This window comes from Molothrus ater, chromosome 2 (genome assembly GCF_012460135.2).
Source record: "Molothrus ater isolate BHLD 08-10-18 breed brown headed cowbird chromosome 2, BPBGC_Mater_1.1, whole genome shotgun sequence".
Lineage (NCBI taxonomy): Eukaryota > Metazoa > Chordata > Aves > Passeriformes > Icteridae > Molothrus > Molothrus ater.
Window position 1 is genome coordinate 87,981,519 of NC_050479.2, and position 132,864 is coordinate 88,114,382.

Sequence of the window (132,864 nt, forward strand, 5' to 3'; positions counted from 1 at the left end):
TGCCTCCCTCTCACAGGTGGTATTTGCTGTGCTCACAGGGCTGCAGAGAGAAGAAGAGCTGTCACACAGCTGGGACGTGGGGTGGCCAGGCAGGGACTGAACCAGCCCTGTCTGGGGGAGACAGGGAGAGTGCATGAGCAAAGTCAAGGGCCCTCTATGTGGCCTTTATCCCTCATTGCTCCATCTCCCAAGGACTTCAGAGGCAGGAGGGGAGCAGCCATCATTCCTCTGCCTTGCACACACTCAGACTCCCCTGCAAGCTCAGCACAGTTCGGTCCTTCCAAACCCATCCTTCCCTCCACACCCACACATGTCCAGCCTGCCCCTTCCACCTGCTGCATCCCTGCAGGGTTCCTGGTTTCCTGCAGAAAAAGAGTTTGTGCTGACACACAGTTTGTGCCCAGGGTTCCCAGCCAACCAATGCCTTCTCTCATTCCTTGGCCAGCCCCACCCCGAGATGTCTCACCCTCACTCACTGCTCCCTCTGCACAAACCTTTGGGCAGACACAAGGGGCAGGCTGCTGAGAGGGCAGGGGCTGTCCCCCCATGGTTCCCTGCTGTTTCTTTGTGGCCATGCTGGCCCCTCTGGGTAAGTGAACTCAACCCAGCCCTGAGCACCTCCACTGATCCCGCTGCTGCTCTCCCAGCTGTGTAGCCAGCTCCTGGCAGTGCTTCATCCTGCAGAGCTTTCTGCATGGAGGATCAGCAGTCAATGTGGGGGCAATGGGAATGCCTGAATCTTCTGCAATGCCCATCTATTTGTCATTCTTTGTGCAGCCCCTAGATGGTTCCTGGTTTTGGACTCAAACAGCCCAGGAATGCACCTTGCCTATTGAGGAGAGATTGGAAATTCACCTGCTGATCTGAAGAGCTGTCCCATGCCTTGAACTGCTCCCTTGGCTGCCCAATGCCTTCTCACCCTTTCCCTACAAACTCAACAGTGCCTAGTTGAGTTTTTTCACATTATTTCCTCTTCCTCACTGCTCCTACTTTTCCTTTCCAGTGTTAGCCCTGGAACAGTCTCCAGACATGGTGATCAAAGAAGGCCAGTCTGTGAATCTGGAATGCTCTGAGAAGAAATCCTCCAGCAGTGTTATGTACTGGTTCCTGCAGCCTTCAGAGAAGAATTCCAGTCTGACCCAGTTGGTTTATGCTTTTGAAGGTGCCAATGCAGAGATAGAGAAGGGTTTTGAGAGGCATTTCAAGAGCAGCAAGATAGAAGGAGACAGTATCACCCTCTCAATAGAACATGCCTTTCTCAATGACTCTGGCACATACTACTGTGCTGAGAGTGATCACAGTGGTGAGACTGCTGAGGGAGCTGAGCACAAACTTGTCCCTGCACAAACAGGACCTGCTTTCCACCTTGTGGGTGCTGCACGAGGCAGGGGGATCACTTCTCACTCCTTAGCTGCTCTGCTTCCTAGCCTTGCCTCCCTCCTCTTCTCAGATGCTGACAGTTTATTTGTCCATCATTGTCTCTTTGCCACTCCAGGCCTGCCTGTGCATTTAACTCCTATTTGCACCACACTTACTTCTGTCAGAACTTCTTCTCCTCTCTGTCTCCCTTACCTTCGTAGTGTCTTCTTTGTGTCTTCACTCTGCACTCCATTGTCTTCCTCTTACTTAACTCCAGTTAGCCCCACTCGTACCTCTCACTGTCAAACAGAAAAATGCTTGTGTGGGAAGTTCTTGGTGCACCTGTGCATAAAGGCAAGTCCTGGCAGGTGTGGAAGTTGCCAGCACCGTGGGGCAGCTGCCCACATGCTCCTCTGCTCCAACGCCTTGTCTGTGGTTGTTCTGTGGCCAAGGAATAGGAACAGCAGAGCACAAGCCTGTGCTTACTCTGGTAAGGTGTTCAGTGGATCCCTAAGTCCTCCATGCAGAGTGGTGGCTGGGGCAGGATCCCCCTGCCTTCCATCCCTTGATCCACATACAGTTTATCTTCAGCAAACATACGATAAAAATTACAGGTCGCATTAGCAAGCTGAGCAGATAACAGAAATTTCCCACAGGTTACAGTGTTCTGCACATCAGTGACTCACATGAAGGGTAGAGAGAGTCCTTATCAAATTGCCTGATTACACCAAGTTAGGAGGAGTTTCTGATACCTGAGAAGGCTGTGCAGCCCTTCAGATGGGCCTTGACAGGTTGGAGGGATGGGCAGAGAGGAACATGCTCAAATTCAGCAAAGGCAAATGCAGGGTTCTGCACCTGGGGTGGAATTTCTCCATGCAGCAGCACAGGGAAGCACTGACCACCTGGGAAGCAGCTCTTCAGAGAAGGACCTGGGGTTCCTGGTGGACAAGAAGCTCCCCATGAGGCAGCAATTTGTCCTGGTGTCCAACAAGCCAGTGGTGTCCTGGCATGCATTAGGAAGAGCATTGCCAGCAGGGGGAGGGAATTGAGGCTCCACTCAGCCCTGGTGAGGCACATCTGCAGTGATGTCTCCTGTTCTGGGCTCTTTTATTGGAATATGATCCCAATATTGCTCGGTGGAACGTGCCTGGGCTCCTCTGGCCCTTGCTGCTTGACCAGAGGCGGCAGCTGTGGTGTTTCACCTCAGAGACACCTTTGGCTGGCTGTACGTGTCAGCTGGGCACTTGGAACAAGTCCAGGCAAGCAGGAATTCTGTTTTTACCTCTAATGGAAAGGCTTCACGCGAGGTGAAGAGGAAGAGGAGACGGATTGAGCCGGAGGGTTCATCCAGAGTTTTATTCCATGGTCACAGATCTCCGAATCTTGGTAACAGCTCCAACAGAATCCCGACCGCAAGGTCCCGTGTCTTTGTAAGCCCGGGGAAAGGGGGAGGGGAAGGGGTAGGTGAGCCACCAACCAGGTGAAAGTGGGGGAGTCTCAGGGGACAATGACACCTAGACTGGCCAATGACCCCAGGGCTGAGAAGCATCTTTGGAACTTCACCAACCAGACGACGCGCTTGCTGGAATGTCAAGATTGACGGACAGCACTTAGCCAGGGGGCAAGGGCGAGGGGAAGGGAGAGATTGGCACAGATGAGGGACTGGGAAAGGTGAAACAGGATATTGCTTCACACCGCAACACTCTTTGGTGCAAAAGAGACATGGAGCTCCTGGAGAATGTGCAGGACAGGAGATGAAAGGTGATTACTAGAGTGGAGCACCTCTGTCGAGAACAAAGTCTGAGGAAGCTGGGCATGTTCTGCTTTAAGAAGAAACAACTAAGTGGCCATCTCATCAATGTCTACAAGGATCTAAAGGCAGGGTTCCTAGAGGTGGATCCAGGTTCTTCACTGGGATGCCCAGCATAAGGACACAGGCAGAAAATGATGCACAGCAAGTTCCACCTGAATCTGTGGTAAGAGCTTTGCAGTGTTGAAGACCATGCAAAGGAGGAGACTGTAGAAATAAATTGAGGAGCCCCTCTCTCTGGAGATATTCCAGAACCATGTGGAGACAGTTTTGTGCCATGTGCTCTGGGATGACTCTGCTGGAGCAGGGAGGATGGAGCAGTGACCCCCTGAGGTCCCTTCTTGGCTGGCCCATCCCATGATTCTGTCCTGCATAACACACACCCGTGCACAGCACAGGCCTGCTCAGGGCACTCCAGGTGGTTCCCACCCTGCAGATTCCCATGCTAATGTCCAAGCTTCCCAGCACCTAAACACAGGGCCCCACACAGCAGCCATGCCTCTTCAACATCACTGACTCCTCAAATCCTGTGTCTTCTGCAAGGCTCCCCATGCACTGCCCTGCCCTCTGCTCAGCCCAAGCAACTGGAGACCCTTTGCATGGACACATCAGGCACAGCCTCCTCTCTGCTGCAGTGCTGCTCATGGTGCTGGCAGGATGTGGGCTTCATACAAAGCAGCCCCATCTCTTTGCTTTTTTCTACAACTACTGTGCAGGAATCTGGGGTCTTTCCTGAATCATCTCTGGGCAGCTTCAGGGAATGAATTTAATGGGACACACTCAGACCTGCAGCAGAGGCCTTGGGAGGGGCTGCAGGCATTGCTGCTCTCCTCTGCTGGCAGCACACAGGGGAACATCTTCAGTGCAAAGCCCTTCAGAGCCCTGGGCAGTCGGATCACTTGATGGCCTGTGTGGGCCAGCCTCACCCTGCAGTGCACACAGCCCAGCACAGATGTGCAGAGTCTGTGCCAGAGCTCTGTGCCCAAACTCAGGGCACACAAACTGCGAGTGTCTCTTCCTGCCTGCAGGGATTTCCCACTGCCTTGGGCAGGTGAGCAAGGCCGGGTGCAGGGAAGAGGACAGGACATGGTTTTCTCCAGCTTTGTCCATTTGTGTCCTGGTGCTCATTTGCACAGTGCTGCAATCAAGAGGCAAGGATTATATCTGTTCTTCTCTGGCACGGAGAAGGTCAGGGTGTATCCACACATCCTGTGGGGCACACCCTTCTCCTCAGAAATCTTTCCAAAGTGTAGTGTCTCCCAAAGGACAATCCCAGTGCAGGAGCACAGGCAGCCTGTTCTCCCCTGGAGATCCCTCTCTGGAGTTAGAGAAGAGCAGCTACAGAACTATTCTGTGCCAGGCTCCAAGAGACACCAGCTCTGCAGGTCAGCAGCTTCTCCCATCCGTGGACAACACGTCAGGCCTGACTGGGAGAAGCAGAGATTCCACATGGCAGCTTGCAGGGCTGGGACTCTGTGAGTGTGAGGGAGGCTAGGGAGGAGACAAACAGCGGGACACAGACACAACCATGCATTCCTGAGATCTCCTTGTCTTCCCATCAATTTCTGCCACTTTGTGCATCCCTGTGCACACACTCAGGCTGCCACACAGCCCCATCCTGCTCCGTGGTAGCTCTGAACTAAGGCACCTACTGAAGTGCCACCTACTCTTGCACAGCCATGCTCCCACACAGCAGGAAGCCAGAGGAGCAGAGTACAAGCAGCTCGTGACTGCCTGCAGGTGTCATTCCCCACCGTTCCTGGGCAGCCAAGAGCCTTGGTGACATTTCAGCCTCCTGCTCCCTGCCCTGCCCACCCTCAGAGAGATGTATCTCTTCCTCTCCACCCTCCTCTTTCCACACCTCTGTGTCTGTGCTGGCCCCAGGGGCAGGTGGCTGGAAGGAGGGGGCCTTTCTCCATGCATTTCCACCGCTTCCTTGTGGCCATGCTGCTCCCTGTGGGTAAGTGGGCATTCCTCCCTCCTGAGCAGCTGCACTGGAGGTGCTGCTGCATCCTCAGCTCTGCTCCCAGTTGCTGGCACTGCCCCTTCCCAAGGCATCCAGGGGGATGGTTGGCAATGAAACAGGAGAATTTACCCACGACCTATTGAGTCATAAAACTCTGCAATGCTGCAAATTTGTTTTTTCCTGCCCCATTTTAATACCTCTCGTGAGTGTACCAATGTCATTATTTCTCAATACAGATTTAATGTTGCATTTGAAGTTGGTTTGTTTGGGGATTTTTGATCCCATGTGCCTTTTTCAGAGAAGCTCGGCACTGTCCCATTGCTTTCTAATATCCTGGGGCCATTCCATCTCATGACATACTTCAAAGATGTGTATTATTGTCCTCTTCAATGCATTTCTCTTCTCACCGTTCATCTCCTGTCTCTCCAGGCTGGGCCCTTCAGCAATCACAAGATTCAGTTGTCCGGGTGGGAGACACCGTCACTCTGGAATGTTCTGCATCACGGAAAGCTATGACATACCTGTACTGGTACAAGTTACCCATGGAGAAGGATGCCAGAATGCAGCTGGTTGTAAATTCAGTGGAAGGCAGCAAAGCAGATTTTGAGAAGGAATTCCAAAATCGCTTCCAGAGTAATGGGACTAGGAACAACCATTTATCTGTGAAGATACAGCATGCCCTGCTCAATGACACAGGCACATATTTCTGTGCTGAACAAGATCCACAGTGACTCAAAGGCTGGTGCAGTACAGCACAAACCTTTCCAGGCAAACAGGGATCTGCCACCAGCACACACTGAGAGAACCCAGTTTTCTTACTTCCCCTCCAGCTCTTCAGGTAAAACACGATATGACAGTCTGTCTGTCCATCTATGTGCTCATCAATCTGTCTTTAGCTTGGTCTCTAGCTGCTTTTCTATTCTTTCCCATCTCTGAATAACCTTCTCACTCTCAATTCTTCTTATCCTCACTGCCTCACCTCCTTTATCTCCCATTCAGATTGTTTCTGACTTTGCTCTTTTCATGGCTTTCTGTCTGTCCCCCTGACTTTTCCTCTCTGTCCTCTCATACCTAGTCCCTTCCTATTTCCTGTTCCCTTCTTCCTCCATCTCTGCTTCCTTAGTAGAATCTGTAGCATCAATTCATGGCCTGGGAAGCAGGTCATGGAACAGTTCACACAGAATTTTGCTTCTCCACCAGCTGGAAAGACAAAGCCCACTGGTCCTTGGCCCCACTGGTCTCCAGGGAATCAACACACAGCCCAAGTTACAGCCCTACCCTTTGGCCTGAACTCTCAGATGTTTGAGAATTCTCCCTGCCCACAGCAGGAGACTGCCCAGGTGAGCCAGGGAATGTCCCTGGTGACCAGGACAAGGACCAGGAGGAAGAAGTCCAAGTGGAGTTTTCAGCAGGGGTTGTGGGTGTTTTTGAGCATCTTGTCTGGCCCATCCACTACATCTCCTGCTCCTTGCTGAAAGTCACAAGGGTGCCCTGACTTGCTTATTCCTCTTTTCCTCCAGTTAAAAAAGTGCACAAGTGGCCAGGGAAATCCTCACCTAAATGTTCATAATCCATCAAGAACAGAGGCTGGAAATTCCTTGCTGGAGTGTGAAGCACAAGCTTGGTCAGGGGAGCTGCAGCTCATGCCATAGCAGTGGGTACATGGAGATGCTGTCTGGTGCTCAGGTTCTTGTGGGTAAAGCCCAGTCAGCTGCTGGGTGTTACAGGCACTCCCTCTCTACCCTCTTGCCCTGGTGGGATGGGGAAAAGGGTAGAACTGACAGGTTGAGATTCCCATCCTACACTCCACACCAACCCACACCCAGCCTGCCCCTTCCACCTGCTGCATCCCTGCAGGGTTCCTGGTTTCCTGCAGAAACAGAGTTTGTGCTGACACACAGTTTGTGTCATTGCCCAGGGCTCCCAGCCAGCCAATGCCTTCTCTCATTCCTTGGCCAGCCCCACCCCGAGATGTCTCACCCTCACTCACTGCTCCCTCTGCACAAACCTTTGGGCAGACACAAGGGGCAGGCTGCTGAGAGGGCAGGGGCTGTCCCCCCATGGTTCCCTGCTGTTTCTTTGTGGCCATGCTGGCCCCTCTGGGTAAGTGAACTCAACCCAGCCCTGAGCACCTCCACTGATCCCGCTGCTGCTCTCCCAGCTGTGTAGCCAGCTCCTGGCAGTGCTTCGTCCTGCAGAGCTTTCTGCATGGAGGATCAGCAGTCAGTGTGGGGGCAATGGGAATGCCTGAATCTTCTGCAATGCCCATCTATTTGTCATTCTTTGTGCAGCCCCTAGATGGTTCCTGGTTTTGGACTGAAACAGCCCAGGAATGCACCTTGCCTATTGAGGAGAGATTGGAAATTCACCTGCTGAGCTGAAGAGCTGTCCCATACCTTGAACTGCTCCCTTGGCTGCCCAATGCCTTCTCACCCTTTCTCTACCAATCCACAGTGCCAAGGTCAAGTTTTCACATTTTTTCCTCTTCCTCACTGCTCCTACTTTTCCTTTCCAGTGTTGGCCCTGGAACAGTCTCCAGACATGGTGATCAAAGAAGGCCAGTCTGTGAATCTGGAATGCTCTGAGAAGAAATCCTCCAGCAGTGTTATGTACTGGTTCCTGCAGCCTTCAGAGAAGAATTCCAGTCTGACCCAGTTGGTTTATGCAGTACAGGGTGGTACTGCAGCAGTGGAGAAGGGTTTTGAGAGGCATTTCAAGAGCAGCAAGATAGAAGGAGACAGTATCACCCTCTCAATAGAACATGCCTTTCTCAATGACTCTGGCACATACTACTGTGCTGAGAGTGATCACAGTGGTGAGACTGCTGAGGGAGCTGAGCACAAACTTGTCCCTGCACAAACAGGACCTGCTTTCCACATTGTGGGTGCTGCACGAGGCAGGGGGATCACTTCTCACTCCATAGCTGCTCTGCTTCCTAGCCTTGCCTTCCTCCTCTTCTCAGATGCTGACAGTTTATTTGTCCATCATTGTCTCCTTGTCACTCCAGGCCTCCCTCTGCATTTAACTCTTATTTGCACTACACTTGCTTTTCTCAGCACTTCTCGTTTTTCTGTCTACCTTCCCTTCTCCAACTTTTTCTTTTTGTCTTCAATCTGCACTCCATTGTCTTCCTCTTACTTAACTCCAGTCAGCCCTGCTCATACTTCTCACTGTCAAACTGGAAAAATGCTTGTGTGGGAAGTTCTTGGTGCACCTGTGCATAAAGGCAAGGCCTGGCAGGTGTGGAAGTTGCCAGCACCGTGGGGCAGCTGCCCACATGCTCCTCTGTTCCAACGCCTTGTCTGTGGTTGTTCTGTGGCCAAGGAATAGGAACAGCAGAGCACAAGCCTGTGCTTACTCTGGTAAGGTGTTCAGTGGATCCCTAAGTCCTCCATGCAGAGTGGTGGCTGGGGCAGGATCCACCTGCCTTCCAGCCCTTGATCCACATACAGTTTATCTTCAGCAAACATATGATAAAAATTACAGGTCGCATTAGCAAGATGAGCAGATAACAGAAATTTCCCACAGGTTACAGTGTTCTGCACATCAGTGACTCAGATGAAGGGTAGAGAGTGTCCTTATCAAATTGCCTGATTACACCAAGTTAGGAGGAGTTTCTGATACCTGAGAAGGCTGTGCAGCCCTTCAGATGGCCCTTGACAGGTTGGAGGGATGGGCAGAGAAGAACATGCTCAAATTCAGCAAAGGCAAATTCAGGGTTCTGCACCTGGGGAGGAATTGCTCCATGCAGCAGCACAGGGAAGCACTGACCACCTGGGAAGCAGCTCTTCAGAGAAGGACCTGGGGGTCCTGGTGGACAAGAAGCTCCCCATGAGGCAGCAATTTGTCCTGGTGTCCAACAAGCCAGTGGTGTCCTGGCATGCATTAGGAAGAGCATTGCCAGCAAGGGGAGGGAATTGAGGCTCCACTCAGCCCTGGTGAGGCACATCTGCAGTGCTGTCTCCTGTTCTGGGCTCTTTTATTGGAATATGATCCCAATATTGCCCGGTGGAATGTGCCTGGGCTCCTCTGGCCCTTGCTGCTTGTCCAGAAGTGGCAGCTGTGGTATTTCACCTCAGAGACACCTTTGGCTGGCTGTATGTGTCAGCTGGGCACTTGGAACAAGTCCAGGCAAGCAGGAATTCTGTTTTTACCTCTAACGGAAAGGCTTTAGGCGAGGTGAAGAGGAAGAGGAGATGGATTCAGCCGGTGTCCTGTTCTGGCCTTCTTGGTGCAAAAGAGACATGGAGCTCCTGGAGAATGTCCAGGACAGGAGATGAAAGGTGATTACCACAGAGGAGCAACTCTTCAGAGAACAAAGTCTGAGGGAGCTGGGCCTTTTCTGCCTTGAAGAAGAAACAACTAAGTGGCCACCACATCAATGTCTACAAGGATCTAAAGGCAGGGTTCCTAGAGGTGGATCCAGGTTTTTCACTGTGATGACAAGCACTAGGACAAGAGGCAGAAATGATGCACTGGAAGTTCCACCTGAATCTGTGCTAAGAGCAGAGTTGAAGAATGTGCAAAGTAGGAGACTGCCAAAGAAGTTTTGATGCCTCTCTCCCTGTAGATATTCCAGAACCATGTAGAGACGGTCATGTGCCATGTGCGCTGGGATGACTCTGCTGGAGCAGGGAGGATGGAGCAGTGACCCCCTGAGGTCCATTCTTGGCTGGCCCATCCCATGATTCTGTCCTGCATAACACACACCCGTGCACAGCACAGGCCTGCTCAGGGCACTCCACGTGGTTCCCACCCGGCAGATTCCCATGCTAATGTCCAAGCTTCCCAGCACCTAAACACAGGGCCCCACACAGCAGCCATGCCTGTTCAACATCACTGACTCCTCAAATCCTGTGTCTTCTGCAAGGCTCCCTTTGGAGACTCTGGGGGAGCATTCCCTAGTGTAGGGAGACACAAGAAGCTTCCCTCAAAAAGCTGTGAGAACCCATTGGCTCCTTCCCTGTTCCTATGTCTGTTCCTGTGTCCCTGATCCCCTCGTCCCTATTCTCTGATTGACTGTCATCTTTGTACTGCCCCGAGTCCAGGGGCAGCCCCCAGGCTCCTGTACAGAGACAGTGAGACTCTCTGTGCTGGGGGTGCTGGGCCCTGAGCATCTCACCACGTGGCTGAATTGAACATCTCTGGATATTATGCAAAGCTCCTTTTTGCTTCCTTACCCTGGACTATGCTAGCAACAATTCAGACTGCTACAGCTCCCCATGCACTGCCCTGCCCTCTGCTCACCCCAGGCAACTGGAGACCCTTTGCATGGACACATCAGGCACAGCCTCCTCTCTGCTGCAGTGCTGCTGTTGCATGTGCTGGCAGGATTTGTGGTTCCTACAAAACAGCCCCATCTCTTTGCTTTTTTCTCCCAGTTCTTGTGAGGAATCTGGGGTCTTCCCTGAATCATCTCTGGGCAGCTTGGGGGAATGAATGCAATGGGACACACTCAGACCTGCAGCAGAAGACTTGGGAGGAGCTGCAGGCATTGCTGCTCTCCTCTGCTGGCAGCACACAGGGGAACATCTTCAGTGCAAAGCCCTTCAGAGCCCTGGGCAGTCGGATCACTTGATGGCCTGTGTGGGCCAGCCTCACCCTGCAGTGCACACAGCCCAGCACGGATGTGCAGAGTCTGTGCCAGAGCTCTGTGCCCAAACTCAGGGCACACAAACTGCGAGTGTCTCTTCCTGCCTGCAGGGATTTCCCACTGCCTTGGGCAGGTGAGCAAGGCCGGGTGCAGGGAAGAGGACAGGACATGTTTTTCTCCAGCTTTGTCCATTTGTGTCCTGGTGCTCATTTGCACAGTGCTGTAATCAAGAGGCAAGGATTATATCTGTTCTTCTCTGGCACGGAGAAGGTCAGGGTGTATCCACACATCCTGTGGGGCACACCCTTCTCCTCAGAAATCTCTCCAAAGTGTAGTGTCTCCCAAAGGACAATCCCAGTGCAGGAGCACAGGCAGCCTGTTCTCCCCTGGAGATCCCTCTCTGGAGTTAGAGAAGAGCAGCTACAGAACTATTCTGTGCCAGGCTCCAAGAGACACCAGCTCTGCAGGTCAGCAGCTTCTCCCATCCGTGGACAACACGTCAGGCCTGACTGGGAGAAGCAGAGATTCCACATGGCAGCTTGCAGGGCTGGGACTCTGTGAGTGTGAGGGAGGCTAGGGAGGAGACAAACAGCGGGACACAGACACAAACATGCATTCTTGAGATCTCCTTGTCTTCCCATCAATTTCTGCCACTTTGTGCATCCCTGTGCACACACTCAGGCTGCCACACAGTCCCATCCTGCTCCGTGGTAGCTCTGAACTAAGGCACCTACTGAAGTGCCACCTACTCTTGCACAGCCACGCTCCCACACAGCAGGAAGCCAGAGGAGCAGAGTACAAGCAGCTCGTGACTGCCTGCAGGTGTCATTCCCCACCGTTCCTGGGCAGCCAAGAGCCTTGGTGACATTTCAGCCTCCCGCTCCCTGCCCTGCCCACCCTCAGAGAGACGTATCTCTTCCTCTCCACCCTCCTCTTTCCACACCTCTGTGTCTGTGCTAGCCCCAGGGGCAGGTGCCTGGAAGGAGGGGGCCTTTCTCCATGCATTTCCACCGCTTCCTTGTGGCCATGCTGCTCCCTGTGGGTAAGTGGGCATTCCTTCCTCCTGAGCAGCTGCACGGGAGCTGCTGCTGCATCCTCAGCTCTGCTCCCAGTTCTGGCACTGCCCCTTCCCAAGGCATCCAGGGGGAGGGTTGGCAATGAAACAGGAGAATTTACCCACGACCTATTGAGTCATAAAACTCTGCAATGCTGCAAATTTGTTTTTTCCTGCCCCATTTTAATACTTCACTTGAATGTACCAAAGTCATTATTTCTCAATACAGATTTACTCTTGCATTTGAAGTTGGTTTGTTTGGGGATTTTTGATCCCATGTGCCTTTTTCAGAGAAGCTCGGCACTGTCCCATAGCTTTCTAATATCCTGGGGCCATTCCATCTCATGACATACTTCAAAGATGTGTATTATTGTCCTCTTCAATGCATTTCTCTTCTCACCGTTCATCTCCTGTCTCTCCAGGCTGGGCCCTTCAGCAATCACCAGATTCAGTGGTCCGGGTGGGAGACACCGTCACTCTGGAATGTTCTGCATCAGGGCAAACATTTGTAAACATGTTCTGGTACAAGTTACCCATGGAGATGGATGCCAGAATGCAGCTGGTTGTATATTCAGTGGAAGGTGGCAAAGCAGATTTTGAGAAGGAATTCCAAAATCGCTTCCAGAGTAATGGGACTAGGAACAACCATTTATCTGTGAAGATCCAGCATGCCCTGCTCAATGACACAGGCACATATTTCTGTGCTGAACAAGATCCACAGTGACTCAAAGGCTGGTGCAGTACAGCACAAACCTTTCCAGGCAAACAAGGATCTGCCACCAGCACACTCTGAGAGAACCCAGTTTTCTTACTTCCCCTCCAGCTCTTCAGGTAAAACACGATATGACAGTCTGTCTGTCCATCTATGTGCTCATCAATCTATCTTTAGCTTGGTCTCTAGCTGCTTTTCTATTCTTTCCCATCTCTGAATCACCTTCTCACTCTCAATTCTTCTTATCCTCACTGCCTCACCTCCTTTATCTCCCATTCAGATTGTTTCTGACTTTGCGCTTTTCATGTCATTCTGTCTGTCCTCCTGACTTTTCCTCTCTGTCCTCTCATACCTAGTCCCTTCCTATTTCCTGTTCCCTTCTTCCTCCATCTCTGCTTCCTTAGTAGAATCTGTAGCATCAATTCATGGCCTGGGAAGCAGGACATGGAACAGTTCACACAGAATTTTGCTTCTCCACCAGCTGGAAAGACAAAGCCCACTGGTCCTTGGCCCCACTGGTCTCCAGGGAATCAACACACAGCCCAAGTTACAGCCCTACCCTTTGGCCTGAACTCTCTGATGTTTGAGAATTCTCCCTGCCCACAGCAGGAGACTGCCCAGGTGAGCCAGGGAATGTCCCTGGTGACCAGGACAAGGACCAGGAGGAAGAAGTCCAAGTGGAGTTTTCAGCAGGGGTTGTGGGTGTTTTTGAGCATCTTGTCTGGCCCATCCACTACATCTCCTGCTCCTTGCTGAAAGTCACAAGGGTGCCCTGACTTGCTTATTCCTCTTTACCTCCAGTTAAAAAAGTGCACAAGTGGCCAGGGAAATCCTCACCTAAATGTTCATAATCCATCAAGAACAGAGGCTGGAAATTTCTTGCTGGAGTGTGAAGCACAAGCTTGGTCAGGGGAGCTGCAGCTCATGCCATAGCAGTGGGTACATGGAGATGCTGTCTGGTGCTCAGGTTCTTGTGGGTAAAGCCCAGTCAGCTGCTGGGTGTTACAGGCACTCCCTCTCTACCCTCTTGCCCTGGTGGGATGGGGAAAAGGGTAGAACTGACAGGTTGAGATTCCCATCCTACACTCCACACCCACCCACACCCAGCCTGCCCCTTCCACCTGCTGCATCCCTGCAGGGTTCCTGGTTTCCTGCAGAAACAGAGTTTGTGCTGACACACAGTTTGTGTCATTGCCCAGGGCTCCCAGCCAGCCAATGCCTTCTCTCATTCCTTGGCCAGCCCCACCCCGAGATGTCTCACCCTCACTCACTGCTCCCTCTGCACAAACCTTTGGGCAGACACAAGGGGCAGGCTGCTGAGAGGGCAGGGGCTGTCCCCCCATGGTTCCCTGCTGTTTCTTTGTGGCCATGCTGGCCCCTCTGGGTAAGTGAACTCAACCCAGCCCTGAGCACCTCCACTGATCCCGCTGCTGCTCTCCCAGCTGTGTAGCCAGCTCCTGGCAGTGCTTCATCCTGCAGAGCTTTCTGCATGGAGGATCAGCAGTCAGTGTGGGGGCAATGGGAATCCCTGAATCTTCTGCAATGCCCATCTATTTGTCATTCTTTGTGCAGCCCCTAGATGGTTCCTGGTTTTGGACACAAACAGCCCAGGAATGCACCTTGCCTATTGAGGAGAGATTGGAAATTCACCTGCTGATCTGAAGAGCTGTCCCATGCCTTGAACTGCTCCCTTGGCTGCCCAATGCATTCTCACCCTTTCCCTACCAATCCACAGTGCCTAATTGAGATTTTTCCAATTTTTTCCTCTTCCTAACTTCTTCTACTTTTCCTTTCCAGTGTTAGCCCTGGAACAGTCTCCAGACATGGTGATCAAAGAAGGCCAGTCTGTGAATCTGGAATGCTCTGAGAAGAAATCCTCCAACAGAGTTATGTACTGGTTCCTGCAGCCTTCAGAGAAGAATTCCAGTCTGACCCAGTTGGCTTATGCTTTTGAAGGTCTTAATGCAGAGGTGGAGAAGGGTTTTGAGAGGCATTTCAAGAGCAGCAAGATAGAAGGAGACAGTATCACCCTCTCAATAGAACATGCCTTTCTCAATGACTCTGGCACATACTACTGTGCTGAGAGTGAACACAGTGGTGAGACTGCTGAGGGAGCTGAGCACAAACTTCTCCCTGCACAAACAGGACCTGCTTTCCACCTTGTGGGTGCTGCACGAGGCAGGGTGATCACTTCTTACTCCTTAGCTGCTCTGCTTCCTAGCCTAGTCTTCCTCCTCTTCTCAGATGCTGACAGTTTATTTGTCCATCATTGTCTCTTTGCCAATCCAGGCCTCCCTGTGCATTTAACTCCTATTTGCACTACAGTTGTTTCTCTCATCCCTTCTTCTCCTCTCTGTCTCCCTTTCCTTCCATAGCTTCTTCTTTGTGTCTTCAATCTGCACTCCATTGTCTTCCTCTTACTTAACTCCAGTCAGCCCTGCTCATACTTCTCACTGTCAAACAGGAAAAATGCTTGTGTGGGAAGTTCTTGGTGCACCTGTGCATAAAGGCAAGGCCTGGCAGGTGTGGAAGTTGCCAGCACCGTGGGGCAGCTGCCCACATGCTCCTCTGCTCCAACGCCTTGTCTGTGGTTGTTCTGTGGCCAAGGAATAGGAACAGCAGAGCACAAGCCTGTGCTTACTCTGGTAAGGTGTTCAGTGGATCCCTAAGTCCTCCATGCAGAGTGGTGGCTGGGGCAGGATCCACCTGCCTTCCAGCCCTTGATGCACATAATAGAGTTCAGCTTTACCAAAAACATTCTAAAATTATAAGGTATGTTCACAAGCTGTACAGCTAATTGAAATTTCCAAGAGGTTACAGTGTTCTGTTCATCAGTGATACTGGTGATGGCGTAGAGAGTTTCCTCATGAACTTCACTGGTCACACCAAATTAGGAGGAATTGCTGATAGCCCACAGGGCTGTGCAGCTCTTCAGATGGGCCTTGACAAGTTGGAGGGATGGGCAGAGAGGAGCATCCTGAAATTCACCAAAGGCAAATGCAGGATTTTATGTGAGTGGACAAATAACCCCATGTACCAGCACAGGCTGCAGGCAAAACAGCTGGAGAGCAGCTCTTCAGAGAAGGACCTGGGGCTCCTGGTGGACAAGAAGCTGTCCATGAGCCAGCAGTGTGTCGTGCTGTACAAGAAGCCAGAGGTGTCCTGGGATGCATTAGGAAGAGCATTGCCAGCAGGGCAAGTGAGGCTCCACTCCACTCAGCCCTGTTGAGGCAAATCTACTGTGTTTTGTCCATTTCTGGGCTCCTTGGTACAAAAGAGACACGTAGCTCTTGGACAATGTTCAGAAGACAAGAAGAATGATGATTAGTAGATTCGAGCACCACTTTTGCACATAAAGCCTGAGGGAGCTGGGCCTCTTCTGCTTTGAGAAGAAACAACCAAGTTTCATCAATGCCTACAGCTATCTGAATGGGAGGGTTCCAAGAGGTGAATCCAGGTTCTTCACTGGGATGCCAAGCACGAGGGCAAGATGCAAAAGGCAGAAAATGATGCACAGGAAGTTCCACGCGAATGTAAGGACAGAGCTTTGCAATGTGAAAGACTGTGCACTGTAACAGATTGCCCAAAGAAATTGTGGAGTCTATTGGGAGATATCCCAGAACCATATGGATACAACTGTGCGCCATGTGGTCTGGGATAACTCTGCTTGAGCAGCTAGCTCATCCCATGATTCTGTCCTGCATAACACACACCCGTGCACAGCACAGGCCTGCTCAGGGCACTCCAGGTGGTTCCCACCCTGCAGATTCCCATGCTAATGTCCAAGCTTCCCAGCACCTAAACACAGGGCCCCACACAGCAGCCATGCCTCTTCAACATCACTGACTCCTCAAATCCTGTGTCTTCTGCAAGGCTCCCCGTGCACTGCCCTGCCCTCTGCTCACCCCAGGCAACTGGAGACCCTTTGCATGGACACATCAGGCACAGCCTCCTCTCTGCTGCAGTGCTGCTCATGGTGCTGGCAGGATTTGGGCTTCCTACAAAGCAGCCCCATCTCTTTGCTTTTTACCAGAACTACTGTAGAGGAATCTGGGGTCTTCCCAGAATATTCTCTAGGCAGCTTGGGGGAATGAATGCAATGGGACACACTCAGACCTGCAGCAGAGGATTTGGGAGGAGCTGCAGGCATTGCTGCTCTCCTCTGCTGACAGCACACAGGGGAACATCTTCAGTGCAAAGCCCTTCAGAGCCCTGGGCAGTCGGATCTCTTGATGGCCTGTGTGGGCCAGCCTCACCCTGCAGTGCACACAGCCCAGCACGGATGTGCAGAGTCTGTGCCAGAGCTCTGTGCCCAAACTCAGGGCACACAAACTGCGAGTGTCTCTCCCTGCCTGCAGGGATTTCCCACTGCCTTGGGCAGGTGAGCAAGGCCGGGTGCAGGGAAGAGGACAGGACATGGTTTTCTCCAGCTGTGTCCATTTGTGTCCTGGTGCTCATTTGCACAGTGCTGCAATAAAGAGGCAAGGATTATATCTGTTCTTCTCTGGCATGGAGAAGGTCAGGGTGTATCCACACATCCTGTGGGGCACACCCTTCTCCTCAGAAATCTTTCCAAAGTATAGAGTCTCCCAATGGAAAATCCCAGTGAAGAAGCACAGGACGCATTTTTTCTCCTTGAGATCCCCCTTTTTGAGTTGGAGCCTGGCAGCAACAGAACTATTCTGTGCCAGGCTCCAAGAGACACCAGCTCTGCAGGTCAGCAGCTTCTCCCATCCGTGGACAACACGTCAGGCCTGACTGGGAGAAGCAGAGATTCCACATGGCAGCTTGCAGGGCTGGGACTCTGTGAGTGTGAGGGAGGCTAGGGAGGAGACAAACAGCGGGACACAGACACAAACATGCATTCTTGAGATCTCCTTGTCTTCCCATCAATTTCTGCCACTTTGTGCATCCCTGTGCACACACTCAGGCTGCCACACAGCCCCATCCTGCTCCGTGGTAGCTCTGAACTAAGGCACCTACTGAAGTGCCACCTACTCTTGCACAGCCACGCTCCCACACAGCAGGAAGCCAGAGGAGCAGAGTACAAGCAGCTCATGACTGCCTGCAGGTGTCATTCCCCACCGTTCCTGGGCAGCCAAGAGCCTTGGTGACATTTCAGCCTCCCGCTCCCTGCCCTGCCCACCCTCAGAGAGACGTATCTCTTCCTCTCCACCCTCCTCTTTCCACACCTCTGTGTCTGTGCTGGCCCCAGGGGCAGGTGCCGGGAAGGAGGGTCCTTTCTCCATGCATTTCCAATGCTTCCTTGTGGCCATGCTGCTCCCTGTGGGTAAGTGGGCATTCCTCCCTCCTGAGCAGCTGCACTGGAGCTGCTGCTGCATCCTCAGCTCTGCTCCCAGTTCTGGCACTGCCCCTTCCGAAGGCATCCAGGGGGAGGGTTGGCAATGAACCCGGTGAATATTTTAACCACTTATTGAATCAGGAAACCCTGCAAAGCTACAATTTTTTTAATTCCTTCCCCATTTTAATACTTCACTTGAATGTACCAAAGTCATTATTTCTCAATACATATTTACTCTTGCATTTAAAGCTGATTTGTCTTGGGTCTTTTCACACCATTTATCTTTTTTTAGAGAAGCAGGTCACTTTGTTCCATAGCTTTCTGATATCCTGTTGTCATTACATTCATACTTGAATCGCTGGTATTTTTGACTTCTTCAAAGCATTTCACTTCCCACCTTCCATCTCCTGTCTCTCCAGGCTGGGCCCTTCAGCAATCACCAGATTCAGTGGTCCGGGTGGGAGACACCGTCACTCTGGAATGTTCTGGACTGGGGAATGCAGTCAAGACCATGTTCTGGTACAAGTTACCCACGGAGAAGGATGCCAGAATGCAGCTGGTTGTATATTCAGTGGAAGGTGGCAAAGCAGATTTTGAGAAGGAATTCCAAAATCGCTTCCAGAGTAATGGGACTAGGAACAACCATTTATCTGTGAAGATACAGCATGCCCTGCTCAATGACACAGGCACATATTTCTGTGCTGAAAGAGATCCACAGGGACTCAAAGGCTGGTGCAGCACTGCACAAACCCTTGCAGGCAAACAGGGATCTGCCACCAGCACACACTGAGCCCTGTGTTTGAGTAAACTCCTTTTTTTACTTGGCCCCAAGCTCTACAGTGAAACACAGTATAACTGTCTGTCTGTCCTTCTGTCTATCTATCTGCTCATCAATCTGTCTTTAGCTTGGTCTCTAGCTTCTTTGCTATGATTTTCCATCTCTGAATTACCTTCTCACTCTGGTTTCTTCTTGTCCTATCTCCTATCATTTCTCTGCCATTCAAAAACTGCTTCTCACTTTCATCTTTTCATGTCATTCTGTCTTTCCCCATGACTTTTCCTCTCTGTCCTCATATACCTAGTTCCTTCCTCTCTCCTCTTCCCATCCTCCTCCATCTCTCCTTCCTTACAATCAGTTAAATCAATTCAAGGCCTGGGAAGCAGGATGTGGAATAGTTCACACAGCACTTTCCGTCTCTACTAGCTGCAAAGACAAGGCTCACTGCGCCTCAGCTCCCCACAGGTATTTACCTTCCTCTCCTGCCGCTCTCACTGCAGCACCCATGAGAGCCCTCACAGCTCTGAGGGCTTGGGCTGCTGTGGTGTCCTTCAGGGTCCTGCCTCCCTCTCACAGGTGGTGTTTGCTGTGCTCACAGGGCTGCAGAGAGAAGAAGAGCTGTCACAGAGCTGGCTGGGATGTGGGGTGGCCAGGCAGGGACTGAACCAGCCCTGTCTGGGGAAGACAGGGAGAGTGCATGAGAAAAGTCAAGGGCCCTCTATGTGGCCTTTATCCCTCATTGCTCCATCTCCCAAGGACTTCAGAGGCAGGAGGGGAGCAGCCATCATTCCTCTGCCTTGCACACACTCAGACTCCCCTGCAAGCTCAGCACAGTTCTGTCCTTCCAACCCCATCCTTCCCTCCACACCCAGCACACCCAGCCTGCCTTTTCCCCCTGCTCCATTGTGGGAACTCAGCACATCACTCTGGATGTGCAGAGTTACCGAGAGAACCCTTGGGGGGCTGGGAAATCCTTGAATGTTGCCAGGAGCGTCTGGTAGCTTGACTTTGATCCCTCTAGGTATGTGCCACCTCTTTGAGGACATGAGAGTCACTTAGGAATGGATGGTGCAGGAATGATGTATTTACAGGGTGAAATAAAGATTTTAGAGTTTTGGTACAGGTGGAGACAAGATGGCGGGATCAGTGGGTGTCTTGTCCTTCTTCTTTCTTCTTCTTGTCATCTATTTTCTGTGGTGATGTTGGCACATGGGGATTGGTCCATGGTGAAGGTGCACTTGCTAATATGGTTGAAAGGTAGTGGGAAAGAAAGGTAAATATGATGTACGTAGTTTTTAGTATAAAAAGACACGACTGCCCCGTGGGGGTCAGAGTGCCCTTGGCTGCCTTGCAGGGCACACCTCTGCTGGGCAAAAAGAAAATTCTGTAGATAAGAAATAACAAACAATCTGAAGACCAAAAAACTGAAGAGTCCAGAATAGGCATTTGAAGCGCGGGTGGCCCTAGAACCACCCTACGTGTGTCTGGGCAGAGACAGACAGCCGACCGGACACTGCATCCCTGCAGAGTTCCTGGTTTCCTGCAGAAACAGAGTTTGTGCTGACACACAGTTTGTGTCATTGCCCAGGGCTCCCAGCCAGCCAATGCCTTCTCTCATTCCTCGGCCAGCCCCACCCCGAGATGTCTCACCCTCACTCACTGCTACCTCTGCACAAACCTTTGGGCAGACACAAGAGGCAGGCTGCTGAGAGGGCAGGGGCTTTCCCCCCATGGTTCCCTGCTGTTTCTTTGTGGCCATGCTGGCCCCTCTGGGTAAGTGAACTCAACCCAGCCCTGAGCACCTCCACTGATCCCGCTGCTGCTCTCCCAGCTGTGTAGCCAGCTCCTGGCAGTGCTTCATCCTGCAGAGCTTTCTGCATGGAGGATCAGCAGTCAATGTGGGGGCAATGGGAATGCCTGAATCTTCTGCAATGCCCATCTATTTGTCTTGGTAACAGCTCCAACAGAATCCCGACCGCATGGTCCCGTGTCTTTGCAAGCCTGGGGAAAGGGGGAGGGGAAGGGGTAGGTGAGCCACCCACCAGGTGGAAAGGGGAGGGAGTCTCAGGGGACAATGACACCTAGACTGGCCAATGACCCCAGGGCTGCGAAGCATCTTTGGAACTTCACCAACCAGACGACGCGCTTGCTGGAATGTCAAGATTGACGGACAGCACTTAGCAAGGGGCAAGGGTGAGGGGAGGGGAGAAGTTGGCACAGCTGAGGGACTGGGAAAGGTGAACCAGGATATTGCTTCACACCGCAACACTCTTTGGTGCAAAAGAGACATGGAGCTCCTGGAGAATGTGCAGGACAGGAGATGAAAGGTGATTACTAGAGTGGAGCACCTCTGTCGAGAACAAAGGCTGAGGAAGCTGGGCATGTTCTGCTTTAAGAAGAAACAACTAAGTGGCCACCTCATCAATGTCTACAAGGAACAGAAGGCAGGGTTCCTAGAGGTGGATCCAGGTTCTTCACTGTGATGACAAGCACTAGGACAAGAGGCAGAAAATGATGCACAGCAAGTTCCACCTGAATCTGTGCTAAGAGCTTTGCAGCGTTGAAGACCATGCAAAGGAGAAGACTCTCCAAAGAAATTGTGGAGCCTCTGTCTCTGGAGATATTCCAGAACCATGTGGAGACAGTGTTGTGCCATGTGCGCTGGGATGACTCTGCTGGAGCAGGGAGGTTGGAGCAGTGACCCCCTGAGGTCCCTTCTTGGCTGGCCCATCCCATGATTCTATGGTACTGCATAACACACACCCGTGCACAGCACAGGCCTGCTCAGGGCACTCCAGGTGGTTCCCACCCTGCAGATTCCCACGCTAATGTCCAAGCTTCCCAGCACCTAAACACAGGGCCCCACACAGCAGCCATGTCTCTTCAACATCACTGACTCCTCAAATCCTGTGTCTTCTGCAAGGCTCCCCATGCACTGCCCTGCCCTCTGCTCAGCCCAAGCAACTGGAGACCCTTTGCATGGACACATCAGGCACAGCCTCCTCTCTGCTGCAGGATTTGGGCTTCCTACAAAGCAGCCCCGTCTCTTTGCTTTTTTCTACAACTACTGTAGAGGGATCTGGGGTCTTCCCAGAATCTTCTCTGGGCAGCTTGGGGGAATGAATGCAATGGGACACAATCAGATCTGCAGCAGAGGATTTGGGAGGAGCTGCAGGCATTGCTGCTCTCCTCTGCTGGCAGCACACAGGGGAACATCTTCAGTGCAAAGCCCTTCAGAGCCCTGGGCAGTCGGATCACTTGATGGCCTGTGTGGGCCAGCCTCACCCTGCAGTGCACACAGCCCAGCACGCATGTGCAGAGTCTGTGCCAGAGCTCTGTGCCCAAACTCAGGGCACACAAACTGCGAGTGTCTCTTCCTGCCTGCAGGGACTTGATTACCCACTGACTTGGGCAGGTGAGCAAGGCCGGGTGCAGGGAAGAGGACAGGACATGGTTTTCTCCAGCTGTGTCCATTTGTGTCCTTGTGCTCTTGTGCAGAGTGCTGCAATAAAGAGGCAAGGATTATATCTGTTCTTCTCTGGCATGGAGAAGGTCAGGGTGTATCCACACATCCTGTGGGGCACACCCTTCTCCTCAGAAATCTTTCCAAAGTATAGTCTCCCAATGGAAAATCCCAGTGCAGAAGCACAGGCAGCATTTTTTGTCCTTGAGATCCCCCTTTTTGAGTTGGAGCCTGGCAGCAAAAGAACTATTCTGTGCCAGGCTCCAAGAGACACCAGCTCTGCAGGTCAGCAGCTTCTCCCATCCGTGGACAACACGTCAGGCCTGACTGGGAGAAGCAGAGATTCCACATGGCAGCTTGCAGGGCTGGGACTCTGTGAGTGTGAGGGAGGCTAGGGAGGAGACATACAGCGGGACACAGACACAAACATGCATTCTTGAGATCTCCTTGTCTTCCCATCAATTTCTGCCACTTTGTGCATCCCTGTGCACACACTCAGGCTGCCACACAGCCCCATCCTGCTCCGTGGTAGCTCTGAACTAAGGCACCTACTGAAGTGCCACCTACTCTTGCACAGCCACGCTCCCACACAGCAGGAAGCCAGAGGAGCAGAGTACAAGCAGCTCGTGACTGCCTGCAGGTGTCATTCCCCACCGTTCCTGGGCAGCCAAGAGCCTTGGTGACATTTCAGCCTCCCGCTCCCTGCCCTGCCCACCCTCAGAGAGACGTATCTCTTCCTCTCCACCCCTCCTCTTTCCACACCTCTGTGTCTGTGCTAGCCCCAGGGGCAGGTGCCGGGAAGGAGGGGGCCTTTCTCCATGCATTTCCACCGCTTCCTTGTGGCCATGCTGCTCCCTGTGGGTAAGTGGGCATTCCTCCCTCCTGAGCAGCTGCACTGGAGCTGCTGCTGCATCCTCAGCTCTGCTCCCAGTTCTGGCACTGCCCCTTCCCAAGGCATCCAGGGGGAGGGTTGGCAATGAACCCGGTGAATATTTTAACCACCTATTGAATCAGGAAACCCTGCAAAGCTACAATTTTTTTAATTCCTTCCCCATTTAAATACTTCATTTGAGTGTACCAAAGTCATTATTTCTCAATACATATTTACTCTTGCATTTAAAGCTGATTTGTCTTGGGTCTTTTCACACCATCTACCTTTTTTTAGAGAAGCAGGTCACTTTGTTCCATAGCTTTCTAATATCCTGTTGTCATTACATTCATACTTGAATCGCTGGTATTTTTGACTTCTTCAATGCATTTCACTTCCCACCTTCCATCTCCTGTCTCTCCAGGCTGGGCCCTTCAGCAATCACCAGATTCAGTGGTCCGGGTGGGAGACACCGTCACTCTGGAATGTTCTGGACTGGGGAATGCAGTCAAGACCATGTTCTGGTACAAGTTACCCACGGAGAAGGATGCCAGAATGCAGCTGGTTGTCTACTCAGTGGAAGGTGGCAAAGCAGATCTTGAGAAGGAATTCCAAAATCGCTTCCAGAGTAATGGGACTAGGAACAACCATTTATCTGTGAAGATCCAGCATGCCCTGCTCAATGACACAGGCACATATTTCTGTGCTGAACAAGATCCACAGTGACTCAAAGGCTGGTGCAGCACAGCACAAACCTTTCCAGGCAAACAGGGATCTGCCACCAGCACACCCTGAGCCCTGTGTTTGAGTTAACTCCTGTTTTTACTTGGCCCCAAGCTCTACAGTGAAACACGGTATAACTGTCTGTCTGTCCTTCTGTCTATCTATCTGCTCATCAGTCTGTCTTTAGCTTGGTCTCTAGCTTCTTTGCTATGATTTTCCATCTCTGAATTACCTTCTCACTCTGGTTTCTTCTTTTCCTATCTCCTATCATTTCTCTGCCATTCAAAAACTGCTTCTCACTTTCATCTTTTCATGTCATTCTGTCTTTCCCCATGACTTTTCCTCTCTGTCCTCATATACCTAGTTCCTTCCACTCTCCTCTTCCCATCCTCCTCCATCTCTCCTTCCTTACAATCAGTTACATCAATTCAAGGCCTGGGAAGCAGGATGTGGAATAGTTCACACAGCACTTCCCTCTCCACCAGCTGCAAAGTCAAGGCTCACTGCGCCTCAGCTCCCCACAGGTATTTACCTTCCTCTCCTGCCGCTCTCACTGCAGCACCCATGAGAGCCCTCACAGCTCTGAGGGCTTGGGCTGCTGTGGTGTCCTTCAGGGTCCTGCCTCCATCTCACAGGTGGTATTTGCTGTGCTCACAGGGCTGCAGAGAGAAGAAGAGCTGTCACACAGCTGACTGGGACGTGGGGTGGCCAGGCAGGGACTGAACCAGCCCTGTCTGGGGGAGACAGGGAGAGTGCATGAGAAAAGTCAAGGGACCTCTATGTGGCCTTTATCCCTCATTGCTCCATCTCCCAAGGACTTCAGAGGCAGGAGGGGAGCAGCCATCATTCCTCTGCCTTGCACACACTCAGACTCCCCTGCAAGCTCAGCACAGTTCTGTCCTTCCAACCCCATCCTTCCCTCCACACCCAGGACACCCAGGCTGCGCCTTCTACCAGCTGCATCCCTGCAGGGTTCTGGTGCACTGTAGAGGATGCTGCTTGCTTCTAGAACACCATGGCTGCCCTGAATCGCCTACACTTCATTAGCCCCAGTGCAAAGGACAGTGGAGGGTCTCAGAGGAATCTGATGCTCACCTAAATGTTCATAACCCGTCAAGAACAGAGGCTGGAAATTCCTTGCTGGAGTGTGAAGCACAGGCTTGGTCAGGGGAGCTGCAGCTCATGCCATAGCAGTGGGGACATGGAGATGCTGTCTGGTGCTCAGGTTCTTGTGGGTAAAGCCCAGTCAGCTACTGGGTGTTACAGGCACTCCCTCACTACCCCTTGCCCTGGTGGGATGGGGAAACGGGTAGAACTGACAGGTTGAGATTCCCATCCTACACTCCACACCCACCCACACCCAGCCTGCCCCTTCCACCTGCTGCATCCCTGCAGGGTTCCTGGTTTCCTGCAGAAAAAGAGTTTGTGCTGACACACAGTTTGTGTCATTGCCCAAGGCTCCCAGCCAGCCAATGCTTTCTCTCATTCCTTGGCCAGCCCCACCCCGAGATGTCTCACCCTCACTCACTGCTCCCTCTGCACAAACCTTTGGGCAGACACAAGGGGCAGGCTGCTGAGAGGGCAGGGGCTGTCCCCCCATGGTTCCCTGCTGTTTCTTTGTGGCCATGCTGGCCCCTCTGGGTAAGTGAACTCAACCCAGCCTTGAGCACCTCCACTGATCCCGCTGCTGCTCTCCCAGCTGTGTAGCCAGCTCCTGGCAGTGCTTCATCCTGTAGAGCTTTCTGCATGGAGGATCAGCAGTCAATGTGGGGGCAATGGGAATGCCTGAATCTTCTGCAATGCCCATCTATTTGTCATTCTTTGTGCAGCCCCTAGATGGTTCCTGGTTTTGGACTCAAAGAGCCCAGGAATGCACCTTGCCTATTGAGGAGAGATTGGAAATTCACCTGCTGATCTGAAGAGCTGTCCCATGCCTTGAACTGCTCCCTTGGCTGCCCAATGCCTTCTCACCCTTTCCCAACCAACTCACAGTGCTTAGTTGAGTTTTTTCCAATTGTTTCCTCTTCCTCACTGCTCCTACTTTTCCTTTCCAGTGTTAGCCCTGGAACAGTCTCCAGACATGGTGATCAAAGAAGGCCAGTCTGTGAATCTGGAATGCTCTGAGAAAAAATCCTCCAACACAGCTATGTACTGGTTCCTGCAGCCTTCAGAGAAGAATTCCAGTCTGACCCAGTTGGTTTATGCAGTTCAAGGTGCCAATGTAGTGGTGGAGAAGGGTTTTGAGAGGCATTTCAAGAGCAGCAAGATAGAAGGAGACAGTATCAGCCTCTCAATAGAACATGCCTTTCTCAATGACTCTGGCACATACTACTGTGCTGAGGGTGATCACAGTGGTGAGACTGCTGAGGGAGCTGAGCACAAACTTATCCCTGCACAAACAGGACCTGCTTTCCACCTTGTGGGTGCTGCACGAGGCAGGGTGATCACTTCTTACTCCTTAGCTGCTCTGCTTCCTAGCCTTGCCTCCCTCCTCTTCTCAGATGCTGACAGTTTATTTGTCCATCATTGTCTCCTTGCCACTCCAGGCCTCTCTCTGCATTTAACTCTTATTTGCATTACACTTGCTTTTGTCAGCCCTTCTTCTCCTCTCTGTCTCCCTTTCCTTCCGTAGCTTCTTCTTTGTGTCTTCAATCTGCACTCCATTGTCTTCCTCTTACTTAACTCCAGTCAACCATGCTCATACTTCTCACTGTCAAACAGGAAAAATGCTTGTGTGGGAAGTTCTTGGTGCACCTGTGCATAAAGGCAAAGCCTGGCAGGTGTGGAAGTTTCCAGCACCGTGGGGCAGCTGCCCACATGCTCCTCTGCTCCAACGCCTTGTCTGTGGTTGTTCTGTGGCCAAGGAATAGAAACAGCAGAGCACAAGCCTGTGCTTACTCTGGTAAGGTGTTCAGTGGATCCCTAAGTCCTCCATGCAGAGTGGTGGCTGGGGCAGGATCCACCTGCCTTCCAGCCCTTGATCCACATACAGTTTATCTTCAGCAAACATATGATAAAAAATACAGGTCGCATTAGCAAGCTGAGCAGATAACAGAAATTTCCCACAGGTTACAGTGTTCTGCACATCAGTGACTCAGATGAAGGGTAGAGAGTGTCCTTATCAAATTCCCTGATTACACCAAGTTAGGAGGAGTTTCTGATACCTGAGAAGGCTGTGCAGCCCTTCAGATGGGCCTGGACAGGTTGGAGGGATGGGCAGAGAGGAACATGCTCAAATTCAGCAAAGGCAAATGCAGGGTTCTGCACCTGGGGAGGAATTGCTCCATGCAGCAGCACAGGAAAGCACTGACCATCTGGTATTGAATATTAGTCCCGATGTTTCCGGGAGTGTCCTGCCTGGCTTCTTCTGGCCTTTGCTGCTGGACCAAAGGCGGCAGCTGTGGCGTTTTTCACCCCAGAGATATACCTTTGGCCAGCTGGGTGCTGCAGCTGGGCACTCGGAACAAATCCAGGCAAAGTAGGAACTCAGTTTACCTTTGGTGGAAAAGGTTCAAGCGACAGTGAAGAAAAAAGAAGTGGCTTCTATCGTAGAGTCTAAATCCAGAGTTTTATTTCAGCATGGTAGACCTCTGAATGTGGTAACAGCTCACTGATGGACCCCAGCCGCATGGTCTGGTGTCCTTTGAAGTCCCGGGGACAGGGGGAGGGGAGAGACAGGTGAGGGCCAACCAGGTGTGAGGAGGGGAAGGCTCAAGGGATAAAGACACTTGGACAGGCCAATGAGCCCGGACCTGAGGGGCATCTACACACCACACGACGCCTTGCTGGAATGTTAAGATTGATGGACAGCTCTTAGGCAGGAGGGCAAAAGGGGGAGGGGGAAAGGTTGGCACACCGGAGGGGGTTGGGATAGGTGAAACAGGAAATCTCACTGCAACAATCTGGGAAGCAGCTCTTCAGAGAAGGACCTGGGGGTCCTGGTGGACAAGAAGCTCCCCATGAGGCAGCAATTTGTCCTGGTGTCCAACAAGCCAGTGGTGTCCTGGCATGCATTAGGAAGAGCATTGCCAGCAGGGGGAGGGAATTGAGGCTCCACTCAGCCCTGGTGAGGAACATCTGCAGTGATGTCTCCTGTTCTGGGCTCTTTTATTGGAATATGATCCCAATATTGCCCGGTGGAATGTGCCTGGGCTTCTCTGGCCCTTGCTGCTTGTCCAGAAGTGGCAGCTGTGGTATTTCACCTCAGAGACACCTTTGGCTGGCTGTATGTTGCAGCTAGGCACTTGGAAGAAGTCCAGGCAAGCAGGAATTCTGTTTTTACCTCTAACGGAAAGGCTTTAGGCGAGGTGAAGAGGAAGAGGAAATGGATTCAGCCAGAGGGTTCATCCAGAGTTTTATTCCATGGTCACAGATCTCCAAATCTTAGTAACAGCTCCAACAGAATCCCGACCGCATGGTCCCGTGTCTTTGTAAGCACGGGGACAGGGGGAGGGGAAGGGGTAGGTGAGCCACCAACCAGGTGGGAGGGGGGGAGTCTCAGGGGACAATGACACCTAGACTGGCCAATGACCCCAGGGCTGAGAAGCATCTTTGGAACTTCACCAACCAGACGACGTGCTTGCTGGGATGTTAAGATTGACGGACAGCACTTAGCAAGGGGCAAGGGCGAGGGGAGGGGAGAAGTTGGCGCAGCTGAGGGACTGGGAAAGGTGAACCAGGATATTGCTTCACACCGCAACACTCTTTGGTGCAAAAGAGACATGGAGCTCCTGGAGAATGTGCAGGACAGGAGATGAAAGGTGATTACTAGAGTTGAGCACCTCTGTAGAGAACAAAGTCTGAGGGAGCTGAGTCTTTTCTGCCTTGAGAAGAAACAACTAAGTGGCCAACTCATCAATGTCTAGAAAGATCTAAAGGCAGGGCTCCTAGAGGTGGATCCAGATTCTTCACTGTGATGACAAGCACTCGGACAAGAGGCAGAAAATGATGCACAGCAAGTTCCACCTGAATCTGTGCTAAGAGCTTTGCAGTGTTGAAGACCATGCAAAGGATGAGACATCTTCACTGTGATGACAAGCACTAGGACAAGAGGCAGAAAATGATGCACAGCAAGTTCCACCTGAATCTGTGGTAAGAGCTTTGCAGTTTTGAAGACCATGCAAAGGATGAGACTGTCCAAAGAAATTGTGGAGCCCCTCTCTCTGGATATATTCCAGAACCATGTGGAGACAGTTTTGTGCCATGTGCTCTGGGATGACTCTGCTGGAGCAGAGAGGATGGAGCAGTGACCCCCTGAGGTCCCTTCTTGGCTGGCCCATCCCATGATTCTGTTCTGCATAACACACACCCGTGCACAGCACAGGCCTGCTCAGGGCACTCCAAGTGGTTCCCACCCGGCAGATTCCCATGCTAATGTCCAAGCTTCCCAGCACCTAAACACAGGGCCCCACACAGCAGCCATGCCTCTTCAACATCACTGACTCCTCAAATCCTGTGTCTTCTGCAAGGCTCCCTTTGGAGACCCTGGGGGAGCATTCCCTAGTGTAGGGAGACACAAGAAGCTTCCCTCAAAAAGCTGTGAGACCCCATTGGCTCCTTCCCTGTTCCTATGTCTGTTCCTGTGTCCCTGATCCCCTCGTCCCTATTCTCCGATTGACTGTCATCTTTGTACTGCCCCGAGTCCAGAGGCAGCCCCCAGGCTCCTGTACAGAGACAGTGAGACTCTCTGTGCTGGGGGTGCTGGGCCCTGAGCATCTCACCAGGTGGCTGAATTGAACATCTCTGGATATTATGCAAAGCTCCTTTTTGCTTCCTTACCCTGGACTATGCTAGCAACAATTCAGACTGCTACAGCTCCCCATGCACTGCCCTGCCCTCTGCTCAGCCCAGGGAGATGAGGGCAGGGAGACCCTTTTCATGGAGACCCTTTGCATGGACACATCAGGCACAGCCTCCTCTCTGCTGCAGTGCTGCTCATGGTGCTGGCAGGATTGGGGTTCCTACAAAGCAGCCCCATCTCTTTGCTTTTTTCTACAACTACTGTAGAGGGATCTGGGGTCTTCCCTGAATCTTCTCTAGGCAGCTTGGGGGAATGAATGCAATGGGACACACTCAGACCTGCAGCAGAAGACTTGGGAGGGGCTGCAGGCATTGCTGCTCTCCTCTGCTGGCAGCACACAGGGGAACATCTTCAGTGCAAAGCCCTTCAGAGCCCTGGGCAGTCGGATCACTTGATGGCCTGTGTGGGCCAGCCTCACCCTGCAGTGCACACAGCCCAGCACGGATGTGCAGAGTCTGTGCCAGAGCTCTGTGCCCAAACTCAGGGCACACAAACTGCGAGTGTCTCTTCCTGCCTGCAGGGATTTCCCACTGCCTTGGGCAGGTGAGCAAGGCTGGGTGCAGGGAAGAGGACAGGACATGGTTTTCTCCAGCTTTGTCCATTTGTGTCCTGGTGCTCTTTTGCACAGTGCTGCAATCAAGAGGCAAGGATTATATCTGTTCTTCTCTGGTACAGAGAAGGTCAGGGTGTATCCACACATCCTGTGGGGCACACCCTTCTCTGCAGAAATCTCTCCAAAGTGAAGTGTCTCCCAAAGGACAATCCCAGTGCAGGACCACAGGCAGCCTGTTCTCTCCTGGAGATTCCTTTCTGGAGTTAGAGAAGAGCAGCTACAGAACTATTCTGTGCCAGGCTCCAAGAGACACCAGCTCTGCAGGTCAGCAGCTTCTCCCATCCCTGGACAACACGTCAGGCCTGACTGGGAGAAGCAGAGATTCCACATGGCAGCTTGCAGGGCTGGGACTCTGTGAGTGTGAGGGAGGCTAGGGAGGAGACATACAGCGGGACACAGACACAAACATTCATTCCTGAGATCTCCTTGTCTTCCCATCAATTTCTGCCACTTTGTGCATCCCTGTGCACACACTCAGGCTGCCACACAGCCCCATCCTGCTCCGTGGTAGCTCTGAACTAAGGCACCTACTGAAGTGCCACCTACTCTTGCACAGCCACGCTCCCACACAGCAGGAAGCCAGAGGAGCAGAGTACAAGCAGCTCATGACTGCCTGCAGGTGTCATTCCCCACCGTTCCTGGGCAGCCAAGAGCCTTGGTGACATTTCAGCCTCCCGCTCCCTGCCCTGCCCACCCTCAGAGAGACGTATCTCTTCCTCTCCACCCCTCCTCTTTCCACACCTCTGTGTCTGTGCTGGCACCAGGGGCAGGTGCCTGGAAGGAGGGGGCCTTTCTCCATGCATTTCCACCGCTTCCTTGTGGCCATGCTGCTCCCTGTGGGTAAGTGGGCATTCCTCCCTCCTGAGCAGCTGCACTGGAGCTGCTGCTGCATCCTCAGCTCTGCTCCCAGTTCTGGCACTGCCCCTTCCCAAGGCATCCAGGGGGAGGGTTGGCAATGAAACAGGAGAATTTACCCACGACCTATTGAGTCATAAAACTCTGCAATGCTGCAAATTTGTTTTTTCCTGCCCCATTTTAATACTTCATTTGAGTGTACCAAAGTCATTTTTTCTCCAAACAGATTTAATGTTGTATTTGAAGTTGGTTTGTTTGGGGATTTTTGATCCCATGTGCCTTTTTCAGAGAAGCTCTGCACTGTCCCATAGCTTTCTGATATCCTGGGGCCATTCCATCTCATGACATACTTCAAAGATGTGTATTTTTTGTCCTCTTCAATGCATTTCTCTTCTCACCGTTCATCTCCTGTCTCTCCAGGCTGGGCCCTTCAGCAATCACCAGATTCAGTGGTCCGGGTGGGAGACACCGTCACTCTGGAATGTTCTGCATCAGGGCAAACATTTGTAAACATGTTCTGGTACAAGTTACCCATGGAGAAGGATGCCAGAATGCAGCTGGTTGTAAATTCAGTGGAAGGCAGCAAAGCAGATTTTGAGAAGGAATTCCAAAATCGCTTCCAGAGTAATGGGACTAGGAACAACCATTTATCTGTGAAGATCCAGCATGCCCTGCTCAATGACACAGGCACATATTTCTGTGCTGAAAGAGATCCACAGTGACTCAAAGGCTAGTGCAGCACAGCACAAACCTTTCCAGGCAAACAGGGATCTGCCACCAGCACACACTGAGCCCTCTTTGAGAGACCCTAGTTTTCTTACTTCCCCTCCAGCTCTTCAGGTAAAACACGATATGACAGTCTGTCTGTCCATCTATGTGCTCATCAATCTGTCTTTACCTTGGTCTCTAGCTGCTTTTCTATTCTTTCCCATCTCTGAATCACCTTCTGACTCTCAATTCTTCTTATCCTCACTGTCTCACCTCCTTTATCTCCCATTCAGATTGTTTCTGACTCTGCGCTTTTCATGGCTTTCTGTCTGTCCCCCTGACTTTTCCTCTCCGTCCTCTCATACCTAGTCCCTTCCTATTTCCTGTTCCCTTCTTCCTCCATCTCTGCTTCCTTAGTAGAATCTGTAGCATCAATTCATGGCCTGGGAAGCAGGACATGGAACAGTTCACACAGAATTTTGCTTCTCCACCAGCTGGAAAGACAAAGCCCACTGGTCCTTGGCCCCACTGGTCTCCAGGGAATCAACACACAGCCCAAGTTACAGCCCTAACCTTTGGCCTGAACTCTCAGATGTTTGAGAATTCTCCCTGCCCACAGCAGGAGACTGCCCAGGTGAGCCAGGGAATGTCCCTGGTGACCAGGACAAGGACCAGGAGGAAGAAGTCCAAGTGGAGTTTTCAGCAGGGGTTGTGGGTGTTTTTGAGCATCTTGTCTGGCCCATCCACTACATCACCAGCTCCTTGCTGAAAGTCACAAGGGTGCCCTGACTTGCTTATTCCTCTTTACCTCCAGTTAAAAAAGTGCACAAGTGGCCAGGGAAATCCTCACCTAAATGTTCATAATCCATCAAGAACAGAGGCTGGAAATTCCTTGCTGGAGTGTGAAGCACAGGCTTGGTCAGGGGAGCTGCAGCTCATGCCATAGCAGTGGGGACATGGAGATGCTGTCTGGTGCTCAGGTTCTTGTGGGTAAAGCCCAGTCAGCTACTGGGTGTTACAGGCACTCCCTCACTACCCCTTGCCCGGGTGGGATGGGGAAAAGGGTAGAACTGACAGGTTGAGATTCCCATGCTTCCCTCCACACCCACCCACACCCAGCCTGCCCCTTCCACCTGCTGCATCCCTGCAGGGTTCCTGGTTTCCTGCAGAAACAGAGTTTGTGCTGACACACAGTTTGTGTCATTGCCCAGGGCTCCCAGCCAGCCAATGCCTTCTCTCATTCCTTGGCCAGCCCCACCCCGAGATGTCTCACCCTCACTCACTGCTCCCTCTGCACAAAGCTTTGGGCAGACACAAGGGGCAGGCTGCTGAGAGGGCAGGGGCTTTCCCCCCATGGTTCCCTGCTGTTTCTTTGTGGCCATGCTGGCCCCTCTGGGTAAGTGAACTCAACCCAGCCCTGAGCACCTCCACTGATCCCGCTGCTGCTCTCCCAGCTGTGTAGCCAGTTCCTGGCAGTGCTTCATCCTGCAGAGCTTTCTGCATGGAGGATCAGCAGTCAATGTGGGGGCAATGGGAATGCCTGAATCTTCTGCAATGCCCATCTGTTTGTCATTCTTTGTGCAGCCCCTAGATGGTTCCTGGTTTTGGACTCAAAGAGCCCAGGAATGCACCTTGCCTATTGAGGAGAGATTGGAAATTCACCTGCTGATCTGAAGAGCTGTCCCATGCCTTGAACTGCTCCCTTGGCTGCCCAATGCCTTCTCACCCTTTCCCAACCAACTCACAGTGCTTAGTTGAGTTTTTTCCCATTTTTTCCTCTTCCTCACTGCTCCTACTTTTCCTTTCCAGTGTTAGCCCTGGAACAGTCTCCAGACATGGTGATCAAAGAAGGCCAGTCTGTGAATCTGGAATGTTCCAAGAAGAAATCCTCCAACAGAGCTATGTACTGGTTCCTGCAGCCTTCAGAGAAGAATTCCAGTCTGACCCAGTTGGCTTATGCTTTTGAAGGTCTTAATGCAGAGGTGGAGAAGGGTTTTGAGAGGCATTTCAAGAGCAGCAAGATAGAAGGAGACAGTATCAGCCTCTCAATAGAACATGCCTTTCTCAATGACTCTGGCACATACTACTGTGCTGAGAGTGAACACAGTGGTGAGACTGCTGAGGGAGCTGAGCACAAACTTGTCCCTGCACAAACAGGACCTGCTTTCCACCTTGTGGGTGCAGCACGAGGCAGGGGGATCACTTCTCACTCCTTAGCTGCTCTGCTTCCTAGCCTAGTCTTCCTCCTCTTCTCAGATGTTGACAGTTTATTTGTCCATTATTCTCTCTTTGCCACTCCAGGCCTCCCTGTGCATTTAACTCCTATTTGCACTACAGTTGTTTCTCTCAGCCCTTCTTCTCCTCTCTGTCTCCCTTTCCTTCCATAGCTTCTTCTTTGTGTCTTCAATCTGCACTCCATTGTCTTCCTCTTACTTAACTCCAGTCAGCCCTGCTCATACTTCTCACTGTCAAACAGGAAAAATGCTTGTGTGGGAAGTTCTTGGTGCACCTGTGCATAAAGGCAAGGCCTGGCAGGTGTGGAAGTTTCCAGCACCGTGGGGCAGCTGCCCACATGCTCCTCTGCTCCAACGCCTTGTCTGTGGTTGTTCTGTGGCCAAGGAATAGGAACAGCAGAGCACAAGCCTGTGCTTACTCTGGTAAGGTGTTCAGTGGATCCCTAAGTCCTCCATGCAGAGTGGTGGCTGGGGCAGGATCCACCTGCCTTCCAGCCCTTGATGCACATAATAGAGTTCAGCTTTACCAAAAACATTCTAAAATTATAAGGTATGTTCACAAGCTGTACAGCTAATTGAAATTTCCAAGAGGTTACAGTGTTCTGTTCATCAGTGATACTGGTGATGGCGTAGAGAGTTTCCTCATGAACTTCACTGGTCACACCAAATTAGGAGGAATTGCTGATAGCCCACAGGGCTGTGCAGCTCTTCAGATGGGCCTTGACAAGTTGGAGGGATGGGCAGAGAGGAGCATCCTGAAATTCACCAAAGGCAAATGCAGGATTTTATGTGAGTGGACAAATAACCCCATGTACCAGCACAGGCTGCAGGCAAAACAGCTGGAGAGCAGCTCTTCAGAGAAGGACCTGGGGCTCCTGGTGGACAAGAAGCTGTCCATGAGCCAGCAGTGTGTCGTGCTGTACAAGAAGCCAGAGGTGTCCTGGGATGCATTAGGAAGAGCATTGCCAGCAGGGCAAGTGAGGCTCCACTCCACTCAGCCCTGTTGAGGCAAATCTACTGTGTTTTGTCCATTTCTGGGCTCCTTGGTACAAAAGAGACACGTAGCTCTTGGACAATGTTCAGAAGACAAGAAGAATGATGATTAGTAGATTCGAGCACCACTTTTGCACATAAAGCCTGAGGGAGCTGGGCCTCTTCTGCTTTGAGAAGAAACAACCAAGTTTCATCAATGCCTACAGCTATCTGAATGGGAGGGTTCCAAGAGGTGGATCCAGGTTCTTCACTGGGATGCCAAGCATGAGGGCAAGATGCAAAAGGCAGAAAATGATGCACAGGAAGTTCCACGCGAATGTAAGGACAGAGCTTTGCAATGTGAAAGACTGTGCACTGTAACAGATTGCCCAAAGAAATTGTGGAGTCTATTGGGAGATATCCCAGAACCATATGGATACAACTGTGCGCCATGTGGTCTGGGATAACTCTGCTTGAGCAGCTAGCCCATCCCATGATTCTGTCCTGCATAACACACACCCGTGCACAGCACAGGCCTGCTCAGGGCACTCCAGGTGGTTCCCACCCTGCAGATTCCCATGCTAATGTCCAAGCTTCCCAGCACCTAAACACAGGGCCCCACACAGCAGCCATGCCTCTTCAACATCACTGACTCCTCAAATCCTGTGTCTTCTGCAAGGCTCCCCGTGCACTGCCCTGCCCTCTGCTCACCGCAGGCAACTGGAGACCCTTTGCATGGACACATCAGGCACAGCCTCCTCTCCGCTGCAGTGCTGCTCATGGTGCTGGCAGGATTTGGGCTTCCTACAAAGCAGCCCCATCTCTTTGCTTTTTACCAGAACTACTGTAGAGGAATCTGGGGTCTTCCCAGAATCTTCTCTAGGCAGCTTGGGGGAATGAATGCAATGGGACACACTCAGACCTGCAGCAGAAGATTTGGGAGGGGCTGCAGGCATTGCTGCTCTCCTCTGCTGGCAGCACACAGGGGAACATCTTCAGTGCAAAGCCCTTCAGAGCCCTGGGCAGTCGGATCACTTGATGGCCTGTGTGGGCCAGCCTCACCCTGCAGTGCACACAGCCCAGCACGCATGTGCAGAGTCTGTGCCAGAGCTCTGTGCCCAAACTCAGGGCACACAAACTGCGAGTGTCTCTTCCTGCCTGCAGGGATTTCCCACTGCCTTGGGCAGGTGAGCAAGGCCGGGTGCAGGGAAGAGGACAGGACATGGTTTTCTCCAGCTTTGTCCATTTGTGTCCTGGTGCTCATTTGCACAGTGCTGCAATAAAGAGGCAAGGATTATATCTGTTCTTCTCTGGCATGGAGAAGGTCAGGGTGTATCCACACATCCTGTGGGGCACACCCTTCTCCTCAGAAATCTTTCCAAAGTATAGAGTCTCCCAATAGAAAATCCCAGTGCAGAAGCACAGGACGCATTTTTTCTCCTTGAGATCCCCCTTTTTGAGTTGGAGCCTGGCAGCAAAAGAACTATTCTGTGCCAGGCTCCAAGAGACACCAGCTCTGCAGGTCAGCAGCTTCTCCCATCCCTGGACAACACGTCAGGCCTGACTGGGAGAAGCAGAGATTCCACATGGCAGCTTGCAGGGCTGGGACTCTGTGAGTGTGAGGGAGGCTAGGGAGGAGACAAACAGCGGGACACAGACACAAACATGCGTTCCTGAGATCTCCTTGTCTTCCCATCAATTTCTGCCACTTTGTGCATCCCTGTGCACACACTCAGGCTGCCACACAGCCCCATCCTGCTCCGTGGTAGCTCTGAACTAAGGCACCTACTGAAGTGCCACCTACTCTTGCACAGCCACGCTCCCACACAGCAGGAAGCCAGAGGAGCAGAGTACAAGCAGCTCGTGACTGCCTGCAGGTGTCATTCCCCACCGTTCCTGGGCAGCCAAGAGCCTTGGTGACATTTCAGCCTCCCGCTCCCTGCCCTGCCCACCCTCAGAGAGACGTATCTCTTCCTCTCCACCCTCCTCTTTCCACACCTCTGTGTCTGTGCTGGCACCAGGGGCAGGTGCCTGGAAGGAGGGGGCCTTTCTCCATGCATTTCCACCGCTTCCTTGTGGCCATGCTGCTCCCTGTGGGTAAGTGGGCATTCCTCCCTCCTGAGCAGCTGCACTGGAGCTGCTGCTGCATCCTCAGCTCTGCTCCCAGTTGCTGGCACTGCCCCTTCCCAAGGCATCCAGAGCAGGGGTGGGCAATGAATCAGGAGAATTTACCCACGACCTATTGAATCAGGAAACCCTACAAAGCTGTAAATTTGTTTTTTCCTTCCCCATTTTAATACTTCACTTGATTGTACCAAAGTCATTTTTTCTCAATACAGATTTACTGTTGTATTTGAAGTTGGTTTGTTTGGGGATTTTTGATCCCATGTGCCTTTTTCAGACAAGTTGGGCACTGTCCCATTGCTTTCTGATATCTTGGGGACATTCCATCCCATGACATACTTCAAAGATATGTGTTTTTGTCTTCTTCAATGCATTTCTCTTCTCACCGTTCATCTCCTGTCTCTCCAGGCTGGGCCCTTCAGCAATCACCAGATTCAGTTGTCCGGGTGGGAGACACCGTCACACTGGAATGTTCTGCATCACGGAAAGATATGACATACCTGTACTGGTACAAGTTACCCATGGAGAAGGATGCCAGAATGCAGCTGGTTGTAAATTCAGTGGAAGGCGGCAAAGCAGATTTTGAGAAGGAATTCCAAAATCTCTTCCAGAGTAATGGGACTAGGAACAACCATTTATCTGTGAAGATACAGCATGCCCTGCTCAATGACACAGGCACATATTTCTGTGCTGAAAGAGATCCACAGTGACTCAAAGGCTGGTGCAGCACAGCACAAACCTTTCCAGGCAAACAGGGATCTGCCACCAGCACACTCTGAGGTCTCTTTTTGAGTAAAACCTTTTTTTACTTGGCCCCCAGCTCTTCAGAGAAACACATTACAACTGTCGGTCTGTCCTTTTGTCCATCTATCTGCTCATCAATCTGTCTTTAGCTTCGTCTCTAGCTTCTTTTCTATGATTTTCCATCTCTGAATTACCTTCTCACTCTGGTTTCTTCTTGTACTATCTCCACTCATTTCTCTGCCATTCAAAAACTGATACTCCATTTCTTCTTTCATGTCATTCTGTCTGTCCCCATGACTTTTCCTCTCTGTCGTCTCATACCTAGTTTCTTCGTCTTTCCTCTTCCCTTGCTCCCCCATCTCTCCTTCCTTACAATCAGTTACATCAATTCAAGGCCTGGGAAGAAGGATGTGGAATAGTTCACACAGCACTTCCCTCTCCACCAGCTGCAAAGTCAAGGCTCACTGCGGCTCAGCTCCCCACAGGTATTTACCTTCCTCTCCTGCCGCTCTCACTGCAGCACCCATGAGAGCCCTCACAGCTCTGAGTGCTTGGGCTGCTGTGGTGTCCTTCAGGGTCCTGCCTCCCTCTCACAGGTGGTGTTTGCTGTGCTCACAGGGCTGCAGAGAGAAGAACAGCTGTCACACAGCCGGCTGGGACGTGGGGTGGCCAGGCAGGAACTGAACCAGCCCTGTCTGGGGGAGACAGGGAGAGTGCATGAGAAAAGTCAAGGGCCCTCTATGTGGCCTTTATCCCTCATTGCTCCATCTCCCAAGGACTTCAGAGGCAGGAGGGGAGCAGCCATCATTCCTCTGCCTTGCACACACTCAGACTCCCCTGCAAGCTCAGCACAGTTCTGTCCTTCCAACCCCATCCTTCCCTCCACACCCAGCACACCCAGCTTGCCCCTTCCACCTGCTCCATTGTGGGAACTCAGCACATCACTCTGGATGTGCAGAGTTACCGAGAGAACCCTTGGGGGGCTGGGAAATCCTTGAATGTTGCCAGGAGCGTCTGGTGGCTTGACTTTGATCCCTCTAGGGATGTGCCACCTGTTTGAGGACATGAGAGTCACTTAGGAATGGATGGTGCAGGAATGATGTACTTACAGGGTAAAATAAAGATTTTAGGGTTTTTGGTACAGGTGGGTTATGGAGACAAGATGGAGGGATCAGGGAGTGTCTTGTCCTTCTTCTTTCTTCTTCTTGTCATCCATTTTCTGTGGTGATGTTGGCAATTGGGGATTGGTGCATGGTGAAGGTGCAGTTGCTAATATGGGTGAAAGGTATTGGGAAAGAAAGGTAAATATGATGTACGTAGTTTTTAGTATAAAAAGACACAACTGCCCCATGGGTGGTCAGAGTGCCCTTGGCTGCCTTGCAGGTCACACCTCTGCTGGGCAGAAAGAAAATTCTGTAGATAAGAAATAACAAAAAATCTGAAGATAGAAAAACTGAAGAGTCCAGAATAGGCATTTGAAGCGCGGGCGGCCCCAGAACCACCCTACATGTGTCTGGGCAGAGACAGACAGCCGACCGGACACTGCATCCCTGCAGGGCTCCTGGTTTCCTGCAGAAACAGAGTTTGTGCTGACACACAGTTTGTGTCATTGCCCAGGGCTCCCAGCCAGCCAATGCCTTCTCTCATTCCTTGGCCAGCCCCACCCCGAGATGTCTCACCCTCACTCACTGCTCCCTCTGCACAAACCTTTGGGCAGACACAAGAGGCAGGCTGCTGAGAGGGCAGGGGCTGTCCCCCCATGGTTCCCTGCTGTTTCTTTGTGGCCATGCTGGCCCCTCTGGGTAAGTGAACTCAACCCAGCCCTGAGCACCTCCACTGATCCCACTGCTGCTCTCCCAGCTGTGTAGCCAGCTCCTGGCAGTGCTTCATCCTGCAGAGCTTTCTGCATGGAGGATCAGCAGTCAATGTGGGGGCAATGGGAATGCCTGAATCTTCTGCAATGCCCATCTATTTGTCATTCTTTGTGCAGCCCCTAGATGGTTCCTGGTTTTGGACTCAAAGAGCCCAGGAATGCGCCTTGCCTATTGAGGAGAGATTGGAAATTCACCTGCTGATCTGAAGAGCTGTCCCATGCCTTGAACTGCTACCTTGGCTGCCCAATGCCTTCTCACCCTTTCCCGACCAACTCACAGTGCTTAGTCGAGTTTTTTCCCATTTTTTCCTCTTCCTCACTGCTCCTACTTTTCCTTTCCAGTGTTAGGCCTGGAACAGTCTCCAGACATGGTGATCAAAGAAGGCCAGTCTGTGAATCTGGAATGCTCTGAGAAAAAATCCTCCAACACAGCTATGTACTGGTTCCTGCAGCCTTCAGAGAAGAATTCCAGTCTGACCCAGTTGGTTTTTGCAGTACAGGGTGGTACCGCAGCAGTGGAGAAGGGTTTTGAGAGCCATTTCAAGAGCAGCAAGATAGAAGGAGACAGTATCACCCTCTCAATAGAACATGCCTTTCTCAATGACTCTGGCACATACTACTGTGCTGAGGGTGATCACAGTGGTGAGACTGCTGAGGGAGCTGAGCACAAACTTGTCCCTGCACAAACAGGACCTGCTTTCCACCTTGTGGGTGCTGCACGGGGCAGGGTGATCACTTCTCACTCCTTAGCTGTTCTGCTTCCTAGCCTTGCCTCCCTCCTCTTCTCAGATGCTGACAGTTTATTTGTCCATCATTGTCTCTTTGCCACTCCAGGCCTGCCTTGTCATTTAACTCCTATTTGCACTACACTTGCTTTTCTCAGCACTTCTCCTTTTTCTGTCTACCTTCCCTTCTCCAACTTTTTCTTTTTGTCTTCAATCTGCACTCCATTGTCTTCCTCTTACTTAACTCCAGTCAGCCCTGCTCATACTTCTCACTGTCAAACAGGAAAAATGCTTGTGTGGGAAGTTCTTGGTGCACCTGTGCATAAAGGCAAGGCCTGGCAGGTGTGGAAGTTGCCAGCACCGTGGGGCAGCTGCCCACATGCTCCTCTGCTCCAACGCCTTGTCTGTGGTTGTTCTGTGGCCAAGGAATAGGAACAGCAGAGCACAAGCCTGTGCTTACTCTGGTAAGGTGTTCAGTGGATCCCTAAGTCCTCCATGCAGAGTGGTATCAGGGGCAGGATCCACCTGCCTTCCATCCCTTGATCCACATACAGTTTATCTTCAGCAAACATATGATAAAAATTACAGGTCACATTAGCAAGCTGAGCAGATAACAGAAATTTCCCACAGGTTACAGTGTTCTGCACATCAGTGACTCAGATGAAGGGTAGAGAGTGTCCTTATCAAATTGCCTGATTACACCAAGATAGGAGGAGTTTCTGATACCTGAGAAGGCTGTACAGCCCTTCAGATGGGCCTTGACAGGCTGGAGGGATGGGCAGAGAGGAGCATCCTGAAATTCAGCAAAGGCAAATGCAGGGTTCTGCACCTGGGGAGGAATTGCTCCATGCAGCAGCACAGGGAAGCACTGACCACCTGGGAAGCAGCTCTTCAGAGAAGGACCTGGGGGTCCTGGTGGACATGAAGCTCCCCATGAGGCAGCAATTTGTCCTGGTGTCCAACAAGCCAGTGGTGTCCTGGCATGCATTAGGAAGAGCATTGGCAGTAGAGGGAGGGAATTGAGGCTCCACTCAACCCTGGTGAGGCACATCTGCAGTGCTGTGTCCTGTTCTGGCCTTCTTGGTGCAAAAGAGACATGGAGCTCCTGGAGAATGTCCAGGACAGGAGATGAAAGGTGATTACCACAGTGGAGCAACTCTTCAGAGAACAAAGTCTGAGGGAGCTGGGCCTTTTCTGCCTTGAAGAAGAAACAACTAAGTGGCCACCACATCAATGTCTACAAGGATCTAAAGGCAGGGCTCCTAGAGGTAGATCCAGATTCTTCACTGTGATGCCAAACATGAGGACAAGAGGCAGAAAATGATGCACTGGAAGTTCTACCTGAATCTGTGCTAAGAGCAGAGTTGAAGAATGTGCAAAGGAGAAGACTGCCAAAGAAGTTTTGATGCCTCTCTCCCTGTAGATATTCCAGAACCATGTAGAGACGGTCATGTGCCATGTGCGCTGGGATGACTCTGCTGGAGCAGGGAGGATGGAGCAGTGACCCCCTGAGGTCCCTTCTTGGCTGGCCCATCCCATGATTCTGTCCTGCATAACACACACCCGTGCACAGCACAGGCCTGCTCAGGGCACTCCAGGTGGTTCCCACCCTGCAGATTCCCATGCTAATGTCCAAGCTTCCCAGCACCTAAACACAGAGCCCCACAGGGCCCCACACAGCAGCCATGCCTCTTCAACATCACTGACTCCTCAAATCCTGTGTCTTCTGCAAGGCTCCCTTTGGAGACTCTGGGGGAGCATTCCCTAGTGTAGGGAGACACAAGAAGCTTCCCTCAAAAAGCTGTGAGACCCCATTGGCTCCTTCCCTGTTCCTATGTCTGTTCCTGTGTCCCTGATCCCCTCGTCCCTATTCTCTGATTGACTGTCATCTTTGTATTGCCCCGAGTCCAGAGGCAGCCCCCAGGCTCCTGTACAGAGACAGTGAGACTCTCTGTGCTGGGGGTGCTGGGCCCTGAGCATCTCACCAGGTGGCTGAATTGAACATCTCTGGATATTATGCAAAGCTCCTTTTTGCTTCCTTACCCTGGACTATGCTAGCAACAATTCAGACTGCTACAGCTCCCCATGCACTGCCCTGGCCTCTGCTCACCCCAGGCAACTGGAGACCCTTTTCATGGACACATCAGGCACAGCCTCCTCTCTTCTGCAGTGCTGCTGCTGCATGTGCTGGCAGGATTTGTGATTCCTACAAAGCAGCCCCATCTCTTTGTTTTTTTCTCCCAGTTCTTGTGAGGAATCTGGGGTCTTCCCTGCATCATCTCTGGGCAGCTTGGGGGAATGAATGCAATGGGACACACTCAGACCTGCAGTAGAGGATTTGGGAGGATCTGCAGGCATTGCTGCTCTCCTCTGCTGGCAGCACACAGGGGAACATCTTCAGTGCAAAGCCCTTCAGAGCCCTGGGCAGTCGGATCACTTGATGGCCTGTGTGGGCCAGCCTCACCCTGCAGTGCACACAGCCCAGCACGGATGTGCAGAGTCTGTGCCAGAGCTCTGTGCCCAAACTCAGGGCACACAAACTGCGAGTGTCTCTTCCTGCCTGCAGGGATTTCCCACTGCCTTGGGCAGGTGAGCAAGGCTGGGTGCAGGGAAGAGGACAGGACATGGTTTTCTCCACCTTTGTCACTTTGTGTCCTGGTGCTCTTTTGCACAGTGCTGCAATCAAGAGGCAAGGATTATATCTGTTCTTCTCTGGCATGGAGAAGGTCAGGGTGTATCCACACATCCTGCGAGGCACACCCTTCTCCTCAGAAATCTCTCCAAAATATAGAGTCTCCCAATGGAAAATCCCAGTGCAGAAGCACAGGCAGCATTTTTTCTCCTTGAGATCCCCCTTTTTGAGTTGGAGCCTGGAAGCAAAAGAACTATTCTGTGCCAGGCTCCACGAGACACCAGCTCTGCAGGTCAGCAGCTTCTCCCATCCCTGGACAACATGTCAGGCCTGACTGGGAGAAGCAGAGATTCCACATGGCAGCTTGCAGGGCTGGGACTCTGTGAGTGTGAGGGAGGCTAGGGAGGAGACAAACAGCGGGACACAGACACAAACATGCATTCCTGAGATCTCCTTGTCTTCCCATCAATTTCTGCCACTTTGTGCATCCCTGTGCACACACTCAGGCTGACACACAGCCCCATCCTGCTCCGTGGTAGCTCTGAACTATGGCACCTACTGAAGTGCCACCTACTCTTGCACAGCCATGCTCCCACACAGCAGGAAGCCAGAGGAGCAGAGTACAAGCAGCTCGTGACTGCCTGCAGGTGTCATTCCCCACCGTTCCTGGGCAGCCAAGAGCCTTGGTGACATTTCAGCCTCCCGCTCCCTGCCCTGCCCACCCTCAGAGAGACGTATCTCTTCCTCTCCACCCCTCCTCTTTCCACACCTCTGTGTCTGTGCTGGCACCAGGGGCAGGTGCCTGGAAGGAGGGGGCCTTTCTCCATGCATTTCCACCGCTTCCTTGTGGCCATGCTGCTCCCTGTGGGTAAGTGGGCATTCCTCCCTCCTGAGCAGCTGCACTGGAGCTGCTGCTGCATCCTCAGCTCTGCTCCCAGTTGCTGGCACTGCCCCTTCCCAAGGATTCCAGGGTGGGAGTGGGCAATGAACCAGGTGAATTTACCCACGACCTATTGAATCAAGTAACCCTGCAATGATGCAAATTTGTTTTCTCCTGCCCTTTTTTAATACTTCACTTGAGTGTACCAAAGTCATTATTCTCAATACAGATTTACTGTTGCATTTGAAGTTGTTTTGTTTGGGAATTTTGGATCCTATGTGCCTTTTTCAGCGAAGCTGGGCACTGTCCCATTGCTTTCTGATATCCTGGGGACTTTCCATCCCATGACATACGTCAAAGATTTGTCGTTTTGTTCCTTCAATGCATTTCACTTCCCACCTTTCATCTCCTGTCTCTCCAGGCTGGGCCCTTCAGCAATCACCAGATTCAGTTGTCCGGTGGGAGACACCGTCACTCTGGAATGTTCTGCATCAGCAAAAAGTTTCATATACATGTCTTGGTACAAGTTACCCATGGAGAAGGATGCCAGAATGCAGCTGGTTGTATATTCAGTGGAAGGTGGCAAAGCAGATTTTGAGAAGGAATTCCAAAATCGCTTCCAGAGTAATGGGACTAGGAACAACCATTTATCTGTGAAGATCCAGCATGCCCTACTCAATGACACAGGCACATATTTCTGTGCTGAACAAGATCCACAGTGACTCAAAGGCTGGTGCAGCACAGCACAAACCTTTCCAGGCAAACAGGGATCTGCCACCAGCACACAGCCTGTGTTTGAGAGAACCCAGTTTTCTTACTTCCCCTCCAGCTCATCAGGTAAAACACAATATGACAGTCTGTCTGTCCATCCATCTGTCCATCTGTCTGCCTTTAGCTTGGTCTCTAGCTACTTTTCTATTCTTTTCTATCCCAGAATCATCTTCTGACGCTGGTTTCTTCTTGTCCTCACTGCCTCACCTCATTCACTGCCATTCATAACCTGCTTGTCACTTTGCGTCTATCATGTCTTTCTGTTTGTTCGCTTGACCATTCTTCTCTGTACTCTCACAGGTTCAAACTTCCAGTTTCCACTTCCCTTCCTCCTCCATCTCTCCTTCCTTACAATCAGTTACATCAATTCAAGGCCTGGGAAGAAGGATGTGGAATAGTTCACAGAGCACTTTCCACCAGCTGCCAAGTCAAGGCTCACTGCGCCTCAGCTCCCCACAGGTATTTACCTTCCTCTTCTGCCGCTCTCACTGCAGCACCCATGAGAGCCCTCACAGCTCTGAGTGCTTGGGCTGCTGTGGTGTCCTTCAGGGTCCTGCCTCCCTCTCACAGGTGGTGTTTGCTGTGCTCACAGGGCTGCAGAGAGAAGAAGAGCTGTCACACAGCCGGCTGGGACGTGGGGTGGCCAGGCAGGAACTGAACCAGCTCTGTCTGGGGAAGACAGGGAGAGTGCATGGGAAAAGTCAAGGGCCCTCTATGTGGCCTTTATCCCTCATTGCTCCATCTCCCAAGGACTTCAGAGGCAGGAGGGGAGCAGCCATCATTCCTCTGCCTTGCACACACTCAGACTCCCCTGCAAGCTCAGCACAGTTCTGTCCTTCCAACCCCATCCTTCCCTCCACACCCAGCACACCCAGCCTGCCTTTTCCCCCTGCTCCATTGTGGGAACTCCACACATCACTCTGGATGTGCAGAGTTACCGAGAGAACCCTTGGGGGGCTCGGAAATCCTTGAATGTTGCCAGGAGCGTCTGGTGGCTTGACTTTGATCCCTCTAGGGATGTGCCACCTCTTTGAGGACATGAGAGTCACTTGGGAATGAATGGTGCAGGAATGATGTATTTACAGGGTGAAATATAGATTCTAGGGTTTTGGTACAGGGGGTTTTGGAGAAAAGATGGAGGGATCAGGGCGTGTCGTGTCCTTCTTCCTTCTTCTTCTTGTCATCCATTTTCTGTGGTGATGTTGGCACTTGGGGATTGGTGCATGGTGAAGGTGCACTTGCTAATATGGATTAAAGGTATTGGGAAATAAAGGTAAATATGATGTACGTAGTTTTTAGTATAAAAAGACACAACTGCCCCGTGGGTGGTCAGAGTGCCCTTGGCTCCCTTGCAGGTCAGACCTCTGCTGGGCAAAAAGAAAATTCTATAGATAAGAAATAATAAACAATCTAAAGACAGAAAAAGTGAAGAGTCCAGGCTCGGCATTTGAAGGGCACGCAGCCCCAGAACCACCCTACGTGTGTCTGGGCAGAGACAGACAGCCGACCGGACACTGCATCCCTGCAGGGCTCCTGGTTTCCTGCAGAAACAGAGTTTGTGCTGACACACAGTTTGTGTCATTGCCCAGGGCTCCCAGCCAGCCAATGCCTTCTCTCATTCCTTGGCCAGCCCCACCCCGAGATGTCTCACCCTCACTCACTGCTCCCTCTGCACAAACCTTTGGGCAGACACAAGGGGCAGGCTGCTGAGAGGGCAGGGGCTGTCCCCCCATGGTTCCCTGCTGTTTCTTTGTGGCCATGCTGGCCCCTCTGGGTAAGTGAACTCAACCCAGCCCTGAGCACCTCCACTGATCCCGCTGCTGCTCTCCCAGCTGTGTAGCCAGTTCCTGGCAGTGCTTCATCCTGCAGAGCTTTCTGCATGGAGGATCAGCAGTCAATGTGGGGGCAATGGGAATGCCTGAATCTTCTGCAATGCCCATCTATTTGTCATTCTTTGTGCAGCCCCTAGATGGTTCCTGGTTTTGGACTCAAACAGCCCAGGAATGCACCTTGCCTATTGAGGAGAGATTGGAAATTCACCTGCTGATCTGAAGAGCTGTCCCATGCCTTGAACTGCTCCCTTGGCTGCCCAATGCCTTCTCACCCTTTCCCGACCAACTCACAGTGCTTACTTGAGTTTTTTCCCATTTTTTCCTCTTCCTCACTGCTCCTACTTTTCCTTTCCAGTGTTAGCCCTGGAACAGTCTCCAGACATGGTGATCAAAGAAGGCCAGTCTGTGAATCTGGAATGTTCCAAGAAGAAATCCTCCAACAGAGCTATGTACTGGTTCCTGCAGCCTTCAGAGAAGAATTCCAGTCTGACCCAGTTGGTTTATGCTTTTGAAGGTCTTAATGCAGAGGTGGAGAAGGGTTTTGAGAGGCATTTCAAGAGCAGCAACATAGAAGGAGACAGTATCACCCTCTCAATAGAACATGCCTTTCTCAATGACTCTGGCACATACTACTGTGCTGAGAGTGATCACAGTGGTGAGACTGCTGAGGGAGCTGAGCACAAACTTGTCCCTGCACAAACAGGACCTGCTTTCCACCTTGTGGGTGCTGCACGGGGCAGGGGGATCACTTCTCACTCCTTAGCTGCTCTGCTTCCTAGCCTAGTCTTCCTCCTCTTCTCAGATGTTGACAGTTTATTTGTCCATCATTGTCTCTTTGCCACTCCAGGCCTCCCTGTGCATTTAACTCCTATTTGCACTACAGTTGTTTCTCTCAGCCCTTCTTCTCCTCTCTGTCTCCCTTTCCTTCCATAGCTTCTTCTTTGTGTCTTCAATCTGCACTCCATTGTCTTCCTCTTACTTAACTCCAGTCAGCCCTGCTCATACTTCTCACTGTCAAACAGGAAAAATGCTTGTGTGGGAAGTTCTTGGTGCACCTGTTCATAAAGGCAAGGCCTGGCAGGTGTGGAAGTTGCCAGCACCGTGGGGCAGCTGCCCACATGCTCCTCTTCTCCAATGCCTTGTCTGTGGTTGTTCTGTGGCCAAGGAATAGGAACAGCAGAGCACAAGCCTGTGCTTACTCTGGTAAGGTGTTCAGTGGATCCCTAAGTCCTCCATGCAGAGTGGTGGCTGGGGCAGGATCCACCTGCCTTCCAGCCCTTGATGCACATAATAGAGTTCAGCTTTACCAAAAACATTCTAAAGTTATAAGGTATGTTCACAAGCTGTACAGCTAATTGATATTTCCAAGAGGTTACAGTGTTCTGTTCATCAGTGATACTGGTGATGGCGTAGAGAGTTTCCTCATGAACTTCACTGGTCACACCAAATTAGGAGGAATTGCTGATAGCCCACAAGGCTGTGCAGCTCTTCAGATGGGCCTTGACAAGTTGGAGGGATGGGCAGAGAGGAGCATCCTGAAATTCACCAAAGGCAAATGCAGGATTTTATGTGAGTGGACAAATAACCCCATGTACCAGCACAGGCTGCAGGCAAAACAGCTGGAGAGCAGCTCTTCAGAGAAGGACCTGGGGCTCCTGGTGGACAAGAAGCTGTCCATGAGCCAGCAGTGTGTCGTGCTGTACAAGAAGCCAGAGGTGTCCTGGGATGCATTAGGAAGAGCATTGCCAGCAGGGCAAGTGAGGCTCCACTCCACTCAGCCCTGTTGAGGCAAATCTACTGTGTTTTGTCCATTTCTGGGCTCCTTGGTACAAAAGAGACACGTAGCTCTTGGACAATGTTCAGAAGACAAGAAGAATGATGATTAGTAGATTCGAGCACCACTTTTGCACATAAAGCCTGAGGGAGCTGGGCCTCTTCTGCTTTGAGAAGAAACAACCAAGTTTCATCAATGCCTACAGCTATCTGAATGGGAGGGTTCCAAGAGGTGGATCCAGGTTCTTCACTGGGATGCCAAGCACGAGGGCAAGATGCAAAAGGCAGAAAATGATGCACAGGAAGTTCCACGCGAATGTAAGGACAGAGCTTTGCAATGTGAAAGACTGTGCACTGTAACAGATTGCCCAAAGAAATTGTGGAGTCTATTGGGAGATATCCCAGAACCATATGGATACAACTGTGCGCCATGTGGTCTGGGATAACTCTGCTTGAGCAGCTAGCCCATCCCATGATTCTGTCCTGCATAACACACACCCGTGCACAGCACAGGCCTGCTCAGGGCACTCCAGGTGGTTCCCACCCTGCAGATTCCCATGCTAATGTCCAAGCTTCCCAGCACCTAAACACAGGGCCCCACACAGCAGCCATGCCTCTTCAACATCACTGACTCCTCAAATCCTGTGTCTTCTGCAAGGCTCCCCGTGCACTGCCCTGCCCTCTGCTCACCCCAGGCAACTGGAGACCCTTTGCATGGACACATCAGGCACAGCCTCCTCTCTGCTGCAGTGCTGCTCATGGTGCTGGCAGGATTTGGGCTTCCTACGAAGCAGCCCCATCTCTTTGCTTTTTACCAGAACTACTGTAGAGGAATCTGGGGTCTTCCCTGAATCTTCTCTAGGCAGCTTGGGGGAATGAATGCAATGGGACACACTCAGACCTGCAGCAGAAGACTTGGGAGGGGCTGCAGGCATTGCTGCTCTCCTCTGCTGGCAGCACACAGGGGAACATCTTCAGTGCAAAGCCCTTCAGAGCCCTGGGCAGTCGGATCACTTGATGGCCTGTGTGGGCCAGCCTCACCCTGCAGTGCACACAGCCCAGCACGGATGTGCAGAGTCTGTGCCAGAGCTCTGTGCCCAAACTCAGGGCACACAAACTGCGAGTGTCTCTCCCTGCCTGCAGGGATTTCCCACTGCCTTGGGCAGGTGAGCAAGGCCGGGTGCAGGGAAGAGGACAGGACATGGTTTTCTCCAGCTTTGTCCATTTGTGTCCTGGTGCTCTTGTGCAGAGTGCTGCAATCAAGAGGCAAGGATTATATCTGTTCTTCTCTGGCATGGAGAAGGTCAGGGTGTATCCACACATCCTGTGGGGCACACCCTTCTCCTCAGAAATCTTTCCAAAGTATAGAGTCTCCCAATAGAAAATCCCAGTGCAGAAGCACAGGACGCATTTTTTCTCCTTGAGATCCCCCTTTTTGAGTTGGAGCCTGGCAGCAAAAGAACTATTCTGTGCCAGGCTCCAAGAGACACCAGCTCTGCAGGTCAGCAGCTTCTCCCATACCTGACAACACGTCAGGCCTGACTGGGAGAAGCAGAGATTCCACATGGCAGCTTGCAGGGCTGGGACTCTGTGAGTGTGAGGGAGGCTAGGGAGGAGACAAACAGCGGGACACAGACACAAACATGCATTCCTGAGATCTCCTTGTCTTCCCATCAATTTCTGCCACTTTGTGCATCCCTGTGCACACACTCAGGCTGCCACACAGCCCCATCCTGCTCCGTGGTAGCTCTGAACTAAGGCACCTACTGAAGTGCCACCTACTCTTGCACAGCCACGCTCCCACACAGCAGGAAGCCAGAGGAGCAGAGTACAAGCAGCTCGTGACTGCCTGCAGGTGTCATTCCCCACCGTTCCTGGGCAGCCAAGAGCCTTGGTGACATTTCAGCCTCCCGCTCCCTGCCCTGCCCACCCTCAGAGAGACGTATCTCTTCCTCTCCACCCTCCTCTTTCCACACCTCTGTGTCTGTGCTGGCACCAGGGGCAGGTGCCGGGAAGGAGGGGGCCTTTCTCCATGCATTTCCACCGCTTCCTTGTGGCCATGCTGCTCCCTGTGGGTAAGTGGGCATTCCTCCCTCCTGAGCAGCTGCACTGGAGCTGCTGCTGCATCCTCAGCTCTGCTCCCAGTTGCTGGCACTGCCCCTTCCCAAGGCATCCAGGGGGAGGGTTGGCAATGAACCCGGTGAATATTTTAACCACCTATTGAATCAGGAAACCCTGCAAAGCTACAATTTTTTTAAATCCTTCCCCATTTTAATACTTCACTTGATTGTACCAAAGTCATTATTTCTCAATACAGATTTAATCTTGCATTTAAAGCTGATTTGTCTTGGGTCTTTTCACACCATCTCTCTTTTTTTAGAGAAGCAGGTCACTTTGTTCCATAGCTTTCTGATATCCTGTTGTCATTACATTCATACTTGAATCGCTGGTATTTTTGACTTCTTCAATGCATTTCACTTCCCACCGTACATCTCCTGTCTCTCCAGGCTGGGCCCTTCAGCAATCACCCGATTCAGTTGTCCGGGTGGGAGACACCGTCACTCTGGAATGTTCTGGACTGGGGAATGCAGTCAAGACCATGTTCTGGTACAAGTTACCCATGGAGAAGGATGCCAGAATGCAGCTGGTTGTATATTCAGTGGAAGGTGGCAAAGCAGATTTTGAGAAGGAATTCCAAAATCGCTTCCAGAGTAATGGGACTAGGAACAACCATTTATCTGTGAAGATCCAGCATGCCCTGCTCAATGACACAGGCACATATTTCTGTGCTGAAAGAGATCCACAGTGACTCAAAGGCTGGTGCAGCACAGCAGAAACCGTTCCAGGCAATCAGGGATCTGCCACCAGCACACACTGAAACCTGTGTTTGAGTAAACTCCTTTTTTTACTTGGCCCCAAGCTCTACAGTGAAACACGGTATAACTGTCTGTCTGTCCTTCTGTCTATCTATCTGCTCATCAGTCTGTCTTTAGCTTGGTCTCTAGCTTCTTTGCTATGATTTTCCATCTCTGAATTACCTTCTCACTCTGGTTTCTTCTTGTCCTATCTCCACTCATTTCTCTGCCATTCAAAAACTGCTTCTCACTTTCATCTTTTCATGTCATTCTGTCTGTCCCCATGACTTTTCCTCTCTGTCCTCATATACCTAGTTCCTTCCTCTCTCCTCTTCCCATCCTCCTCCATCTCTCCTTCCTTACAATCAGTTACATCAATTCAAGGCCTGGGAAGAAGGATGTGGAATAGTTCACACAGCACTTCCCTCTCCACCAGCTGCAAAGTCAAGGCTCACTGCGCCTCAGCTCCCCACAGGTATTTACCTTCCTCTCCTGCCGCTCTCACTGCAGCACCCATGAGAGCCCTCACAGCTCTGAGTGCTTGGGCTGCTGTGGTGTCCTTCAGGGTCCTGCCTCCCTCTCACAGGTGGTATTTGCTGTGCTCACAGGGCTGCAGAGAGAAGAAGAGCTGTCACACAGCCGGCTGGGACGTGGGGTGGCCAGGCAGGGACTGAACCAGCCCTGTCTGGGGGAGACAGGGAGAGTGCATGAGAAAAGTCAAGGGACCTCTATGTGGCCTTTATCCCTCATTGCTCCATCTCCCAAGGACTTCAGAGGCAGGAGGGGAGCAGCCATCATTCCTCTGCCTTGCACACACTCAGACTCCCCTGCAAGCTCAGCACAGTTCTGTCCTTCCAACCCCATCCTTCCCTCCACACCCAGGACACCCAGGCTGCGCCTTCTACCAGCTGCATCCCTGCAGGGTTCTGGTGCACTGTAGAGGACGCTGCTTGCTTCTAGAACACCATGGCTGCCCTGAATCGCCTACACTACATTAGCCCCAGTGCAAAGGACAGTGCAGGGTCTCGGAGGAATCTGATGCTCACCGAAATGTTCATAACCCGTCAAGAACAGAGGCTGGAAATTCCTTGCTGGAGTGTGAAGCACAGGCTTGGTCAGGGGAGCTGCAGCTCATGCCATAGCAGTGGGTACATGGAGATGCTGTCTGGTGCTCAGGTTCTTGTGGGTAAAGCCCAGTCAGCTGCTGGGTGTTACAGGCACTCCCTCACTACCCCTTGCCCTGGTGGGATGGGGAAAAGGGTAGAACTGACAGGATGAGATTCCCATGCTTCCCTCCACACCCACCCACACCCAGACTGCCCCTTCCACCTGCTGCATCCCTGCAGGGTTCCTGGTTTCCTGCAGAAACAGAGTTTGTGCTGACACACAGTTTGTGTCATTGCCCAGGGCTCCCAGCCAGCCAATGCCTTCTCTCATTCCTTGGCCAGCCCCACCCCGAGATGTCTCACCCTCACTCACTGCTCCCTCTGCACAAACCTTTGGGCAGACACAAGAGGCAGGCTGCTGAGAGGGCAGGGGCTGTCCCCCCATGGTTCCCTGCTGTTTCTTTGTGGCCATGCTGGCCCCTCTGGGTAAGTGAACTCAACCCAGCCCTGAGCACCTCCACTGATCCCGCTGCTGCTCTCCCAGCTGCGTAGCCAGTTCCTGGCAGTGCTTCATCCTGCAGAGCTTTCTGTATGGAGGATCAGCAGTCAATGTGGGGGCAATGGGAATGCCTGAATCTTCTGCAATGCCCATCTGTTTGTCATTCTTTGTGCAGCCCCTAGATGGTTCCTGGTTTTGGACTCAAACAGCCCAGGAATGCACCTTGCCTATTGAGGAGAGATTGGAAATTCACCTGCTGATCTGAAGAGCTGTCCCATGCCTTGAACTGCTCCCTTGGCTGCCCAATGCCTTCTCACCCTTTCTCTACCAATCCACAGTGCCAAGGTCAAGTTTTCACATTATTTCCTCTTCCTCACTGCTCCTACTTTTCCTTTCCAGTGTTAGGCCTGGAACAGTCTCCAGACATGGTGATCAAAGAAGGCCAGTCTGTGAATCTGGAATGCTCTGAGAAAAAATCCTCCAACACAGCTATGTACTGGTTCCTGCAGCCTTCAGAGAAGAATTCCAGTCTGACCCAGTTGGTTTATGCAGTACAGGGTGGTACCGCAGCAGTGGAGAAGGGTTTTGAGAGGCATTTCAAGAGCAGCAAGATAGAAGGAGACAGTATCAGCCTCTCAATAGAACATGCCTTTCTCAATGACTCTGGCACATACTACTGTGATGAGAGTGAACACAGTGGTGAGACTGCTGAGGGAGCTGAGCACAAACTTGTCCCTGCACAAACAGGACCTGCTTTCCACCTTGTGGGTGCTGCACGGGGCAGGGTGATCACTTCTCACTCCTTAGCTGCTCTGCTTCCTTGCCTTGCCTCCCTCCTCTTCTCAGATGTTGACAGTTTATTTGTCCATCATTGTCTCTTTGCCACTCCAGGCCTCCCTGTGCATTTAACTCTTATTTGCACTACACTTGCTTTTCTCAGCACTTCTCCTTTTTCTGTCTACCTTCCCTTCTCCAACTTTTTCTTTTTGTCTTCAATCTGCACTCCATTGTCTTCCTCTTACTTAACTCCAGTCAGCCCTGCTCATACTTCTCACTGTCAAACAGGAAAAATGCTTCTGTGGGAAGTTCTTGGTGCACCTGTGCATAAAGGCAAGGCCTGGCAGTTGTGGAAGTTGCCAGCACCGTGTGGCAGCTGGCGACATGCTCCTCTGCTCCAACGCCTTGTCTGTGGTTGTTCTGTGGCCAAGGAATAGGAACAGCAGAGCACAAGCCTGTGCTTACTCTGGTAAGGTGTTCAGTGGATCCCTAAGTCCTCCATGCAGAGTGGTGGCTGGGGCAGGATCCACCTGCCTTCCATCCCTTGATCCACATACAGTTTATCTTCAGCAAACATATGATAAAAATTACAGGTCCCATTAGCAAGCTGAGCAGATAACAGAAATTTCCCACAGGTTACAGTGTTCTGCACACCAGTGACTCAGATGAAGGGTAGAGAGTGTCCTTATCAAATTGCCTGATTACACCAAGTTAGGAGGAGTTTCTGATACCTGAGAAGGCTGTACAGCCCTTCAGATGGCCCTTGACAGGCTGGAGGGATGGGCAGAGAGGAATATTCTCAAATTCAGCAAAGGCAAATGCAGGGTTCTGTACCTGGGGAGGAATTGCTCCATGCAGCAGCACAGGGAAGCACTGACCACCTGGGAAGCAGCTCTTCAAAGAAGGACCTGGGGGTCCTGGTGGACAAGAAGCTCCCCATGAGGCAGCAATTTGTCCTGGTGTCCAACAAGCCAGTGGTGTCCTGGCATGCATTAGGAAGAGCATTGGCAGTAGAGGGAGGGAATTGAGGCTCCACTCAACCCTGGTGAGGCACATCTGCAGTGCTGTGTCCTGTTCTGGCCTTCTTGGTGCAAAAGAGACATGGAGCTCCTGGAGAATGTCCAGGACAGGAGATGAAAGGTGATTACCACAGTGGAGCAACTCTTCAGAGAACAAAGTCTGAGGGAGCTGGGCCTTTTCTGCCTTGAAGAAGAAACAACTAAGTGGCCACCACATCAATGTCTACAAGGATCTAAAGGCAGGGCTCCTAGAGGTAGATCGAGATTCTTCACTGTGATGCCAAGCACTAGGACAAGAGGCAGAAAATGATGCGCAGCAAGTTCTACCTGAATCTGTGCTAAGAGCTTTGCAGTGTTGAAGACCATGCAAAGGAGGAGACTGTCCAAAGAAATTGAGGAGCCCCTCTCCCTGTAGATATTCCAGAACCATGTAGAGACAGTTTTGTGCCATGTGCTCTGGGATGACTCTGCTGGAGCAGGGAGGATGGAGCAGTGACCCCCTGAGGTCCCTTCTTGGCTGGCCCATCCCATGATTCTGTCCTGCATAACACACACCCGTGCACAGCACAGGCCTGCTCAGGGCACTCCAGGTGGTTCCCACCCTGCAGATTCCCATGCTAATGTCCAAGCTTCCCAGCACCTAAACACAGGGCCCCACACAGCAGCCATGCCTCTTCAACATCACTGACTCCTCAAATCCTGTGTCTTCTGCAAGGCTCCCTGTGGAGACTCTGGGGGAGCATTCCCTAGTGTAGGGGGACACAAGAAGCTTCCCTCAAAAAGCTGTGAGAACCCATTGGCTCCTTCCCTGTTCCTATGTCTGTTCCTGTGTCCCTGATCCCCTCGTCCCTATTCTCTGATTGACTGTCATCTTTGTACTGCCCCGAGTCCAGGGGCAGCCCCCAGGCTCCTGTACAGAGACAGTGAGACTCTCTGTGCTGGGGGTGCTGGGCCCTGAGCATCTCACCAGGTGGCTGAATTGAACATCTCTGGATATTATGCAAAGCTCCTTTTTGCTTCCTTACCCTGGACTATGCTAGCAACAATTCAGACTGCTACAGCTCCCCATGCACTGCCCTGGCCTCTGCTCACCCCAGGGAGATGAGGGCAGGGAGACCCTTTTCATGGAGACCCTTTTCATGGACACATCAGGCACAGCCTCCTCTCTGCTGCAGTGCTGCTCATGGTGCTGGCAGGATTGGGGTTCCTACAAAGCAGCCCCATCTCTTTGTTTTTTCTACAACTACTGTAGAGGGATCTGGGGTCTTCCCTGAATCTTCTCTAGGCAGCTTGGGGGAATGAATGCAATGGGACACACTCAGACCTGCAGCAGAAGACTTGGGAGGGGCTGCAGGCATTGCTGCTCTCCTCTGCTGGCAGCACACAGGGGAACATCTTCAGTGCAAAGCCCTTCAGAGCCCTGGGCAGTCGGATCACTTGATGGCCTGTGTGGGCCAGCCTCACCCTGCAGTGCACACAGCCCAGCACGGATGTGCAGAGTCTGTGCCAGAGCTCTGTGCCCAAACTCAGGGCACACAAACTGCGAGTGTCTCTTCCTGCCTGCAGGGATTTCCCACTGCCTTGGGCAGGTGAGCAAGGCCGGGTGCAGGGAAGAGGACAGGACATGGTTTTCTCCAGCTTTGTCACTTTGTGTCCTGGTGCTCTTGTGCACAGTGCTGCAATCAAGAGGCAAGGATTATATCTGTTCTTCTCTGGCATGGAGAAGGTCAGGGTGTATCCACACATCCTTTGGGGCACACCCTTCTCCTCAGAAATCTTTCCAAAGTGTAGTGTCTCCCAAAGGACAATCCCAGTGCAGGACCACAGGCAGCCTGTTCTCTCCTGGAGATCCCTCTCTGGAGTGAGAGAAGAGCAGCAACAGAACTATTCTCTGCCAGGCTCCAAGAGACACCAGCTCTGCAGGTCAGCAGCTTCTCCCATACCTGACAACACGTCAGGCCTGACTGGGAGAAGCAGAGATTCCACATGGCAGCTTGCAGGGCTGGGACTCTGTGAGCGTGAGGGAGGCTAGGGAGGAGACAAACAGCGGGACACAGACACAAACATGCATTCCTGAGATCTCCTTGTCTTCCCATCAATTTCTGCCACTTTGTGCATCCCTGTGCACACACTCAGGCTGCCACACAGCCCCATCCTGCTCCGTGGTAGCTCTGAACTAAGGCACCTACTGAAGTGCCACCTACTCTTGCACAGCCACGCTCCCACACAGCAGGAAGCCAGAGGAGCAGAGTACAAGCAGCTCGTGACTGCCTGCAGGTGTCATTCCCCACCGTTCCTGGGCAGCCAAGAGCCTTGGTGACATTTCAGCCTCCCGCTCCCTGCCCTGCCCACCCTCAGAGAGACGTATCTCTTCCTCTCCACCCTCCTCTTTCCACACCTCTGTGTCTGTGCTGGCCCCAGGGGAAGGTGCCGGGAAGGAGGGGGCCTTTCTCCATGCATTTCCACCGCTTCCTTGTGGCCATGCTGCTCCCTGTGGGTAAGTGGGCATTCCTCCCTCCTGAGCAGCTGCACGGGAGCTGCTGCTGCATCCTCAGCTCTGCTCCCAGTTGCTGGCACTGCCCCTTCCCAAGGCATCCAGGGGCAGGGGTGGGCAATGAATCAGGAGAATTTACCCACGACCTATTGAATCAGGAAACCCTACAAAGCTGTAAATTTGTTTTTTCCTTCCCCATTTTAATACTTCACTTGAGTGTACCAAAGTCATTATTTCTCAATACAGATTTACTGTTGCATTTAAAGCTGATTTGTCTTGGGTCTTTTCACACCATCTCTCTTTTTTTAGAGAAGCAGGTCACTTTGTTCCATAGCTTTCTGATATCCTGTTGTCATTACATTCATACTTGAATCGCTGGTATTTTTGACTTCTTCAATGCATTTCACTTCCCACCTTCCATCTCCTGTCTCTCCAGGCTGGGCCCTTCAGCAATCACCAGATTCAGTGGTCCGGGTAGGAGACACCGTCACTCTGGAATGTTCTGGACTGGGGAATGCAGTCAAGACCATGTTCTGGTACAAGTTACCCATGGAGAAGGATGCCAGAATGCAGCTGGTTGTAAATTCAGTGGAAGGTTTCAAAGCAGATCTTGAGAAGGAATTCCAAAATCGCTTCCAGAGTAATGGGACTAGGAACAACCATTTATCTGTGAAGATACAGCATGCCCTGCTCAATGACACAGGCACATATTTCTGTGCTGAAAGAGATCCACAGTGACTCAAAGGCTGGTGCAGCACAGCAGAAACCTTTCCAGGCAAACAGGGATCTGCCACCAGCACACACTGAGCCCTGTTTGAGAGAACCCAGTTTTCTTACTTCCCCTCCAGCTCTTTAGGTAAAACATGGTATGACACTCTGTCTGTCCATCTATCTGTCCATCTCTCTGTCTTTTGCCTGGGCTCTAACTGCCCTTCTATTCTTTCCCATCTCTGAATCCTCTTCTCACTCTGGTTTCTTCTTGTCTTCACGTATTTCTCTGCCATTCAAAAACTGCTTCTGACTATCTTCTTTCATGTCATTCTGTCTGTCCCCATGACTTTTCCTCTCTGTCCTCTCATACCTAGTTTCTTTGTCTTTCCTCTTCCCTTGCTCCCCCATCTCTCCTTCTTTATAATCTGTTACATCAGTTCAAGGCCTGGGAAGCAGGATGTGGAATAGTTCACACAGCACTTCCCTCTCCACCAGCTGCAAAGACAAGGCTCACTGCGCCTCAGCTCCCCACAGGTATTTACCTTCCTCTCCTGCCGCTCTCACTGCAGCACCCATGAGAGCCCTCACAGCTCTGAGTGCTTGGGCTGCTGTGGTGTCCTTCAGGGTCCTGCCTCCCTCTCACAGGTGGTGTTTGCTGTGCTCACAGGGCTGCAGAGAGAAGAAGAGCTGTCACACAGCTGGCTGGGACGTGGGGTGGCCAGGCAGGGACTGAACCAGCCCTGTCTGGGGAAGACAGGGAGAGTGCATGAGAAAAGTCAAGGGCCCTCTATGTGGCCTTTATCCCTCATTGCTCCATCTCCCAAGGACTTCAGAGGCAGGAGGGGAGCAGCCATCATTCCTCTGCCTTGCACACACTCAGACTCCCCTGCAAGCTCAGCACAGTTCTGTCCTTCCAACCCCATCCTTCCCTCCACACCCAGCACACCCAGCCTGCCTTTTCCCCCTGCTCCATTGTGGGAACTCAGCACATCACTCTGGATGTGCAGAGTTACCGAGAGAACCCTTGGGGGGCTCGGAAATCCTGGAATGTTGCCAGGAGCCTCTGGTGGCTTGACTTTGATCCCTCTAGGTATGTGCCACCTCTTTGAGGACATGAGAGTCACTTAGGAATGGATGGTGCAGGAATGATGTATTTACAGGGTGAAATACAGATTTTAGGGTTTTGGTACAGGGGGGTTATGGAGACAAGATGGAGGGATCAGGGTGGGTCTTGTCCTTCTTCTTTCTTCTTCTTGTCATCCATTTTCTGTGGTGATGTTGGCACATGGGGATTGGTCCATGGTGAAGGTGCACTTGCTAATATGGTTGAAAGGTAGTGGGAAAGAAAGGTAAATATGATGTATGTAGTTTTTAGTATAAAAAGACACGACTGCCCCGTGGGTGGTCAGAGTGCCCTTGGCTGCCTTGCAGGTCAGACCTCTGCTGGGCAGAAAGAAAATTCTATAGATAAGAAATAACAAACAATCTGAAGATAGAAAAACTGAAGAGTCCAGAATAGGCATTTGAAGCGCGGGCGGCCCCAGAACCACCCTACATGTGTCTGGGCAGAGACAGACAGCCGACCGGACACTGCATCCCTGCAGGGCTCCTGGTTTCCTGCAGAAACAGAGTTTGTGCTGACACACAGTTTGTGTCATTGCCCAGGGCTCCCAGCCAGCCAATGCCTTCTCTCATTCCTTGGCCAGCCCCACCCCGAGATGTCTCACCCTCACTCACTGCTCCCTCTGCACAAACCTTTGGGCAGACACAAGAGGCAGGCTGCTGAGAGGGCAGGGGCTTTCCCCCCATGGTTCCCTGCTGTTTCTTTGTGGCCATGCTGGCCCCTCTGGGTAAGTGAACTCAACCCAGCCCTGAGCACCTCCACTGATCCCACTGCTGCTCTCCCAGCTGTGTAGCCAGTTCCTGGCAGTGCTTCATCCTGCAGAGCTTTCTGCATGGAGGATCAGCAGTCAATGTGGGGGCAATGGGAATGCCTGAATCTTCTGCAATGCCCATCTATTTGTCATTCTTTGTGCAGCCCCTAGATGGTTCCTGGTTTTGGACTCAAAGAGCCCAGGAATGCACCTTGCCTATTGAGGAGAGATTGGAAATTCACCTGCTGATCTGAAGAGCTGTCCCATGCCTTGAACTGCTCCCTTGGCTGCCCAATGCCTTCTCACCCTTTCCCGACCAACTCACAGTGCTTAGTTGAGTTTTTTCCCATTTTTTCCTCTTCCTCACTGCTCCTACTTTTCCTTTCCAGTGTTAGGCCTGGAACAGTCTCCAGACATGGTGATCAAAGAAGGCCAGTCTGTGAATCTGGAATGTTCCAAGAAGAAATCGTCCAACAGGGTTATGTACTGGTTCCTGCAGCCTTCAGAGAAGAATTCCAGTCTGACCCAGTTGGTTTATGCATATGAAGGTCTTAATGCAGAGGTGGAGAAGGGTTTTGAGAGGCATTTCAAGAGCAGCAACATAGAAGGAGACAGTATCACCCTCTCAATAGAACATGCCTTTCTCAATGACTCTGGCACATACTACTGTGCTGAGAGTGAACACAGTGGTGAGACTGCTGAGGGAGCTGAGCACAAACTTGTCCCTGCACAAACAGGACCTGCTTTCCACCTTGTGGGTGCTGCATGAGGCAGGGGGATCACTTCTCACTCCTTAGCTGCTCTGCTTCCTAGCCTTGCCTCCCTCCTCTTCTCAGATGTTGACAGTTTATTTGTCCATTATTGTCTCTTTGCCACTCCAGGCCTCCCTGTGCATTAAACTCCTATTTGCACTACAGTTGTTTCTCTCAGCCCTTCTTCTCCTCTCTGTCTCCCTTTCCTTCCATAGCTTCTTCTTTGTGTCTTCAATCTGCACTCCATTGTCTTCCTCTTACTTAACTCCAGTCAGCCCTGCTCATACTTCTCACTGTCAAACAGGAAAAATGCTTCTGTGGGAAGTTCTTGGTGCACCTGTGCATAAAGGCAAGGCCTGGCAGGTGTGGAAGTTGCCAGCACCGTGGGGCAGCTGCCCACATGCTCCTCTGCTCCAACGCCTTGTCTGTGGTGTTCTGTGGCCAAGGAATAGGAACAGCAGAGCACAAGCCTGTGCTTACTCTGGTAAGGTGTTCAGTGGATCCCTAAGTCCTCCATGCAGAGTGGTGGCTGGGGCAGGATCCACCTGCCTTCCAGCCCTTGATCCACATACAGTTTATCTTCAGCAAACATATGATAAAAATTACAGGTCACATTAGCAAGCTGAGCAGATAACAGAAATTTCCCACAGGTTACAGTGTTCTGCACATCAGTGACTCAGATGAAGGGTAGAGAGTGTCCTTATCAAATTGCCTGATTACACCAAGTTAGGAGGAGTTTCTGATACCTGAGAAGGCTGTGCAGCCCTTCAGATGGGCCTTGACAGGTTGGAGGGATGGGCAGAGAGGAACATGCTCAAATTCAGCAAAGGCAAATGCAGGGTTCTGCACCTGGGGAGGAATTGCTCCATGCAGCAGCACAGGGAAGCACTGACCATCTGGTATTGAATATTAGTCCCGATGTTTCCGGGAGTGTCCTGCCTGGCTTCTTCTGGCCCTTGCTGCTGGACCAAAGGTGGCAGCTGTGGCGTTTTTCACCCCAGAGATACCTTTGGCCGGCTGGATGCTCCAGCTGGGCGCTCAGAAAAAATCCAGGCAAAGTAGGAACTCAGTTTGCCTTTGGTGGACAAGGTTCAAGCGACAGTGAAAAGAAGCGGGTTCTATCGTAGAGTCTAAATCCAGAGTTTTATTTCAGCATGGTAGACCTCTGAATGTGGTAACAGCTCACTGATGGACCCCAGCCGCATGGTCTGGTGTCCTTTGAAGCCCCAGGGACAGGGGGAGGGGAGAGACAGGTGAGGCCAACCAGGTGTGAGGAGGGGAAGGCTCAAGGGATACAGACACTTGGACAGGCCAATGACCCAAACCTGATGGGAATCTACCAGCCACACGACGCCTTGCTGGAATGTTAAGATTGATGGACAGCTCTTAGGCAGGAGGGCAAAAGGGGGAGGGGGAAAGGTTGGCACACCTGAGGGGGTTGGGATAGGTGAAACAGGAAATCTCACTGCAACAATCTGGGAAGCAGCTCTTCAGAGAAGGACCTGGAGGTCCTGATGGATAAGAAGCTCCCCATGAGGCAGCAACTTGTCCTGGTGTCCAGCAAGCCAGTGGTGTCCTGGCATGCATTAGGAAGAGCATTGCCAGCAGGGGGAGGGAATTGAGGCTCCACTCAGCCCTGGCGAGGCACATCTGCAGTGATGTCTCCTGTTCTGGGCTCTTTTATTGGAATATGATCCCAATATTGCCCGGTGGAACGTGCCTGGGCTCCTCTGGCCCTTGCTGCTTGTCCAGAGGCGGCAGCTGTGGTGTTTCACCTCAGAGACACCTTTGGCTGGCTGTATGTTGCAGCTGGGCACTTGGAACAAGTCCAGGCAAGCAGGAATTCTATTTTTACCTCTAATGGAAAGGCTTTAGGCGAGGTGAAGAGGAAGAGGAAACGGATTGAGCCGGAAGGTTCATCCAGAGTTTTATTCCATGGTCACAGATCTCCGAATCTTGGTAACAGCTCCAACAGAATCCTGACCGCAAGGTCCTGTGTCTTTGTAAGCCCGGGGACAGGGGGAGGGGAAGGGGTAGGTGAGCCACCAACCAGGTGGGAGGGGGGGAGTCTCAGGGGACAATGACACCTAGACTGGCCAATGACCCCAGGGCTGAGAAGCATCTTTGGAACTTCACCAACCAGACGACGCCCTTGCTGGAATGTTAAGATTGACGGACAGCACTTAGCAAGAGGCAAGTGGGAGGGGAGGGGAGAAGTTGGCACAGCTGAGGGACTGGGAAAGGTGAACCAGGATATTGCTTCACACCGCAACACTCTTTGGTGCAAAAGAGACATGGAGCTCCTGGAGAATGTGCAGGACAGGAGATGAAAGGTGATTACTAGAGTTGAGCACCTCTGTAGAGAACGGGGTTGAGGAGAAAGGCTGAGGAAGCTGGGTATGTTCTGCTTTAAGAAGAAACAACTAAGTGGCCACCTCATCAATGTCTACAAGGAACAGAAGGCAGGGTTCCTAGAGGTGGATCCATGTTCTTCACTGTGATGACAAGCACTCGGAAAAGAGGCAGAAATGATGCACAGCAAGTTCCACCTGAATCTGTGCTAAGAGCTTTGCAGTGTTGAAGACCATGCAAAGGATGAGACATCTTCACTGTGATGACAAGCACTAGGACAAGAGGCAGAAAATGATGCACAGCAAGTTCCACATGAATCTGTGCTAAGAGCTTTGCAGTGTTGAAGACCATGCAAAGGAGGAGACTGTAGAAATAAATTGTGGAGCCTCTGTCTCTGGAGATATTCCAGAACCATGTGGAGACAGTCAAGCGCCATGTCCTTAGGGATGACTCTGCTCGAGCAGGGAGGATGGAGCAGTGACCCCCTGAGGTCCCTACTTGGCTGGCCCATCCCATGATTCTGTCCTGCATAACACACACCCGTGCACAGCACAGGCCTGCTCAGGGCACTCCAGGTGGTTCCCACCCTGCAGATTCCCATGCTAATGTCCAAGCTTCCCAGCACCTAAACACAGGGCCCCACACAGCAGCCATGCCTCTTCAACATCACTGACTCCTCAAATCCTGTGTCTTCTGCAAGGCTCCCCATGCACGGCCCTGCCCTCTGCTCACCCCAGGCAACTGGAGACCCTTTGCATGGACACATCAGGCACAGCCTCCTCTCTGCTGCAGTGCTGCTCATGGTGCTGGCAGGATTTGGGGTTCCAACAAAGCAGCCCCATCTCTTTGCTTTTTTCTACAACTACTGTAGAGGGATCTGGGGTCTTCCCAGAATCTTCTCTAGGCAGCTTGGGGAAATGAATGCAATGGGACACACTCAGACCTGCAGCAGAGGCCTTGGGAGGGGCTGCAGGCATTGCTGCTCTCCTCTGCTGGCAGCACACAGGGGAACATCTTCAGTGCAAAGCCCTTCAGAGCCCTGGGCAGTCGGATCACTTGATGGCCTGTGTGGGCCAGCCTCACCCTGCAGTGCACCCAGCCCAGCACGGATGTGCAGAGTCTGTGCCAGAGCTCTGTGCCCAAACTCAGGGCACAAAAACTGGAAGTGTCTCTTCCTGCCTGCAGGGATTTCCCACTGCCTTGGGCAGGTGAGCAAGGCTGGGTGCAGGGAAGAGGACAGGACATGGTTTTCTCCAGCTGTGTCCATTTGTGTCCTGGTGCTCTTTTGCACAGTTCTACGATCAAGAGGCAAGGATTATATCTGTTCTTCTCTGGCACGGAGAAGGTCAGGGTGTATCCACACATCCTGTGGGGCACACCCTTCTCCGCAGAAATCTTTCCAAAGTATAGAGTCTCCCAATGGAAAATCCCAGTGCAGAAGCACAGGACGCATTTTTTCTCCTTGAGATCCCCCTTTTTGAGTTGGAGCCTGGCAGCAAAAGAACTATTCTGTGCCAGGCTCCATGAGACACCAGCTCTGCAGGTCAGCAGCTTCTCCCATACCTGACAACACATCAGGCCTGACTGGGAGAAGCAGAGATTCCACATGGCAGCTTGCAGGGCTGGGACTCTGTGAGTGTGAGGGAGGCTAGGGAGGAGACAAACAGCGGGACACAGACACAAACATGCATTCCTGAGATCTCCTTGTCTTCCCATCAATTTCTGCCACTTTGTGCATCCCTGTGCACACACTCAGGCTGCCACACAGCCCCATCCTGCTCCGTGGTAGCTCTGAACTATGGCACCTACTGAAGTGCCACCTACTCTTGCACAGCCACGCTCCCACACAGCAGGAAGCCAGAGGAGCAGAGTACAAGCAGCTCATGACTGCCTGCAGGTGTCATTCCCCACCGTTCCTGGGCAGCCAAGAGCCTTGGTGACATTTCAGCCTCCCGCTCCCTGCCCTGCCCACCCTCAGAGAGACGTATCTCTTCCTCTCCACCCCTCCTCTTTCTACACCTCTGTGTCTGTGCTGGCACCAGGGGCAGGTGCCGGGAAGGAGGGGGCCTTTCTCCATGCATTTCCACCGCTTCCTTGTGGCCATGCTGCTCCCTGTGGGTAAGTGGGCATTCCTCCCTCCTGAGCAGCTGCACTGGAGCTGCTGCTGCATCCTCAGCTCTGCTCCCAGTTGCTGGCACTGCCCCTTCCCAAGGATTCCAGGGTGGGAGTGGGCAATGAACCAGGTGAACATTTTCACCACCTATTTAATCACAAAACGCTGCAAAGCTGTAAATTTGTTTTTTCCTGCCCCATTTTAATACCTCTCATGAGTGTACCAAAGTCATTATTTCTCCAAACAGATTTACTGCTGCATTTGGTTTGTTTGAGGATTTTGGATCCCATGTGCCTTTTTCAGAGAAGCTGGGCACTGTCCCATAGCTTTCTGATGTCCTGGTGGAATTCCATCCCATGGCATACTTCAAGGATGTGTATTTTTGTCTTCTTCAATGCATTTCACTTCCCACCTTCCATCTCCTGTCTCTCCAGGCTGGGCCCTTCAGCAATCACCAGATTCAGTTGTCCGGGTGGGAGACACCGTCACTCTGGAATGTTCTGCATCAGGGCAAACATTTGTAAACATGTACTGGTACAAGTTACCCATGGAGATGGATGCCAGAATGCAGCTGGTTGTATATTCAGTGGAAGGCGGCAAAGCAGATTTTGAGAAGGAATTCCAAAATCGCTTCCAGAGTAATGGGACTAGGAACAACCATTTATCTGTGAAGATCCAGCATGCCCTGCTCAATGACACAGGCACATATTTCTGTGCTGAAAGAGATCCACAGTGACTCAAAGGCTGGTGCAGCACAGCACAAAGCTTTCCAGGCAAACAGGGATCTGCCTCCAGCACACACTGAGCCCTGTGTTTGACAGAGCCCTTATTTTCTGACTTGTCCCCCAGGTCTTCAGCAAAGACGGTGCATGTCTGTTGGCCATCTGTCTGTCTTTAGCATGGTCTATATCTGCTTTTCTGTTCTTTCCCATCTCTGAATCACCTTCTGACTCTGGTTTCTTCTCATCCTCACTGCCTCCACTCCTTTCTTTGCCATTCTCAGACTGCTTTGTTGCCTTCTTGTGAAGGCCGCGATGACCTGGTATCGGAGTCCAGCACTGCGATCTCCTCCTTGGGATCCTTCGTGGCCAATAACCGACGCTGACACCAATGTGGTGGACGGTTAAAGGCGTTTATTGAGGGGTCTCGAGGGTATTTATGGACTAAGGGGCTTCTCTACGTCAGACAGGGGTTTGGCTATACTTTCTAGGGTTAGTATGGAGTGGAAAGTTACTGGCATGCATAGGTTAGGGGGGCTACACGTTTGGCTACATTCCAAGGGTGATCCTTATCTATGGGGAGAGGGGTAGAAGGATTCCTGTAATTTTCCATCACAGCCCGAAATCTTCCGAACGCCTGTCCCTATGCCTACCACACTGCTTGTCACTTTCCTCCTTCTACGTCTCCCTGTCCTATCCTTTTTGTCCTGTTACACCTATTCTTTTCCTATTCCCTATTCAATTCCCCATCCATCTCTGCTTTAAATCTGTCTGGTATGTCAACCTATGGTTTGAGAACCAGGATGTGGAATAGTTCATACAGGCCTTTCTTTCTCCACAATCTGGAAATAGATGGCCCTCTGATTGTTGGCCCTACTGGTCTGAAGGGGAATGGGCACACAGCTGTGCAGCTGGGACCCCATGTTACACCACTACCCTGTGGCCTGAGCACTGCATTGTTTATGATGCAATCCAATCCTCACTGTATCCCGGTACTGTAGGCAAAGAGTCCCAGGCAGCGGCAGATACTCATGGCTACCAACACTCCCTGAGCCTTTCTTCCTGCCCTCCTGCTTCTTCCTTTTAGTGTTCATTCTTTAATTCATTTTTGCCTTTTTATCTTCCTTCCTTCTCTCCTGCTTTTTTTGCTGCCTTTCTCCCTTTCTGGCTCGCCTTCCTGCTTCCCTCCCAGCCCTAAGTCCTGTCTTCCTGCAGCTTTTCTGCCTTCCTTCCTCACTTCCCTCCTTCCTCTCTCCTGACCTTTTCATCTTGGGATTTGGGACACCACAGCCTGGTTCTGGGACTCTGCAAGCACAAAACATGACATCCCAATCAGCCTCCTGGCAAGGACCAACTCTTTAACATGGCAGATCCAAATACTCTGCTGCAATGACCTGCCTTCTGTTGCTATCCTGGCCCTCAACACCCTCATCCCTCTTCCATTGCTCAGGCGGTGATATAAGCAGGCCCAAAGAAAGGATGACATGCTGCAGCTGCTAGTGTTCCAAGAGAAAGGGGGACAGGCTATGTTTGAGGATGAATTTCAGAATCATTTCAAGAACTGTTGAAATATTGGCTATTACTTTTCCTGTTCAAAAAGAACAAAAATTATGTTCTCCTTCAGAAACAAGAGCATGTAACTGACTGAAAGAATCTTGATGATGAGTCTGCAAGGAGTTCCAAGACCCTGTCAATTGACAGGCACTACAAATAATAAGTATTTTCTCCTGACTGATGTTCACTGCCACTGTGCTCCATTTAAGAGCCTTTGGAAGTTTCCAGAAGAAGAGTGCACAAAGTAGGGGTGCCTGAAAGTCTTTATTAATTTCTCATAATTTTTGCTTGTCCAGACCCAAAAGAACAGAAATGATGATAAGAAAATACAGGTCGCACCAAACAAGCGTCTCAGTTGGAGGCCATGGTGGACTGGATCCAGGAGACGTAGTTGCAAACCTTGGTGTAAACTCCGGGATAGCCCCGCTGGGCACATCCATAACCCCAGGAGACAATGCCCTGGAGCTGTCCGTTGCAGACCACGGGACCGCCGGAATCTCCCTGTGCACACAAAGGGTATGGATATTCAGCAAATGGCATCAGCCTGAGCAATGAGCCAGAGATCCCTGAGATCACTGATCCCAGAGGAAGCCCTGCCGGGCGTACTCTGCACAAAAGTTCTACCAAGGCTGCTCCTGATTCACACTCTCCGCCTGATGCTACCATGCCTGACTTGAGCTCCAAGTGCACCACAGCTAAGGATGAGTCAGCTGCCTGCTTTTGCCGGATGTAGTATTGGCAAACCTTCAGGATATGTGTGCCTGAAGCCTCTGCTGTCATTCAGAAACTCAGATTTACCAGTGCAGTGAGTATAGCTGACTCTGTAATGTGAAGGCCTCTTCAGTTGGGAAAAGGTGGGAGAGAAATGCCTGGGAGAGGAGAGGCAGATGAGTTACCTGGCAGGAGTCTTTTCCTCCCTCCACGTATCCGACACACATCATGTTCTTGGTAATTTGCCCAGGGTAGGCATCAGAGCACTGCTCGGCGGTGAGGACCGGAGCCTTCAGGCACTGCAGCTGGTCCGGGTAGTTAGCTGCAAAGAAATAGGGAGAGATGGTTGCTGGCATTGCTGAGTCCTTTTCAGAGCTCGGGGAAGATCTTAGCAGAAAAGCAAATGCTGGACACCCTGTTCTAGCAGCCATCCTGCTTCCTGTCCACAGTAAGCACAGCATGGGTCCCTTCTGTAGAGATGGAACAAATTCTACCCATGGGCCCACCATTCTACACTGCAGCCACCTTAACTTTTCTGGTACCTGGAAGTTCATCAGTTGGCAAGGGAGGGGCCGCTCTTGTGATACATACACTGGAGGAAACCTGAGCCTCAGGAAAACCATCCTCTCCTCTGGTGCAGGTCCAATGGAATAGGCACCACTGGCCATGCACATCTCTGACCATCGGCGTGAGAGAACAGAGATCTCTGGTAGGAATTCAAGTTGCACAGTCCCAGACTTCACCCTTACTCTCAGAGAATTGACAACTCTGTTGACATTAACTGTGCAGTCCCTACATTGACGCATCACTCCAAAAAGCTGTCCCACAGCACATCCCTGTGTTTTAGCCTGTCCTGTTGGGGGTTAATGGCCAGGACCTAGAAACTGTCCTGGGCCCCCCGAGGGTCTGTAGGCTCCCCCAGAGTACTCACTGCCACTGCTGAGAGTGTTGCCCCAGCCGGAGATCAGGCAGGTGGTGCCGGCGGCCACGCAGCTGGTAGGCAGAGGAATGGTTTGGACAGCGTTGCTGAGAGTGGCTGGGGTGGCCAGCTTGATGAGCATGATGTCATTGTCCAGGGTGTAGGAGCTGAAGCCAGAGTGGCGGATGACTTTAGCAGAGTTGATAAACTGCTGTGTGGATTCGGTGAGCTCCAGGTTGTGTTTCCCGAGCTGCACTTGGATGCGACTGGAAAACAGAAGGCACAGCGTGTCCTTTACTGCTGGGGGCAGGTTGAGAGAAACCTCCCTGGCACTGAGTGCACTCGCTCCAACACCACTGCCACAGAAGCCTTCTGGGGCAGGGGATCTTTCTTGTCCTGCAGGGAGCCCTGGGAATCCACACTGAGATCTTAACCCACTCCATGCATGGGTGGTGAATTTCTGCGGGTCTGTAAATACATGGCAGCAGTTGAATACAGAGCAGCACTAGATACAAATATTTTGGGACAAGGCAAATGGCTCCAGCCAGACCTCGATCCTCTTCCTGTTCTCCAGGGAGAATGCTTTAGCAAGATTCATGCAATTGATAAGAAATCAAAGCCTAGACCTCTCTGCTTGATTATCCCACTATTATTTCAGAAAATGCTCTGCATTCACAGGAACGTTTGCAGAAGTGGAAAACCCCTCAGGATGCCTCGGCCTGGCTTCCTGAATGATCCACCCATCCCTTGGCTGTCTCCGGTGAGAATGGAGGCACTTACGTATTTCTATCTCATAGCTCAGAATTCCTGCTAGAAGGGAGCTGGAAGACAGAAGTAGGATATAGAAGGATGTAATTTTTCCACTCACGATTTGTAGCAGTGAGCAGCCGACAGGACCCACTGGCTGCTGATGAGGGAACCTCCACAGAAGTGATATCCAGAATTCAGGGACACCTGATAGGGCACAGAGTTCTTTGCGCAGGTGTAGCCTCCCACAATCTTGTCATCATCGTCTTCAGCAAAGGTGGGGAAGGCAACTGCGGGACAAGAAGTGCCATGTGTCAACAGCTGACCTAAGGTAATGTGGCCTATAATCTGCCCTGTGGCTGCCTGTCTGAAGCCCCTCACTTGTAGGCTCCCCTTCTATGGACACTCAGGGCAGCGCTGCTGGGCAGGTCTAAGGCACATGCATTTGCTGCACCTCAAAGAAGGGGATCAGACTTACACGGGTGCCTCACGTATCTGCAACTAAAGCCCTGCTGGCTACTCCCTGAGAACATAGGGACACTGAAATATTCTTGTTGGATCAGATCACGGGTGTGTCTTTCCCTGAATCCCATCTACTGAAACAGTCAAGGGTTGACTGAGGGAAAAAGTAAAAACTACTGTGCAGTGATATCTTCTTGGAGCACCGACCAAGGGTCCAAAATTTTGCAGTTGCTTTAGGACTTCCTGGTCCAGAGCTATTCCCTGTGCACTCCTTAGTCCCGAAGGAGGAGGCAGCCTTTTTCTGAAGCTGTGGCCACATCTCCATAGCTGGGTCGGGAGCCCCTATGAAGGCGTTCATTCCCCACCTTGTGGCACAAGGCATTATGAGCAGACAGAAGATGGAAGCTGCAGGGCTCTGACTTGTGCAAGTCAAAACTGGACTTGGCTTTCCCACAACAGGCTACCTTGCAGTTTTGATTTAGAAAATCAGCTTCCTATTAAATGGCAGAAATAGAAATAAAAGATATACTCACCAGCCACCCCAATAAAGGCGAGAAGCAGCAGGCACTTCATGGTCTCGATTCGACCTCAAACCCAGACTGGCTGACTGGATGTGGGAGCTGCTAGAAATACGTTTTTGGTGATGGTCTTATCTCTAGTCCAAGGTTTTCTCCAGACAAAAAGTACACAGTGGAAAATTTGAAGATCCAAATGTGGGCATTAACAGGCATTGGTAGAATGTACAAATGTCATACACGTTAATCATAAACCTCTGCTAAGATAGAGAGCTATTCTAATTATTCTGTAAGGTAGCCTTCAATCTAAAAATACCTTTTGGCTTTGGAAGACGTGTACTTGTTTGTCTGTCTCATTCTTATACACAGCACCTGTACAACAGGAATAACAACTCTCAAACCTCTTTCAGATTCCTCTGTGCTGATGGTATCTTTCTTAAAAATGCATGCTTTTACCCGAAGTTGCATATTTTAGATAGTAGACACAAAGATACATTGCATTTATTTGGGAAACAAAAGCAAAAAATTCCAGCAAACCCAGTGGCTAACTTTGTTCAGTTTATTTTAGCAAATTCCTTTTCTTGAATAATGTGTGTTTTTACCATATGCAATACAGTGATTTCCTAAATCAAATTCCTCCATTGTAATTTCAAAAGGGAGGATAGAAAAACGATCCTGTGCACCCACTGTTTCCCAAGTCAAATAGTTCAAATATGGGAATGCTCAGCATCTCCCTTTTCTAATTTCTCTCCCCTAAACGGTATTAAAATGTCTGCCTAAGTACCAAACCATGCTTTTATTCATCTTTGGAATGTTCTACAGACTCATTTTTGCTACACAAGAATTTCAATACAATGCTGATGTTTATGAGTGTAATGTAGATGTACAATATTGCTGCAAACAAAAATAATGAGATCTTAAATCTGCAGGAGTGGGGATTTCTGTCATGATGCAAAGTTTACTAAAGCTTAATGTTTTGCTGAATAATCATGTTCATTCTCCAAGCAGCTGCCAACTTCATCATGTTAGCTCCTGAAAGATACAGGATTCCCTCCAGAGATATTAAAGAGAAGCCGTATGTTTGGAAATGCTGGAATAGCTTGAAACACTAAATCAGAATACTCTTCCTCTACATTTTTTGATTGAATTTTTGTACACCCTGGAGGACTGATACACACAGTGTCACTGTCCAGAGGGAAATTTTCCTTCATGTTGAAGTAAAAGTCCAAGGCCAGGGCCTTCTCTAAGGTGGTGCATGAATTGTGTTGGCCTTTAAACTGGTATTACTGCACACCTTTCTTACAAGCATGCTGTATCCTGTGAAAGAAAGAAGGATTAGAAGCTTCCTGTGGGAAAGGAAAATGTTCTAAGGACTAAGAGGGTCTAAAACTACCAAAGCTATCCAATCTCATCATAACTAAGTGGAGCAAGAAAAATTTCCAGTTTACTCTAGGGTTTCATTTGATCTGTGGATTTCTGTTTTCTTTGTCCAGAATGTGTCATTAGCATAGAAGCAGACCCGTGTTTTAGAACAATATTTTTCCTGATCTGTAGCTTTCATATCCTGTAAGGTAACACTTAGGCTACAACTGCTTCCCTTTCCTTCCTTTCTTGGGGTTTTTCATTCGGTTTAATATCCACACAAATTTTACGTGAATTACCAAGTAAGCATTTGAATCAGGAAGCTTGCCCATACCTGCCTTTATCTTAGTACTTTTTATTGTTTTCCTCTGTTACTTATTTATTTATTATTTCCTCTGTTACTTATTTAATCCTATCTCATCTTTCACATATAAATTATTCTTTGCAGCATGAAGAAGTCCATCGTATAGGGCTGGCTGATAATCCCCCATAAGAACATTGCCATGGCTAACAGAGCCCCGGCTAGCTAGCTCGTATAATTCTGGCACCATGCCAGGAGTGGGGAACTGCCTCAGGATAGGGATTTACCAGAGGCAGAACCTTTAGATCCACTTGCTCTATGGTGCCAGACACAAGCCATGACAGGGACTGGGCAGAAGAGAAAGGAGGAGGTTCTCTGTCTTGAGGTTGTACAAGGAAAAGTTTATTGCAAGTAAGGAGACCAGAAACAAAGAGCCTGGGGCACTCCCGTGCAAGCGATTTTATACAGATACAGCTCAGGGGGTGGATACAAACAGCTAACCATTAGGGAATCCTCAGGGGAGGAGTGAGGGCATTACATCAAGTGTCTGGGGCCAATTGGGGTAGGAGGGTGGGTCACATGGACCAATGGGGCTTCCAGGAGTAGCGGAATTCGAAAAGGTGTTGCAGTCGGGGATTAGCCTCACGTTATAGTGGCAGAGAAGGTTCAGGAACAAAAGGGGCTGGAATGCCTTGACAGGCAGGGAAAGAGCTGGAACAATAGGTGGGGCATGGTATGAGGGACAGCTTTGAGGGAGGGTAAAACCCAGGGGTCAACCAACTCAGGGAGAGCATGGGGGTACAACAGAACAAACCACTTAACAAAGAATCAGTAAAATAAATTCGAACTGCAACAAAACATGATCTCTCTGGTTCCATAAACTACTTGCTTAAATCAGCAAGAGGAGACTCCTGACCTGTTCCTAGGCTACTGCTAAAGCTCACAGCCAAAGGTCTGGATCATAGCTCCTGTGGCTCTTGTGTTTCTAAGTCTTTGATGGCAGGTATCTAGTGAACATACCTCACCCAAGCCCCTCTCATTCTCCTAACAGCCTCTCTGACACTCCTTCTAGAGGCTCCCATAAGGCCCAGAACTCCATGGTGTTCTGCTCACGGGGCAAACTGATGTCAAAGGAAGGCAAATGGCGTTTCTGACGCATGATTCAGAGGTCATCCAGCAAGCAGTCTCAGAGCAACCTTTCAGGTCTTTCCATGAGAACTGTGGAGGGTGAACAGACCCCTTTGAATTACAGCTGAAATTAGAACACCTTCTGATGACCCTCCTTTCTTTCTTTCTTTAGGACAAGAAATCCCTGTCTGAAACACAAATAACTCCTTCTGCTCAGTGGTGCTGAACATCTCACAGACCCATTTAAAGGTTTTTTTATAGTATCCTTCAAAGAATACACTCAAGGGTGTACATCCATTGCTGCAAACAACTTTCTCATTTCATGTAGTAATGCTGCAGTAGAAAGCTGGTGGCTCCTGGGGGCACAGGAAGGGGGAGGGATGGGGACTGAAGAACAGCTGTGTTAGATATTGTCAATGGACAAGCAATGGCAGCTGTTTTTCTGGAACTCCATGTTCCTAGTTCAAGTATTTTGGTCAGCTGTGTCATCACAGGACTCAGATAAAGCAAATATATTTGTCTAGGCTGATGCAAGATCCTGGGAAAGAGAAACCTGTTGAGACTATGGGCTGACAGAGGTAAAGGTTCCCATGAGCATAAAACATGAAGTTTCTGAGCTTAGTCGTTTTACATCCCAGTCGTGGCTTTGGTCCCTGTATGAGCCATTCACTTATGAACTGGAATTGATCCTTGTGGGTCCCTCCCACCTCAGAATATTCTGTGATTCTGTGATCTCACAGAGCTTTGTGGTGGAGGAGCAATTGCTCCTCTCTTCCTATGTATCTTCTGCCAGTGAAGTGCTCCTGGACAGGCACCCCTAGGACTTGGAACATCAACTCCTCAGTTGCTGGGGATCAGGAGAGTGTTTGGTGAAGGGCTGTGCATCTTCTAGACTCTGCCTCTGAAATCTATATTCAGTGACAGGCTGCTGGCTTATGATGTTCCTGTGCAGAAGTCTTCAAAGTGGGGTGCAAGATGATGCACTGAAGTGTGAGGTGGAAACATTAGAACGTTAATGTTACACATATCTAATTATCACCTACTAAGTGTACATGTACTGGGTGTATGTGTTTAAAAATACTTCCCTGATAGGGGTGTATATTGAAGAATTTTTGGAGAACACTGTTCTAGTAGTGTCAAATGGGGCTTCTTACATTTTGCTATAACATCCAGTGCCCGACAGTGTCCAATTCTGCAGAGCCTTCATGTCCTCTCTGATTTCTTCACTATCTTGCAACCATTCTGTTTTTCTGAAATTTTGGGGGGGTGAAGAAGGAGTGTTATAACTTCTTTCAGAGTGCCTGGGGTCAGGAACTGGGAAGGAATTCTGGATGACTGTGGCCAGAGGCACTAAGGGAATAAAAAAGTAAGAAAATAGCACGGTACTAGGAAGAAGGGTAGGAAAATCCTAAGAACAGGGGTCCCACATTGAGCCAGAAGTGGATGTAAAGCCTCAGCCTTTGAGGTTGGAAACAGACTGTGTCCCAGTAATCTTCAGCAAATGGCTGGACCAGGAAGGAAGCACCTTGAAAGGACATAGCAGAGGGGGACATCAGATTTGAAAGTATTTATTTGTGGCATTCACATTCCCTGAAAAATTCCTTCACCCAGGATTTTTCTCCTGGGAAGCTGAGAGGCGTCAGAGAAAAGGAAAACAATTCTTACCTCATTTGCTTCTCCTGTGTTGTGCTCATGTGTGGAATGTGTTTGGAGATTGTTTACCCAAAGGTGATTGCCTGATTGGATTCAGGTGTGAGTTGTTTTGACTCATGGGCCAGTTGGGGCCAAGCTGTGTTGGGACTCTGGAAAGAATCATGAGTTTTCATTATTATCTTTTTAGCACTGTGTAAGTATCTTTTCTGTATTCTTTAGTATAGTGTAGTATTAATTAATTAATAAATTAATTAATTAATATTAATATAATATAGTATAATAAAGCAATAAATTAGCCTTCTGAGAACATGAAGTCAGATGCATCATTCCTGCCTTCGTCGGGGCTCCCTGCAAATACAATATTTATTTAATCCCTCTCATCCAGCCCATGATCTGCAAGAGAGCAAAAGAGCTGAAGAACCTTTCCTAGAGGGTCTATGTACCCCAAGCCTATACAAACTGGGCAATTTTAACATCTCTAAACCTAGAATCTGACTCTTTGCTATAAAAATATGGGATGGAGAGTTTGGGAAACAAAAAAGAAGACAAGGAAGGACTGGGAAAAGTGTAAAGGTGGTGATGTGAAAAGTCAGATGGTCTGAAAAACTTGGGAAGAAGTTTAGAGGTGGCAGCCAGCAAGGCTGGCACGGTGAAATAGAATGGATGAGGAAAAGGAACTTTCACCAGATAAGCAGCCAAGCTGCTTCCATTAGAAATAGAATTTGACTGGACTGTTTGGGGGTGAGAGCTGTAAAGAAAGGAGCAACATGGGTCTTACTGGGCAAGGGATGACAAGGAGGAGGAGGAAGGATTCCTCTAAGAATTGTCTGCAAAGAATTGGCCCTGGAGGACCTTCCTGTACTAGTGTAGACTACTGAAAGGGACTGGCCTGAGATGCCTTAAATCCCCTAAAACTACAGAGCCATCTGATGCTCACCTTCACCACTGTCTTGGATGCAATTCTAGCCCAGACCTTAGGCACTAAGCCTACATGTAGGTCGGATAATGGGTTTCCAGTGCCTTCCTTGCTTTGCAACAGGCATTTTTCTCTAACATTTGGGAGATGGAAGACCACCTTTGCCTGATGCTCTTGTTTCATGACATTAGTTTCCAAATCCAGCACAAACCTCTGCTAAGCCAGTACTTACTGTTCCCAGTGTATGTTAAACACTCTTCAGTAGGAATCTTTTCCTTATTGCCTTGGTTCTCTTCCCTGTGGGCAGCATACCTCAGCCCTTTCTTCATTGTCATAACTCTTCTATGGTCTCTTTTACCCTTAGGGAGGAGATCTCATGGTTTTTCCCCAAGGCTCACTGTTAGGCTGGGCTGACAGAAGGGAAGCTACCACAGCTCCAGGCCCCCTGGCCCAGCTGTCAGTAAGAATGAGAATGTCTCCCCAGTATTTATACCAATAAATACCAAGCATACATACATCTATACACAGGTGAACACATGGATCAACACAGATGCACCCACAGCACTGATGGCCTCATCTTTTGTCCCTTTCTGGCTGGGGTTCACAGTGGGAAATCAGGGTTCTAGACAAGTAGTGTGGGAAAGTTCAGTAGTGGGAAATATATGTATACACATGTACAGTGTGCAAGCTTTTCACATGTTTCTGTGCTGAGATACTGAGTCCAGTGGCTGTCACTGGATCCCAGTCACATGTGCCAGCCCTTGGACCTCTGAGTCCCTTAGAGCTGCAGTCCAGTTGCCATTATGTCCACACACGCACCTCTCACACAGCTTCCTCTCCAAAAAATGCCTGTGACTCCCCTGCTTCCTCTTGTTGCCACCTCTCACTGTTCTTGCCATTAGAGACACACACCTGGAGCCCAGGTCACCTCACTTACTTGCCAGGTAGTCTGGTTTCATGTTCACTACTGATCACACACTTGCAAACCCTCCCTCTGCCCAGCTGCCAGCATGGGGAGCACATGGCCCCTCTAGCCTGTGGCCCTTCTCCAGTGTCTGCTGCTTAAGTTCACCTAGTCTGCTCTCTCCAGCTGCTGGTGCCTGTGGTCTGACTCCAGTTCCTAGCCCGTAGATGTCCAGGCACAAAACACATGCACATAGAATAGACAGTTCCTCCCTCAGGTAAATACTTAGAAATAGAACTCAGTAAGACAGGACTTAGTAAAACTGAGCTAAGCAAGTACAAAGCATAGCCAGACAGGCATACTCACTAGCATCCTGTTTACCTGTGAATGGCCCATTTTATAACTGTATTCCTCCACTTTTCTGCATCCATTCTTCCCTTGGTACAGTAGTTCAGGATCTTACTTGGGAAGATTGACCATACCTGCCTTTATCTTGGTCCTTTTTTGTTTTCCCTTGTTTCATCTTTAATCTTAGAAGAAAACAGACTGAAAGAATTAGACATTTTGAACTGAAAAATGAAAGGTCTGTCAATTTAGCTACTCTTCAAAAGGCAGTAACATATTAAGCAATTCCCGAGAGACACACTAGAGGTCCTGAGTTACATCTTCCAGTTGCTTCCTTCCTTTGGAGAGTCTGCAATCATCTTTTGTTTCCTGAGACAGAAAAGCTCATCTGAATAGAAATCTTCATCCTGGAATGAGTAATAAACTCTAACATAAGTGATTAAAGAAGAAGGTGTAGCCCAACTGCATTGAAATGTTTTTTTTTTTCCTTGTCTCAGAGTTCTTACACAGAACAATCTTAGAATTACTTCCCACAGCCTCCACAATCTGTTTAATTTCCCATCAAGTCTCTGAAACAGTTTCTCCCTCCAGGAGTTAAGGTCTGATTGCTACTGGGATAAAAGGCTTTTAACAGGTTTGGCATGACAGACAATAATCAAACTAAAAATCCTGTACTGTCTTCATGCAAAAGGCATGCATTTTGGGACATTGATCAAAGCAGCAGTGTCCTATGGAACTGTCTCAGCAGGCTCCATGGAAGTGTCTAAAAGTGTCCCATCCTAGCAGTAAGGTAAAAGGGCAAAATGTCTATAAAATAAAATGAAGAACAAGTAAAATCAAAATAAACCTTCCATAAAAAGAAGAAAAGCTTGTGAGGAGTAAAAGCTAAAAATATGTATCAAAGAATAATCAGTACTGAAACATAAAAGGATATGGAATTATATTAAATTTGTTCAAATTCATTTGCTAACTGATGTATTGACTTTGAAAACAGCATAAAAATTTAAAGAAAAATGTAAAAGTTATGGAATGTAATTAAAAAACCAAAAAGGTCTGTATCATCTGCAATTCCTTGACAAGTCACTGAAACTGTAATATCTCCAGCACAGGGTTCAACCTCACGGCAGCACAGGTATGGAATAATTTCTCCTGAGAAAACCCAAGAACTGGCCAAACCCCTATTTCTTAGATGCAAAGTGTTCATAACACTAGAAATCATACAAAACTTTTATACATCATATAAAATGCATTTTCATTCCTGATTGGGAAGAAGCTTTAACTACTCAGGCAATTTCTGTTAACTCCCTTAAAAAGAAAGATTTAAAAAGTGACACAGGGAACATTCACTACCAAATTTTTGAGATTTCCACTGCTCTGAATCCTGGAGGATTCAGGAACTAGGCCTCAGGCTCTAAGAAAGTACAATATTTCCAGGCTCATAGAAAGAACATGCCTTTTAGATAAATGTCTGGAGGCCTAGAGAAGATATAAATCTCTCTAGAGTATGAGGCAATATGGGAGAGGGGATAACAACAAAATATGAAGAAAAAGAGAACACTGCAGAAGTATCCCAGAGTTTTTTGAAGGTGCAATATCAGGATAACTGAAGGTCATTAGAATTAATTATGTGTATTTCATTAAAAGTGCTAGGGAGAAAAGAAGCAGTTGCAATAATAATTTTGAATCTTATATTCAGAAAAGAATGGAGAGTGGCATAAGTTCTATATATAGAGTTGTATGGAATAGAACAGAATATAATACATATGTAGAATAGGCTAACTAGGATGTATCTGGCAGGCTAGGAACAAACAGAGTGTTCATGAGGTTTATGCTTAACTACTGGTTTTGTTTTGAGAAAAAACGGCTGGTGGAGATGTCTTGATTTCTGTAAAAGTGAATTAGAGCTCCCAGGAAGATTAACCAGCAGGGAATATGAATGCCTGTCTGGAAAACTGAAGAAACTAAGATATGATTAAATACAATTTCTGTGCCTTTGCTATCTTGATCTATCATCTTTGCTTCTGACTAACAAGATCCGAGTTGTGAAATACTGTGCTCCAGATATTGAGAACAACTTCTCAGAATGAAACAGTACAGGTGTGCTTCTGCTGGAAATCCTTCTGCAAAGATGGCCCAAGTTATAGCCGCTGATATAAATGGGTCAAAAAATCCCACATGAACCCAGTGATCCTAGGTTCCTGTCTGGCCTCCAACACCCAGACCCTCTCAATCATGGAACGACAGCTCAGGATTCAGCCAGCAATACACTGGTCTGCGAGAAATTCCACATTTGTGTCAGCAGCTCAGAACACTGACTTGTGGACAAGCTAAAGCAGACCTTGGAGGCACATGAGATTTAGCTTTGCTTTTACTGGCTCACCAAAGAAAGCATCCCAGCTGGACAGTCCCTTCTCTCTTCCCTGCCCAGACCTGACAGACAAATCAGGGCAAGGGGAGGGGCATGGGTCTCTCTTAACTCTTGTCTAACAGTGAGCAGGAGCACACTGTCCTGGGAGAGCTGGAGGGTCATGCTGGCTGTTGTGCTTGCTCTTTTACCTGGTGAGAGACAACAGATCCATCTGCAGCAGGGCTCTCATCCAGGCCATGCAGGGCTACTGCAAGGTAGAGGACCCCTTTGGCCATCATCTGTACTCCTACTCCTCACTCTCTCTTGTTATCTCTTATTAATGCAGGTGTTGGGGTTACACTCTCCATTGCTCAGTGGCCTGAAAAAATCATTCTGAGACCTGGAGGCTCTTTGACCATCTCCTGCTACCAGAGTTACAGTAACCTTGCCTATATGTTCTGGTACCAGCAGCCTCCAAGAAATGGTTTGAAGTTAATAGTCAGTAGTACTTCTTGGAGGTATAACTCTTATGAGGATGGTTACTCTGAGGCCAAGTTTGAAGTAACCAGACAGAATACTGATTACTCTCTGATGACAATCAAGAATGTGACAGCCCAGGATGCAGCCACGTATTTTTGTGCTGCGAGCGGTCACACGGTGTAGCAACGGGGTTGAACACCAAGATAAAATCCCCAGCTTCTCTGAGTGAGAGATGGAGTCTTTGAAAAATGTGAGACAGTCAGTAGAGGCACAGAGGAAGAGCAGAAAGAAGACTTCATAGAGGTTGGGGCAATAGACCCAGGATATTTTGAATGGGGGAGAGATAGAGCAGTGCAGCAACCTCTGTCTTTGAAGGCAAAGACAGAAATACAAACCCATAGATCAGCATAGCGAACTGAGGCACGGCTGGTATGGTTAGATAAGGCCACAGATATTTCTGATGGTTAGTACTCCAGGGGCACAGTCATGTCCCAGGGCACTAGTTCCCCACAGATACTCCCACAGCACCAGTAAAATAATACAGAGCTGCCGGAGAATTCAAAGTTCTTCCCCATAGTCCTGATCTACACAGAACTGAGGTGCCCAATGAGAAACTGATTGGTGTGTGAGAAGAGCTCAGCCCCTGATTATGGACTTAGGAGGATGGGGCCAGTAACAGTGGAGGAAAACATACCCAGGGGACCAGGCATACCTGCTCATCGTGGAAGGAACAGTCCCTTGGCATCTTTACAAGCAACAGTGTACACTGCAGCATTTTATTCACCTGCTTCACACACTACTTAATTGCAGGATCCCTTTCTTCCCTGCCACAGGAATGCATACAGTTCTGAGCTGGACCCAGGCATCCCTTCACGGCAAAACTTCATTGGCAGAGAAAAGAAACCACAAAGAGCTGCTGTTACTTGTGAGAAACAGCTGAAGGCAGAAATTTCCTCCCATTGTGCCTCTGTCTCCATTGCTTGCAGAGCTGAACTTTTGATGAACTAATTGCTCTTCTGTGACAGACCTGGAAAGCTGAGGGTAGGGTATTATTAGGGTTCCCTCACCTGCCATTGCCTGTCCATGCTCCTGCTTTTATTGCACAACCTAGGACTTACCTTTTCTCCAAAGGAAGGCAAACAGCCATAAAAGAGCAAAAGGTGTTTTTAAGAAAGTGTGGCTATACCCTGTGTATTTTGGATTCTGTTTTTATGCTGCGACCCTGACAGTCTGCATACCTACCACTGAGCAGGAACCAGTTGATTGTTTCATGTGTTCATGTGGAGGGCATGGCATAGGAAGCACTTGGCTATCACAGGTAGCAAATGTGCTGCTCCATGATGTGGCAAAGCTGGATATGGATATGCTGAAGTGACACGCACTGTGTGATCACAGCAAGAAAAGGAGTGGGAGGCTGTAAGAATAGCTGGTAAGAGCAAGGAGCAGGAATCAGCTGGGAGCAGGTCCTGTAAAAGATCCTCACGCTCCACGTCACCAGCACTGCTGGAAGACTCCTGCAGTGCCAAGGACAAGATGGATCACTCAGTTTCATGGCAGCATCCAAGTCTCCTGATAAACCACACTACATAAACCTACCTGTGCTCTGAAAGAAAGTAAACAGTTCTGGGCTAGGGAAATCCAGATGTGTGACACCCTTGGAGCCAATATTCTCCTGACTTCAAGAACTTCTCAGCAGCAAATGTAACACACCACTCCTTGCTCTCAAGGAGTGCTCCTCTGCTCCTCAGAACACCCTCAGGTCCATGATCTCCTCCCTGTTCATGTCAGGCTACAGACAAACAGCAGGGGAGCACTGGGAAAGTGTTGTTTCTCACATAGCAGAGACATACTGAGATCCTTTTTTCTTCAGCCTCTGATCTTTTTGAAGAGATCATCTTTGTAAAACATGGTCATGCTGATGCTGTTTGGAATTATTGAATTATTACTGCTGATCCAAATTCCCTGGGAAAGTTTCAGGAAAACTAGTTCATGGTGGAATTATTAAGAAATATAAACACTTTGGTGGAGGCCTTGGGGTGATTTTTTGGTTTGGGTTGGGTTTTTGTTGGGTTTTTTTTTGTTGTTTGTTTTGTTTTGTTTTGTTTGCTTGGGTTTTTTTGTTTGTTTGTTTTTTGTTTGTTTGTTTTTTGTTTTTTTAAAATTCTGTTTTAGGAAGTTACCCATTCCTGAAAAGCATGTTACAGCACTAGCTCAGACCTTTTTCATAAGCACTGAAAACCACATTTTCAGCTCTGGTAATACAACAGAGGAAGGATCCTTTTTACTTCTCACCTCCACAGTACTTTGAGTTTTGAGTGGCAAAGGCAATTTTCAGGCCTTGTGATAACAAACTTATCAGTCACCTTCAACCTACAGCAGTTTAATGAAATGGCTCTTGAGTGCTCACAGCTGTGCAATTTCCAAGTGGCAATAGCAAACCACAGAGATCTCTAGGTTCATTGCCATTGTGAATTCTGTGATTACAGTTCCCTCTTCCAGCACTAGGAGACATTTTTCTCCCATGCAGTACTTCTTTGGCCAGAATGAATTGCATCTGCACAAAAAGCCACTATTCTAAGTTTCTCATGAAACAGCTACTCTCCTTGTCTCATGGCTTGTCCTCAAATTTGTTCAGATCATTAACCAGATTCCTTCTTCAACTGTCTTATCTTTTCAGTGCACAGATAGGCCCTTAAAAAGAAAAATGGAGAAAAAGAGAAAAAAGAGAGAAGGGTAGAACCCCAGAAGTATCCCAATTGTTTGCAAGATGCAATATCAGGATAACTGAAGGTCATTAGAATTAATTATGTGTATTTCATTAAAAGTGCTAGGGAGAAAAGAAGCAGTTGCAATAATAATTTTGAATCTTATATTCAGAAAAGAATGGAGAGTGGCATAAGTTCTATATATAGAGTTGTATGGAATAGAACAGAATATAATACATATGTAGAATAGGCTAACTAGGATGTATCTGGCAGGCTAGGAACAAACAGAGTGTTCATGAGGTTTATGCTTAACTACTGGTTTTGTTTTGAGAAAAAACGGCTGGTGGAGATGTCTTGATTTCTGTAAAAGTGAATTAGAGCTCCCAGGAAGATTAACCAGCAGGGAATATGCATGCCTGTCTGGAAAACTGAAGAAACTAAGATATGATTAAATACAATTTCTGTGCCTTTGCTATCTTGATCTATCATCTTTGCTTCTGACTAACAAGATCCGAGTTGTGAATTACTGTGCTCCAGATATTGAGAACAACTCCTCAGAATGAAACAGTACAGGTGTGCTTCTGCTGGAAATCCTTCTGCAAAGATGGCCCAAGTTATAGCCGCTGATATAAATGGGTCAAAAAATCCCACATGAACCCAGTGATCCAAGGTTCCTGTCTGGCCTCCAACACCCAGACCCTCTCAATCATGGAACGACAGCTCAGGATTCAGCCAGCAATACACTGGTCTGCGAGAAATTCCACATTTGTGTCAGCAGCTCAGAACACTGACTTGTGGACAAGCTAAAGCAGACCTTGGAGGCACATGAGATTTAGCTTTGCTTTTACTGGCTCACCAAAGAAAGCATCCCAGCTGGACAGTCCCTTCTCTCTTCCCTGCCCAGACCTGACAGACAAATCAGGGCAAGGGGAGGGGCATGGGTCTCTCTTAACTCTTGTCTAACAGTGAGCAGGAGCACACTGTCCTGGGAGAGCTGGAGGGCCATGCTGGCTGTTGTGCTTGCTCTTTTACCTGGTGAGAGACAACAGATCCATCTGCAGCAGGGCTCTCATCCAGGCCATGCAGGGCTACTGCAAGGTAGAGGACCCCTTTGGCCATCATCTGTACTCCTACTCCTCACTCTCTCTTGTTATCTCTTATTAATGCAGGTGTTGGGATTGGAGCCTATATTGCTCAGTGGCCTGAAAAAGTCATTCTGAGACCTGGAGGCTCTTTGACCATCTCCTGCTACCAGAGTTACAGTAACCTTGCCTATATGTTCTGGTACCAGCAGCCTCCAAGAAATGGTTTGAAGTTAATAGTCAGCAGTAGTACATGGAGTCTTAACTCTTATGAGGATGGTTACTCTGAGGCCAAGTTTGAAGTAACCAGACAGAATACTGATTACTCTCTGATGACAATCAAGAATGTGACAGCCCAGGATGCAGCCATGTATTTCTGTGCTGCGAACGATCGCACAGTGTAGCAACGGGTTTGAACACCAAGATAAAATCCCCAGCTTCTCTGAGTGAGAGATGGAGTCTTTGAAAAATGTGAGACAGTCAGTAGAGGCGCAGAGGAAAAGCAGAAAGAAGACTTCATAGAGGTTGGGGCAATAGACCCAGAATGTTTTGAATTGGAGAGCAATAGAGCATTGCAGCAGCCTCTGTCTTCGAAGCCAAATTAATAATCAGATCCCTCCTTCCACCATCATATCTTGTCACTGCACAGATATGTCCTGAAGAAGAGCTGTTGCTTAACTTTATGGAGTTGTGGTCAAATGCATTGGATATTTATGAAAAGCATCCTAGTGTCTCTAAAACAAGTCTGTAAAGCTCAGGGAGTCTCTGTAGACTGGCCTGCTTCTTTGCACCTGCTTCTTCTGTAAACTCCAAAGAATGGAGGACAGGTATGACTGATGCAGTTTATAGTTTCCTGTAAAATTCTCCCAGCAAAATAATATAATTGTTAGAAAATATATCCCTAAATGTTTATTCCTTACACATTGTTGTTTTTCCTTGTCTGAAGTCTTAGGCAGCATAGCCTCCAAAGCTCAAAAAGCCTCCTATGAAAGACTTGGAAATAAAAATCAAGGATCTCCCTCCCCTTTCTTTTGTCACTCATATTTATTTGAATTCATGGCCTGCAAGTCCTTTCCTTTTGACAGGTTACAAAGGAACATTAAGGTGCAACAAGACTGGTCTCTGCTGGCATGTCTTGGAAATTGCCTTTTGAACATGACCTGAGAAGCTGCTAGCACCACATACTCCTTCAAAACTAACAGAGAGGTGACTTCCTTCTTTTTAAATGAAAGACACCTCATGGAAGAGAGTCTGTAAGTGACAGTAAGTACACTAATGGATCTCTAGACTGGAGAGGCAGACAGAATAGTCTTAAATTAATTTTAGTCCAATGGGGTTAAGTCCCTGAATAAATAGTGTTAAGGTCACAGACATACTAAGACCAAGGCAGGAAAATAATATTCCACTATTGGTTTTATTATTTAGGCAGTGACAGCAAAAAAAAATCCAAAATGTATTTTTTGGAAGAATTCCATATATACAAACAAAAGTTCTGCATAAATAGACATAATTAGTGACTAAGTACTCCGTTCACTGTTGTAGAAGAGAGAACAACCCAGAAGCATGCTGAGATGACCAGCCCGATACCTCATGTTCTGTAGTCCTCTCTCTTGGTCCTACATGTTACATCTTAGGCTGTGTTTCCAATTCCCTTCTCTAGGACACTAACACCTCTTCCCAGCTAAACAGGCTGTATCAGAAATTATGGGTTCTTCTCTGATATCTGAAAATAATAGAAAAAATATTTTTATAGTGATTTTCCTAGTAGAATGACCTTATTTTGAGGGATTTTCTTCTATGTTTTACAGTCTATTTTTCATATCCAGACTGACTCAAAGGAAGCCATTAAAGAGCAATATGAAAAACAGATTCACTACAGATACTTGGTCAGGTTGCTAACTATGTGTCGACATTTTGTGAGACAAGACTGTGTCACTTATATATAAAGGAGGGAGATAAATGTAGCCCTTTTAATTGTCCCCATCAGTTCCCATCCCATCAGACAGTCTGCAAAATGAAGACTTGCTCTTACTCCTAGATGAAGCCTTTTCATAGGCACATAGTCACTGTGACTCCCAGTCACAGCCCTGGGAGGATGCTATCAAGCAACACCAAGCTACAGAGACAAACACCAGCCTGTAGTAAGCAAATGACTCTCATTGCACACCAAAAATTGCAAACTGTAAGCTTGAAGTTTATGTTATCCTGGAGCTGAAGAGAGCAAGAGTAGAAAGGAAAGCAGCATGAACACGGCCATGACATTACCAAGTGAAAAATTACTGCATTTAAAGCCAACCAATAAAAGAATAAAAAGTGTTTCCATTTTATGTATAAGAAAAAAATCTTGAGATTATAAATTGGGCAATAATGAATACACTGAGAGGTGATTGGACTATCACAGAGGAACAGCAATGGCAAAGGAAGGATGTGGTCTGTGGTTGTGTCATGGTTTAGCCCCAGCCAGGATCAAGCCCCGCGCAGCTGCTCGCTCACTCCCTACCAGCAGGACGGGAGAGAGAATCGGAAAAGCACAAGTGAAACACTCGTGGCTTGAGATAAAGACAGTCTAAGAGGTAAAGCAAAAACTATGCACACAAGCAAATGACAACAAGGCATTCATTCCCCTCTTCCCATGGGCAGGCAGGTGTTCAGCCATTCCCAGGAAGGCAGGGCCCCATCACACCTAACGGTGCTTGGGAAGACAAACACCATCTCTCCAAATATCTCTCTCTTTCTTCTTCTTCCCACTACTTGCCTCTTTCACATAGTGAGTGTGTCACCATGGGATATGGAATATTCCTTGGATCAGTTGGGATCAGCTCTCCCTGCTGTTCCTCCTCCCAAGTTCCCATGCGCCACCAGCCTTCTTGTCAGCATGAGGGTATGAGAAGACGAAAAGTCCTTGAATGCTATGTAAGCACATTAGCAAAAACAAAAACACTTCTCTCTTGTCGACACTATTTGCAGAACAAGCCCAAACACAACCTCACTGTAGCTACCATGAAGGAAATTAACTGTACAGCAGTCCGAACCAGCACAGGTAATCATGACAGTCATTCCTGGTTGACAAAAACAGGGGGTGGAGTCATGGGTGGGATTGTTTTTGTAGGAGACTGTATCATTGTGGGGACAGGGGGATCCACGATGATACATTCCCCAGGAAGCCTTTACAAAAACCCATGGGTGCATAAGCCTTGCGGCAGAGCGTGTGAAGGCAGCTGCACAGAATCCTGCAGCAGGCCAGGCATGCTCTGCCTTGGTTTCTCTTAACAGACCTTCTATGCTGGGACTTACTTTCATCATCTGAGAACTGAGCCTGCCCTCCGTGGCATGCAAGCTAGGAAATTCTGAGGTATCGAAATTCATTTTCACCAAACCAAACTGTGACTGCAGATGCACCTGAAGCCTATCAACCATGCAAAACTGGAATTACTCTTGTTTCCACATTCACCAATGTTTGCGACAAATGACAAAATGTTTTTTTCTTAAAATGATACAAGTGTTAGAGAAAGAATTGTGACATGTAGAAGTATCTCTCAGAGGCACTACATAAAATGTGTTGTGCTTTTCTCTCTTAAATAATCCTCCAATATCTGCTGACTGCCTCATGCCTGTGAGAGCAAAGGTTGCCTGTAATCCCTATCCCCACTGTCTCACTGCAGTTCTTCCTAATGGCTACGAAGGGTTTGTCTGGGACCAGTCAACAGATTCTTCTGGGCTCTCCTTGTGTGGATTATTTTAAGCTATCAGAAAACTGAAGGGCATCCTGAAAGACTATTCAAAACAGCTGGCCTGCCATGGAAGGGAAAACAAAGGGATTTGTTTTAGTTTGTGGCCAAAGGTGAACTACGTGCATTTGACTATGAAAACCACAAAGCACATATCATTCAATATTAACTTCACAAGTTACAGAAAAGAAGGCATCACAATGCTTGGAATACAAGACGGACAGTGAGGAAGTTCTAGGTGCAGAAAAGTTCTATTCCTAGACAGTGACAGCATTTGGATGTGTCTGATTGTTTTCGAGATGTGAAAAATGAGAATAGCAGATAAAATCAGTGACATAACATGGAGATTGGAGAAAGGTTGCAAAAACAACTTGGGGTGAAAGTAGACAAAGTATCAAACAAAACTGGGAAATGCTTTTATGAATTCTACAGGCTATACAACTGATTTCAAGCTTGTTTTCTGCCATATCCCTTTAGACAGAGATTGAGTGATGTTCAGAATGCCAAATGCCAAAATGATTTCTTAGGCTTCGCTTATAGTAAGGCAGCTGCAGTGCATCTCTTCTCTTAGCTTACGATACATCACTTTGTCACTGTGTACACCTCTGGGCTCTCTTTCGGCAGTGGCACAAAACTTACAGTAATAGGTAAGAAATTTTTGTTTCCTCTTTTAATTCACTTCAAATGCCATGTCTTCTCCTTAGAGAATTTCATTATTATCCTCCCTAACATTATTAAACCAGGTGCTCTCCTGGTGTGCTAGTAACCCTATCTACTTCAGAGAATAGAATAAGTTGGGTCCTCTAGGTAGGGACACACTTTTCATTTTGGAGAACGGAATGAATGTGTTTTCAGTAAAGAAAAAGCTGTCCCTGAAAGAATGAAGATAAGGAATGAGAGAAATAATGTGTGCATGACACAAAAAAAAGTTGTCCTAATGAATCAACACATACAAAAAATTTCCCCCAAAATATAACTACTCTCTATAATGCTGGTTCTGCTGGGGCTAGAGATTATTAAGAACAAGTCAGTGAAAAGCTGTCCATCTGTCTGGAAAGAACTGACTTACAGTTACACTTTGAAGGGGTCTAGAAAACAAAATCAAGCTGATACAAGCCTAAATTACCTTGGATCTTCCCAGGGTGAATTAAAGAATGTGTTGTCTGAGGAAAAACATGTCTGCTAGCATTTTTGGTTGATAAAACAGAAGGCAAAAATAAATGCTTAACTTTATAATAATACTAAATAGCAATACTAAAATCTCACTGCAGATTTTTAAGTCCTTGTTGTTATAGAAAGTAGCTCTCCACTGCACAGATAGTTTCTTTCCACTGTACAGGCTTGCCAGGATGGTGATAAAGACATCATTAAGGACAACGGTCTTACTATTTCAGAATACATGATAAACAGCCACTGAAACCACAGAAGAAGAATATATGATTCATTTCAAGGGGAAGGAGCTCTCAGAGAATGTTTCTTTCTCAGCCACATTTATGGATTTGGATTGTCTTAATCTGGGAAAAAGATGGCTGATGCTCAGATGCTGAGAAATTATGGAAGAATTGATGCCTCAGATATTTGTGCCATGTTGTGCCACTACAGAATAAATTGATAACAAACGGTGAAATTCAATCTCCATAGGAAAAAACGACCGCACCTTTTTTGAAATCCAAAGTTTATCTGAGATGACTGAGCTGGTAAAAATGAATATGCTGACCCCTCATTGACCATAGGCATTTATGCAGCAAATGTGAATAATCATCACCAAGGCAGGCCAGAGAATAAAAGCAGACTTCCTTTCAAGGAAAGCCTTCCAGAGAAAGGGAAAGGGAAATGGAAGGGGGGCATGTTTAGGAACTTCTGTGAAGGGCAGAGTGGACCAAGACACTGTGCTATATATTAGCAATTATTTTGCATGTTAAAAAAAAGACATTTCTTTTATAAGTGAAAAATACTAAAAATGTAGAACAAAATTCATAGGAAATGTGGCTATTTAGCTAAGGAAAAGACATTACTCAGTCTGCATATGGGAAATATTTTTTAATATTCTAATATGACACCTAGATAAAGAGCTAAATGTCCTCTAAAGAAATGGTGGAACCTCCAACAACTGATTCACCTGCGCCTAAAGCAAAAGGGCTCTGGACAGAGTATATCTGATGTTGATCACAGCTCTTTAGACACACAGATTTTGGTGGTCCCTTACAGACCTGGTTTTTTAGGGGACTTGAGTACTTTGTGTTTCTTCTTTTGCTGATACCACATGAGGGGAGGGTTAGTCCACAGGCTTGGCTCAGAGGTCTGGGAGTAGAGGAGAAGTTTTTCTGCAGCTGCAAAATGGTGTGAATAATGAGCAGTTGTTCTTTGGCAGTGGGACAAAACTTACGGTCATAGGTAAGTAAGAAGGCAGATGTCTTTGATCTATGTGATACTGGTTAGGGGACAAGAACACTCTTAATTAAAAGTTTAATATCGATAATTTTTCATGCAGCCATGAGAACAAGATTAATGCTTTACAGGTTGCTTATTAAAATGAGATGTGCTACTATGAACTGTAGCATTTGAAAGCAAAGATTTTGAGATCTCTGTGTCTGCAGCCTTTGTCTTTCATCTCTCAGAAATTCATGAAGGGAGAAGGGAATAAATAATTTTGTTTCCTCTCATTCTCCTGGGAAATATTATAGAGGTTGGGAAAGAAAACGACCAGTATAGCAGACTAGACACAATGGGCTGCTGATCAGACACTTCTTCCAGTCCTGACTTTTACCAATCTCCTTTTTCCATTTCTAACCTGCTCATTTTCTTTTTCTTCCCAGCAGTTTTATCATTCTTTCTGTCTCCCTTTTTACCTGCCTTTTTTTTTTTTTTGTAATGGGGCAATGTTATTTTCTGAGTTTTAATCTTTTCTTTTGTGCCCTCCTATCTGTTTCCATCTCTTCATTCACTAGCCTTTAGGGCTATGAGCCAAAGATTTCTCAGAGATACTTCTAGGATAGGCAAAAAAATCATAACGCCAAGTGCTGGGAGTGCAGGGAGAAGTAGAAGTGATCAAGCTCTCTTCATACCCACTAAAAGGAAAGCAGAGCAGTGCTAAATCCTCTCAGGAGTTACCTCTATTTAATATCAGGTCATCTAAAGTCTGTACAAGCTCCTACAGAAGCAGCCCAGGGATCTTTGCAGAGCAAGCTCTGGTGGTCACAATTAAGGCATCATTTGCATGCAAACACAAGGGCTTAGGGGACAAGATCTCTGCAAGATATTCATTTCTGCTCATTCTGCTACCTCTCTTCCTCTGCAAAGGAGAGAGTGATCAGGAAGAACATCCACACTTCCTCATGCCTTCATACAAAATACCAGCCCAGAGTAATAATTTTCTCTTTGGCTCCATTGTTTTCCCTACATTCCTTTTTCCAGCAGCACTCTACAAACCTCATGGGTTTCTCATGCTAGATGGGTCAAAAAGGCATTTTGATACAGTATATGGAAACCCCCCTGTCTTTTAGGGTCACTGCTTAGCTTCTGAGCAACTTCTCATGCCTGCTTTGTACATTCTTCTGACTGAAGTCTGTTCTGATTAATCGTACAAGTAGGTATTAAACACTTCAGGACAGGGAAGCACATTTGATTTGCAAGTGTATAGAATCTTGCATCATGCTGGGAAGGAGTGTAGCCTAAGATCAGAGCTTCTCATACCTACAATAACCTGAGAATTAAATTACATAAAGTCATGTTTAATGTTCTTGAAAATGCATTGGTTAAGACCCAAGGCAAGATCTGTCCCGGGCAGATTCACGTTACCTGCCTCAATTGCTTTTCACTTCAGACAGTGAGAAGGATCAGCTCCTTCCTTGTTTCCTTCCTTCCAGGTCATCTCATAGATGGGGGGCCAAGTAGGGTATCCCATGACAGTATAATTCTGACCACTGCAATGACCACCATGTCTTAACTCATTCTCCAGGAATACAACCCAGTTTGCTGAAGATGTTTCTGCTTATAAGAGACTCTCTTAACTTTTAAGACAATAATACAAATACAGGCCTTACTTACAGCAAAACTAGGGACTTTTCTGCCCATTTGTTTGCTCAGTTTCTTTGCAGCTTTGTAATTTTCTCACAGAGGCAATACAAGAAATCCATGTGCTCATGCATTTCTGTGGACAGACCCTTCATGTTTCAGTGTGATGAGTGAAAAGAAATCCTTCCACTTTCCTGGTGCGTCGTATCCAATAGCCATGAATTGTCCAATAGACAGCAGTTAAAAGGCCAGGTATTTCAGGAGTAACACCGCACAAACTCAGGACCATTTCCAGGGGGTTCTGATTGAAGAGAGGGATGGAGGCTCTGGACCATGTTGCTTTGTGTTTCAGGGAAGGATGATGAAATCATACCTCCAGCTGTGGCCATCTTTTCCCCATCAAAGCAGGAGATCCAGCAGAAGAGCAAGGCCACGCTGGTGTGCCTGGCCTCTGGTTTCTACCCTGACCACCTGACTCTGGTCTGGAGGGTGAATGGTGTGAAAAGGACCGAAGGGGTGGGGACAGACGAGTCCTCCACACAGAATGGGAGCACCTACTCACTGACCAGCCGACTGAGGATGCCAGCCTGGGAGTGGTTCAACCCTCTGAATCGCTTTGAGTGTGTTGCCAATTTTTTTCAGAATGGAACAACAGCATCAATAAACAAATTTATCCATGGTGATGCTGGTGAGTAAGAAACCATCTCTCACCATGCTGTATGAGAAATCACAAATCAAAAGAGCAAGTGTTATGATATGAACCACATCTATATATAGCTTCCATACAAGGTGTTCTTCTGGCACAATTACATACCTAAAGATCTAGGTATTAGCATATGTCCCTTTCCATTCCTGGGCCTTTGTCCCTGGGTTACCATTCTACATCTAGAGTTTCTTCCGGCTTTCCACTGAGAAATCTCTGTAGTAGAATAAATTGCACAGTATCATAAAACACCTAGTTTTAGTAGGAGGAATGAGGCAGTGTTTGATAAACTGAAACTTTTAAAATCTGTATTCTGTTTGCTCTGAAGAGAAATGTGACTTTCAGCTCATTTTTGTCTTTCAGGTTGTGCACTCACAGAAGGTACGTGTGGCTTCTCACGTAAAGGGAACTTTGCCTCTTCTCTCAGGCAATTATCAGTGTGTATTTTAATGCCAGTTTTACTGACACTAAGTACAACGTGTGGGATATATCTGCTGCATGAATAGCTTCTACTTTCTCCTGTAAGTGATTTGCATGTGATATTAAAAAAAACAAAAACAAAAGAAAAAGAAGACAAGTTTTTTGGAGAGCTATTTATGCATATTGTATGTAGCTCAGCTTTGGGGTTTAGCTCTCCCCTATGATTCCATTTTGAAAATTGATGAAGTCATTGTGCCTTCCTGTAGACTGTAATTTATTCTTTATCGTCTCCTCCAGACCTTGAAACTGACTTCCATTGGGAATATTCTTGCTCAGCCCAGAAAGAAATGATCCATACTTAGCCAGGTGATCCTGACCTCAAGATTCAGGATATGATATTCTGAATATTTCTCAGTATCCAACTCAGAACAATTCCCATGATGAGTCACATTCCACTCCACACTGCTGTCACGTATGGAGGATATCTATATTAGAAATTACATTTCTTTCCTCTTTCTGTACATATTTACACATTCCTGTTTTTCAAGAACTTCTTGAATGCTTCAGGAATCTTAAGGCTGAACCAAGACAGATCTTGTATCTCAATTCTATGGCAACCCCTTAAGAGTGAAAAATCTTCATGAATAAAACTTCTAGAAGGCATGTTATTCTGGGCTTTGTAAAACTTTCCTGATACAGCAGCAGCACTCATAAGGCCACTGACAATAATGAGACAAAATAAAACCTTGGTATCTTTTGATTCAGCCTCCTTTGCGTTCCTAGCAGGGGACTCAGACGAACAGCCCAGTTCATCAGTAGGTGTGGAACTCAGTACTTTCCCAGCATAAAGCCAATCTCCGTCTTTCCTAGACTTGCTTTCTCTTTTGCTTCTTTGAGTCACTGTGTTCTGTCCCTTCCCTGGTTCTCTGGTGTCAACAGAGCCACTCATTTGCCTCTAGTTCCTTTATGTTGCTTAGCTAAAGATTTCAAGGGTTCTCATTTGATGCATGAAGACCAGCATCTTGTAATGATGATGATGAAAACTGAGTACACAAATACAAATGGTGTTTGACTTGCAGAGTCGTACTTGCGGTATGGAAATTCCCTGAAGCTCACTTACCTCATCCTCTGTGGCAAAGCTTTGGTCTATGCAGTTTTGGTGAGTGGTCTGGTGTGGACGGCCAAGGTAAGTCAGAGTGGCCCTGGAAGGCTGGGCTTTTACTCACTAGTCAAGGATCGAAAAATGCAGGCGAAACCTCTTCTCAGAGGTGGTGCTCTTCTGCAGGTGCTCCGCCAGGCTTTGTGCAGTTCAGCTTGAAAAATCACAAGTGATGGGTTTTCTCTTTCTGTTTTTCCAGAACTCAAATAAAATCAATGCTGTATAGCCTAGAAATTCCTTCTCAGAATCCTCTTTAAACACAACAGTGGGATCAATCTGAACAAATAGGATATATTCTAACTAACAGCCAGGAAATGCTTTTTATTAGTAAGTTGTTCCTACGGCAGAAACATCCATGCAGTGAGAGCAGTGGCAGTCCCAGCATTGACCCTTTAAAAGCAGAAGAGGGAAATGTATTTGAAAAGTGACCTGGTAGACTTGAGGACAAGGATGAGGACAATCTCAGTTGTATTTTTGGTCCTTTTGCAAGGGTATACTGGAAGAGGTAGATTTGTCCATTTCTGGATCATAATCCTCGAATCACAGAATGGTTTGGGTTCGAAAGAACCTTTAGAGATTATCTACTTCCATCCCCACTCTGAAATGGGCAGGGATATCCTTCATTGGACCAGGTTGTTCAAAGACCCACGCAACCAGGCCTCAAAAACTTCCAGGGGTGGACATGCTCAACTTCTCTGGGAAACCTGTTCCACTGTCTTGGCACCCCACCAGAACAAATGTCTTCCTTTAATCTGAAGCTACCGCGTATCAGTTTAAATCCAGGGCTCTTCATCCTGTCACTGTAGGCCTTGGTAAAACATCTCTCTTTTTCATAAAAGTCCCCCACTGCTGTATCTGGGAGGCCCCAGGCTGGCCTCTCCAGAGGCTTTTCTTCTCCAGTCTCAAGAGGGGTTGTTCTCTCAGCCTGTCTCCATACCCTGAGCCCCTGAGACTGGCTTTTGTGGGCCTCCTCGGGACCTGCTCTGTTATGGCCACGAGTTTCCTGTGCTGGGGCCTCCAGAGCTGGACACAGCACTGCTGGTGGGATTGTTGGGGGTTCACATGGTCCTGCTCTCTGAGCCTGTCCAGGCCCCTGTGGTTGGCATCCCTTCCTTCCAACACACCAATGGCCACACAGCTTCGTGTCAGCCGTGGACTTGCTGAGGGTGCGCTTGCTGCCACTGTCAATGAGACACTGATGAAAGTCAAAAAAATGCTTTTGGCCCCAGTACAGACCCCTGAGGGAAACTGTTTGTGACTGACTGCCACTTGAACATTCAGCCATGGACGGTGACTCTTTGGGCAAGGTCATCCCGCCAATTCTGGCGTTTGTTTCCATTGTTTGGTGGTTGTTGTCTTCTCTGCGGTTTTACTGTTCTTCTAATTTTATCCCATTTTGTTTTCAATTAGACTGGTGTCAAGTTATCTAGAGAATAAATGAAGAGCCCTTGTCATCACATCAGCAGGAACATGACAAGTTTGCTACCTTTCCATAGCAAAATATCTATGCTTCTATGAACTTCTGAATATAATTTTTTTTGTAATTATCTGTTGCCATCCTGTTCATCACTATTTTGTAATCACTGCTGAGCTTTCCCTGTACTTCCATATCATAATGTATCATATTTTGTTGTAACATACCTTTAAAAGTAGCACCTTCTTAATGCTCAGAGGCTGGGAACTCATCTCCTTGATTTAGGAATAAAGTTTTTGCCTATTTTCCTTTGAGAAGCATGAGTTATTGTTTTTAAATTTGGTCTTCTGTAGTGATAATAATAAACCACACAACTTTCAGTGATGAATAGTGCCGTAAGGAACTCTCATTAACGATCATTCCCTGACAAGCCCTGTAGAAATAAGTTACCTGTTATGGGAACAGCAGAGACTCATCCCCTATTTACACTGTGTACCAACAAGTGGAGCAGGGCTGTGGGCTTTGGAGGCTTGCCCTCACCAGGGGCTGATTTGGAGCCAGAACAGCTGCATCATTCAAAGGTGGTAGAGAAGGAAACAGCACTCCAGCCAGATGAAAAGTGGCATCCTCTTGGGAGAGGCACGGGAGCTGCATTTTTCTCTCTCTTGGTTCTTTTGTGGGATTAGCTTGGTGAAGACACCAGACTCACTGTGGTAGGGTAGAAAAATTTGGTGAATAGACGAAAATTCACCAGGCACTTAATGCGTTTGTTTCAAAAGGATCTGATGACAGACTTGAGAGGAATCTGTCATACCTCTATTCATGACATTAAAGAAAAAAGCTGCATCTTAGTGCCAGAGGGCAGATGGGTATAATGCTGTAAAATGCAGTTGTTTTTCCTGCTCTGTGTTTGTCACTCCTTTAATCTCCTCAAAACACTTCAGAAGAGGAGAAAAGATCCTACTGAACCAGGAGATTTATTTGGTGTTCTGTTTATATGGAGAACAGAAATTACTGAAGTAGTCTCGTGGCAGCTTCCAACAAAACAGAGAACTGTTTCCTGAAAAATACTTTTCACCAAAATTCTTCAAGGGGTCTTACATTCACAAGATGTGAACTACCTGGTCTAGAGAAATGTGTCCCCTTTCCTCTTTGGAGAAGAAAGGAAAGGAACAGTTCTCAGCAAGTGGGAATTGTGAGAAGGTTCTACAAAGAGGCACATTTCAGGGGGTAAAACAAAGATAAACAAACAGAGACATCTTTTGATTCTGATGGTGGGTTCTTTTCCCAAGATAGCCCATTATTCATGCCCTCCCTATGAAGTTAGATTAGATTGGAGCACAGCAGAATGGAGTATTAAAAAATAATTCCAGCTCAGCCTGAAACACATAAGATGAATATAATTTATTAGGGCATTTGGTGAAAATGGCTGCATTTATCAGGGCTGTCAGAAGCTCCCCAGATCAATCTTGTCCTCATACACACCGACTTTCAGAGTGGTCATGGCAGAACTTGGTCAAAGTGAACAGAGGACAAACTTGAGCACAGGAATTTTGGAGCAGACAAGCTATGGTGTGAAGGCGGGGCATAACTGAATGGTTCTATGTAAGAAAAGAATTTGTCAAATGACAGAGACTTCCCTTTAGACTCTGGAATAAGAAGAATGTTCCCACACTGAATTCCTGTCTGTCAGTCGCTGGAAATGGAGACCAAGGTGAGCAAGCCAATCCTGTTCTTTTCCAAGCTTGCTACAAGCCATGTAATTCTCATTCCCACACGCTTCTGCTATTATACAGGTGATTGTGCAGAGAGAGCGCTTTAAAAGAGAGACACATACATATCTGGGCTCATATAATATCTCCTTTTTCTTTTCTTTCTTCTGAATTGAAGTGTGTTTAAAGGAAAGCTTTTGTCCCTCAAGCTCATTTTCAAGAGTGTTTTGTACAGAGGATATTTGTGATGGGGTTTGTGCTTAGGTCCAAGGAGAGAAGCAGAATTCTGCTCTGCACCCATTTATTATCACTACTTCTAGCCACACAGGAGACCACTTTGGAGAAAGTGATGTCTTCAGGGTGGTATTTATGTATGTCCACTTCTCTACAATTACACTGTGCCTCTCACAATTTTCAAGAGAACCAGCTAGTGAGAATGAAGAGGAGAATTTTAGGCAAAAAGAGGGAGAGAATACCAGGTGCACTGGACAATAGATGTGGCATGATAACTTGCATGGACTGTTTAAAGAAAGGAGTAAAAAGGAAAATTAGGAAGAGTAAGAAAATCAAGAGTAAGAAAAGCAAACCAAGGATGTAAATAAATAAACACATAACTCAGAGACAGGGTAAGTGAATACAATTGAGAGATAGCCAAAAGAATCTAAGCTGTAGTGGATGAGAAGCAGAAGGAAGGAGAGTGTTTCTCTGTAAAACTGTGTTTATGTGACCTTTTCTGTGCTCCATAAACTATAAATCCAAGGGATTAGTAAATGTGGAGAGACTTTCTGGAGATCTTTCATCCACTTTACATCTCATTATTTTCTCACACCACAAGTAAAACCATTGGTAGTTCAGTGGAAGCTCACACAGGACTAAATGAAGAACGCGGTCATACATTTCATGTATAAATGTTTCCTGCACAGATGTAGGAAAATGCAGTCTAAAGTAGAGGAGCAATACTTTAAGTTTGGATGCAGAAGAACTGGCATACCTGAAAATAATCGAAAAAATATGTTGTGGTTTTCCTAGTAGAATGACTTTGTTCTGAAGCATTTTGTTCTGTGATTGTAGTCTATTTTTCATATCAAGAAAGATTCAAATGAAGCTCTTCAAGAGCAATATAAAAAACATGTTTAGGTTAGGTTGCTAACTAGGTGTTGAAACTTTCTGAGACAAGACTGTGTCACTTATATATAAAGGAGGGAGATAAATGTACCCTTTTAATTGTCCCCATCAGTTCCCATCCCTTCAGACAGTCTGCAAAATGAAGACTTGCTCTTATTCCTTGATGAAGCCTTTTCATAGGCAGAGTCCCAGCCCTGGGAGGATGCTATCAAGCAACACCAAGCTACAAACACCAGCCTGTAGTAAGCAAATGACTCTCATTGCACACCAAAAATTTCAAACTGTGAGCTGGAGGTTTGCTTGTCATCCTGGAGCTGAAGAGAGCAAGAGTAGAAAGGAAAGCAGCATGAACACGGCCATGACATTACCAAGTGAAAAATTACTGCATTTAAAGCCAACCAATAAAAGAATAAAAAGTGTCTCCATTTTATGTATAAGAAAAAAATCTTGAGATTATAAATTGGGCAATAATGAATACACTGAGAGGTGATTGGACTATCACAGAGGAACAGCAATGGCAAAGGAAGGATGTGGTCTGTGGTTGTGTCATGGTTTAGTCCCAGCCAGGATCAAGCCCCGCGCAGCTGCTCGCTCACTCCCTACCAGCAGGACGGGAGAGAGAATCGGAAAAGCACAAGTGAAACACTCGTGGCTTGAGATAAAGACAGTCTAAGAGGTAAAGCAAAAACTATGCACACAAGCAAATGACAACAAGGCATTCATTCCCCTCTTCCCATGGGCAGGCAGGTGTTCAGCCATTCCCAGGAAGGCAGGGCCCCATCACACCTAACGGTGCTTGGGAAGACAAACACCATCTCTCCAAATATCTCTCTCTTTCTTCTTCTTCCCACTACTTGCCTCTTTCACATAGTGAGTGTGTCACCATGGGATATGGAATATTCCTTGGATCAGTTGGGATCAGCTCTCCCTGCTGTTCCTCCTCCCAAGTTCCCATGCGCCACCAGCCTTCTTGTCAGCATGAGGGTATGAGAAGACGAAAAGTCCTTGAATGCTATGTAAGCACTGCTCAGCAATAACAAAAACATTTCCCTCCTGTCGACACTATTTGCAGAACAAGCCCAAACACAACCCCACTGTAGCTTCTTTCAAGGAAATTAACTTGAACCATAGTCCAACAGTACAGCAGTCCGAACCAGCACAGGTAATCATGACAGTCATTCCTGGTTGACAAAAACAGGGGGTGGAGTCGTGGATGGGATTGTTTTTGTACCAGGTTATATCATTGTGGCACAGTGGGGGGGGGACCACGATGATACATTCCCCAGGAAGCCTTTACAAAAACCCATGGGTGCATAAGCCTTGCGGCAGAGCGTGTGAAGGCAGCTGCACAGAATCGTGCAGCAGGCCAGGCATGCTCTGCCTTGGTTTCTCTTAACAGACCTTCTATGCTGGGACTTACTTTCATCATCTGAGAACTGAGCCTGCCCTCCGTGGCATGCAAGCTAGGAAATTCTGAGGTATCGAAATTCATTTTCACCAAACCAAACTGTGACTGCAGATGCACCTGAAGCCACGCAAAACTGGAATTACTCTTGTTTCCACATTCACCAATGTTTGCAACAAATGACAAAATGGTTTTTTCTTAAAGTGATACAAGTGTTAGAGAAAGAATTGTGACATGTAGAAGTATCTCTCAGAGGCACTACATAAAATGTGTTGTGCTTTTCTCTCTTAAATAATCCTCCAATATCTGCTGACTGCCTCATGCCTGTGAGAGCAAAGGTTGCCTGTAATCCCTATCCCCACTGTCTCACTGCAGTTCTTCCTAATGGCTACGAAGGGTTTGTCTGGGACCAGTCAACAGATTCTTCTGGGCTCTCCTTGTGTGGGTTATTTTAACCTATCAGAAAACTGAAGGGCATCCTGAAAGACTATTCAAAACAGCTGGCCTGCCATGGAAGGGAAAACAAAGGGATTTGTTTTAGTTTGTGGCCAAAAGTGAACCAGCTCTAATAAAGAATGGGTGATGTTTGGGATTCCAAAACCGGTAACAGTTTCTAAAGCTTGTGCTTATAGAAAGGCAGCTGCAGTGCATCTCTTCTCTTAGCTTATGATACATCACTTTGTCACTGTGAACAGTGCTGATATGCGTTTTGGCAGTGGCACAAAACTTACAGTAATAGGTAAGAAATTTTTGTTTCCTCTTTTAATTCACTTCAAATGCCATGTCTTCTCTTTAAAAAACATCATCATTAACCTCCCTAACATTATTAAACTGGTGTTTGCTAGTAACCCTATCTACTTCAGAGATCAGAACAAGTTGGGTCCTCTAGGTAGGGACACACTTTTCATTTTGGAGAACGGAATGAATGTGTTTTCAGTAAAGAAAAAGCTGTCACTAGAAAGAATGAGATAAGGAATGGAACAAATAATGTGTGCATGACACAAAAAAAAGTTGTCCTAATGAATCAACACATAGAAAAATTTCTCCCCAAAATATAGCTACTCTCTATAATGCTGGTTCTGCTGGGGCTAGAGATTATTAAGAACAAGTCAGTGAAAAGCTGTCCATCTGTCTGGAAAGAACTGACTTACAGTTACACTTTGAAGGGGTCTAGAAAAGAAAATCAAGCTGATACAAGCCTAAATTACCTTGGATCTTCCCAGGGTGAATTAAAGAATGTGTTGTCTCAGATAACCAGGAAAAACATGTCTGCTAGCATTTTTGGTTGATAAAAAAGAAGGCACTAATATATACCCTACTATATAATAAGCAATACTAAAATCTCTCTGCAGCTTTTAAAGTCCTATCGTTAGAGAAAGTAGGTCTCCACAGCACAGCCACTTTCTTTCCACTGAACAGGATCAGAAAGATCACAGAGGACAACGGTCTTACTATTTCAGAATAGGAGTTAAACAGCCACTGAAAACGATAGAAAACTAATATATGGTTCATTTCAAAAAGAAAGAGATCTTAGGGAATGTTGACATATGGGAAATATTTTTTAATATTCTAATATGACACCTAGATAAATAGAGAAATATCATCCAAAGAAATGGTGGGACCTCCAACAAGTGATTGAGCCTGAAGGAGAAGGGCTCTGGACAAGGTATTTCTGATATTGACCTCAGCTGTTTAGACACACAGATTTGGTGGTTTTCCTTACAGACCTGTTTTCTAGGAGATCTGAGATAAATGTACTCCGTATTTCTTCTTTTGCTGGTACCACATGAGGGGAGGGTTAGTCCACAGGCTTGGCTCAGAGGTCTGGGAGTAGAGGAGAGGTTTTTCTGCAGCTGCAAAATGGTGTGAATAATAATAGACTCTTCTTTGGCAGTGGGACAAAACTTACGGTCATAGGTAAGTCCAATCTCTGTGATCTATGTAATACTGCTTTAGGGGACAAGAACATTCTTAATTAAAAGCTTACTAATGATAATTTCTCATGCAGCCATGAGAACAGGATGAATGCTTTATTGGTTGCTTATTAAAATTAGATGTGCCATTATGGAAGCATAGATTTACAGGCACCAATTCTGAGGTCCATGTGTCTGCAGCCTTTGTCTTTCATTTCTTGGAACTTCATGCAGGGAGAAGGGAATAAATAATTTTATTTTCACCCATCTTTCAAGGAAATATTATAGAGGTTGGGAATGAAAAATGCTTCTCTGGCCTGCAGGTTTTTGCAGTTTATCTTTGTAATGATCCAAAGCAGCATTTTGGAGGTAGAGTCTGGATTCTCTTGTGGGCTGAACCGTGGAGGGAAGGAGTAATCTTGCTGGCACTTTACTTGCCTCTCCACAGATGCTTTGCAGGCTGTCTAAAGTTGCTTTGGGATGCTGGCTTCTGCAAACAATCCTTCTCACAACTTCTACAGCTCAGCAAGGACTGTATTATTTTTCTCTCACCATACTTTTTTTCCTCTATTCTTTTTCTTTTTCCCCATTTTCTTTCTCTGTTTTCTCCCATCCCAGAAAGGATTTAACATCACCTGTATCAGGGCATGTTGGAATCACAGGGCAAAGTAACTTTTTCCATCTGATAGCAAACTGTAGAAATCCTCACTGGTGCCTGCTGCTTTAAACAGTACCATTTTAAGGAGCTATGTGGCTGGCAGGGAGAGCAGTAATGACACTGGGGGTTACAGCCTGACTTTGTACAGCTGTGCAAACCAGCAGCTTCACTTTGGAGTCGGCACTGTGCTCAGAGTCATAGGTAAGGAACAGTTGTTAACCCAAGTGCTCAGTGTGGAGGACACTTGAAAACTGCCCTTGTGTTCATGGTATGTAGCATTTATACAGATGATTTTAAAATGAGAGCAGTAGTGAAAGATAAGAAGAAATTATGAAATTGACCTTGTGATGATGGGAATGGAGGAACTGTGATACTTTCTGTCTGGGGTGGGTGAAATCTGTGCGACAGGGATGAGTTTTATGCATTGAAGTGATCGAGCTTTGTGTCAGTGTCTACCATGAGCAGAAAGGAAGAGCAGAACACAAGGGGCTGCTGATCAGATATTTTTTTCTAGTTCCTACTCTTTCCAATGCCTTTATTCCATTTCAAGCACGCTAACATTCTGATTTTCTTTGTCTTTCCAGTAGTTTCAGTACTTTTATCCTTCTTTCATCTGTCTTGTTTTCACCTACCTTCCACTTTTTTTGTTGTTTCTTTCTTTTTTTAGCCTACTAAATTTCTCCTTTTTCTTTTGCCTTCCTATCTGTTTCCATCTCTTCATTCACTAGCCTTTAGGGCTATGAGCCAAAGGATTTCTCAGAGATACTTCTAGGATAGGGAAAAAAATCATAATGCCAAGTGCTGGGAGTGCAGGGAGAAGTAGAAGTGATCAAGCTCTCTTCATACCCACTAAAAGGAAAGCAGAGCAGTGCTAAATCCTCTCAGGAGTTACCTCTATTAATATCAGGTCATCTAAAGTCTGTACAAGCTCCTACAGAAGCAGCCCAGGGATCTTTGCAGAGCAAGCTCTGGTGGTCACAATTAAGGCATCATTTGAATGCAAACACAAGGGCTTAGGGGACAAGATCTCTGCAAGATATTCATTTCTGCTCATTCTGCTACCTCTCTTCCTCTGCAAAGGAGAGAGTGATCAGGAAGAACATCCACACTTCCTCATGCCTTCATACAAAATACCAGCCCAGAGTAATAATTTTCTCTTTGGCTCCATTGTTTTCCCTACATTCCTTTTTCCAGCAGCACTCTACAAACCTCATGGGTTTCTCATGCTAGATGGGTCAAAAAGGCATTTTGATACAGTATATGGAAACCCCCCTGTCTTTTAGGGTCACTGCTTAGCTTCTGAGCAACTTCTCATGCTGCTTTGTACATTCTTCTGACTGAAGTCTGTTCTCATTAATCGTACAAGTAGGTATTAAACACTTCAGGACAGGGAAGCACATTTGATTTGCAAGTGTATAGAATCTTGCATCATACTGGGAAGGAGTGTAGCCTAGGATCAGAGCTTCTCATACCTACAATAACCTGAGAATTAAATTACATAAAGTCATGTTTAATGTTCTTGAAAATGCATTGGTTAAGACCCAAGGCAAGATCTGTCCCGGGCAGATTCACGTTACCTGCCTCAATTGCTTTTCACTTCAGACAGTGAGAAGGATCAGCTCCTTCCTTGTTTCCTTCCTTCCAGGTCATCTCATAGATGGGGGGCCAAGTAGGGTATCCCATGACAGTATAATTCTGACCACTGCAATGACCACCATGTCTTAACTCATTCTCCAGGAATACAACCCAGTTTGCTGAAGATGTTTCTGCTTATAAGAGACTCTCTTAACTTTTAAGACAATAATACAAATACAGGCCTTACTTACAGCAAAACTAGGGGACTTTTCTGCCCATTTGTTTGCTCAGTTTCTTTGCAGCTTTGTAATTTTCTCACAGAGGCAATACAAGAAATCCATGTGCTCATGCATTTCTGTGGCCAGACCCTTCATGTTTCAGTGTGATGAGTGAAAAGAAATCCTTCCACTTTCCTGGTGTGTCATATCCAATAGACATTAATTGTCCAATAGACAGCAGTTAAAAGGTCAGGTATTTCAGGAGTAACACGGCACAAACTCAGGACCATTTCCAGGGGGTTCTGATTGAAGAGAGGGATGGAGGCTCTGGACCATGTTGCTTTGTGTTTCAGGGAAGGATGATGAAATCATACCTCCAGCTGTGGCCATCTTTTCCCCATCAAAGCAGGAGATCCAGCAGAAGAGCAAGGCCACGCTGGTGTGCCTGGCCTCTGGTTTCTACCCTGACCACCTGACTCTGGTCTGGAGGGTGAATGGTGTGAAAAGGACCGAAGGGGTGGGGACAGACGAGTCCTCCACACAGAATGGGAGCACCTACTCACTGACCAGCCGACTGAGGATGCCAGCCTGGGAGTGGTTCAACCCTCTGAATCGCTTTGAGTGTGTTGCCAATTTTTTTCAGAATGGAACAACAGCATCAATAAACAAATTTATCCATGGTGATGCTGGTGAGTAAGAAACCATCACTTACCATGCTGTATAAGAAATCACAAATCAAAAGAGCAAGTGATGTGATATGAAACACATCTATATATAGCTTCCATCCAAGGTGTTCTTCTGGCACAATTGCATACCTAAAGATCTAGGTATTAGCATATGTCCCTTCCATTCCTGGGCCTTTGTCCCTGGGTTACCATTCTACATCTAGAGTTTCTTCCGGCTTTCCACTGAGAAATCTCTGTAGTAGAATAAATTGCACAGTATCATAAAACACCTAGTTTTAGTAGGAGGAATGAGGCAGTGTTTGATAAACTGAAACTTTTAAAATCTGTATTCTGTTTGCTCTGAAGAGAAATGTGACTTTCAGCTCATTTTTGTCTTTCAGGTTGTGCACTCACAGAAGGTACGTGTGGCTTCTCACGTAAAGGGAACTTTGCCTCTTCTCTCAGGCAATTATCAGTGTGTATTTTAATGCCAGTTTTACTGACACTAAGTACAACGTGTGGGATATATCTGCTGCATGAATAGCTTCTACTTTCTCCTGTAAGTGATTTGCATGTGATATTAAAAAAAAACAAAAACAAAAGAAAAAGAAGACAAGTTTTTTGGAGAGCTATTTATGCATATTGACTGTAGCTCAGCTTTGGGGTTTAGCTCTCCCCTATGATTCCATTTTGAAAATTGATGAAGTCATGGTGCCTTCCTGTAGACTGTAATTTATTCTTTATCGTCTCCTCCAGACCTTGAAACTGACTTCCATTGGGAATATTCTTGCTCAGCCAGGAAAGAAATGATCCATACTTATCCAGGTGATCCTGACCTCAAGATTCAGGATATGATATTCTGAATATTTCTCAGTATCCAACTCAGAACAATTCCCATGATGAGTCACATTCCACTCCACACTGCTGTCACGTATGGAGGATATCTATATTAGAAATTACATTTCTTTCCTCTTCTGTACATATTTACACATTCCTGTTTTTCAAGAACTTCTTGAATGCTTCAGGAATCTTAAGGCTGAACCAAGACAGATCTTGTATCTCAATTCTATGGCAACCCCTTAAGAGTGAAAAATCTTCATGAATAAAACTTCTAGAAGGCATGTTATTCTGGGCTTTGTAAAACTTTCCTGATACAGCAGCAGCACTCATAAGGCCACTGACAATAATGAGACAAAATAAAACCTTGGTATCTTTTGATTCAGCCTCCTTTGCGTTCCTAGCAGGGGACTCAGACGAACAGCCCAGTTCATCAGTAGGTGTGGAACTCAGTACTTTCCCAGCATAAAGCCAATCTCCGTCTTTCCTAGACTTGCTTTCTCTTTTGCTTCTTTGAGTCACTGTGTTCTGTCCCTTCCCTGGTTCTCTGGTGTCAACAGAGCCACTCATTTGCCTCTAGTTCCTTTATGTTGCTTAGCTAAAGATTTCAAGGGTTCTCATTTAATGCATGAAGACCAGCATCTTGTAATGATGATGATGAAAACTGAGTACACAAATACAAATGGTGTTTGACTTGCAGAGTCGTACTTGCGGTATGGAAATTCCCTGAAGCTCACTTACCTCATCCTCTGTGGCAAAGCTTTGGTCTATGCAGTTTTGGTGAGTGGTCTGGTGTGGACAGCCAAGGTAAGTCAGAGTGGCCCTGGAAGGCTGGGCTTTTACTCACTAGTCAAGGATCGAAAAATGCAGGTGAAACCTCTTCTCAGAGGTGGTGCTCTTCTGCAGGTGCTCCGCCAGGCTTTGTGCAGTTCAGCTTGAAAAATCACAAGTGATGGGTTTTCTCTTTCTGTTTTTCCAGAACTCAAATAAAATCAATGCTGTATAGCCTAGAAATTCCTTCTCAGAATCCTCTTTAAACACAACAGTGGGGTCAATCTGAACAAATAGGATATATTCTAACTAACAGCCAGGAAATGCTTTTTATTAGTAAGTTGCTCCTACAGCGGAAACATCCATGCAGTGAGAGCAGCGGCAGTCCCAGCATTGACCCTTTAAAAGCAGAAGAGGGAAATGTATTTGAAAAGTGACCTGGTAGACTTGAGGACAAGGATGAGGACAATCTCAGTTGTATTTTTCGGTCCTTTTGCAAGGGTATACTGGAAGGGGTAGATGTGTCCATTTCTGGATCATAATCCTAGAATCACAGAATGGTTTGGGTTTGAAAGAACCTTTAGAGATTATCTACTTCCATGCCCACTCTGAAATGGGCAGGGATATCCTTCATTGGACCAGGTTGTTCAAAGACCCACGCAACCAGGCCTCAAAAACTTCCAGGGGTGGACATGCTCAACTTCTCTAGGAAACCTGTTCCACTGTCTCTGGCACCCCACCAGAACAAATGTCTTCCTTTAATCTGAAGCTACCGTGTATCAGTTTAAATCCAGGGCTCTTCATCCTGTCACTGTAGGCCTTGGTAAAACATCTCTCTTTTTCATAAAAGTCCCCCACTGCTGTATCTGGGAGGCCCCAGGCTGGCCTCTCCAGAGGCTTTTCTCTCCAGTCTCAAGAGGGGTTGTTCTCTCAGCCTGTCTCCATACCCTGAGCCCCTGTGACTGGCTTTTGTGGCCTCCTCAGGACCTGCTCTGTCATGGCCATGAGTTTCCTGTGCTGGGGCCTCCAGAGCTGGACACAGCACTGCTGGTGGGATTGTTGGGGGTTCACATGGTCCTGCTCTCTGAGCCTGTCCAGGCCCCTGTGGTTGGCATCCCTTCCTTCCAACACACCAATGGCCACACAGCTTCGTGTCAGCCGTGGACTTGCTGAGGGTGCGCTTGCTGCCACTGTCAATGAGACACTGATGAAAGTCAAAAAAATGCTTTTGGCCCCAGTACAGACCCCTGAGGGAAACTGTTTGTGACTGACTGCCACTTGAACATTCAGCCATGGACGGTGACTCTTTGGGCAAGGTCATCCCGCCAATTCTGGCGTTTGTTTCCATTGTTTGGTGGTTGTTGTTGTCTTCTCTGCAGGTTTTACTGTTCTTCTAATTTTATCCCATTTTGTTTTCAATTAGACTGGTGTCAAGTTATCTAGAGAATAAATGAAGAGCCCTTGTCATCACATCAGCAGGAACATGACAAGTTTGCTACCTTTCCATAGCAAAATATCTAAGCTTCTACGAACTTCTGAATATAATTTTTTTTGTAATTATCTGTTGCCATCCTGTTCTTCACTATTTTGTAATCACTGCTGAGCTTTCCCTGTACTTCCATATCATAATGTATCATATTTTGTTGTAACATACCTTTAAAAGTAGCACCTTCTTAATGCTCAGAGGCTGGGAACTCATCTCCTTGATTTAGGAATAAAGTTTTTGCCTATTTTCCTTTGAGAAGCATGAGTTATTGTTTTTAAATTTGGTCTTCTGTAGTGATAATAATAAACCACACAACTTTCAGTGATGAATAGTGCCGTAAGGAACTCTCATTAAAGATCATTCACTGACAATCCCTGTAGAAATAAGTTACCTGTTATGGGAACAGCAGAGACTCATCCCTTACTTACACTGTGTACCAACAAGTGGAGCAGGGCTGTGGGCTTTGGAGGCTTGCCCTCACCAGGGGCTGATTTGGAGCCAGAACAGCTGCATCATTCAAAGGTGGTAGAGAAGGAAACAGCACTCCAGCCAGATGAGAAGTGGCATCCTCTTGGGAGAGGCACGGGAGCTGCTTTTTTCTCTCTCTTGGTTCTTTTGTGGGATTAGCTTGGTGAAGACACCAGACTCACTGTGGTAGGGTAGAAAAATTTGGTGAATAGACGAAAATTCACCAGGCACTTAATGCGTTTGTTTCAAAAGGATCTGATGACAGACTTGAGAGGAATCTGTCATACCTCTATTCATGTCATTAAAGAAAAAAGCTGCATCTTAGTGCCAGAGGGCAGATGGGTATAATGCTGTAAAATGCAGTTGTTTTTCCTGCTGTGTGTTTGTCACTCCTTTAATCTCCTCAAAACACTTCAGAAGAGGAGAAAAGATCCTACTGAACCAGGAGATTTATTTGGTGTTCTGTTTATATGGAGAACAGAAATTACTGAAGTAGTCTCGTGGCTGCTTCCAACAAAACAGAGAACTGTTTCCTGAAAAATACTTTTCACCAAAATTCTTCAAGGGGTCTTACATTCACAAGATGTGAACTACCTGGTCTAGAGAAATGTGTCCCCTTTCCTCTTTGGAGAAGAAAGGAAAGGAACAGTTCTCAGCAAGTGGGAATTGTGAGAAGGTTCTACAAAGAGGCACATTTCAGGGGGTAAAACAAAGATAAACAAACAGAGACATCTTTTGATTCTGATGGTGGGTTCTTTTCCCAAGATAGCCCATTATTCATGCCCTCCCTATGAAGTTAGAATAGATGGAGAATGGAGTACTAAAAAATAATTCCAGCTCAGCCTGAAACACATAAGATGAATATAATTTATTAGGGCATTTGGTGAAAATGGCTGCGTTTATCAGGGCTGTCAGAAGCTCCCCCAGATCAATCTTGTCCTCATACACACCGACTTTCAGAGTGGTCATGGCAGAACTTGGTCAAAGTGAACAGAGGACAAACTTGAGCACAGGAATTTTGGAGCAGACAAGCTATGGTGTGAAGGCGGGGCATAACTGAATGGTTCTATGTAAGAAAAGAATTTGTCAAATGACAGAGACTTCCCTTTAGACTCTGGAATAAGAAGAATGTTCCCACACTGAATTCCTGTCTGTCAGTCGCTGGAAATGGAGACCAAGGTCAGCAAGCCAATCCTGTTCTTTTCCAAGCTTGCTACAAGCCATGTAATTCTCATTCCCACACGCTTCTGCTATTATACAGGTGATTGTGCAGAGAGAGCGCTTTAAAAGAGAGACACATACATATCTGGGCTCATATAATATCTCCTTTTTCTTTTCTTTCTTCTGAATTGAAGTGTGTTTAAAGGAAAGCTTTTGTCCCTCAAGCTCATTTTCAAGAGTGTTTTGTACAGAGGATATTTGTGATGGGGTTTGTGCTTAGGTCCAAGGAGAGAAGCAGAATTCTGCTCTGCACCCATTTATTATCACTACTTCTAGCCACACAGGAGACCACTTTGGAGAAAGTGATGTCTTCAGGGTGATATTTATGTACGTCCACTTCTCTACAATTACACTGTGCCTCTCATAATTTTCAAGAGAACCAGCTAGTGAGAATGAAGAGGAGAATTTTAGGCAAAAAGAGGGAGAGAATACCAGGTGCACTGGACAATAGATGTGGCATGATAAACTTGCATGGACTGTTTAAAGAAAGGAGTAAAAAGGAAAACTAGGAAGAGTAAGAAAATCAAGAGTAAGAAAAGCAAACCAAGGATGTAAATAAATAAACACATAACTCAGAGACAGGGTAAGTGAATACAATTGAGAGATAGCCAAAAGAATCTAAGCTGTAGTGGATGAGAAGCAGAAGGAAGGAGAGTGTTTCTCTGTAAAACTGTGTTTATGTGACCTTTTCTGTGCTCCATAAACTATAAATCCAAGGGATTAGTAAATGTGGAGAGACTTTCTGGAGATCTTTCATCCACTTTACGTCTCATTATTTTCTCACACCACAATTAAAACCATTGGTAGTTCAGAGGAAGCTCACACAGGACTGTATGTATTAATAATGCAGTCTAAGGTAGAGGAGCACTTGTGAAGCTTTGGAAGCTGAAGACCTCAGAATGTGCTAGCCAGGCAGAAGAAGTAGGAGGCTTAGAGCATAGGTCCTACAGGGAGTTTCTGTCTAACATAGAGTCAACAGCAGAGGAAACCGTCTCTCAAGGCCTCAGAAGAAAATTGTACCTCAGAATGAGAGCGGGTGATGTGCCAAAATGTGCTGGAAAATATCTCTTTAAGGGAACAGCAGTTAAATTTTACCAAAACAGGATGCGGTTTGACATTTACTCAGAAAACCATTTTGATAACATATCAGCCTCTCATACGACAACACCAGCCCAGCTTCTCAGGACAATACACAGGATGTGGCTTTCTGTTCACCATTTTACAGCTGGGCAGAAAAAGTGACACATAAACGGTCTCATGAAAGCTGTTGTGTTTTTTCCTCAAGTTATCACACTATCTTGTTGCTCAAGTCGGCAGATGGGTCCTGCATGTGCAGCTGCTCTTTCTGTTGTGCAACATACAAAAAAAAAAAAAGATTTGTGGTTTTGGTGAGTTGCTGACCTGCTTTTACAAATTAAAAAACCTCTAATGCTTTTTCTAGACCTCTCAAATCAGTAAATCAATATAAAAAAAGATCATACACTTGTAGAAAAATTGATGGGAGGGGACTTCTGGAAGTGTCTCAATACAAATTCCTGTTCAAAACAGGGCTAACTCAATGTTGCTCAGAGCTTTGTCCAGGTGATTTCTGAATATCTTCAAGGACAGAGATTTGACAAATTGTCCAAGAAACATTTTCCAGTGTGGAAGCATCATCAACAGAAAGTACATTTTAATATGTCTAATCAGAGTTTATCTTGCTGCAGCTTGTTCCCACTTGATTCCACTGTCGCCCTCTAAGACTACAACTCTGGTTAGGCATTTGGAGTCATGCAATTACTAATCTTTTAGTCTTCTGCTCTCCATGATGAACAAAATCCATTCGTTCAACCTCTCTTATGTTTCTGCCCCAGTGTCTTGATCATCTTAGTGACTGACTCTCTGCTGCACTCTACAGTTTTTGATATCTCTGTTTTTGATATTGGGGCTGGGGCAGGAATGTGTGTAGACTGAGAGGTGGTATTCCAGATGTAGTCTCAAGGGTGTTTCAACATGTTAACTGCACCCTTGCTAAGGCAACCAAAAATGCAACTAGCTTTCATTGCTGAAAGGGCTTGCTGCCTATTCATGTTTAATTACTGTTCTGCAAGGCGGTTCTCCTAGCCAGTCAGCTGATATTTAAAGGATTCACATAGAAGTTCTTTTGCCGTTTCTCCAGGGATGTGCCTGTAGTCCAATAATTCCCATCCCAATGAAGAAACTCTGCACAATAATCACAAATTGAAAATTTCCTTTGAAGATCAGTATGGTTATCCTGCATGCATGGTAATAGTCCTTTGCCCTACAACTTTAAATATAATCTAACATAGTTCAGACTGGGATAATAATAATATCACAGTGTGGATGCTGTGTCTAATTATGGAATCTTCCCATTCTACATCCTTTATTTAAACCTTTCCAAAACTGGAAACACATTATTATTATAATTATTATTATTATTCTTTATTTCAGAACTAGCAAATTATGCAGGTGCCTTTTATACATCACAAGAACTTTGCTTAGTGCTTTTTTTTGTTTTAGAACAATTTAAGACAATTTGATACATTATCACCATGAAAGGCTTACACCAAAGAGTATCTCAGGCTATGACAAATTCCACTGCATCAATTATACTATCTGGGAGAATGGTGGTGATGGAAAGACACTGGTAAGTCTTTTTGTGTGGCACAAAAGAGTCTTCATGCCAAACAGAAATATCCTGTCAGGGAGAGGTTATGCAGTATATAAATTTACATTCATATCCTGTTTTTTCATCCCTATCTATTTCTTCATCTTCAAAATATGCATGCTCTCCGAAGCAGTGTTCATATCAGGACTTAGCTCACAGTCAGAAAGATCTATAAGGCCTTGAGAAAAACATCACAAAGTTGTCTTGGATAAAAAATGCCCTCAGAACTAAGCCACAGAGAGGAGGAATCAACCAGATTAATACTGAATATTGCTGCTTATTCATTTGTGAAAGAGAGATATAAAGAGATAGATGTGACACACACAGTGGTATGGAATTCACTATGCAGCCAGAAGTAAACTCCATAGTCAGAACAATTTTGGAACAAATGAAAATCTACATGTTATTTTTTCTTGAATGTGAATTCATTCCAAGTTGGAATACTTTGACTACCTGCCTTCCCACGTTATACCCTCCATATACATACAGCTTTTCAGGATTTTGTCTATGCACTTGCAAGCATAGTAATGACTCCTCTTTTGTAATTTTAATCCAGTCTGTTGCATATTAGTTCTGTATAGATTCTATTCCTACATCATCTTTTGCTCAGACTCCTTTTCATCACCATTGGAAATAGTAATTCTACACTTTTCTTGTGATTAGGGTAACTTTTCCAAGCACAGTGAAAAACATTGTGGTTCAGGAAGGAATGAGAGTGCACATAGAAGTCACTATCTCTAAAGTATTTCAGACTTGTGTATGTCAGGCAACTCTTCTGTGTCAGGTATGAAAATGTCTTAGTGGACAATAACTTGTGGTTGTGTCAACTACAATTTAAATTTCCTTTATTTTACATCTGCATTTGGTTAACCATCTTTATTGATCTGATAAGGTGGAGGATAAATGGCTGATCAGGAAAGAGGAGTTCAGCAATTAGCCTGCACTTCAAATACCTATTTTGCCTAGGTCTTATTTCTACCTACTCTTGTTCCACATTCTCAGTAACATCTGGTTTGTGAGTAGATGATTGCCCTACACCCCTTTTCCTGTGCTGAGAGTGGCTCCCTTTGGACAGAAGGTGCTGAAAGGGGAGGTGTTTATGTAAAGAAAGCAAGTGACTTTGAAGTGTTGTGTCCAAACTACTGGCACAGAAATAGATGGCTGAGTGGTTCATCTTCACAGACAAAATATCCAAATAGAATTCTGTAAGGTTTAGCCTGTTAGCTTGGAATCCAGCCGAAATGTCACCCTCTTGCTTTAGAGTTGTACCATAGGAATAATAAATCAATTGCATCGCCTTCCCTGGCTGCTGCAGATACCAGTACATAGAATCATGATTGTCATTTTGGCTGCATTTCAGGGTAGCGTTCTCATCTTCTCTCACCACAAGACTTGGGGTTTGGGTGATTTCAGCTCCTGTAAAACAGAACAAAATGAAAACACAGTAAAACAAGTAAGCCACATTCTCTCAGCAGCAGAACACGTATTATGGGTCTACTGATTGCTTACTTGTTCCAAAGAAGTACATTGCCACACACAGAGCCGTCCACATCCTCACTTCTGCCTCGGGAGTCAGCGACCCTACCCCATATGACTTACATAGATCTGTTTCACCTGCTTCCCCTAAACCAATAGCGGATATCTCTGTAACAGCTACATCCACGCTGAAAAACAAGCTCCTTCCTGCAAGATTTCAAGCAAACACTTTATTTCAAGTGCATGTATTGAAAACAGAAAGAAAATTTCAAACTGACTCATCTGGAAGCTTTTCATACTCTACCAATGACAGCTGTGGTTTTATTTATCCTTGCGTGGTTTTTTTACCTTTTGATATTTTGTTTCCAGAATAAACCAGAAAATGTTTAGTGCAACCAAATAATGTGATTTCATTTTGTACTGGTAACTGATGGATCTTTTCTTTGAGGAAAAATACAATATCTATGCTCAGACCTTAATTTTTTTTTCTTCTTTCTCCACCTGTTAGAGCAAGCATGCATGATATTATTTTGGGAAGAGCTTTATATGGGAGCCTGTTGCAGCCTTAGCACAAAGAAAAAATGAAGGAAAACTGGATTATTCCTGAAGTAAATATCTAACAATTTCTTGGCCAGCAGTACCTGTACTAATTATATTATATATATATATCTTGCAGGATCCAAAATGATACCGCTAATTCTGACACAAACTTTTAACCTGGTATTTTGGAAGCACAATGGTATTTTGGAAGCACAATGGTATTTTGGAAGCACAATGGGAGCCACCGTGGTACTTTGGAAGCACAATGGGAGCCATCACACTACTCATAATTTGCCATTTATAGCTTTGAAGTGTATATATTACAGCCTCAGAGACCAGTGCTCACATCAAGCAAGACAAGATCTGTGCTACTGAAAATATTCTTTCTTATTTAAGTGAAAGGGCACCATCTGGTGGAGTGAGGGGGTGTTTACAGTGATCCTGAGAGGATTATTTTTCACAGATCTTTATTTTTGCATTTGCAGATATTCATGGAAAAGGGACTGGAACTAATGTACCAGAGATATGTCTATTGTTAAACAGGAGACTGTGAAATGCTGTGTTGAAAATGTTGACTCAGAAGTACACAGGTTCATTATCTGGACAAGAAAAATATCAGAGGTGATATTGAGAATGGGATTTCAAAAACAGAATGCAGATGAGGGGGGGAACTAGTGTCTGTAGTAGCTGATGAAGTTCCTAACTATATATGCTGTAAAAACTGTCCTAAGATCCAGGTAAACGGGCTGGGAAGAGAAACCTCTTTTCACTCAGAACACAGTTTTCCTCTGGGTTTTACATGGTACAGCAGCCAGAGGAGGTCTACAGCAATGTTACAGGTAAAACCTTTCAGAGCAATATCTAGATTCAAATCCCATGTTGCTGTTTTGAGACAAGATATGAATCCTGACAAACCAGCTCTCTAGTGCATTGTGCTGTAAGGTATCACAAAGGGATTAATGACTAATTTTTTGCTACTGTATAAAAAATACAAATTTATAGCTTAGATTTCAGATTCTATGTTTGATCAATAAATATCTAAGTATTTATTCAATAAATATTTAAGTATTATTTAAGTATGTATGTAACCCTAATACAAAGTGAAAGAATTTCAAGAGGAAAATATGACTCACAACATCCTGCTGCACACCAGTGGTTAAGTCTAAGTGGTTAAGTGTGGGCAGTTGCAGGGAGAGACCTCATCACTTAATCCTGGCAGTGAGTTTGTTGAGTTGGTCTCCCCAATGAAGTTGTAAAAATAAAGGCATCAAAATATCTTACTGGGGCACTTTGAGCATAACATGGCTAATAACCTATTCACCTAATCATCAGCTCAGTGCTGTGACAGGCTTACTTTCTTCTTAATGGGAATAAACACATCTAACATGGGCTTCACTCTCAATAAATGTCATGATTAACCTTTTAGCCATGTTTTTTTAATTTTTGGGTGACACTGAAATTACGAGATGGGGAAAAAGTTGTTAGTAGCAACGATAGTAGAACTGATCCAGTAAATAGAAATGCATCTTTCAGGAAAAAAATTACATTGTTAATTAAAATAGTTAAATAATTAAAAATTTTCTTTTAAATACTGCGCTTCCTTTTTTTGTTTTTTAGGGTGGGAAAAAAAAATATTTGTTCAAATGCCCTGACTATTATTCTGTCAGGAAAAAAGAAAAGATGACATGTAGAAAACACGCCCTTTTTTTTTCTCAATTTGTCAAATTTATTTAAAAATTAGTTACATTTGTCACCTTCCAGTCATGAGTATAAGGACCATTCCACATGAGAGAATACTCACTCCTGCCTGTAAGCCAGCTGTTTCAGACTTGTGTTGTGACATTATTTTATTTGAGAAAGACATGATGATGGTATTTAGAATAATTTGCATGTTCCATAATCTCTTCTGTGGTCAGTTCAGTTTCAAAGAGCACTTTTGGTGAGGATGAGTTACATAGAGAAGGATTTCAGTGTGGATTTCAGCGTGAATTTCATAACATCCAGAGATATAAAAATATTTATCTCATAAATCAGGAGTCTCTTAGCTCTCTTCATTGTCAGAAATTTGAATGCTACTATTATTCAGGGCTGAATTACAGGTTTTCTTTCAGGAGAACCCAAGCTTCTTGACAGTGTCTCTGTTTCAGAACCCTGTGTGTTGCTCAGTGAGGGTCATGGAATTTTCAGCACAGCACAAGATTACTGTCAATCAGTTAAGCCACTGGCAATGTAGGTTTGGTGCTATAGTCCTCCTACTCAGGCCTAGAATTTCAATCCACTTTTTTTAGGATGGCTTCTTTGTTGTTTTTTTTTTTTTCATTTGAACCAGTTCTAAATTCTTACTCCAAATACAATGGAATTAAGGAATGGACTGTTTATCTCAGGAACATCCATTGGTGAGGGTGGAAGGGAAAGAAACTGGACTACTGACAGAAACTTAGTCTGTTCAGCTACTCACAGTCAGAGTAAAGGAAATTATTTTGTTGTTGTTGCAGGATCTGCACATGCTTGGTCATACTGAAGGCTCCTGGCACTGTAATGCACCCCAGTGTTTTGGGTTCTCTGTTTTTCTGATAAGGTGTTTTAATACTCAGTCTAGACTTCACTTGTTTTGCTGCCTGCACTAAAACATGCTGTCTCAACTCCCTGAACCCGTTGTTGGAAGCAGTAAATGCAAGATTGTCTCTGTGCCCCTCCTGGTGGAGAATCAGAGAATCCTCCTGAAAAAGAAGGAAAGAGGTAAGGAGTAAAACAAGCAAAACAAACTAATAAAACCAGAGAAAGGAGAAAGTCTTGTTATGCACAGCAGATCCTTTCTGTTCATGTATTTAGTGAATGTCATGATAAAAAGAAGCAATGGCTACCCAGGTATCTTTCTTTCCTTAAACATCACTGATCTCAGATAATGTTCCTTCCTCCAGGCAGGTAAAGACCAGTTGAATCACATACCACTGCAGACCTTCTATCCTCCACTGCCATTTGTCTTAAGCTTATCCCTAATTTGCTCCAGAATTTGCATAGGATACTCTTACAGATTACTTCCATTCTCCCCTCTTCCCACCTTCTTGCTTTTCCTCCTCCTCCTCCTCGTCAATTAAAACTCATCATTTCTAAACAGGTTTTCTCTGCTTGTGCCCTTCTGCATCAAGGCCTGCCAAACCTCACAGCTGTGATCAGACTGTACTTTTGTTTCTCTCCAGATAACAAAGCAACTTTTAAAATTTCCATTACTAGACCTTCAAATGACTACTTTTGGTCATCTTGTAAGTGTTTAAGAACACAAGAAAGTCTCATGCTTCCCCTACCCACTCATCTGGCCTACACAACCTCATTGTGCAAATTCTACCTTCTGTTCTTTCAATCACACAGAGTGAGAGGAATTATACTGAAAGCCTTCCTCTGTTTGGCAGGATAAAGCACATTCTCATGTTCATCCAGGTTTAGTCTTTCACATCACAACACTACTCAGCAGCCATGAATATCCTGTCCTGCAGGACTGATGGCTCCTTGGGCAGCTGATCACAACTCATATTAGTCTGCCTCCTATTTTAGCTGCTAGTATCAAGCATGTTGCAGCCATACTGATCTTTTGCTTCTCACCTATAAACCAGCTTGTGGGTGCTTTAGAAAGGAGAGCCAGAGGGAGAACAGGCAGCATTAGGAGTTGAATAGTAAAAGAGAAAGTTTGGCATAGAGCTAAGTTCTCGTCTCTTAACAATGCAACTACTTTGGTGAGAGGGAAGATAGAACTGGAAACAGCAGACAGGAGACCAACAGGTGTGCTACCTCAGCCAGAAGAGAGGTGGAGGCTGAAATAAAGAGAATATAAAATCAAGGAAAGGATGTTTAGTCTACTTGCAATGCTGTGGACCAAAATGCAGCAATTACAGCTGCTTGTCCTTCACCTAAGCAATGCCTAACATTCAAGGTATTGATTTTGTGTATATTTGCTGTCAATGCAGTCAATAAATACTTTGCAGAGGAAGCAAAAACTACAGACCTTTAAATTCTCATGTAAGTAAAGAAGCATGCTTTACAGCACAGCTGCAAATAAAACCTAAAGGATGCTGGCTGCCACATATTCTTGAGTAGAAGATACTGCTCATTAACTATTCAACAGTTTACTGAAAAACCAAGGAAAGAAGTTAAGTCAGCAAAACCTTAAAACCAGCCTGAAACTGTATTTTATCACATGGTGATGAAAGTATATAATTGCAGATTTTTCTTTCTGGCACATCTGTATAAAATCTCACATATAACCACCAAATAAAATTAATTTCTTTGTTGCCAATCTTATCCATATGATAAAAAAATAAAACCAAAACATTTGACTTCGCAAACAACATAAATATAACATATAGCCAAGCAGTGAATAAAGTGAGAGTCTCATGCTGCAGGACCAAGAAACACAGCTTGTGTTTTATGATGCTAGCAGGACTGTATGGGAGAAGGAAGAAATTCTTCTGGCTGATGATACTACAACACAAAGGTATAACCCTACAGTATTTAAGGTAGTTTTAATTAATGATACATCTATATGTTTGGTAGTAGGATGTGATTGAGAAAGAGTACTACTATTTCTATATGTGTCACAACTATCCATTTTTTCACTGTTCAGATTATTCCAAAAATATTATTACACACTGGCTAAAATTACCTAGAAGCTGATTCTGTGAACCATTAAACATGGAGAGGAAGGGGAGCTGAATCTGAGTGACATTAATAACTTTTTCTGTAGTTTGAGGAGCATGATCAGGCCACTTTCACTGTGCAACAATGTACACAAATCCTGTTATATTTCATCATTCTTATTACATCCTGAGAAAAGGTAGTTATTCTTGCTTGACCACACTTCTTCTCTGGGAAATAAGATGGGAATCATAAATAACAGTTAAGTCCATAAGCACCTTTATTTGTGGTGATATTTGATATTGTGTTGGTAATCAAAGTACCAAGAAAAAAAAAGAAAAAAATCTCACAGCACACTCTGGTTGGATCTGTCCTTATCTCAACCCTTCATGCCCCACTTTGGCAAAAAAGAACTGTCATGGGTTTAAGCTCAGCTGGAGATGAAACAGCAGATGGCCACTGTCCCCCTCCTTTTCCCCCCACACCTTCCCTGGTGCAATGGGGAGGAGAATCAAAGTAAAACTTGTATGTTGAGATAAGAGCAGTTTAATAATTGAAAATAAAGTCAAATATAATAATAAAGAGTATTAATAATAATGAAACAAATGAGTGATGCACTCACCATTGCAATGCAATTGCTCACCACCCTCTGGCTAACCCCAGAGTGGCCGTGGTTCCATGAACTCCCCCAGTTTAAATACTGGCCATCACGTTCCATGGTGTGGAATATCCCTCTGCTCAGTTTGGGTCCACTGTCCCAGCTATGCTCCCTTCCAGCTTCTTTTGTGTACTTCCTCACTGGCAGACCATGAGGCATGGAAAAAGAAAGAAGTCCTTGACTCAGGATAAAGCAAAAAACCAAAACATCAGTGTGTTACCAACACCATTCTCTTTCCAAATCCAAAACGCAGCACTGCAACAGCTAGGAATGAAATTAATTCTACCCCAGCTGAAACCAGGACAATAAAGTACAAATAAACTTTGCTATTCCATTTGAAAACTTAAGTATCTAGACTTTTTCATTGAGAAAGTTAAAGGTTTTTCAATAAGCGTTGATAAACTTCTATAACTAAGATATATGTGAGCTTCTCAATTGCTTTTATACTATTGACTTTAGCAAATATACTTGAATCCACAGAAAAACCCTTATTACATTTTCTTTACAAGTTTTTGAAGCTGTTTAGTGAAGCTGAAAAAGAGTTTGGGGAGCAATGTGATTATAGGAATGAACTTATGCTGATGTACATGCAAAATGTGATCACACAATTTTCTCTCAAACTGTGATATGAAGTTGGCATCAAATATATGTCAATAAATAAGTATATGCAGACAAATAGGAACATAAAAGACTAGAAATCAATTAATCTCTTATTTCTGCAGTTACATATGGTGATTTAAGAAGAACTAGGCTGAATTTCTAATAGCAATGGGGCTAAAGGATATTTTCCTATACATATTTTTCACTACAGTTAAACTTGTATTAGGATACTCTAAAAAAAGCAGAAAACAAAGTTTATGTATGTTAAAAACTGGTATAATTTTCAGGAAAATCCACAAACGCCAGAGGTTTGTGCTCAACAAGGAGACAGAGGAGTCCTTCAGCTTTATTTGAATTAAGGGGGGAGTCCACTGCGGTGCACACCCGCAGGGTTTTCTCTCTCAGGGTTTCGGAGGGCACAGCCTCCTTTGATCCCGAACTCCCGGCCACACGTTGCTCTCTTCCATTTCCCCATTGCTGAGGCATTAGGAAGGTACAGCCTTCCCGAACCGCATACCACACTTTGCCCCCTTGAACCTGCTGTTTTACCCCAAAGCTCAGAAGTTCAGGCTTGTGCAGCGCCTTGTCTGTTTCAGGAGCCAAGGTGTCAGGGCTCTGCAGCAAACCTGCTGCCCGAAGTCAGCAGAGACATTAACACCCCTTGCAAAGACGTTAACACCCACACCTTCACCCATCAAAGTCTTTGTAAAGACACGAGCTTTCCTCTCATAACCCAGCCCAGGGAAGATGTTATTTATAGCCTTGTTTTTTCTACTTGAAAATTTTCAACATTTTTCTGTCCCTAAAACATCTTGATCATAATGATCTTATGCATCATTTACCCTTTAATTTTTCTCGACCTGTGGAAAAATGTCAAGCATCTCTAGAAAAGACTGCAGATGGAACTGCATTAGGATATACTCAATATTGTCAGGTGCTGTCAAATTAAATGTCTGGCCATGGCCCATTGGGATAATTCAAATTTACAGGATAAAATACCTGTGATATAAATTTTATTTCATAAGCTCATAAAGAAATGCAGCCAGTCTGACAAACAGGGGCTCGACCCCCTTTGACCTAGGCTAGTCTATCACAGGAATTCATTTATTCAGCATTCAGATCATATGGTTTCAAATCGTAGAACCCAATATTGTTAATTCATGCCCTTACAAGGAAAAAAAATCAATTAGTCATTTATCGGATAGTGAGAATCCGAGTTCATCCTTCCTCTTCCATCACGCTTTGGGCATCCCCTGTGAAACACCGGCAAGCACGGGAGTCCCAGTAATCCAGTTGCTATTGTGTCTGCTCTAAATGTACTCTGAGTAAGCTGATGGTTTTATATCTTCCATCCTGAAGGTTTGGTCTAAATCATTTCCATAAATTAGCAGATTGTGCAGAAAGTGGCAGACGGAGAGGATGGCTGCAGGTGCCAGCGACCTGCAGGTGACAGTGGCTGCATAATGGCCCTTTGCCCTTTTCTGGGCACCTGTCCTGCCTGCTGGCACTCTCTCTTTGACCCAGTGCCTGCCCCCAGCATTCGTCAGGCCTCAGCACGAGCTGTGCCAGCCAGCTCCTGAGCAGGATCTTAGGGAACAGGCACAATGCCTAAACAAGATTTAAGAACAACCTGTTCCTATTCATTAATAAAATCTCAGTGCAGGGTGAGTCAAAAGAAATTGTCCCTCCCACACATAATTAAACTGATTGTGAGCTGATCCTATTTCCCCTTCCCCTAGGGCATGAACACACTTGAGGGCTCACCTTTCCATGGATTTCTCACTCATGAGCATTCCTTAGACTGAGGTGGATGAACCACATTCCATACATCCTGAAAATGCAGATTTTAAGAACAGTCTCAAGGAGAAGGCAGTTTCATATTTTCCAGTGAATCTTACTTTTATATGTAAAATAGCAATGAAAAAACATGCAAAACTTATCAGAGATTTTGGAAAAAAAACAGTAAAAAGCCTTTTGATTAACTCAGAATTTTCTTTGAAATTTGGGAGTAATTGTACTTGTAATCTGAAACAAAACCTCTGAAAAGACTTTACTAATGAAAAGTTCCTTTTTCATTCGGCTTCCAGGATTAACAAAAGGTAAACAGTCCATATTTATCAGGAAGCAGCCGGGGCACCTCCCTTGAGAGAGGGAGGGAAGTGCCAGCTGAAACCAGCCCAGCTCTGCTCAGCCCATAAAGAGCTCCGTGCAAGAGCTGTTTTCATGTGTCTAATATGTGATGTAAAGTAATTCATGCTTGGGTGGAAACCACAGACAGCCCAGAGACAGATTACCACATGGAAGTTGCGACACTCCTGGTGGCAGCAGGAAAGAATGCCTCGTTAACAAGTAAAAAGACGTGGCTGGTGCGGAGATGGGCTTCTCCTGGAAGCACCCAGGAACACGCAAGGACCATCAGTACTTGATAAGTGTCATCAATCAAGATAACAGAAGTCATCAAGAACATACATCTGAATACCCAACTTCCCCTGACATGATCTGTGCCCCCCACCACCCAAGAAGCAGCAATTGTCCAACCCTGCACAGTGAAAAGAAACTTCATACATATGCGGGGTGACAAAAGAAATCGGGGCACCTCTGCCTCAGGCAGAAAAAACTGTATAAAGCAGCCTTGCTGGAAACGGCATGTGTGAACAGAGAGAGGTCTGATGCGATAGAGGTCGGGTCTTGGTTCACCCAGCGCCGATCCCAGGATCGACGCTGACTCTGACTGTGGCTTTTGAGGTCTGTATTTCCGTATTTTTGGTCACGAAAATAAAATCTTTTGCATTTATTAATTTGGCTTTCTAGTTGATCATTTATAACAATGCGTTTTCAGCATGAGGCTCCGGTCACAGTAACACACCTGTGGTGTCACTGCTGATGAAACTCCGTTTGCTCCCTGGCTGCTGCCTGTTCTGCCGAGCAGCCGTGACAGACACGGTCACGCAGGATGCTCGCCCTGTCCCGGCGGCACACAGCACCGGTGCTGTGAGAGCTTCGGAGGAACAGTGCCACTCACTACAGCTTTCCAAAAATCTGGACCGATGATCCCTGGAGCTGAAAAACTAAACAGGGAGGCTACCAAAAGGTCTGAGAGCACTCACCTGAAAGAAGGAAGAGAGAAAGAGAAGACACACCTCTTGGTCCTGACAGCTCCAGTCAGGAGCTTATGATGTGTCCTCGCATTCAGCAGCTGTAAAGAGAAACAACAACAACAACCATGTCAGCATTTTCCTGTCCTGCAACTGCACCGATGTCAGCAAGAGATATCAGGCACTTGGAAGCCAGATGTTCTATCTGTTGCCTGGATTTTATTTTTCCCTACAAAACCTCCCTTTTCCCAGTCTCCATTAATTAATTCGTCTGGATTTGTTATTTGGTTATGCTGTGGACTCTCCCTTTATTACCAGTTCTCCCTCTTGAATTATTTTTCAATTTCCTGAACAATCTGAAGTTAATACTTTTCCTATGGTGCTTTATTCAACATTCCACTTCCACAGAATCATTTTACCAAAGAATCACTGAAAAACTGGTTATGAAACCAGTCCCATTTTCCTGAAGTATTCCTTTTATGAGTTATGTTCCATCTTTGAAAGAAGAGATAAATGCACCTTTAACGTGAATTTTTCACATTAATTTCTGTTCTTTACAATTCTTAACATTAATTTATTTTCTTTGAGTGTAGGATGCTGAATCCTGAACCAACTGCAGGAACCTCTTTGCATGTGGCAACTTCCTCTCCTCTTAAATGATTGGCTCAAAACATTTATTGATTTAGTCTTGCTCAGGCAGTAGCTCAGTCCAGGAAAATGAAGAATTTGAGCAGTTCATTAAAAAGCACTTCATTATGAAGGGAATGACAGAAAGTCAGTAGGCAGAAATACCAGACTGCCTGATTAGACTATCACAGACTCATTGTAAGGCAGATTGACACAGGCTGTGTTTTAGGATAGATGTGAATGAAAAAGAAAAATGGACTTGTAGAAAGAAAAAGACAGGTAATTTGGGATTAAGGTCTGTCCCTAGGACACTTAGGTAGACGCAAGAAATTAGGCTAGTTTATTCATGGAGAAAAAGGCAAACCCACCTTACTGTGGACAAAATAGCTTTACTTTCTTTATGGGCCACAGTTTAAGAACTGACCTTCAAATACAGTCTTGCATTTATCTGAAGTCACAGCATTTTCTTGAAGCTATTTTTTTCTCTGAGATGGAGAATTCTTAGCCAGGGATGCAAACTTGCAGTTACAGACAGAAATCTTTCAACCACATCCTTGTTCATCTTGTTGAATGTGAAACCAGAAAGCACCTCACTGCAAGCAGCCTTCATTACCCGCTTTAGGAGAGGTGTCCTCTCCCTCACCTGCATTTTGTGCCCAGACAAGCTATTTGCTATGTCCTCTCTGAGCAGACACAGAAGCAGCTATAATGAAGCAACAACTGTACCACACATTTTGCATGCACATAATTAATTAATTAATTAATTAGGATGACCTGTCCAATTTTGTTGCAAAGCACAGCCAGCAAGTTCCCCATTTTTTCTTTTTTTTTCCCCTGAAACTCTTTATTGTTCACTTGGTTATACTTTGTCAGAACTGTTAACTCTTTTTTTTATGCAGCAAGTGAGCTGCAGTACAGGTGAGATCTAACCACATTCGGGTCATCACAAGCCTGACTCTAATTGATAGACCTTGCAAAAGTAGATCAATGACACTTTTTCCATAATACCTACAGTTTTTTCTAAGATGGCATTTCCCTGCTCTTGCCTGTACATGGACTTATTTATTGTCTTAGTAATGCTAATGGGATCTGAGAAAAATGTCTGTATTTTGGTAATGTAACATAGCCACTTGTGTCAGTGGCAAAAACTTTAGGCTGGCCTTTCCTGAATGACACTCTGCCTTTAAAATGCTCTCAAGCATTTATGCATCAATCCAGGGTCACTAAGTAGGAGAGAAAGCCTTTAAATGAGCAGAAGACTCCCAACATGAGAATAGGCAATTTGTAAATATGGTCCATAAAAGATCTCTGGAGCTTTTTTTCCAACAACAAATGCAAGGCAGGGCCTGCAGACCAGTGGTGCATTTTACCATTTTACCAACAACACCAACAGGTGAAGACCTGATCTCAACATAGCTTAGACAAGGGATGTGTGCTGACATTTGAGTTTAAATACAGCTTTTGGGACAAGGGACAGAAACTGCATTGTTGGAGAGTACAGGTGAGCTTGTCTAGAACAATTAAAGCTTATTGGTGCACTCAGGACCCTGACTGTCTTGGCTGAAGGAGTACAGCTTCAACTAGCATCACAGCGGAAATCATAGACTTTGAAAAAAATATTTACTTAAACCACACTGTGCCAGTAGGATAATGATGACTTTAAACAGCGAGCACTCGCTGCTTCAAGGTACTTTCTGCAGCAGAGAAAGCACATCAGATAGTAGTTAATGATTAGTGATCAGCCACAGTCACTTAGAATTCATGAGTATCCCCGAAATGCTAGAGATTAGGTAGGTAGTTTCAAGTTCCTTTCCCTATCGAGTTCAGTACCCTGAACTGGGCAATGCTAGTGGTGACCCAAAAAAAGAAAGGGTTAGTACTGTCCCAGGTTTTGGGGGGTTTTATTTCATGGGATTTCTAACATTTGCTTTTATACGCCGGGCTCTGGGAAGCGTGAAGGATGAGCCGGTGCGTGGGGTGCAGTACCAGCTGTGGCCGCCGGGCGGCACTGTTCAGCCGCGGAAACGGCCCCAGCGTGCGGCCTGGGGAAGGGCGCCCCGAAATGGCCTCCCCGGGTGTCCGTACCCCCTCAGCCGCCGGAGCGCCAGGCTCGCCTGGACGGGCCTGACAAGTGCCAGGCCCTCCACACAATGTCTTCACTCTGCTTTCAGACTTCAGCGCGAAGTTCTGAAGTCTTGTTCTCTATTCTCCTGAGTCTAGTTCAAAATTACACTCCCTATTCCATGGTTTTCTTCAATTCTTTTTTGTACCTTTTTCACAAATCTTAGTCCGCTCTGTTCACAGCCTGGACTCTAACAGACCCAGACTGGGGGACGAGAGGCTGGAGAGCCCTGTGGAAAGGGATATGGGGGTTTGGCTTCATGGCAAGTGGAGCACGAGTCAGCGGTGCCCTGGCAGCCAAAAGGGCTCTCTGGGTCCAGGGGTGCATCAGGCACAGCCAGGCAAGGGAGGGGATTGTCCTGCTCCGCTCTGCGTTGATGTGACCTCACCTAAAGTTCTGTGTGCAGTTTTGGGTGCCACAATGTAATAGGAATATCAGATTATTAGAGTGTGTCCAGAGAAAAGCAACCAAGATGATAAAAGGTTTCCAGAGACAGAAGTCACTTGGTTTGTTCAGCGTAAAGAAGGCTGAGGAGTGACCTACAGCTTCCTCATGGGGTAAATTGAGTGGGAGGTGCTGATCATCTCTCTCTCTGGTGACCAAAGATAGGACACAAGGAAATGTAGAATCATTAAGGTTGAAAAAGACCTTTGAGACCATAAACCAAACACCGCCAAGTCTGTGTCTAAGACATGTCCCTAACTGCCACATTTGCACATCTTTTAAATGCCTCCAGGGATGGTGACTCATCCACTTTCCTGGACAGCCTGTTCTAGTGTTTGATAAAGCTTTTGGTGAACAAATCTTCCTTATTTTCCAATCTAAACCTGCCCTGGCACAACTTGAGATTGTTTCCTCTTGTCCTGTTGCTTGCTACATGGAAAAATAGACTCACCCCCACCTGGCTACACCCTCTTTCAGGCAGATGTGGAGCATGTTATGGTCCCCCTGAGCCTCCTTTTCTTCAGGCCAAACACCCCCAGCCGCCTCAGCAGCTCCTCACAGGACTTGTGCTGCAGACCCTTTACCAGCTCTGTTGCCCTTCTCTGGACACACTCCAGCCCCTCAATGTTTCTCTTGTAGTGAGGGGCCCAGCACTGAATACAGGATTCGAGGTGTGGCCTCACCACTGCCAAGGAGACAGGGGATGATCACTGCCCTGGCCCTGCTGGCCACAGTATTGATCATACAGGTGCCACTGGCCTTATTGGCCACCTAGGCACACTGCCAGTTCCTGTTCAGCCAAACCCTCAGGTCCTTTTACACTGGGCCACATTCCTTTCACTCTGTTCCAAGCCTGTAACTCTGCATGTTGTGACCCAAGTGCAGGACTCTGCACTCAACCTTATTGAACCTCACACAACTGGCCTCAGCCCATGGATCCAGTCTGTCCAGATCCCTCTGCAGAGCCTTCCTGCCCTCCTGCAGATCAACACTCCCACCCAGCCTATCTCCTGCAAACTGACTGAGGATGCCTTTGATCCCTTTGTTCAGATCATCAGTAAAGATATTAAACAGGACTGGCCCCAGTACTGAGTTCTGGGGAACCCCACTGGTGACCAGCTGCCAATTGGACACAACTCCTTTCACCACCACTTCCTGGGCCCACCCATCTGGCCAGTTTCTAGCCCAGTGAAAAGTACACCTGTCCAAGTGATAAGCAGCCAGTTTATGCCAAAAAAAATGTTGTGGGAAATGGTGTCAAAGGCTTTATTAAAGTCGAGGTAGAAGAAAACATCCACATCCTGTCATGGAAGGAGATCAGGTTGATCAAGCAGGAACTGCCTTTCCTAAATCCATGCTGACTGGGCTTGAATCCCTGGTTGCCCTGCACACGCTGTGTGATGGCACAGAGGATGAGCTGTTCCATGACCTTCCCAGGCACTGAGCTCAGCCTGACAGGTCTGTAGTTTCCTGGATCTTCCTTCTGGCCCTTCTTTTGGATGGGCGTCACATTTGTCAACATCAGTCACCTGGTCCCTCCCTGGTGCTCCAGGTCCCTCAGGTGGATCTCATCTGGATCCAAAGCCCTGTGTGTGTCTGTAGCAGGTCACTGAGCATTTCCATTGGATTATGAGGGGTGCATTCTGCTCCCTCTCTTCCATCTCAGAGAGCTGGGTACCTGAAGAACAACTGGTCTTGCTAATAAGGACTGAGGCAAGGAAGGTCTATGATGTGCCTTTTCCTCATCCTTTGTCACTATGTTCACCTCTGCAGCATCCAGTAAAGGATGGAGATTCTCCCTAGCCCTCCATTTGTTGCTGATGTATTTATAAAGACATTTTTATTGTCTTTTCATTCCACTGAAATTATATAAAGCTGTGTTAGGGGAAGTTTACATTGGATATTAGGAAGAATTCCTTCACTGAGAGCACTGTTGGTCACTGGAACATGCTCCCCAGGGAAGCGGTCTCGGCCCCAAGCTTGCTGGAGTTCAAGGAACACTTAAGTCATATGGTTTAGATTTAGGCAGTCCTGTGAGGAGCAGGGGGTTGGACTCAGTGATCCTTATGGGTCCCTTCCAACTCAAGATATTCTGTGATTCTATAATTCTTTGATTCTATAATTCTATGATTCAGGGTGGAAAGCAAGAGAGCTGATGTGATTGTAGTAGATTACTCCCAACATGATGAAGATAAGCAGTTGTTCATTGCTTTTGTTATCTTCAAGGTGCTTACTCACCTTCTGCAGCTGTGCTGCCTAATGCATAGGGGGTTTACTCTTTGCATGTTTCCCTGTGGCTAAACCTGTGTGACTTCACACCTGCACACCCTCAGTGTTTTCCAGATTTACTCAACAAGGGCATTTCAACAATTTCTAGAGGCATTTTCAGGTTTAGCTTTATTTTCTTGAATAGTTTCGTAGCGATTTTCTTTCTTTCTTTTTTGCAGCTTTATTTTTGATTGGAAGAGAACAGTTTCATACAAAGACTGCAACAGCAAGGGGTATTGAAAACACATCCCTGTTATGGGATACTCAGTTTCAAAGGCCTCATACTCTGGGGATTGGCATATGGCCACTTAAAACAAACATCAGCTCTCTTGACTGTCCCTCCCCAACCTGCCCACCCTTTGCCTTCCCATCCATCTTCTAGCTGTAGCATTTTATTCAATTCCATAAAGTCTCCTACATGTACACCAAAACTGTGCATTTAATTTTTGATGAATTAGTTTTCAGACAGATCAGGTCCTTGATTCAGATCACTGCACAAATCTTTGCTGATAGCACTGGGAAGGTGATGAGGAAAGGGCAGAGAAAAAAAGAATGTTAGTTTATCTGTCTCTGTAGAGGTTCATATTCTTGTGGGGTTGAAATATCTATGGGACCACAGCCTTAGAAGTAAATTCCCATTTTGCACTACAGTGCTTTTAGGCTGTTTTCTAGAAATACATTGCCACCTCTGGGTTCCTGAATATGCCAGCCTGTGCATGGGAGATTGAATGAGAAATTAATTTTTCTGTTGAGATGTTTCCATGTCTTACAAATAATTAAGCATTGCTTGGGGAAGAAACTGGCTCAGACTGAGACCCAGGAGCTGCCAGGATACAGACCAGTTCTGTTCATGAAACACTTTTTCTGCCAGGAGATTTATCCAGCCATTCATTCCCTTCCCTGAAAAACTCCTGAAATAATTACATTAAGTGGAGCTTCATGCTAAACAAAATTGTTTTAACACTTCCCACGTTCTTTTTCTCTCTGAAAGAAAATAAATAATTTTATTCCCAACTAAATTTGTAGTTCTCCTTTCCTACTCATTTTTCAGCCAAGAGCTAAATGAGAAAGGCAGTCATTTATGTAACCCCTCAATGCAAGTTTGGGCAGGCTCACAGACCTTTACTGATGGGTCTGGACATAGGGTGGCACCAGTCACCCTCTTTGGCAGCCAGAAAGAAAACTCCTGTGGGTATCTTACGTTCTTTCACAGCAGCTCAGCTCCATTCCTTTCAGCTTCCTGAGGGTGTTAAGCCTTCACCCCTCTGCCTTTCAATGTCAGTAACTTAATGTCCTTATTTTTCTACTGGGCTTCCAAGAATAAGTTGTATGTTATGTGATCTTTTTAGCAGGGTGATTTTGCTTAAATCCCAGGGCACTTAGGAAGTGCAACTTCCCTTTCCATCTACATAACTGTTGGTCCATTTTTTCCACTAGAGCATAAGCATGCAACTGAAAACAGAGCTTTTTGGAATCTTCTGCAGCTTTCTGGAGTCATTCTTCAGATGACCAACAGTCACCCAAATCCAGCACAGATCTCCTTAAAGTATGGAATATTTCCAAACACTCTTATGGAAGCAACAGAACAATAGGATAATTGCAGTTTACTTGAGCCTCTCTTCCTTCCAAGTCAAACAGACAATACTGAAAAAAATACAGTGATTCTTTGTCTGTGCTGTTCCAAAAGGAGTTGTAGTTTCTGGTTTTCACAAGGAGAAATTAGAAATTTCTTGCTTGGTCAAGAACTGTGGTTGCAGCAAACATCCAAAGGAAGTGAGTGAGGCTTGGATCAACACGATCAGCAGACAGACAGGGTTGGTCTCAGGTACATTATAGAATATAGAGGAGACTGTAAAACATACAAGTTCACAACTTCAATCCCTTTGTAAAAGATATACCTATACATTCATATTTTCTAGAGAATTCATAGGACTTTAATAACAATATATACAAAATAAATAACCATCTCTCTAACTGCACATTTCTGTTCCTCAGCCATGGCTGCAGAGCTCATGAATTTTACTTTTTGTCCCTTTGGCAGCTTCAGAAACCCTGTAGTGTCTCATGTTCCAGTAAGTAAAAAATTAATTTGCAAGGTCTGGGCATTCAGGTAAAACCTAGTAGCAGTATTGAACTTACACAGCTGGATTGCAGGTCTGCACAGAATTGACTAAATAGTGTCCGGTCCCAGCAAGGAACAAGGCTTAGTGTAAAACCAGTCATGGATTCCCAGGCAGACACTTCTCTTTTTAAGGTTGCCCAGATCCTAGTCCACAGCAAAAATGGCTGGTTTTCCCTCTGGCTGTTAGCATGATGAACGCTGGCACTCAGTCTGTGTGATGAGTGTGTTAGAACACTCCGGTTGCATAGGTAAGGATGCTGGAAAATGGATAGATAAACAGACATTTAGACCGTAGCTCTGGTGAACTGGCACAAGTCTAGCTGTTTCTTCCCCTTTGAGACTGTCATGAAAATTTGCAACTGGCCTGTGCCAACTGAGGAGAGAGGTTAGGATGCAAAGCATAGAATTACAATGGGCAAATGTTAATTCACGTGCATGAGGTGTCCCAGCCAAATTGGGGCAACTTGAATGTGGTTTTACACACAATTCTTATACCCTTCAAATATTCAGGTAATACATGATTTGACTAATCACTTACACCTACACTACTGATTATTAATAACAGTAAATCTCTGCAAAGCACCTGCATTTTTGCAGAATTCTTACTGCTTATCTGTTGATCCAGACATCCCTGGATTCAGTCTTGCCGTAATTACTTGCTCTGATGCCAGAAGATGCTGGCAAGATGTGGTCTAAGATGCTGCTGTTATCTTGGTTGTCAAAGTCCTTATTTCCAGGACTAGGTTACCCTTTAGTTTCTTTTACTTAAGCAGGAACAATACTAACTTCAGTAAAATTTCACAACTTTGTGAGAATACAGTGTACAATATGAAATAATATATGTTAACAAAATTAACACACTGTTACACTATAAAGATTGGTTGATATAATAGTCAAGGAAGATAATTTTCACAACAACTGATACACATACTTAATGAAAATAATAATTAAAATTACAGGTGGGTGAATAGTCAGCTAATGTAGATTGTGGTTTTTCTCCTCTCTGGCATTTATTTCCATTAAAGCTCATAAGCAAAGCCCTAAGCAGAAATGAATGACGGCAAAGAAGGAAAAAAGCAGAGAATAAGCCTGGTCTGTAAGCAGAAGAACACTGCTTGTTTCAAGAGAGAACTGAGACCCAGAAGCCTTCTTGCTGGGAAAAAAAATCTCATTATTTGTGATAAAGATTAAAAAAATAATTAAAAAGCATGACTGTATACTGGTGGTTGCCAAGAGCCAGTGTGGAAACTGTAAAAGTGCAGGGTCTGGTCTTTCACATTCCATCTTGAGCTGCCCCTCAGTCCTTTGCACTTCTGTGCTTCCCCAAATTATCTTCAGTTATCTTTTATGAATTTTCTGTAGGCTTCTCCTCTTTCTGTGCCAGGCTTTCTTAGGGAGAAAATACCTTTGTACTTCACCAAACACAGCAACATGGCTTTGGATATAGGGTATCCAGGAGGATATTATAAGGTTTTAGTTTACTGATCTGCATGATTATTTTCCAGAAATCTGTGAAGGAAAATGTGCTATTTCAGACAGTTGCAGTGATAAATTTGCTCTTGAAAAAATCTTCTTGAAGATTTTATCCACTAAATAGTTCAGCTTCAAAACTGCTTGTCAAACATGTTCTCTCATGTATAAATAGTACCCTTCTTATTCTTTGCTCTGCCTGCTATTCTATTTGCTGTTCCCAGCTCCTCCCTTTCTTCTTCACATCCCTTTCTTTCCTTGTGTGTCTTTTATAGTTGCACTGTGTGTATCTTGCTTTCTCTACCTCTGTCTCCCACCTCTCTTACTCTTACCCTCCTTCTTCTCTCCTTTTTCTTTGAAACTCTATTCCCCTTGTCTTAGCCTCACCCCTCCCTTTTATCCTCCTCAGCTATTCTCTCATGGGTGGTTTTCTTCTCTTTGGTTTGTGTGGTCTGCCCTGCACATTCCAATTCTTTTCTCTTCAAGACCTAACACGTTTTACACAGTGAGGAGAGTATTTGATAAATGAATTATGCTTTGCAGCTCTGACCATTGTTTTAATAACTACAACTTTAAACATTACGAGATCTGTTTGTGTGTCTGGACATTTGAAACTCACTATTGTGTGGAATCATGTCTATAAAATGAATGTCTGTCTGTGTAATTTGGAGTACATGATTGCCTTTATCAGTGTCTCCAAACTTTCTTGATCACGTATCCCTCTTGGTAAAAGGCTTTAGCATACACCCCCGTTATACATATATTTACTTATTTATAAATTATGTACTACTGAAGTTCTGTTGCTTTCCTCCTGCACACCAATGTGTTGCCTTGCACACCCCTTTGGGGTGCATGCAGCCCTCTTTGGAGATCACAGCTCTCTATCATGCCAGCCACACTGTTGCATGAGATATGCTGGTTTTGTCACAATTAAGATTCTGCTGAGAATCTGATCTATGCGTGGTAGTTGGGATTGAGAGCTTTTTCTTCTCTGTTTCTGTCATGTCGGCTGTGGTTGTTTATATATTGAGAGGGCTGAGGTTTTCTGGTAGGGTGCATTAGTTTGCCTAGCAAAGAGAAGATTTCA

The 132,864-nt window shown here is 47.0% G+C and overlaps 5 protein-coding genes and 2 gene segments (V, D, J or C); 6 read left to right on the forward strand and 1 right to left on the reverse strand.

Annotated features, from left to right (window-relative positions):
• The first annotated feature begins 13,835 nt into the window (after positions 1-13,835).
• Positions 13,836-23,631, forward strand: LOC118685343 (uncharacterized). Its single transcript, XM_036380834.1, has 3 exons — positions 13,836-13,878; positions 14,292-14,591; positions 23,330-23,631. The coding sequence occupies exons 1-3, from the start codon at positions 13,836-13,838 to the stop codon at positions 23,629-23,631; spliced, it is 645 nt and encodes a 214-aa protein (XP_036236727.1).
• Positions 23,632-25,226: 1,595 nt separating this feature from the next.
• On the forward strand, positions 25,227-31,618 carry LOC118685351 (uncharacterized). The gene is made up of 3 exons (XM_036380845.1): positions 25,227-25,269; positions 25,683-25,982; positions 31,317-31,618. Exons 1-3 carry the CDS (start codon positions 25,227-25,229, stop codon positions 31,616-31,618), a joined length of 645 nt encoding a protein of 214 aa, XP_036236738.1.
• A 1,339-nt stretch (positions 31,619-32,957) lies between these two features.
• LOC118685356 (uncharacterized) lies at positions 32,958-37,644 on the forward strand. Its single transcript, XM_036380858.1, has 3 exons — positions 32,958-33,000; positions 33,414-33,713; positions 37,343-37,644. The coding sequence occupies exons 1-3, from the start codon at positions 32,958-32,960 to the stop codon at positions 37,642-37,644; spliced, it is 645 nt and encodes a 214-aa protein (XP_036236751.1).
• An 8,646-nt stretch (positions 37,645-46,290) lies between these two features.
• On the forward strand, positions 46,291-50,973 carry LOC118685366 (uncharacterized). The gene is made up of 3 exons (XM_036380869.1): positions 46,291-46,333; positions 46,747-47,046; positions 50,672-50,973. The coding sequence occupies exons 1-3, from the start codon at positions 46,291-46,293 to the stop codon at positions 50,971-50,973; spliced, it is 645 nt and encodes a 214-aa protein (XP_036236762.1).
• Positions 50,974-59,432: 8,459 nt separating this feature from the next.
• Positions 59,433-93,816, forward strand: LOC118685374 (T-cell receptor beta-2 chain C region-like). The segment is given in 8 exon segments: positions 59,433-59,475; positions 59,889-60,188; positions 65,745-65,758; positions 89,652-89,688; positions 91,661-91,996; positions 92,375-92,392; positions 93,511-93,617; positions 93,790-93,816. Coding segments are annotated over 8 exon segments (882 nt in total).
• On the reverse strand, positions 67,295-71,157 carry LOC118689722 (trypsin I-P1). The gene is made up of 5 exons (XM_036388149.1): positions 70,362-71,157; positions 69,488-69,656; positions 68,632-68,885; positions 67,886-68,022; positions 67,295-67,490 (listed from the first exon to the last, which is right to left on the reverse strand). Exons 1-5 carry the CDS (start codon positions 70,399-70,401, stop codon positions 67,341-67,343), a joined length of 750 nt encoding a protein of 249 aa, XP_036244042.1. The 5' UTR covers positions 70,402-71,157; the 3' UTR covers positions 67,295-67,340.
• Positions 93,817-99,912: 6,096 nt separating the features above from the next.
• LOC118685384 (T-cell receptor beta-2 chain C region-like) lies at positions 99,913-106,118 on the forward strand. The segment is given in 5 exon segments: positions 99,913-99,985; positions 103,964-104,299; positions 104,677-104,694; positions 105,813-105,982; positions 106,092-106,118. Coding segments are annotated over 5 exon segments (624 nt in total).
• The last annotated feature ends 26,746 nt before the right edge of the window (positions 106,119-132,864 follow it).

What these genes read in the sequence shown, in the direction of transcription:
- LOC118685343 (XM_036380834.1), top strand. Translation starts at nt 13,836, where the DNA reads ATGGTTCCCTGCTGTTTCTTTGTGGCCATGCTGGCCCCTCTGG. An exon ending in GGCCATGCTGGCCCCTCTGG is followed by an intron (nt 13,879 to 14,291) that starts GTAAGTGAACTC and finishes TTTCCTTTCCAG; the next exon opens with TGTTAGCCCTGGAACAGTCT. An exon ending in TGCTGAGAGTGAACACAGTG is followed by an intron (nt 14,592 to 23,329) that starts GTGAGACTGCTG and finishes CTGTCTCTCCAG; the next exon opens with GCTGGGCCCTTCAGCAATCA.
- LOC118685351 (XM_036380845.1), top strand. Translation starts at nt 25,227, where the DNA reads ATGGTTCCCTGCTGTTTCTTTGTGGCCATGCTGGCCCCTCTGG. An exon ending in GGCCATGCTGGCCCCTCTGG is followed by an intron (nt 25,270 to 25,682) that starts GTAAGTGAACTC and finishes TTTCCTTTCCAG; the next exon opens with TGTTAGCCCTGGAACAGTCT. An exon ending in TGCTGAGGGTGATCACAGTG is followed by an intron (nt 25,983 to 31,316) that starts GTGAGACTGCTG and finishes CTGTCTCTCCAG; the next exon opens with GCTGGGCCCTTCAGCAATCA.
- LOC118685366 (XM_036380869.1), top strand. Translation starts at nt 46,291, where the DNA reads ATGGTTCCCTGCTGTTTCTTTGTGGCCATGCTGGCCCCTCTGG. An exon ending in GGCCATGCTGGCCCCTCTGG is followed by an intron (nt 46,334 to 46,746) that starts GTAAGTGAACTC and finishes TTTCCTTTCCAG; the next exon opens with TGTTAGCCCTGGAACAGTCT. An exon ending in TGCTGAGAGTGATCACAGTG is followed by an intron (nt 47,047 to 50,671) that starts GTGAGACTGCTG and finishes CTGTCTCTCCAG; the next exon opens with GCTGGGCCCTTCAGCAATCA.
- LOC118689722 (XM_036388149.1), bottom strand. Translation starts at nt 70,401, where the DNA reads ATGAAGTGCCTGCTGCTTCTCGCCTTTATTGGGGTGGCTG. An exon ending in CAACACTCTCAGCAGTGGCA is followed by an intron (nt 68,023 to 68,631) that starts GTGAGTACTCTG and finishes ATTTCTTTGCAG; the next exon opens with CTAACTACCCGGACCAGCTG. An exon ending in GAGGAAAAGACTCCTGCCAG is followed by an intron (nt 67,491 to 67,885) that starts GTAACTCATCTG and finishes TTGTGTGCACAG; the next exon opens with GGAGATTCCGGCGGTCCCGT.
- LOC118685356 (XM_036380858.1), top strand. Translation starts at nt 32,958, where the DNA reads ATGGTTCCCTGCTGTTTCTTTGTGGCCATGCTGGCCCCTCTGG. An exon ending in GGCCATGCTGGCCCCTCTGG is followed by an intron (nt 33,001 to 33,413) that starts GTAAGTGAACTC and finishes TTTCCTTTCCAG; the next exon opens with TGTTAGCCCTGGAACAGTCT. An exon ending in TGCTGAGAGTGAACACAGTG is followed by an intron (nt 33,714 to 37,342) that starts GTGAGACTGCTG and finishes CTGTCTCTCCAG; the next exon opens with GCTGGGCCCTTCAGCAATCA.